Below are 115170 nucleotides of genomic sequence, written 5' to 3'. Positions count from 1 at the left end.
TGCCCAGGTCCCTATTAACTCCTTCTGGGATTGCTCACAGTCTGACAGAGTGGTCAAGAAGCTCCATCTGCTCTGAAATATTTTATCTAATCTTCCTTCTTAAACAATTTCAGCCCCAACAGTTGGATTCTTCAAAGTCCTTCATGCTTGCTTTGTGCTCACAAGCAATTTCCTGACCGCCTTTGGTGTGCAGGGAGAGCTTTGTGTGCCCGGCTGAGGAAGAAGGAGGTGGACGTGTGTAGCGTAAAGGCCCATAAGCTCATAAATCTCCTTGAGCACCTGGTCCATGAACTAGCGCTTGATCAAAGGCGAGTGTGGGTGGGGGAAAGTAACGGGGAAAAGATAAGCTTTTCTCCTTATATAAACATATGTAACTTCATTAACAGCCTCTGCAGCTACAGGGATGAAGTCTGGAAGGGCAAGGACACAAAGTAGGACCAGATGTGTGGGCTGGACTCAACCTTCAGCACAGGGGACATGGTGTCTCCAGGTGTGAGAGTGGTTTCTGCTCTCTTGTCCAACACACCCCTCCAAACACAGCCCCAAACAACTTCCTCCTCTACAGGTGTCCCAGAGTTTATTGTAGGCATCGTCTAGGACCAGGTTCCTCTGAGCTGACTCCTGGATACCTTGAGGCATCTGCTGAGATGGCAGAAGCATGGGCAGAGACCACCTCAGAGAGGTGGGTGAGCAGTAGTAGAAGGGCTCAAACACCTCCCATACAAGGACAGGCTGAGAGAGTTGGAGTTGTTCAGCCCGGAGAAGGCTCCAGGGAGACCTTAAAGCAGCTTCCAGGACTGAAAGGGGCTCCAGGAAAGCTAGGGAGGGGCTCTTGATCAAGGGAGTGCAGAGACAGGATGAGAGGGAACGGTTTTCAGCTGAAAGAGGGGAGATTGAGATGAAATCTTAGGAAGAGATGTTTCCCTGTGAGGGTGGGGAGGCCCTGGCCCAGGTTGCCCAGAGCAGTGGTGGCTGCCCCATCCCTGGAGGGGTTCAAGGCCAGGTTGGATGGGGCTTGGAGCCCCTGATCCAGTGGGAGGTGTCCCTGCCCATGGCAGGGAGGTGGAACCAGATGAGTTTCAAGGTCCCTTCCAACCCCAAATCATTCTATAATTCTATATGCCAGAGCCCCCAGCAAGGCAGCTGGACACCGTTCTGTCTGGTTTATCCCTGTAGACCTTGATCACAAGGCTCCAGATGATCAAGCCTCTTCTTCTCCAAAGAAGAGGATTCAAACTTTGTCGGTGCCTCTGTCAGGGAACCCAGGCAGTCTGTTTTCAGGTCATTTTCTTTATCAGGATTTGAACTCCAGATGACACAAAAGCCTGCACTGTTTGGATGGGGGAAGGGAACTCAGCACTCTGAAGTTCAGGATGGCTATTTGGGTAGAAAGCCATGGGACTGGACTATTCCTCCTCCTCCCACGCGTCTGGCTGTTCTGTGTTTGCCAACCTCCTCCATCCCAGCAGCATTGTTTCCACTTCAAAAGCCCCACCAAACAATCCAGCCTGCACGGGCCCTGGTCTACAGCAGAGAGTAAACAGGCAGGACCTCCTTCCAGGCAGGGCCAGGAGGCCACTTTGTGAAGACGTCCCAGGGATAGAAAATCCTGCCTGAGGGCTAAAGCTTCCATGGCTGGAGAGGTGGGACCCCAGAAAAGTCACGTTCTCTGAAACACTGCATTAATTGTTGTTGCTGTTAACACGAGAGCATGAAATATTGTCTTTCTGGGTTTAGATTAGATAAGTGTTTGCAAATAAAGACCAAAAGGAGAAAGCATTTTTACTCGGTGGAGTGGGAACGTGGGACAATCACCAACCGTGTCCTGAGCTGCATCCAAAGCAGCGTGGCCAGCAGGGAGAGAGAGGGGATTCCACCCCTCTGCATCACTCTGGGGAAAGCCCACCTGGAGCCCTGTGTCCAGTTCTGGAATTCCCAGTATAAGAAGGACATGGAACTGTTGGAACAGGCCCAGAGGAGGCCACGGGGATGACCCAAAGGCTCAAGCACCTCCTGTACGAGGCCAGGCTGAGAGAGCTGGGGTTGTTCCGCCTGGAGAAGAGAAGGCTCCAAGGAGACCTTAGAGCAGCTTCCAGGACTGAAAGGGCCTCCAGGAAGGCTGAGGAGGGGCTTTTTCCAAGGGCCTGGAGTGATACGAGGAGTAATGGCTTTCAATTGGGTGAGGGAAGATTTAGATTAAACATCAGGAAGAAATTCTTCACAGTGAGGGTGGGGAGGCCCTGGCCCAGGTTGCCCAGAGCAGTGGTGGCTGCCCCATCCCTGGAGGGGTTCAAGGCCAGGCTGGATGGGGCTTGGAGCCCCTGATCCAGTGGGAGGTGTCCCTGCCCACGACAGGGGGTGGAACTGGCTGGGCTTTGAGGTCCCTTTCAATCCAAATCATTCCATGATTCTGTGATTCAGATGCCCAAAACATTCTTCAAGATTTCTCCCTTCTGCCATTGCACCACATGGATCCTCTGCAAGGCCTTTCACCCCCATCAGCCTCTTTTTCTGCTTCTTGTTTGATTCCTGTTACATTTTCTTGTTCGTAAGTAGGGCAATGAAGCTGCTGTAATTGCTTATGTTTCCCCATCACTAAAAATAAGTGCCTGGCACAAACACTGAACACCCAGCACTGCTCAGCACATCTGCCCAAGTGAAGAGGGAAAGAAATCCCTTACTGAGCACTCTTGAGGCTGTAGGAGGTGGACAAGGACTCGGGTCCTGTCCCAGCTCTGCTGGTTCCTTTGGTGTTTTACTGTGCTGCATCACCTCTAGCCCTCACCAGGCTGGGATCTGCATCCTTCTCCTACTGTGCTCCTTTTACAACTGAGCCCCATGCTCTCGCTCTTCCCTCTTCCCGCCCACGTTGGACAGGACTATGTTTATTTTGGTATTAACTCGAAAAGCCTGTTTGCTGCCAGCTGCAGGGAAAGAGATTTGGTTGAATGAGAGGGAAGGGGATAAAGAGAGGGAATCACACAGGTTAAATGGGGGACAGTGGGTCTCCTCGCCCTAAATATCACCCAAACATCGCGGGCTGCTGTGCCACACTGGCATTCTGAGAGACCGCAGGAATCTCAAGGGGTAATCAGGCTCTTCCAGCTTTCACCAAAATCAGTAGGATTCTGCCCACTTCCTAGAACATTCCTGGAACTGAGGATCACAGAGGTGCTGTTCTCCAAAGCCGTCACGTTCCATGTGGACAGCTGCCATGGTGTTGAGCTCAAGGTTGCACTCTACTCGGAGCCCAGGACTGCTTCCAAGCTCCTGGCCACTTCCCTGCTCTGCTCATTTGGACCTGCTGGGGTTAGGCTAAGCATTTCTCCCTTAGTGCTAGGGACAAAACACAGAAGTCTTGTTGGTTTTTTTTCTGACAGGACACTTACATGGCAAACCAGCTCCCAGGAGATGCACAGCAAGTCCTCTCACTGCTCAGATAAGGAACCTTGTTCACAGAATAGAATCATCAAATCATATAAACCCTAGGTTGGAAAAGACTTTTGAGATCATCAAGTCCAACCGTACTTGTCCACTACTAAACAAGATCCCTGAGCACCTCATCTCCTCATCTTTTAAACCTCTCCAGGCATGGGGACTCAGCCACCTCCCTGGGCAGCCTCTGCCAGTGCCTGAAAACCCTCTCAGTGAAGAAATTTTTCCTGATGTCCAATCTGAACCTGCCATGACACAACTTAAAGGCCATTTCATCTCATCCTATCACCTGTCATTTGGGAGAAGAGCCCACCACCTACCTCTCTATAACCTCCTTTGAGGCAGTTGTATAGAGTGATGATGTCTCCCCTCAGCTTCCTTTTCTCCAGACTAAACAACCCCAGCTCCCTCAGCTGCTCCTCATAAGACTTGGTCAAGGAGCAGCCACCACGGGTTTTGCAATGACACTACCCAGACTCTGCAGTGGTGCGTGCACACAGTCGTGATTTCAATTTAAAATAACCCAGTCTTTAATAATTCATGAGTAGAATGCTTCCTGTCCCATATATTAGGAATCTGAGCAATACAATAAATATAAACGACACCCTGACCCATGAAAATGCTTTCTGCATTTCAGTCACTCTGTTGACATGTTTGTAGACACTGCTCCAGTTGGAGAAAACAGGCAGACATGAAACTTGTTCCGTGCCAGTTTGGGGTGCAGAAGGACTTGCTGCACCTATACAAAGTGTTAAAAGCTGGTGAAAAAATATTAGTGAGTCAAAGTGGTGGCTGCCCCATCCCTGGAGGTGTTCAAGACCAGGTTGGATGGGGCTTTGAGCAACCTGATCCAGTGGGAGGTGTCCCCGCCTATGGCAGGGGGGTGGAACTGGATGGGCTTTGATGCCCCTTCCACCCCAATCTATTCCATGATTCTATAAATCTCTCACTGCCTTTGCCACTTCCACATCCCCTGCATTACTGGTTCGGATCTCAGTTCCTGCTGGAGCAGGCAGGTTACAATCTGCCACTGCATCATCCCCTTTTTCCATAAGTCATCTGATGGGAAATTTCCATCTAGGCACCTCTGCCAACCCTGCCTACAAGGCAAGAAGAACCAGTGATAACAACAGCCCTGGGCAGGAGCAGGGCATACAAGAAACTCTGACAACTGTAGCTGCCCATAATGAAGCACTGAAGGCTTTAGGAGGATGTGAGGGAAGAGGGGACCGTGAAAACCACCCTGACAAGGCAATTTAATTGCCTTCACTCACAGACCAAAAGCTTAGAAGAGATAAAATGCACTGGGATTCAGATGTCTCCACTTTACTGGAGCGTTTGAGTTCACGGCCTCGGAGAGAAACCACAGGAGCATCCAGCTACTGTGAGATGGATGTGAGAAAAATTAAAGAGCAAACATAGAGCACTTATGGATGGGTCAGAGCGATGGCCGGAGAAGGAGCTGGGACAAACACACTTCTTGAGGGACCAGAGGATCTCAAGCGTTTCAGGTTCACATGCAACAGAGCAACTAAAATCCAGTTTAGTTTAGCAACTGGCTTGGACATCTCCCAGGAATCTCTGGTTTCCGGCAAGCTGGAAATAAACCAAACCATTCTTATGGTATTTAGCCTCTGCCTTCAGACAAAACTAAGCAGTGAGGGAGCCTGAATTTGCAGTTTGCGTAGTGAGTGAGCAGAAGGTTTTCACAGCCCGAGAACACTGCATTTCTGGTCAAAGCTTATGCCAGCTTTTGGATTATTTATTCTGATGCAAATTATCTATTCCAGCTACTGTGCTGACAGAGTCAGTTGTTCCCTAGAAGGAAGGGCTGAAATGAAACTCATGACCCATGGAGGCAGGACTAAGAACACAAGAAAAACACCAACCACTGCTCATTGCTCTCTACAACTACCTGAAAGGAGGTTGTGGAGAGGAGGGAGCTGGGCTCTTCTCCCAAGTGACGGGGGACAGGACGAGAGGGAATGGCCTCAAGCTCCACCAGGGGAGGCTCAGGCTGGACATCAGGAAAAAATTTTTCACAGAAAGGGTCATTGGGCACTGGCAGAGGCTGCCCAGGGAGGTGGTTGAGTCACCTTCCCTGGAGGTGTTTAAGGGACAGGTGGATGAGGTGCTGAGGGACATGGTTTAGTGATTGATGGGAATGGTTGGACTCAATGATCCGGTGGGTCTCTTCCAACCTGGTGATTCCTTGATTCTATGATTCTACTGCACCCAGTACAGCTGAGGAGACCCAGTTTTGGAGTCATACTCTTCTCTACTGGAGTTACCCATCATGTAAAGCAGAGTGCTGCCCACCCTTTTGGATCCTTAATGTCCATTGGAAAGTTTCCTTTTCATCAGTTCTAATGACTTTATTAAACCTCCTCCAGCAGTCACTGTGTCTAAGGTTCAAGCCGTCGCTTACATTTTCTACCATGATCCTTCCTCGACTGATATTCTAGCGACACTTCTATCCATTGCCTTCCTTGACCTAAAACACTGCTCTAAGTTGCTTCTAATTAAATGGAGCTGTGTTTAATTCAGCAGTCACCTCACACCTGACAGGGCTGCTCCATCCCCTGTCTGGGCTCCAGCTCATCTTCATCATATTACATGGGTCATTTCACCCCCAAACCATCCGTTTCCAGCACCCGCCCTCCTCACGGGCCAGCAGCAGGGTGGGAGGCTGCAGGGTAAGGCATTCCGACCGTCCTGTAAGATGAGGAAATGGTGCTCCCAAGAGGCTCAGACGAGTCACACCTTCAGAAATATGTATGAGCAAGCCTAAGTTCATGGTATATTGCACACCTTAACTGATGAAGGAAATTCTTGGCTCATACTTATCACACTTTTTCCTAAGCATTTGTCACTGGCACTCCCATCAGCACATATTCAGGGTGGAAAATCTATCCAACAATCTATCTATCCAACAAATCTATCTATAAAACAACACTGCATCCCTCCTCTGTGCTTGTCGTTATGTTGTTCTGCTTTGGTCTAGCCCTTAAACAATCCCCTCCAGTGAGAGAAGCTTTTATTCAGCATCTCTTATAAATGGAGACCTCTGTTCCAAGAGGAGTTCAGATATTTCAGGAGAGAGAACTCATATCTGACAAACTTGTGTGGAAAATAAAAGTAAAAGCTATAACAGTCTCGGAAATTCTGAAATGTGATCACCACCCACACGTATGCACAGACGAACACAAATGCTGAAGCTTCAGTCTGGAGGAGAATAAAGAAGTTTCGGATATCGCACTGCCACCTCCCTTGGTGTTTTCAGTGAAAGTACAATTTTGCTTTGAACCGGGTAAAAAGAAGAAAAGGAGGAGGAGGAGGAGGAAAGAGGAAGAAGGAGGAAGAAGGATGGGATGTCATCCAGAGGGACCTGGACAGGCTAGAGAAGTGGGGCTGTGCAAACCTCACGAGGTTCAATAAGACCCAGTGCAAGGTCCTACACCTGGGTTGGGGCAATTCATGGTTTCAGTACAGGATGGGGATGATGTGATCAAGAGCAGCCCTGCAGAGAAGGACTTGGGGTCCTGGTTGATGAGAAGATCAACATGAGCAGGCAATGTGCACTCGCAGCCCAGATGGCCAACTGTGTCCTGGGCTGCATCAAAAGCAGCATGGCCAGCAGGGCGAGGGAGGGGATTCTGCCCTCTGTTCCTCTCTTGTGAGACCACATCTGGAGTCTTGTGTCCAGTTCTGGAATCCTCAACATAAGAAGGAGATGGAGCTGTTGGAACCGGTCCAGAGGAGGCTACAAGGATGATCAGAGGGCTGGAGCACCTTCTGTACAAGGACAGGCTGAGAGAGTTGGACTTGTTGAGCCTGGAGAAGAAAAGGCTCCAAGGAGACCTTATGGTGACCTTCTAGTACCTGAAGGGGCTACAAGAAAGCTGGAGAGGGGCTGTTCACAAAGGCTTGTGGTGATAGGATGAGGGGGAATGGCTTTAAATTGGAGAGGGTAAGATTTAGATTAGACATAAGGAGGAATTTGTTCATGATGGGGGTGGGGAGGTCCTGGAACACGTTGCTCAGGGAAGTTGTGGCTGCCCCATCCCTGGAGATGTTCAAGAGCAGGCTGGATGGACCTTGGGCAGCCTGATCCAGTGGGAGGTGTCCCTGCCCATGGCAGCGTGTGGAACTGGATGAGATCTAAGGTCCATTCCAGCTCAAAACATTCTATGATTTTATGAAACATAAAGTGAGGCACCAAAGATTGGGAAACTTGCCACTAATTAGTGCAAGTTCGATCCAGGTACCAGTCCCTGCCTCCAGCAGGAAACATTCAGCCTAAATTTAGAGATGTTCTGGCAACATCCCCTCCCCTCTCTGATCCTTGATTACTCACATCCCTATATCCCCACATCTCCTGTCATCCCAGCTCTGATCACAGAAATCAAATCTAACCCAACTTGGCTCCCTGAGAGCTCTAGAAGGCAGAGTCTCCCCAGATCCCAGCCCATAATGCAAGTTGGAGAAGGCCACGGCTTGCTGGATCACTGGCAGTCGGAAACTCGCACGGACCTGAAGTGCTTGTGAGCAGCCAAAACTTGGTTAAAAGGGCTGTCATTCCTTCATGCTGAAGGGTCAGAGCTTCTTGTGTGGGGACAGTCCTACTGTGCGGTCTTACAGGGCTTCCAGCTCTTTGGCTTCTCAGGGTCTCTCTGGCCACTAAGAAGCTGAGGCTGCCACTAGAGAAGGGAAAGCTCAGCTCAAAGTATGTCCAGGTTGAAGCTGGGTGTTGTCAACTATTTCTCCGATGAACCCCTTTCCAGAGACATCTGTGCAGGTGAGGTAGGTCCTAAAGAGCTGTTAGCTCTGCTTGTTCTCTGGTTCTTCCCATCCATCTTCCCTATTTTTCTGCCTTTTAATAAGCAGATGAGGTCACTTCTGCACCAGAAGGAAAAGACTGGATGGAAACCTTGCGTCAGAGCATGCTGAGGAGAGCAGGAAGGACTGCGGCGTCATTCTTGCCGGTGCCGGACATCAGTCTGACTTCATGGAGCTGTCCATGCGTTGGAGAAGACACTGGCTGTGTACTCTAATTCCCTTCTAAATATCAAAACCAGATTAAACAAGCTAAGTCTCATGGCATCCATATACCTAATATTGTGAGGGATGCAGAGCTCTCCTGGTGCCCCAGGCAAGGGGCTCCCACTCTGAAGAGCCCAGTCTACAACCCAAAACGCACACCAAAATCAACTGAGCCTCAAGACATTCACTCCCCATCGAGGCCAGGGCAACGTCTCCTTGTGTTTCCATGTGCTGGGTTCAATTCAAAGAGAAGAATATGCTGCTAAAGCCACACAGCCCTTCTGCCCCTTTTGGGTCTGAACCAAAAATGTACCTCCCCTCCCCCTGCATTTCCCCCCAACACACCTTTCCTTCCCCTGGAACATAACCCCAAATAAGATGTTGGCCTGACATTAAAGAAAAATGTATAAATATTTTTAAAAAAAGAAGAATTCCTGCCTTTCTAACAGTTTGCTCCAACTAATAGGTTTCAGATGTCTCGCATACTTCATTCATTCAGCCCCGTTCAGTCTCCTAGGAGCCCCCGCTGTATTTATTAAACACAGCAATTGTGGAATGTTCAGCACTTACAGAATAAAACACACCGGGCTTGGGGTTTGGGTGTTTTGGGTTGGTTTTTTTTTCCAAAAAAAAAAAGCATAATTAGAAAGCTTTGTGAGTGACCTAAAACTGTCATTCTGGTTCCAATCCGAGTGCCCACTGCCCCAAACACTGTGCCACAGCTTAACCCTTTCTGCATTGCCCAAGCCCCCAAGAACATCAAATTTACTTTAATCCTTGGCAGGATCCTTTTGCTGCCTTCCCAGAGCACCTCCTTTTTTCTGTGTTATTATTAAGCATGTACTTTTGGACACTTGGCTCCTAATTCCATCTCTGCAGTCGCAGTAACTCTTCCCGCTGCTAGACGCGAGAGTCAAGCCTTGAAATCCTGCAGGATGCCAGTGCTAATTTCAGCAGCAAAGAGCTGGACAACACGAGATCTTTCCTAGAGGGATTCAAATGGAAGCAGACATAACAGAAGAGCCATTTTTCATTACAATGCTGGCAGTAAGAGCAGAGGAGCATGTCTGGACTGGAAGCGTTGTAGAGATGGAGTTTGTTCCAGCAAAAGTAACCGGCCAGCACTGTGCGACTGGTCAGAAGGGTTTGTTGGAGTCTGGCATTGTCCCAGCCCTCCTCTGGGGAGAGACACAGGAAAAGCAGATCTTAAAGGGTAGATGAGGCCCCGAATCCGGGTTGGGAAGATCTGGCAGGAGCCAGCAGTGGGGAAATGGACTTTGCTGAAGGCTACATCCAGTCTGTGTGACCGATGCATTTCTATCAGGGTCTGGAGGGAACTAAAAGGACTTGAAGACTGGAGTCCTCAGCACAGGAAGGACATGGATCTGTTATAGCGAGTCCAGAGGAGGCCACAGAGATGATCCGAGGGCTGGAGCACCTCCTGAACAAGGACAGGCTGAGAGAGTTGGGGTTGTTCAGCCTGGAGAAAAAGAGGCTCCAGGGGGACCTTAAAAGCAGCTTCCAGTACAGAAAGGGGCTCCAGGAAAGCTGGAAAGAGGATCTTGATCAGGGAGGGCACGGACAGGACAAGGGGGAATGATTTTCAGCTGAAAGAGGGGAGATTGAGGTGAGATCTTAGGAAGAAATTTTTTGCTGTGAGGGTGGGGAGGCCCTGGCCCAGGTTGCCAAAAGCAGCAGTGGATGCCCCATCCCTGGAGGTGTTGGCATCCTTCTTCAGGGGAAAGAACATCTCTCTGGGGAATATCCATTCATAGAAGAGAATCAAGGAACGGTTTGGGTTGGAAAGGACCTCAAAGCCCATCCATTTCCACCCCATCCCACCGGATCTGGTTGCTCCAAGCCCCATTTGACCTGGTCTTCAACACCTCCAGGGATGGGGCAGCCACCACTGCTCTGGGCAACCTGGGCCAGGGCCTCCCCGCAGTCATCATGAAGAACTTCTTCCTAATCTCTAATCTAAATCTTCCCCCTCACAATTTAAAACCATTCCCACTGTGGAAAGTGACTCTCTACTGCCCATCTTTGTGTGCCTGGAGACTTCTTCATCTCCTCCATCCCCTTTTATGAGCTCTAATCCCCATAGCCTGTGCCACAGCTCTGGGCTTTCTCTCTCTGCCATGGCAGCAACATTGCAGCAACCACTGAGCCCAAAGCAAACATCATCATGGGAAGAGTGAGCTCTCCCTGAAGGTGTCGGGATTCATTTTTCACCCTTTTTTGGCTGAAGAGCTCCACACCCATGCCCACATGGGAGACCCCCTAGTTCATGGGAACTGCACTGGTGTCACTGTTTCCACATTACTACCCGCTTCAAAGCCCTCAGAATAAGTCTCGTCCCAGACACGTTCCCAAGGGAGTTGTTGGTTTGAGTCAGGATCCTTGATGATTTGTCCCACCGCAGGAGGCTGTACAGGAATAGATGAATACCAGCATACTCTAAAATGCACCAAATGTGCTGAGAGTCATTTCAGAGCAAGCTTAATGCTTCATTACAGCACTCATAGAATCATAGAACCATAGAATCATAGAATAACCAGGTTGGAAGAGACCCACCGGATCATCGAGTCCAACCATTCCTATCAAACACTAAACCATGTCCCTCAGCACCTCATCCACCTGTGCCTTAAACACCTCCAGGGAAGGTGACTCAACCCCCTCCCTGGGCAGCCTGTTCCAGTGCTCAGTGACGCTTTCTGTGAAAAATTTTTTCCTAATGTCCAGCCTGAACCTCCCCTGGTGGAGCTTGAGGCCATTCCCTCTCGTCCTGTCCCCTGTCACTCGGGAGAAGAGCCCAGCTCCCTCCTCTCCACAACCTCCTTTCAGGTAGTTGTAAAGAGCAATGAGATCTCCGCTCAGCCTCCTCTTCTCCAGGATAAACACGCCCAGCTCCCTCAGCCGCTCCTCATAAGGCCTGTTCTCCAGCCCCCTCACCAGCTTCATTGCTCTTCTCTCCCTATGGAAAGTACGTTTGTCACAGCTCTCTGCTTGGGTGGAAGGACAGCTCTTTGCTCTGACCACTCCCAGGGGGTTCCCATCTCTGCTATAGGTTTCACCATCTAATTGCACAGAAGGTAAAACACCCCAGGAGCCCTGGTTCCTGGAGCACTGCAAATGTTCTGGCTTGCTCCCTGTCCATTTATTCCGGTTTAGCATTGCCTGGTACCATCATACCAGCAAACCCTTCACTTCCCCTCAGCCAGTTGCCTTCACATCATCTTCGAGTGTTCTTAACTTTCACATAACTACAAGTCAGATCTCACCCAGCCACCACCTGAAGCGAACACAAAGGAGCTGGCAACACAGATTAATTCTTTGGTGGATTCAGACCCTTCCTGAGCACCCATTTCTACTTGTAGAGTTTCTCCACAAAGCCAGGTGCCCAGCTCAGACTGGAAGATCTCAGGCAGTGTCATGTATTCTTACCCCCATCAGATACTGTTGGCTTTCTTCAGGGTTTTGCCTCTTTGCAAATAATTCCCACTCCAGTGAGTTATGGTGTCACCTGAGGCAACTCCGCGTGGCTTTCCATAACTGCGGTCAACATCACACACAGGCCCTGAAAGATGGAAGCAGAGCACCTTCTTCTATCTTGGTGCCACAGAGACAAAGCCCTGGAAGAATAAGACAGAGCTTAAAGAGGTGAAGAAAGCCATAGAGGACAACATCACTCTGAGGTCCCTGAGTGACAAGAATGGAAACACGGAGCTTGTGACGTTGTGGGGAAGAAGCAGCAGGAATTGGGGAGACATTTCTGGGGGAGAGAGATGGCCTGGGGATCCACCAAGGCAGGATCATGGGGCTCAGAAGTATTTTCCTCTGGAGAGAAGATGAGGCAGGCAAGTGCTAATTTGGTTCTTTGCAACTCAAACCAGAGCAGGACAGCTGTTGCAGACAGGGTTCTTTTTTTCAATTCAGGTCCCCAAAGATCCTCCTATTTCATCCTGGCCTGTATCAGGAACAGCATGGCCAGTGGGACCGTGGAAGTCGTGCTTCCCCTGTGGTCGGCACTGGTGAGGCCATGCCTCGAATCCTGGGTTCAGTTTTGGGCCCCTCACTACAAGAAGGACACTGAGGGGCTGGAGCACGTCCAGAGAAGGGAACAAAGCTGGGGAAGGAGCTGGAGAACAAGGTTTATGAGGAGCAGCTGGGAGATCTGCGGTTGTTCAGCCTGGAGAAAAGGAGGCTGAGGGGAGACCTCATCGCCCTCTGCAGCTCTCTGAAAGGAGGTTGGAGCGAGCTGGGTGCTGGTCTCTTCTCCCACATGACAGAGGATAGGATGAGAAGAAATGGCATAAAGTTGCACCGGGGGAGGTTTAGATTGGCTATCAGGGAATATTTCTTCACCAAAAGATTTATTAGACACTGGAACGTCCCCATCACTGGAGGGGTTTGAATGACGGGCAGACGAGGTGCTCAGGGATGTGGTTTAGTACTGCACAGGTATGGTTGGACATCATGATCTCAAAAGTCTTTTCCAACGAAATGATTTGGTGATTTCAGCAGTCACCCCTCCCACGCTGGGTTAAGGTGGTTGGTTGACAGGCAGGTGAGATGCACAGACAGGACTGGGAGTTGTTCCCAGCTTCCTGCAGTCTTGCATTTGCCCTTCCCCGCTGCCCCTCAGCTCTGTCCTGCTGCCATCAGGACTCGGGAGTCCAGCCCCATCCACCAGAACGGACTGGAAAATATCAGCCTTTCAAGTCAAAGGTTCCCACACTCAGCTCACAGAACACAATTCTCCAGAGATCTTCTGGGGTTTCCACTGAAATTCAGGACCTTCTCAGCTTCCCAGAAGTGCACTTGGCAGGCAGCTCCAAGGATCTGTTGCCACAGAGCACACAGGCGTCTGTCAGAGCCTCCATGCCTGGGGCTCCAAAAGCTTTAAGACACCCCAGATGAGCTTAGGGAGCTGAGAATCTAGATTCAAGGGTCTGTAACAGGAATCCATAAAACAATCCAAACTTTCGGCTCTCCATTTCGAAGTTGCTCCGTCTTGCATTGTTCCCCACACTTCAGTTGTCAGTCATGTATGCACTCACGGCATACTTACAGATCCTCTGGAAAGATGCCCAGTCCATGAGCTTAAATCAGTGCCCCAGTCTGAGCATCTGACCATGCACTGGAAAATACCCTAAGGAAGATCCCTGCCCATTCCTGAAACTTGGTGCCTCTGGGACAATCCTCCCCACCCCACTCTGGGTTTCCAGCCTGGTTTGTGAGGCTGGCTAAGCATCTGCTTAAGGGTGATTAAGGGTTTTACAATTTGGTAAGAGCTGGCAATTACTTCTAATTATTCAAACTAGGTCAGGTTCTTCAGCACTAGTTTATGTGATGACTCTTGGCTGGGAATTATGTTTTCAAAACCCAGTGATCAGGAGAGCAGAATCCACCTCTCCTCTCCTACATTCAGGAAAAAAATTCCTCCTGTAAGTAACAGGTCTTGGTCTCAAGGGGTTTGTGTCTGTCCCTGACCTCCTGAGCTGAGTAACCAACCATGCTGTTGTACAAACCCTTCACAGCTTTTGGGATTCACCTGTAGAATCACTGGTGAGAACAGATCACAGGCAGCAGGACCCAACAGATGAACCAAGAGCACACCCATCCTCGTCGATGGCTAAATACATGGAGAGGTCATGCACAACCTGGACGGCCAGGACAGGAGGCTTCTGCCCAGTTTGAGGATCATAGAATCCCCACCATCCCTACTAAACCATGTCCCAGAGTGCCAGTCACACATTTTGAACCCCTCCAAGGATGAAGACTCCACCACTGCCCTAGGCAGCCTCTGCCAGGGCTTCACCACTCTGTCAGTGAAGAAATTTTTCCCAATATCCAATATAAACCTCCTCTGGCACAACTTGAGGCCATTTCCTCCCATCCTATCCCTTGTTACTTGGGAGAAGAGCCCAGCACCCACCTTGTTCCAACGTCCTTTCAGGGAGCTGTGGAGAGAGATGAGGTCTCCTCCCAACCTCTTCTCCAAGGTAAACAGCCCCAGCTCCCTCAGCCGCTTCTTATAAGATGACTGCGTGCATGGGGTCCGGTTGGGATGGAGTTAACTTTCCGCACAGCAGCCTTTATCAGGCTGTGCTGAACGGTGCTGATTGATAACCCCGGGATGTTTTGGCCACTGCTGAGTGGTGCTCACAGCACCCAGGCTGTCTCCAACCCTCCCACGAGGGCCAGGAGATGAGAGGTGGCCAAGAGGCTGGGAAGGAACATGGCCAGGACAGCTGACCCCAGCTGACCAAAGAGATGTTCCATACCATATGACATCATGGTCAGTAATAAAAGCTAAGAGGAGGAGGAGGAGAAGGGGGCATTTATTATTAAGTTGTTTGTCTTCTGTTTGCTACGTGTGCTGAGGCCCCACTTCCCAGGCAGTGGCTGGACATCGCCTGCTGAAGCAGAGAATACACATTTTTCACAGAATCATAGAATCAGCAGGTTGGAAAAGACTCACCAGATCATCGAGTCCAACCATTTTGTTCCCTTTGTTTCTGCACACAGCCTTTGCTTTCTTTTATCAAATTGCCTTTATCTCAACCCATGAGTTCTTAATCTTATTTTCTTCCCACTGAGGAGTGGAGTGATAAAGCCACTTGGTGGACAGCTGGAACCAGCCAAAGTTAACCCATCATACTAGAGAAGCTGCAAACAGGTCAGTGTTTGCCCTTTGGACACAGGAAAACCCTGGAAAGAGTTTTGCAGCGTCCCCTCCCTGGGCGGCCTTTGTTATGTGTTGTTTATCTGCAAGGGAGTCCTGAACCCCAGCCTTTCAGAGGTTTGTATGTTTGAGAGGACCACAAATCCTTCTGGGGATGAGGGCGTGTGCCACGCAGATGTGACTACAAAGGCTCTGCACTGGGACAAAAGGACAAGGACATTCCAGTCTAAAGGCAAATTGGTTGACTGCACAAAGGAATCATATTTGTGTAGTGCTCTGTGCATGTGCACGTCTTCACATGAAATTTTTGGGGCCACAGGAGAGTCACAGAATCATTTAGGTTGGAAAAAACCTTTAAGATCATCAAGTCCAACTGCTCACCCATGAACGAAAACAAAAATAATCATCCAGGAAGAACTCTTTCATGAAGAATAATTCAGTGCCCAGAGAAGTCACAGATGCCCCTTCCCTGAAGGTGTTGAAGGTCAGGCTGGATGAGGCTTTGAGCAACCTGATTCAGTGGGAGGTGTCCTTGTCCACAGCAGAGGGTGGAACTGGATAATCTTTAAGATCCCTTCCAACCTAAACCATTCTACAATACTATGCCTAAAAGGCCCCCTCAGGAACCTTCTGTGCAGCAGGAAACACTGCAAGGTGAAGAGTTGAGAACCTGAAGGATCATTCCCTGGGGGTGTTGAAGGCCAGGTTGTATGGGCCTTGGGCAGCCTGATCTAGGAGGTGTCCCTCCCCATGGCAGGGGTTGGAACTGGATGATCTTTAAGGTCCCTTCCAACCCAAACTATTCTAGGATTCTAGGATTCGGTGCACTGCATGTGCCGGGCTCTTTTCTCTTCATTTGCCATTGACCACGGAAAGGGAATGGTAACCAGGTGCCAGTTCCCAAACGCAAGGGGTACTCGTTGAGCCATTTACCATCATTATGTGTGCGATGTTGATTATCCTACTTGACCAAAAAGGTTTTACTCTCTCTTGCTTCCAGCCATGAACAAATTCTCCCCAGAAGGGGTACAACCACGGTGTAGTTGCTGGCTGCTCCCTTGGAGAACCCTGGCAGCCCCAACGAAGGACATAAGGAGTTCCTTATACACTTACTTCCCTCCAAAGTCAAGCTAGTGATGCCGTTGGGCACAACCTCAGAACAGCCCAGCACAGGTTTCTCATATCCCAGGCAGTTTTTCGACAGGTTTTTGGCAGTGCTGTCCACAGAGAAGATTCCTTTGAAGACAGGAGCAAGTCACACGTACCCCGACACGGCACAAGCCCAGCTAATGAGACAGTTAAAATGGTACAAACACAACTGGAAAATATGCTGCACTGAAAGCCGAGTATATTCAAATTCCTTCTCCTTAATTACATGTGATTGCTTTTTGGCAAGCGCTCAACCTGCCAGAGCAGTGAGGTTTTACAAACATTCACATAGGCATTAGATCATTGTTTGAATGAGTTATTGGCAGCCCAAATCTGAAGTAAAAACATGGTTTAAAGAAGACCATATTGAACAGGGTGAATGAAGCAGGCTGCTTTCACGTCTCCTGATTGTCTCTGGACACTCAAGATCTCTAGCTTCATGACACTCACATCACTAGGACATCCAAGGGTGTGGCTGTCATGCTTTTGTGGTGCCCTGACACAGACTTGTCACTCGTGCACACAGCAGCCAAGAGATGGACGGGTTCCTCTGCATTGCTGTAGGGTGGAAATGCAAGATTGAAACTGATAGGGTGTTCAGGGAGGATGTTGTGCACATCCAGTACTTAGAATCATAGAACCATAGAATGATAGGATGGTTTGGGTTGGAAGGGACCTTAAAGACCATCCAGTTCCAACCTCCTGCCATGAGCAGGGACACCTCCCACTGGATCCAGTGGCTCAAACCCTCATCCAACCTGGCCTTGAACACCTCTAGGGATGGGGCAGCCACCACTGTTCTGGGCAACCTGGGCCAGGTCCTTCCGACCCTCACAGCAAAACATTTCTTCGTAAGATCTCATCTCAATCTCCCCTTGTTCAGCTTAAATCCATTCTCCCTCGTCTTGTCCTTGCACTCCCTGATCCAGACCCCCTCTCCAGCTTTCCTGAAGCCCCTTTCAGTACTGGAGGCTGATCGAAGGCCTCCTCAGAGCATTCTCTTCTCCAGGCTGAACAACCCCAACTCCCTCAGCCTGTCCTTGTACGGGAGGTGCTCCAGCCCTCAGATCATCTTCATGGCATCCTATGGTCTTGCTCCAACAGCTCCATGTCCTTCCTCTGCTGAGGACTCGAGAACTGAAAAGAGGTCTCCAGGTGGGTCTCACCAGAGCAGAGCAGAGGGGCAGAATCCCCTCCCTCCCCTGCTGGTCCCACTGCTTTGGATGCAGCCCAGGACACGGTTGGTTTCTGGGCTGCGAGCGCACATTGACAGCTCATGTTGAGCTTCTCATCCCCCAGCACCCCAAATACTTCTCCTCAGAGCTGCTCTAAATCCGTCCTCTGCCCAGCTGTAATTGTGCTTGGGATGCCCTGATCCAGGTGTTGAGGTGATTTAGAGCACAAGTGTCTACAGACAGCGACTACAAGCACAAGCTGATGCACACCGGTGACCTTTGCTGGTCTGCTCATACACGCCTGCACCACATCAGCAGTGGGACCATATTAACACTTCACCTTCTCCACTGCACTGAACGCGACAGTGCACGTGTCCTCCAACATCACTCACCCCTTTGAGAAGCACTGATGGTGCCTTGTCGGAAACACCACTGAAAGCAGATGTTGTTGGGAAAAGAGTTTTCTCTCTATCAGACCTTCCCACACCCAAACACTGTCACACAGTCCAAAAGAGGTTTTTCCCCTCTGTGCTTCAATGGAATCTTTTTGCTTTGCTCTTGTGAAACATCCTCGCCACTGCTGGAATAGTTTGACAACAAGGGACCAAAGTGTCTGAGCTCTGAAACACTGTCATCCTCCATCAAAAGCTTTGAGAAGAAGCAGGTGGTGACTCAGCCCCACGGCAAAGGATGAAGGGGCGCTAGCACAGAACCCGATGGTCCCTTGGGTCAGTCCCAACACCTTGAGAAAGCCACCTGAGGGAAGAGGATGGAGGACCCACAGAGGAAGGAGACTACAGATCCATTGGACCAGGCTGAACAGGGTATCATAGAATCACTGAATGCTGGGATTGGAAGGGCCCTCTGGAGCTCATCCAGTCCAACTCCACTGATAAACCAGGGTAACCTCCAGCAGGTTGCACAGGAGCATGTCCACACAGGTTTCAAGATTTCTAGAGAAGGAGACTCCACATCTTTCCTGGGCAGCCTGTTCCCATGCTCCATCACCCTCACAGCAAAAAAGTTTTTCCTCATGTGGAGATGGAACATCCTAGGCTCCAGTTTGTACCCGTTGCCCCTTGTCCTATCACCAGGCACCACTGAACAGAGTCTGGCCTCATCCTCCTGCCCCCTGCCTTCTGGATATGGATCAGCATTGATCAGATCTCCCCTCAGCCTTCTCTTCTCCAGGCTGAATGGACCCAGGTCCCACAGCCTCTCCTCATAAGAGAGATACTTCGGTGCCCTCATCACCTCTGTGGCCTCCACTGGACTCTCTCCAGTCGTCTTTGTCTTTCTCGAATTGGGGACCCCAGAACTGGACATAGCACTCCAGATGGGGCCTCACTAGGGCAGAGTGGAGAGGGAAGAGAACCCCTCTCGTCCTGCTGGCCACACTCCTCCCCATAAACCCCAGATAAGCTGATAAGATAAGCTGACATTGTACCAGAGCTGGCACCAGAAGAGCTTTGCAGCACGTGGTTTGGGCTCACGCTTTTCTGTCTGCAACACCCAGGCTGCCTCAGTACCGGCTGCTGCCACCAGAAAGTCCCTGCACCACTCAGGGTGAATTCACACTCATTTGAGAGGCGAGTCTGCCCTCCATACCGGGTGCAGAGCTTGAGGAGAGCCTCTGGCAGTCTGGCCGGTGGATAAAAATACTCAGAGCTCTGGCAGCCGACCAGCCTGGCGTAGGACACGGTACGACTTCCACCCTAGAGGCCCTTGCAGGACACCCTTGCCTTACACGTGCTTCCTAAATTAGATCTCCTGAGCCCGCTGTTGGCTTTTTAAGAGGGAGGTGAGCTTGTTAGTAACCAGCGTTATCCATTAAACAGGAATCAGCCACTTTTATTAGGCTTCGAAGTGCTGTAAAAGGAAAAAGAGGGAGGGTAGAACATCATGAACCCCTCGCCTCCCCAGCAGAGCCCCTTTGCCTGGCACAGAGGGGGTTCCAGCCAGGCATTCTTGCAGGTTGCTGTAACTGTTAAGGTACCCAACACTGCTACGCTACAGCGAGCGCCAGACTAAACACAGGAGCCTTGTGAAGGTGCAAGAAGATGGAGACAAGGTTTGTAAAGGGCAGCTCCCCAACCGGCCCCTTCTCCTGAGGACAGAGTAAGAAAAACTCAAGCTGGAAAGGAATTACCTGAGGGCTGCCAAGCTCTCCACCCAGGAAAGGCAGGGAATGCAGGCTCCTCTCCTCCCAAATCAAAGCATTCATTTCACACTCCCTGTATGCCACCAGCTGTGCTGCTGGTGTCCAAAACCCCAACTAAATCATGTTGTTATGTAGGAGTAAAACAGCCCATGCACCGTGCAAAGACTCCCTTCACAGAATCATAGAACAGTTTGGGTTGGAAGGAACCTCAAAGCCCATCCAGTTCCAACCCCTCTGCCATGGGCAGGGACACCTCCCACTAGATCAGGGGCTCCAAGCCCCATCCAACCTGCCCTTGGACATCACCAGGGATGGGGCAGCCACCACTGCTCTGGGCAACCTGGGCCAGGGCCTCCCCACCCTCATTGTGAGGAATTTCTTCCTGATGTCTAACCTAAATCTTCCCCCTTCTGAGTTAAAGCCGCTCCCCCTCGTCCTATCACTCCATGTCCTTGTAAAAAGTCCTTCACCAGCTTTCCTGGAGCCCCTTTCAGTTCTCCAAAGATGGAAGCTGCTCTAAGGTCTCCTCAGAGCCTTCTCTTCTCCAGGCTGAACATCCCCAACTCTCTCAAGCCTGTCCTTGTACAGGAGATGCCCCAGCCCCCTGATTATCTCTGTGCCCTCCTCTGCACCCGTTCCAACAGTTCCATGTCCTTCTTATGCTGGGAATTCCAGAACTGGACACAATACTCCACAATATCCTTCCCGCAGGTCCCTTCATAAAACACGCAGAGACAACCTCTACCTGTTGGAAACGGATCTCATGAAGCTTTGGTCCATCGTTTCATGGACTAAGACAGCTGATGTTGTAGTTGGGTAAGTTCTCATGTTCCTGGAGCGCTACCACTCCCGTTCCAGCTACAATGAACCCATAACTGAGCATGCACCAGCCACCTCAGGTTGCTGCCTTGTGTTCCAGAAACTCGACTTCCATGAAGAAATTAATAAAGTGGTGTATTTTGGTTACAGAGAAAAGTGAAGAAATTGAATCTGAACGTAATTGGTGGAGAAACATCTGTGAAAGTGTTGAGACCTGCCAGGCAACAATAAAACCTGCCCTGCCAAGGACATTTTTTTAATCAGATTCCAAATTCAAAGATTTCTTATTAAGAAGGTATGAAGAGGAAACAAACACTACACACGACATTTGGATGACAGAAACCATCCTGTAAAAGCTCTCGTGGATTTGCCATCGCATTTTAGGAAGAAGATGGAATTTTTGCCATTTTAACCTGATTTTTTGTTGCAAGCGATGGCTTCGGTAAGATCTGCATCAACAAAAAAGCTTAAAGATCTTTTTGAATATTAACTAGTTCCACTCCAGCATCCTCGGAGGGATTAGTTATTGTCATCATCCTAATGATATGGAAATTTTGCAGCAGAGCTGATGCCCTTCCTAAGGTCAAACACTGCAAGTGATGGAGCCAGGAATAATAATAATTGGCCCTGGCTTTAATTAAGCACCTCTGCCTTCCTGAAATAAGTAATATATGGGTTTTTTCTTGCTGAAACAGCAGAATTCATCAAATGCAAAGAAAATTGGGAGGTGGATTTTTGTGCCCGTACATATAATCAGGTTTTGCCATTGAAAGACCTTGCAAAGATGCATTCCTCACCTACGCAAATTACTGAACCATCAGCTGCTCTAAAGCACACAGCTCTCCCATCCCAGAGACCCCATTTCACTCGGTACACCCCGGGACGAACCCAAAGGCTGTTTGGTTCATCCGATCCCATCAGGAAAGCCCAGGTGTTCAACCCAGCCACTCCAGAGCCTCTTCGAGCGCTTTGGATCCCCCAAGGGCCACACACTGGCCGCTTGTCAGCGTGAGGCCGAAGGGAGCCGACACTTTCCCAGAGAAAAATGCCTTTGCTGTGTGTTTGGAAGGTCACACAGCTGTAAGGCAGACACAGAAGGAGCTGAAACCCTGGAGGGATTCTTGCCTCAAACGCACACGTGCTGTGGAAGGAAGCTCTCCTGTGGACTGACATCCCATTAACTCCTACTGGTGGGAGCCCCCTCCTGCGGCTGCAAGTCCTTTACAGCCCCAAACTGCCGGTCGCCTGTCCTGCCGATCACTCTTGTCTCATCCCTGACCTAACGACTTGGCCTGGCTCGTATTTATTTTCTCATTTGATAAGAACCAGGCTCTTCTCTGAACTCATTTTTGGTGGGAATACTGGCATGGTGCGAGGCCGAGCCCCACGCTGCACAATATCAAATACTTGAGCCGGAGAACTGGGATTTTGTCCAATGTCTGTCTTCCCAGGAAAAATCTCTGCTCTAGAAGCTCCCAATCGTGCCATCAGCTGGAGCAGCACGGAATTTCACTGCACTGGATGAATAAGACCTTCTCCCAAACAGCCTTCAAGGACACTTTTGAGGCACTGAGGGACATGGTTTAGTGATCGATAGGAATGGTTGGACTCGATGATCTGGTGGGTCTTTTCCAACCTAGTGATTCTGTGATTCTGTGACAGCCAGCATTGCCTGGGCGCTAGGAAAGCCTTGAGGATGTCCTGGGGCTCTCCAAAGGGCAGGAGGACATTGTGGGGCTCTCCAAAGGTTAGCAAAGGTGCCAAGGAGCTTCAGAGGGCAGCAGAGCCCTGGCAAAGGACTCTGAGAACTCTGGAAAGATTCAGGGCTCTGTGTGAGGTGCTGGAGGCCCCAGAACTGCCCAGAGGGCACAAAGCCCTGCCTGGGTCCTGAGAAAGCCTGGCGAAAGCTCCAAGGCTCTCTGGAGGGCAGAAAAGCCCTCCCTGGGTCCTGGCAAACTCCAGTGAAGCCTCAGGGCTCTCCAGAGGCCAGGAAATCAATGCCTAGGCTTTACCAAAACATGGAAAAGGACCAAGGGAATTCTGGAGAGAAGTAAGGCTCCTTTCAGGTCCAAAAAAACCAGACCCAGCATCTAAGGTCTCCCACACAGAAGCAGCCAGGAGTGAAAGTTGTTGATGGCCCTCCCCTTTCCTTGCTTGGGGAAATGATGAGGGATTCCAGATGGGATCTGAGCAGAGGACAACCATCAGCAGAGGGCAAGGGATGAACAGTCATCCTGGATAGCACTTGGGATCAAAATTGCACCTCAGGAGGGGTTCTGAGGGAAGGACCTCAAAACCTTAGCTTTAAGTTCCAGTTTAAGTTTAAGTTTAGATATTAGGAACAATTTCTTTACTGAAAGACTAGTGAAGCACTGGCAGAGGCTAATCAGGGCTGTGGTGGAGTTTCCATCCCTGGAGGGGTTCAAAAAACGTGTAGCTGTAGCATTTTGGGAAACGGTTTAGTACAGATGGAGATGTTGGGCTGATATTTGGCTGGATGAGCGTAGAGATCTTTTCGTTGAATCCTGGAATGGTTTGGGTTGGAAGGGACCTCAAAGCCCATCCAGTTCCACCCGTGCCATGGGCAGGGACACCTCCCACTGGACCAGGCTGCTCCAAGCCCCATCCAACCTGGCCTTGAACCCCTCCAGGGATGGGGCAGCCACCACTGCTCTGGGCAACCAGAAGCCTCCCCACCCTCACAGGAAAACATTTTGCCTAAGATCTCATCTCAATCTCCCCTCTTGCAGCTCAAAACTGTTTCCCCCCACCCTCTCCCTGCCCTCCCTGATCAAGGGCCCCTCCCCAGCTTTTCTGGAGCCCCTTTCAGTGCTGGAAGCTGCTCCAAGGCCTCCTTGGAGCCTTCTCTTCTCCAGGCTGAACAACCCCAACTGTCTCAGCCTGTCCTTATACAGTAGGTGCTCCAGCCCTTGGATCATCTCCATGACCTCCTCTGCACTCGCTCCAACAGCTCCATGTCCTTCCTGTGCTGAGGACTCCAGAACTGGTCGCAGGGCTCCAGGTGGGGTCTCATCAGAGAGGAACAGAGGGGCAGAATCCACCCCACCACCACCACCCCCGCTGCTCCCCCTGCGCTGGATGCATCCCAGAACAGGGGTGGGTTTTGAGCTCCCAGTGCCCTGTGCCAGCTCAGTGAGGGCTTGGGAGGGAACCTGGACGAACAGGGGGAGTCTGAAGAGAGCTACACCAAAGCCTACACCCCCTGAGATGGCTGCAGTGCTCTGGGACACCCTGGGAGCTCAGAGGCTGCAGCTCCCACCACCCCCGGGGCTCCACGTGCGCAACGAGGCGCCTACGCTGCCGTAAAAACGCGGCTACGCTGCCGTAGGGGGCGCCTACGCTGCCGTAAAAAGGCGGCTACGCTGCCGTAGAGAGGCGCCTACGCTGCCGTAAAAAGGCGGCTACGCTGCCGTAGAGGGCGCCTACGCTGCCGTAGAGAGACGGCTACGCTGCCGTAGAGAGACGGCTACGCTGCCGTAGGGGGCGCCTACGCTGCCGTAAAAAGGCGGCTACGCTGCCGTAGAGAGGCGCCTACGCTGCCGTAAAAAGGCGGCTACGCTGCCGTAGGGGGCGCCTACGCTGCCATAGGGAGGCGCCTACACAGCCTTAGGGGGGCCGCCTGCGCTGCGCTTTGCGAACAGCGCCCCCTGTCGGTCGCACCGCGCTACGACGGGGGGCAGCTGCGAGTGGCGGGGATGGGACGGGATGGGACCCCCCAGAACTGAGCCCTGTGTCCAGTTCTGGAATCCTCAGCATAAGAAGGACACGGAGCTGTTGGTGCGGGACCAGAGGAGGCCACGGAGATGATCCAAGGGCTGGAGCACCTCCCGGACAAGGACAGGCTGAGAGAGTTGGGGTTGTTCAGCCTCGGGAAGAGAAGGCTGCGAGGAGAACTTAGAGCAGCTTCCAGCACTGAAAGGGGCTCCAGAAAAGCTGGGGAGGGGCTCTTGGTCAGGGAGTGCAGGGAGAGGGTGGGGGGAAGGGTTTTCAGCTGCAAGAGGGGAGATTGAGATGGGATCTTAGGAAGAAATGTTTTGCTGTGAGGGTGGGGAGGCCCTGGCCCAAGTTGCCCAGAGCAGTGGTGGCTGCCCCATCCCTGGAGGGGTTCAAGGCCAGGTTGGATGGGGCTTGGAGCCCCTGATCCAGTGGGAGGTGTCCCTGCCCAGGGCGGGGGTGGGACTGGGTGGGCTTTGAGGTCCCTTCCAACCCAAACCGTTCCAGGATTCTGTGATCCTCTGACAGTGCCCCTCCACAGGGACCTGTGGAGGTGATGGAGACCATTGGGAGCCTGGGGCCTCCCTCACAGCCCCACAGCCAGCCAAGAGACCGTCCCCTCAGCTGCTCAGTGGAGAGCATCACAAAAGCAGGACAGAGATCAGAGCTTCAGGCTGCTTTATTGGCTGTTTCTGGTGGCTCCCTCCGGCACTGGTGGCTCCCTGGGGTCAGCGAGAGGCTGAGGCGCGTGGGGTCCTTCAGTGGGGTGCGGGAGAGGAGCAGGGTGGGGAAGGGAACGCTGGCCCTGCTCTGCCTGCCCCGGATCCATCCAGGGTGTCCCCGAAGCCACCAGGCTCCAGGTGCTGAATTCCCCTGAGTCCGTGATGTCCTTTGCAGCCACCTGGACGTGGTGGCGGGTGCCAGGCTGCACTCCCATCAGGGTGCACGACGTCTGCTCGAAGGGCCCGACCTGCAGCAGAGCTGGGTCAGGGGCACCCGCGGGCCAGGACGCATCCCTCACCGTGCCTCAGTTTCCCCAGCACGGAAAGGAGAGGCCGGGGTAGGGGGGATACAGCGGGTGGGTGGTACCGTTTTGGTGATGGAGCTTTCCTCCCAGGAATAGCGGATGTGATACTTCAGTGGAAAATACTTTGGGAAGGGCCAGGACGCCGGTGGGCGCCACTCCAGCAGCAGCTTCGTGGTCTCCCCAGGGATGGGCAAGACCCGCAGGTCCTCAGGGGGATCCGGCTTTACTAAGGAAGCAAGGAGACAGTGATGGGGTGAGGAGACCAACACGGGGCTGGTGAGGACCACAATCATAGAATCATAGAATCACTAGCTTGGAAAAGACCCACCGGATCATCGAGTCCAACCATTCCCATCAATCACTAAACCATGTCCCTCAGCACCTCATCCACCATCCCTTAAACCCCTCCAGGGAAGGTGACTCAACCCCCTCCCTGGGCAGCCTCTGCCAGTGCCTAATGACACTTTCTGTGAAAAAAATTTTCCTGATGTCCAGCCTGAACCTCCCCTGGCGGAGCTTGAGGCCATTCCCTCTCATCCTGTCCCCTGTCATTTGGGAGAAGAGGCCAGCTCCCTCCTCTCCACAACCTCCTCTCAGGGAGTTGGAGAGAGCAATGAGGTCTCCCCTCAGCCTCCTCTTCTCCAGGCTAAACACCCCCAGCTCTCTCAGCCGCTCCTCTTGTTCTCCAGCCCCTTCACCAGCTTCGTTGCTCTTCTCTGGACTCACTCCAGAGCCTCAACATCCTTCTTGTGGGGAGGGGCCCAGAACTGAACACAGGATTCGAGGTGCGGTCTCCCCAGTGCCGAGTCCAGAGGGAGAACAATGACGTCTCCACTAGCCCTGTTGAAAATGTAGGCTGAGACCCAGCAAATCATCGCACTGATGTTTCCGCATCCCAAGCATGGGAGCAAACCGGAAGGGAAAGGACTGGATTAGAGCCAAGCACACAGCTCGGGAAGGGGGGGATCAAGCACCTCGGCTATGAGGACAGGCGGAGAGAGCTGGGGTGGTTCAGCCTGGAAAGGAGAAGGCTCCAGGGAGATCTCAGAGCAGCTTCCAGGACTGAAAGGGGCTCCAGGAAACCTGGTGAGGAACTTTTTACAAGGACATGGAGTGATAGGATGAAGGGGAACCGCTTTAAATTGGAAGGGGGAAGATTTAGGTTAGACATCAGGAAGAAATGCTTTACCATGAGGATGGGGAGGCCCTGGCCCAGGTTGCCCAGAGCAGTGGTGGCTGCCCCATCCCTGGAGGGGTTCAAGGCCAGGTTGGATGGAGCTTGGAGCAACCAGATCCAGTGGGAGGTGTCCCTGCCCATGGCAGGGGAGGAACTCGATGGGCTTTGAGGTCCCCTCCAACCCATCCCATTCCATAATTCTCCATGCGAGAGGCCCAAGCCCAACCCACCCCCACTCACTGATGTTCTCCAGAAGGAAGAGCTGGTGTCCGGAGGCAGCACCCAGGGGGTTCACGGCCGTCACGTTCACCACGTAGGGCGTGAGGGAGAACATCTGCACGTTCCCAAAGGAGCAGCTCCGCGGCCCCGTGTGGACGCACTCTCCGGACTCTGTGCCCCACTCCGCGCTGTGCCTGGGGGGGCAAGGGGGCACCAGGGCAGGATTCTACCCTCCCTGAGCCCCCGACAGTGGCACAAGGGGGTGTAAGAGTTGGTCAAAGAATCCATTTCTGCCTCAACATTTTTCTCAGAACTTGACTGTATAAATCAGAGGTGCAGGCCTTACGAAAACAGCCAAAGCTGGTACGGAACGAATGCTTTGTGCCCGTACCTACCTCTTTATCTCAAAAATATTCCATACCTGTTTCCAGGCAAGGAGGAATAGACAGAAAAATTAATGATGGGACTTAACCCAGACCTGTACCCCAACAGAGCACGTGCCAAAGACCATCACAAGTGGATTGTGACAGGGAGGGACCCCACTGACCTGTAGGTGACCACGAAGCTGGTGTCCAGCAGCGGCTCGGGGACCAGGTCCCAGGAGCAGTTGACCACCTGCGGGTAGCTGACGGCCCAGCACTCGACAGCGGGTGACGCGGGAGCATCTGGGACCAAGGACGATGTCACCCCGGTGCCACCTGCCCCCAAGGGAATCTCTGGGGAGCGTGGGGGACGGGGGCCACTCACAGCCCAGCTGCAGGCAGATGGTGGCCAAGGTGTCCCCGGTGCTGGGGTGGTGGCAGCTGTAGTGGCCCTGGTGGGCCAGGCTGGTGTTGGGGATGGCCAGCCCAGGCGCAGGGTATGTTCCCAGGATGGTGTCCCCCCGGCGCCACTCCAGGGTCCCCCCCGCCGCAGCCGGGCACCGCAGCAGCACCTCGGTGCCCAGGGCGCCGTGCTGGGGGGCGCAGACACCTGGGGGGATGAGGCAGCGGGCAGTGGTGGCACCTCCACCGCTCCCTGTCCCCCCATCCTGCTGCCATCCCCACTGGGGGGCTGGGATGGAGGCTGGGGGGAACTGGGGGGACTGGGGACAGAGGTATGGGGACATGGTGGGCTGGGGAGGGACTGGGGGGACTGGAATGGGGACTGGGGGGAGTGGGGAAATGAGGAGGCTGGGGACAGAGGCATGGGCACATGGGGGACTTGGGGAGGGACTAGGGGGACAGTAGCACTGGGGAAAGAGATATGGGATCATGGGGACTGGGGAGGGACTGGGGGGACTGGATGGGGAGTGGTGGGAGTGGGGAAATGAGGAGGCTGGGGACAGAGGTATGGGGACATGGGGGACTGGGGAGGGACTGGGGGAGCTGGGGGGAGCAGGGAGGACAGAATTATGGGGACATAAAGGACATGGGGAGGGGCTGGGATAGAGGCTGGGGGCACGGGAGCACTGGGCTCAGAGGTATGGGAACATGGGAGGCTGGGCAGACACCCCATCCCATCCCACCCCATCTCTTCTGTTCTCCCCACCATAGGGAACGGGAGTGGTGGTGGTGATGCTGGGTCAGGAAGGGTCTTAACCTCCCTGGATCCCCAAATCCGCTCTCAGCACCCCAGTGCCCCTTCCTCCCCAATGTCCCCCAGCCCCAGGCCTCTGTCCCTGGTCTCCTCTTGTCCATAGACCCCTGGTGTCCCCATTCCTCCATCACCAGTCACCCTGTGCCTCTGTCCTCAGGCCCCCCATGTCCCCAGTCCCTCCCATGTCTCTGTATCTCTACCCCTAGATGCCCTCTAGTTCTGCCCTCGGTCACCTCGCTGTCCCTGAGCCCCTCGGTGCCCCTCTACCTCCGTCCCAGCCCCCTCCAGTCCCTCCCCAGTCCCCCACATCCCCACAACTCTGTCCCCAGCCTCCTGTCCCCCCATTCCCCAATCTCCATCCCAGTCCCCCCCAGTTGCTCCATCCCAGGCTGATATGCCCCCATCCTTTTGTCCTCGTTGTCCCAGTCCCCCACACCTCCTCCCCCGGCGCTTCTCGATGAGCTGTTGTAGGGGATGGCGCAGGCAGGTGCCACAAAAGCCACCACCCAAAGCCACTTCATGTCAGGGAGCCTCGGCGGAGCTGCCCGGGTCCAGGGACCTGGGGGTGGGGGCAGGCAGGACAGTCAGAGCCCAGGGCAGGGGACAGCAGGGACATCATGGCCACGGGTCCCCAGGGACATCAGCCTAAAGCTGGGGCTTCAAACCCTTCTCTGGCCACTCCACAGTGCTGTGCCTCAGTTTCCCCTCTGGCCTTGTTGCACCCACTGGGAGGACATGGGCTGGTTTCTTGCCATGGTGGCCAGATCCTGCTGCCAGGGAGGAGGGGGTGGAGGCGGGAGTGAATGCACCCTGTGTCATCAAGGTTTTCCACCCCTGTGGTCCTGAGCCTGAAATCGGGGCTTTTGGTCACTCTGGTCCTCGAGCAGGGAAGGGACCAGTGCTCTCGGATGCCCCCCACCTCCCAGGACTTGTGGGGAGGGACTGTCCCCCCTTAAAACCCAGCCTAGGACTGAGCTGAGCTCCCCTCTGTGACCAAGAAATTTTGATAGGAATGGTTGGACTCGATGATCCGGTGGGTCTTTTCCAACCTGGTGATTCTACGGTTCTATGATTCAAGCCCAGCACCGCAGGGACACATCCTGCTGTGCTGTCACCCAGCCTGGCTGTGAGCTGGCTCAGCCCTTGGCAAGGGGGACACGAGGACTCCTGATGGGGCCACCCCAGCTCCCCTGTGCCCCCAGCCCCATGGGGACCCCCGTCATGCTCACCAGGCATCTGGGACCAGAAGCTCCGTCGCCGCCAGTGCGGGAAGCTACAACCCCGGCCGGCCTCAGCCCACTTCCTCGCTCAGGAAACGTCGTCCCCAGTGGGGACCTGCCAGCCAGGCTGGCTCCACAGGGATTCCTGCACACAGAGCCCGGCCCGGGCCACAGGAAAGCGGCTTCGGCTCTGGCCAAGAGGGTTTCAACCATTCCCACACCACCACCTCGCTTCACGGTCACCCACTTGTGTCTGGGGATATCAGGGCTGGGCGAGATAATGGCACCGTTCCCAAACCACCAGATAGAATCATAGAATAGTTCAGGTTGGAGGGGACCTTAAAGATCATCTAATTCCAACCCCCTTGCCATGGGCAGGGACACCTCCCACTAGATCAGGGGCCTCAGAGCCCCATCCAACCTGGCCTTGAACACCTCCAGGGATGGGGCAGCCATCACTGCTCTGAACACTTCATGGTCACCTGCTCCCATGTGGGGACACCGGGGCTGGAGGAGATGATGGCACCAACCCCCTCCATGCCCAGCTCTGCCAGCCTCCTCCCCAGCCCCCCGTCCCGTGTCTCCCTGTGTCCCCCAGCCGAGTCATCCCATTGGTGTGACTATAAATACTTTATTGCTGCTGTGCTGGGGTGTGTGGGGCACGGGAGGGTCAGCATCTGCCCCATGGGTGTGGGACTGTGTGTGACAGTGACCGGAGAAGCAAAAAGGGGACACGGGGGGTGCTGGCGTGGGGCTGTGCCCCCTAGCCATGTCACTGGATGTGTCCCCGAGCCCTGTGGCAGGGGCTCATCTGCCCTGCTCCTGCAGCCGCTGCATCTGCAGGATCTGGCACAGGAGTCTTTGCACGTCCTCATCCATGTGGCCCTGGGTTCAAGAGGACATCGTCGGGGACATCGTTGGGGACATCAGAGCTCATTGCACAGCCCAGGGTTGGCAGTGTCTGGTTCCAGACCTTTGCAGCCACCCATCCCGGCGTGCGGCTGGTTGCTGCCCTGGTTCCCCCATCCCCGTGTCCCCAGTTCCCCCACAGCCACGTCCCCACCTCACCTGCACTGCGTAGAGCAGGTGGCTCCGGTACAGCCTCACCACCTTGCTGTGCCGCTTTTCTGTCTCCTGTAAGAAAGCGAGCAGGTTTGAACATGGGAACTGTGGAAGCCTGGAAGCCACCAGGCCATGGCCACAAGACCCTGGTACCCACCACCAGCTTATCCTCCAGCGCGTGGATCCTGGCCTGGAGTGCAGCGGCATCGGGAGGCGGCTGTTGTGATTCCCGGGAGTCGGGGAGAGCGTTGAGGGCTTCCTTCAGCCTGAAGACCTCTTTGGAGAGCTCCGTGATCTGCACAGAGGCCACAGAGGCCCAGGGACACTGCAGCCCCAGCTCCACATGTGGCCGTGCCCATCACCACCCCAGGTGAACCCTGGCAGAGCCAGGACTTTCCCACCCGCTCCCCGCTGCCCCCATTTCAGCCTCGGCTTGGGGAGGAAAAAGGGGGAACAGCCAGGAGAGCAGCAAGGCCACACGCAGGGGAGCGCGTGTGTCCACGTTTGCACTTACGTGTGCAAGCACACATCCATGTGCAGGCGCACGCGTGTGTGCATGCGCTGTGTGCACGTCTCTCATGCAACCCAGGCAGCTCAGCTCACCCGAGCAGCCCTCAGGCCCCTCCCAGGAGCCCCTTCCCTCCTCCCTGTCCCCTACCTTCTTGTCCCTGTCCCTGACCACCTTGGCCGTGTCCTCGGCGTGGCTGTGGAGTTCCCGCAGCCGCCGCGCTTCATCCTGCGCCTCCGCCAGCTGCTTCTGCGTGGCAGCCAGCCGTTCCTCCGCCGCCTGCCGCTCGCTCTTCATGAAGAGCGCCTGCCTCTGCACCCGGAACACCTCCTCGCACGTCTTCTCATGCCGCCGCGACAGCTCGTCCAGCTGCTGCGCCAGCGCAGCCACTTCGGCTCTCAGCCCCCCCTGCACCGCCTCGTGCTCTGCGCGCGGCACCGCCTTGGCCAGCTCGGCCTGCAGCCTCGCAGCCTCGCGGCCCTTGGCCTCCGCCGACACCTCCAGCTGCGCCGCCCGCTCCCGCAGCGCCTGTGCCTGCTCCTCCAGCGTTGCCTTGGCCCGGGCCCGCTCCTGCGCCTCCGCCTGCGCCTGCCGCAGCCGCGCCAGAGCCTCCTCGTGCTCTCGACGCCCCACCGGCCGCGCCGCCAGCTGCTCCTGCAGGCTGCCCAGCTCAGCCTCCCTGCGCCCCAGCACCTCCCGCAGCTGCACCAGCTGCGCCGTCGCCTCCTCCTGCTGCCGCACCAGCTCTGCCACGCGACGCTCCAGCATCCCAGGCTCTGGCTCGGGGCCACCGGCTACTCGCCAGTCCTGCGCCTTGGCCTCCAGCTCCCGTCGCAAGGTCTCCACCTCCGCCTCCGCTCGGCTGCAGCGCTCCAGCAAGGCTTCCTTCTCCCTCGACGCCTCTTCCAAGGAGACCCCCAGGGCTGTCGTCGCCTCCATGGTCTCCAAACGTGCCTGTAGCTCCTTCACCCGCAGCTCCCGTTCCTCCAGCGCTGCTTGTGCCTGCCGCAGGGCTGCCCGAGCCTCCGCCAGCTCCGTGCCAGCCTCCTGCTCCGCCACGGAGGAGGAAGAGGAGGTCTGTGCCTGCGGCACCCGCAGCTCACCCAGGGCTGCCTTGCACTCGCCCCAAGTCCAGGCTGGCTCCAGCGCCGCGCTCCCCTCCTTGCTTTGCTCCGAGGCACCAGTTTTCCCACCGGCCTCCTCCTTCACATCCGTACCCCGCAGCGGCTCCAAGCGCTGCGCCCGCAGCTGCTCCAGCTCACGTTGGAGAGCTTTGTAGAGGCTGGCAGGCACAAAGTCCCCTTGGGGGGACAGGTCGCTCTCGTCCCGCTCAAAGTTCTCCAGCACCTGCCGAGGAGACAGCGAGGCCATCAGGGACCTGGGGATGGAGGCAGGGACAGACGGACAGACGGACACTTGCCTGTATTTTCTCCCTCAGCTCCTTGTTCTGCACGGTGACGGACTGCACCTGCCCTTGCAGCGTGGCCAGCAGCTCCTCGGCCGAGGGGCTCAGCGTCTTTTTGGAGAGCAGCAGCTCTGCCCCTGTGAGATGGGGGTGCTCTGGTGCCATTCCTGCTCCCTGCCATGGGATGTCACCTCCCCAAGGGCTGCCCAGCCCCATGGGAACATTGGGTGGCAGGCAGGGTCCTACCTGGGAACTCAAGTGGGTCTCCCTCCTCGTCCTGCAGTGTCTCGATGTCATAGCTTGTGTTCTCCTTCTCGTTCTGGGGGTGCAGAGTTGCAGATGTCACCACCACCACACCCCAGCCCCTCGCGCTGCCAGCTGCAACCTTCACCTACCTCCAGGGAGGACAAGCGGCTCCGCAGAGCCTCCACCTCCTTGCCCAGCTGCTCCTTCTCACCATCCCTCGCCGCCAGCTGCTTCTCCAATTCCTGGATCTGTGGAGCAGGACACAGGCATGCAGTCCCTTTTGCTCCCACCAGAGTCCCAGTGGCATCTTGAGCACCAGGAACCCTCAGAGAAACGAGGCCACCCATGACCTCTTCGCTGGCCTCACCTGCTTTTCCATGGAGCGCACGGAGCCTTCCTCCAGCTCTGCCCGCTAGCGAGACACAGAGAGAGAACAAGGAGGGATAAAGGATGTCTGCATCCCTCACATCCCTTAGAGACATGGTGATGCCTCCCCTCGTGACTCTGCTGCTCCCTGGTACCTCCTGTCTCTGCTTCTCCTGCTGTTCAAACCCCCGGATCTTCTGCAAGAACTGGGCCCTCTCCTGCCGCAGCCGTACAATCTCCTCATAGGCGTCCCGGTCCTCCTGCAGATGAGAGGCCACCAAGCCTCAGCGCTGCCTGTCACCCCTCCTGCCCACCCCTAGAAGGCTGAGCCCAGCCAGACTCCGTGCTGGCTCCCTGGGCACCGTGTGGAAAGATGGTGAGGACAGGCTGGAAGAGTTGGGTTTGTTCAGCCTGGAGAAGAGAAGGTTCCAGGAAGACCTTAGAGCAGCTTCCAGGGCTGAAAGGGACTCCAGGAAAGCTGGGGAGGGGCTTTTTCCAAGGGCCTAGAGTGATAGGATGAGGGAGAACGGCTTTAAATTGCAGAAGGCTGATTTAGATGAGACTTAAGGAGTAATTTCTTCATGATGAGGGTGGGGAGGCCCTGGCCCAGGTTGCCCAGGGAACTCGTGGCTGCCCCATCCCTGGAGGGGTTCAAGGCCAGGTTGGATAGGGCTTGGAGCAACCTGATGCAGTGGGCGGTGTCCCTGCCCGTGGCAGGGGCTGGAACTGGATGGACTTTAAGGTCCCTTCTAACCCAAGCCATTCCATGGTTCTATGCTTCTGTAGAAGGAAAGGCTACAGCAGGGCATGGACCCCCCAGTGCCAGCACAGCTCCCTGGGGATGGATAGAAATGGGCTGATGGCCCCTGCCCTGCAGAGAGCAGGGACTCAGTGCTGCACACACCTCAGGACTGGGGAAGAAGGCTCGGCTGCAGCTCAGAGCGGCCCCTGAGGAGCCAGCAGAGCTGAAGAAGATTGCTCGAGCAGGCAATGGTTGGCCTCGTCAGTGCCTGCCAAGCCAGAGGTGGCCATGGAGCTACAGGGGACCCCTCTCACCTGGCTGGGGGTGCCCAGGGGAGGCAGAGGGGCTTTCCTCTTCCTTGGGGTGCTGTTCTTCTCCCTGACGGACGACTGGCTCGGTGAAGATGTCTGTGGAGACACCAGGACAGAGAGGACATCAAAACCCTCCCTCCGTCTTGACCCATCACCACCTTGGAGAGCCTCAGGGCTCCTGGGTAGGAGGGAAGAGAAGCAACCAAGTTGGCTCTTACCTGGGACGTCTGTTCAGTTGACTCCTCTTCTGTGGGACAGAGTTGGAAGACAAAGAAATTGAGGAGGGGGGTTAGGAGGTGGTAGGGATGGGCAGAGCAGGCAGAACCCACGGGGGTACAGAGGCACCTCTGAGTGTGCTCACACAGGGGTGGGCACTTGGGTATATGCACACGAGGCACAGAGGGACACGTGTGCATGGAAGGGGTCCCACTGCAGACAGACAGACACGGGGACATGCACGGATCATAGAATCATGGAATGGTTTCAGTTGGAAAGGACCTTAAAGCCCATCCAGTTTCAACCCTGCCATGGGCAGGCAACCCTCCCACTGCATCAAGGGCTCCAAGCCCCATCCAACCTGGTCTTGAACACCTCCAGGGATGGGGTATAAATGTGTGACCATAGGGATGTGCACACATGCAGACATGGGGAGACATGTGCACACGGGCAGGCGCATGCAGACAGATGTAAAAACACTGCTACACATGTGTGAACACAGGTGTGCAAGCACATGCAAGCCACCAAGAGAGGCAACCAAGGCTCCCACCACCTCCCAGCACTTGGTTGGTGACAGCATGGGTGAAGGCACATCCAATTCATGAGGAAATGGGATGTGTGACCCCCAAGCCTTGCTTGGCCTCTTCCAGAGGTCACATCCTTGCCCCAAAGTGAGCTGCAGAGTGAAAACACCCCCATGGGTCCGTGCCCTCTGGACAAGGAGCACCAGGCTGGCCCGGCTGCCTTACCACTGGCCCAGGAGCGGCGCCGAGCAGCCTCTTGCAAGAAATGCTGGATGAGAGCGTTGCCTGTGGCCAGGCTGTAGTGTGCGGCATCATGACCTGTGGAGTCCACCAAGGCCACGCGGGCACCGGCATTGATGAGCACCTCCACCGTCTCCACACTGCCGTTCTCGCAGGCCAGCATCAAGGCTGTCCTGAGCAGAGCGGGGAGAGGAGATGATGGAGACCATTCCCTCCATCTCCCCACCTGCCCCCAGTGCAGCCTTACCTCCCCTGCAGGTCCCGGCTGTTGACTGCTGCGCCGCGCTGCAGCAGGTACCGGCAGAGCTCAGAGTGGCTCATCTTGGCAGCAAGGATCAGCGGTGTGAAGCCATCCTGGGCAGAGTTGGGTTGGGTGAGGCTGCACGGATGAAGCTCAGATCCCCCCGTGGAGCACCCCACTCCCATTATCTCCCAAATTTCCGCATCCCACTTAGAATCATAGAATCATTGAATGGTTTGGGTCAGAAGGGACCGTAAAACCCAATCAGTTCCAACCCCTGCCATGGGCAGGGGCACCACCCGCTGAATAAGGTTGCTCCAAGCCCCATCCAACCTGGCCTTGAACACCTCCAGGGATGGGGCAGCCACCACTGCTCTGGGAAACCTGGGCCAGGGCCTCCCCACCCTCATCGTGAAGAATTTCTTCCTTATGACCAATATAAATCTTCCCCTTTCCAGTTTAAAATCATTCCCCCATGTCCCATCACTCCATGCCCTTGGAAAAAGTCCCTCCCTAGCTTTCCTGGAGCCCCTTTCAGGACTGGAAGCTGCTTTAAAGTCTCCCTGGAGCCTTTTCCTCCTCTCCAGGCTGAACAACCCCAACTCTCTCAGCCTGGCCTCATAGCAGAAGTGCTCCAGCCCTCGGATCATCTCTGTGTCCTCCTCTGGGCCCGTTCCAACAGATCCATGTCCTTGTTACGCTGGGGATTCCAGAACTGAAGACAATACTCCAGGTAACACTCCAACACTTCATGGTGGTGTATTTTAACCCCAGGAACCCCAGGTACTGCTGGTTGCCGTGTGCCACCCCAGGAGCTGCTGCATTTCAGAGGCAGCCCCAGTCTGGTCCCTGCTGCTCTGCAGAGCGTGGCAGGGAGAAGAGCAAAAGGATCTCACCTTGTCCTTGATGTTCAACGGAGCCTTGAAATCACAGAGGATCTCCGAGCACGAGATGCAGCCGCTGACCGCTGGGGAGAAGGACAGGCTGAGCATTCTGCCTCACGCGGGGACACGAGCAGGACAGGGCTGGCAATGTCCCCGCTCACCTGCGTGGTGCAGCGCTGTTTGGCCGCTGCCATCAGCCACATCCACAGGGCAGGAGGCCTGGGGGAGAGAGCCTGGGTTACAGGAGGACAGACAGACAGAGAGCTCCCATGGTGCTGGGAACCATCACTCCTACCAGCACCACTGGTGAGAGAACAGAGTTCAAGGACAGAGATGAGACCTTGCTGGCACAGCAGCCTCCCTCCCTCACAGCCCCGCGCTCCCAGTACCTGCAGCAGCTTGCTGACGCACTGCGGGTGGCCGTGCTTGGATGCCAGGTGCAGGGCAGTGTAACCTGGGAAAAGGGACACACAGATGGACCAGAGGACAGACAGTGAGTCTGAGGCAGAGGGGACCAGTTGGGGGACAGAAGGATGCATGGGCACACAGAAGGATCTGCTGGACTGGGACTGTATGGATACTGGACATCCCCAGGAGCATCACCTGAGGCCAGGCTGAGCAAGTTGGGGTTGTTCAGCCTAGAGAAGAGAAGGCTGTGCGGAGACCTTAGAGCAGCTTCCAATGCTGAAAGGGGCTCCAGAAAAGCTGGGAAGGGGCTCTTGATCAGGAAGTGCAGGGATAGGATGAGGGGGAACAGTTTTAAGTGGAAAGAAGGGAAATTGAGATAAGCTCTTAGGAAGAAATGTTTTCCTGTGAGGGTGGGGAGACTTCTGGTTGCCCAGAGCAGTGGTGGCTGCCCCATCCCTGGAGGTGTTCAAGGCCAGGTTGGATGGGGCTTGGAGCCCCTGATCCAGAGGGAGGTGTCCCTGCCCATGGCAGGGGTGGAACTGGATGGGCTTTGAGGTCCCTTCCAACCCAAACCACTCCATGATGATTACTCAATGCTTGAGTCCCTGGAGGAAGCTGGGACAATTTCTAGCCCCACAGAAGTGGCTGTCACCTCTGTCCCCTCAGCCTCAACACCTGCTGGCAGAGTGGGAATGACCAGGGAGCACCAGTGACCTCGGCTGGTCGTTAGTCGGGGCTACGTGATGGCCATGCCCTCACCCGAGCTATCCTTGGTCATTGCATCCACGCCGTGGGCCAGCATGGCTTCCAGACAGTCCACGTTCCCACGCATGGCAGCCAGGTGGAACCTGCAGCAAGACCAGGGGCTGCTGGAGTCACATCCCTGACCCCAGCCCTGTGAACCTGCTGTCCCGGGGACGTGGGTCAGCACTTACGCAGATTTGCCCTCTGAGTCCAGTTTGGTGGGGACCAAGCCCTTGCGGACAAGGAGAGATGTCACCTTCCCGGCATCGTTGTAGTCCACAGCTTGCAGGAGTTTCTCATCATTCTTGGTCCAGTCCTGGCTCTGCAATGAAGCCAAGAGGAGGCTGTGATGGTTTTTTCCAGTCCCAGGGATGGGCAGGGGGTTGGGCTGCATTCAGGTGCCCGTCCTCACCCCCATCCCTGCTACCTCCCACCCATCCCTGTCCCTTGGAGTGGCCAAATCTGGGCCAACTCCTTTCCCGGGTGCTGTGGTGCCTGGTCCCCAGGTAGGGAGACAGCGGATGGGATGAGGATCCCCTTCAGCCCCCCCAGTTTGAGCTCAGACATCAAGACTTTGTCGGAGCAGTCCCAGTTTAGCCAGGGATGAACCAGACTGGGATTTGGGAGCGAGGCGATGCTTTCCTGCATGCCCCTCACCCAGGGTTTGCCCCTGCCCCCCAGTAACCTTGATTCCAAACCCAGAAGCACCCACAAAGTGCCTGAGCCCCATCCCTGCCCTGGTATCCCCAGCAGAGCCCCTTCCCAGCCCAGCTTTGATCCTCATTGAGGAAGGGACAAAGTCATAGAATCATAGAATAACCAAGTTGGAAAAGACCCACCGGATCAAGTCCAACCATTCCCATCAATCACTAAACCATGTCCCTCAGCGCCTCATCCACCCGTCCCTTAAACCCCTCCAGGGAAGGTGACTCAACCCCCTCCCTGGGCAGCCTCTGCCAGTGCCCAATGACCCTTGCCATGAAAAATTTTTTCCTAATGTTCAGCCTAAACCTCCCCTGGTGGAGCTTGAGGCCAGGTCAGTCCCAGTGAGCAGAGTCGTCAGCGAGAGCAGATCCTGAAGGATGGCTCCAGCCTCCCTGGGACACGTGGAGCACAATGCTACCCTGCTCCTGTGCAGGACTGGGGGCTGGATGGGGGCTTGCTGGCCAGAAGAAGTGACCTGCAGTAGGACTGGAGCAGCAAGGGACACAGCAAGGGACACCCTGGGTTTGCCCCACAGCCCGTGACACAAGCCGGAGCTCGCTGCGGCCGCAGCAGCAGGAAATGGATGTCACCTTTGGGGAGTTGCTCGTATCCTGCCCCTCATCAGCTTGGTGCCAGGCGTGGCACCTGTGCCACTGTGCCCACTTGGTCCCCTCCCAGCCCTCCAGCCCAGCAGGGCCAGAGGATCCCAACCAAGAATGGTGACTAAACCAGTCTGCCAAGGTTACTGGGCAAACTGGGAGGGTGGTGCCCACTTCCCCTCCTTCCGATGTCATGCAAGGACAAAGCAGGTTGGAGAAGATGCAGCTGAGCCCCGGGATGGGGACGGCAGGGATGGGGATGGAGGAGGTGGGGATGGAGATGAGGATGGAGATGGAGTGGATGGAAAGGATGGGGACAGAGGTGGCGAGGACAGGATGGGGATGGGATGGGAATGGGATGGAGATGGAGGGGATGGGGATGGAGCGGGTGTGGATGGGATGGGGATGGGATAGAAGGGAGATGAAGGGGGTGGGGATGATGGGGATGGGGATGGAGGGGCTGGGGACGAAGGAGGTGCAGGTGTGGTGGGGGTGACACGGCTTCCCCCGAAGGATGGGAGCGAAGGGAACCGGAGATGGAGGACAGGGACGTACCGCGAAGGAAGCAGCAGCACAGAAGCAGATCTGTTTCATGGTGGTGAGGAGGAGGCGACGGGCGGCCATGCATCCCTCGCCCCCCGCCTGGGCGAGGGCAGGCTGGGGCTCCAGGCCGAGGACCCCAGACCCCAGCTCGGTCCAGCATCGCTGCCGGGGCGGGGGCCGGGTCCTGCCGCAGTGGGAGCCAGGATCCGCCTCCCTCCATCCCTCCGTCCCTCCTTCTTTCCCTCCTTCTTTTCCCCCTTCCCTCCCTCCTCAGCATCCAGAGCTCCAGGCATCCCTGCATCCCTGCCACGGAGTGGGTACCAAGGTCCCAGTTTTTAACTGGTCCCAGTTAAAGAGGGATGGGGAGGGTGGGGGGCAGTTTTCCCACCCCAGGCTTGAGGGGAAGCAGCAATGCACCCCCAAACCAAGGGGGTCAGCATCCTCCTGCCAGCCAGACCCTGCTCCCCGAGGAGGGGGACACAGGACCCGCTGCCCTGGGGGGCACAGAGTGGCCTCCTGTCGCAGCTCAGGGGCCAAGTGAGGAGCAGGACCTCCCCCCGACCCTGCATCTCAGGAGTCCAGAAACCTCCCTTCAAGGAGGGAACCCCAAAATTCAAAGGGTTCCTGGAGCAGCAGGAGAGCAGGAGCCTCTCACACACACCCCTCCCTCACAGGAGTATCCAGGGCTTGTGGGGAAACTGAGGCACGGAGCACCCTGACTCCACAGGAGGGGCTTTGACCTGTGTCCGTGTCCCCAGCCATGTGTCCCCAGTGCACGAGTCCCCCCGGTGCTGCCATGGGCTCTGGGGACAGTGCTGGCACCCTCTGCCTGACGTGGAGGCTGGCGAGAGCCTGCGGCACCGTGCCAGGCTGGTGGTGAATAATTGAGGAGCATCAATATGCTGGTTCCACTGGCTGTGGCAGCTGGAAAACTGGCAGCCGTCCCCGAGGAGGGGACAGGGAGGGGACCTGGGACCTGCTTCCCTCTGCCTGGGGCACTGTCTTTTCTCCTTTGCTCTGCCCCGCTCCCAACAACAGCCCTCGGAGCATCAGAGCACCCTTGGGTTCCCACCGGCCAGGGTGGCAGCGATGACCTCCATGGGGCTGCTGTCCTAATGGTGAGCAGCTACCCCATGTCCCAGGGCAGGCCACCATGTCCCTGTGACACTAGGGACATCCTAGGGAACATCCTGGGCCAGGTCCCTGTGTCCCCATGGTCATCCCAAGGCAGGTTTCTGTATCCCTGTGAAACTTGGGTCATCCTGGGGCAGGTCCCCATGTCCCTGTGGACATCCCAGAGCAGGTTCCTGTGTCCCTGTAAAATCTGGGTCATTTCAGGACAGGTTTCCCTGTCCCCATGGACATCCCGGAGCAGGTTTCCATGTCCCCGTGGACATCCCGGAGCAGGTCCCCATGTCCCTATGGACATCCAAGGGCAGGTCCCCATGTCCCCATGGACATCCCGGAGCAGGTCCCCATGTCTCCATGGACATCCCAGGGCAGGTCCCCATGTCCCCATGGACATCCCAGAGCAGGTTTCCATGTCCCTGTGGACATCCCAGAGCAGATTTCCATGTCCCCGTGGACATCCCAGAGCAGGTCCCCATGTCCCCATGGACATCCCGGAGCAGGTTTCCATGACCCCATGGACATCCCAGGGCAGGTCCCCATGTCTCCATCGACACCCTGGAGCAGGTCCCCATGTCCCCATGGACATCCCAGGGCAGGTCCCCATGTCCCCGGGAATGGCACTCACGTCGGACTTCCTGAACTTGGCCTTCAGGCTCTTCATTGCAGCTCCAGCCTCAGCCCTGCTGCACCTGGACGGGGATCGGCCGTGCTTGAAGGTCTTTCCTCCACCAGTATCGACAGCCCCGCTGCTCCCGTGTCCCCGTTGTCCCCTGCCGTCTCCCCACGGGCCGTAGAACTGGAGGTGAGGGAGTTGGGTTACGGCTGCGGCTGCGGTTACAGCTGGCAGCACTGGGCAGCCGGGGGGGCTCCGGGGACCAGACCCGTTTGGGGACAGGGGCTGCTTGTCCACTGAAATGCCTGCGGAGAGGGAATGAGGGGACATGGCACAGCCCGGCCCACACTGGGAGCTGGGGGGCAGCCCACCATGGTCATCTCCGGAGTTTGGGGCTGCAGGCGGTGTGGGACACAGCTGGGGCCTGGCCTGATGACACCACCTGTTTTCCACTGGCACCCTCTGCTATTCCCTGGAGCCCCCTTTCCTTTCCTGTACCCCATTCCCTTCCCCAGAAACCCCTGTCCTTCCCTAGCATCCCCCCTCCCTGCACTCCCTGCCCTTCCTGGCACTCCCTGACCTTCCTGGCACCCTTTGCTATTCCCTGGCATCCAATGCCCTGGCATCCCCTTCCCTGCACCCCCTTTCCTTCCCTGTACCCCATTACCTTCCCCGGCAACCCCTGCCCTTCCCTGCAGCCCCCTTCCCTGCACTCCCTGCCCTTCCACTGGCACCCACTGCCCTGCCCTGGCAATCCCTGCCTTTCCCTGCAACCCGTACCCTTTCCCTGGGACCCCCTTCCCTGTACCCTCTTTCCTGGCAGCCCCTTCCTTCCCTGGAATGCCTTTCCTTCCCTTCACTGGCACCCCCTGCCCTGGCATCCCTTTCCATCCCCTGGCACCTCCTTCCCTTCCCTGCACCCCTTTCCCCAACACCCTATTCCAGCACCCATTAACCTGACCAGTGCTATTTAATCTCTTCATCAATGACATGGACAGTGAGATCAAGGGCACCCTCAGCAAGTCTGCAGACGACACCAAGCTGAGTGGGGCAGTCGCCACTGTGGAAGGATGGGATGGCATCCAGAGGGACCTGGACAGGCTGGAGTAGCGGGACTGTGAGAACCTCATGGGGTTCAACAGGGCCAAGTGCAAGGTCCTGCACCTGGGTTGGGGCAATCCCTGATTTCAGTACACGATGGGGATGATGTGATCGAGAGCTGCCCTGCAGAGAAGGGCTTGGGGTGCTGGGGGTGGGAAGCTTGACATGAGCCAGCAATGTGCACTCGCAGCCCAGAAACCAACCGTGTCCTGGGCTGCATCAAAAGCAGCGTGGCCAGCAGGGTGAGGGAGGGGATTGTCCCCTCTGTTCCTCTCTTGTGAGACCCTATCTGGAGTCCTGTGTCCAGTTCTGGAATCCTCAACATAAGAAGGAGATGGAACTGTTGGAGCGGGTCCAGAGGAGGCTACAAGGATGATCAGAGGGCTGGAGCACCTCCTGTATGAGGCCAGGCTGAAGGAGTTGGGGTTGTTCAGTCTGGAGAAGGCTCCAAGGAGATCTTATAGCGACCTTCCAGTATGTGAAGGTTCTACAGGAGAGCTGGGGAGGGGCTGTTCACAAAGGCTTGGAGTGACAGGACGAGGGGCAATGGGGATAAACTGGAGAGGGGCAGATTAGACTAGACATGAGGAATTTCTTCACAATGAGGGTGGGGAGGCCCTGGCCCAGGTTGCCCAGAGCAGGGGTGGCTGCCCCATCCCTGGAGGTGTTCAAGGCCAGGTTGGATGGGGCTTGGAGCTCCTGATCCTTTGGGAGACATCCCTGATGGACTGGATGATCTTTATGTTCCCTTCCAACCCAAACTATTCTATGATCCTACGATCCCACTTCCCTCCCTGTTCCCGCTCCCCTCCCTGTGACCCCCACCCCGCCCTGACACCCTGAGGGCAGCCTCCCTCCCTGCCCGACACAAAGATGGCGGCGCCGGCGACTCGCGCGCGTTCTCTCGCTCTGCCTTCCCCGCGCGCTTCCGCCCTCAGCGCCCCCGCGCATGCGCACTTCCCGCACCGTCCCCGCGCTTCCGCCCTGCTGCAGCCCCGCGCATGCGCGCTGCCCGCCCGGCGTCCCCGCGCGCTTCCGCCCGGAGCGGCGCCGGCGCCGCGGGCCATGGCGGTCAACTACGCGGCCGGCCTCTCGCCCTACTCGGACAAGGGCAAGTGCGGGCTGCCCGAGGTGAGCGGGACCGGCCCCACCGAGCCCCCCCTGCGCCCCACAGCTCCTCCTCGGCACCCCCGGCCCTGCCCCATGGCCCCTCCTTGTGCCCCTCCCTGCCCCCCCCCCCCAGCCCTGCCTCACAGCTCCTCCCCGTGCCCCTGATTCCTGCCCCACAGCTCCTCCTTGTGCCCCTCAGCCCTCTCCCTGTACCCCACAGCTCCCTCCCTGTGCCCCACGGCTCCCTCCCTGTGCCCCACGGCTCCCTCCCTGTGCCCCTCAGCTCCTCCCTGTGTCCCTGACTCCTGCCCCTCAGCCCTCTCCCTGTGCCCCACAGCTCCTCCCTGTGCCCCACAGCTCCTCCCTGTGCCCCTCAGCCCTCTCCCTGTGCCCCACAGCTCCTCCTTGTGCCCCACAGCTCCTCCCTGTGCCCCTGACTCCTGCCCCTCAGCCCTCTCCCTGTGCCCCACAGCTGCTCCTCCTTGTGCCCCACAGCTCCCTCCCTGTGCCCCACAGCCCTGCCCCACAGCTCTTCCCTGTGCCCCACAGCTCTTCCCTGTGCCCCTCAGCTCTCTCCCTGTGCCCCTCAGCTCTCTCCCTGTGCCCCTCAGCCCTCTCCCTGTGCCCCACAGCCCTGCCCCACAGCTCCCTCCCTGTGCCCCACAGCTCTTCCCTGTGCCCCTCAGCCCTCTCCCTGTGCCCCTCAGCCCCCTCCCTGTGTCCCACAGCCCTGCCCCCCAGCTCCCTCCCTGTGCCCCCCAGCTCCCTCTTTGTGCCCCACAGCCCTGCCCCACAGTTCCTCTCTGGGCCCGTGATTCCTGCCCCGTAGCTCCCTCCATGTGCCCCACAGCCCTGCCCCACAGCTCCCTCCCTGTGCCCCACAGCCCTGCCTCACAGTTCCTCTCTGGGCCCCTGATGCCTGCCCCACAGCTCCCTCCATGTGCCCCACAGCCCTGCCCCACAGCTCCCTGCCTGTGCTCCACAGCTCCCTTCTTGTGCCCCTGATGCCTGCCCCACAGCTCCCTCCATGTGCCCCACGGCTCTGCCCTACAGCTCCCTCCTCGTGCCGCACAGCCCTGACTGTCATGGTCCCTTCTTGTGCCCCACAGCCCTGCCCTATGGATCCCTCCTTGTCCCCCTCATCCCTGCCCCACAGCCCCCTCCGTGTGCCCCAAAACTCTGCCCTACAGCCCCCTCCCTATGCCCCACAGCTCCCTTCTTGTGCCCCTGATTCCTGCCCCACAGCTCCCTCCCTGTGCCCCCCAGATCCCTCCCTGTGCCCCACAGCCCTGCCCCACAGCTCCCTCCCTGTGCCCCACAACCCTGCCCCACAGCTCCCTCCCTTGTGCCTCCCAGCCCTGACTGTCCCATGGTCCCTCCTTGTGCCCCACAGCCCTGCCCTATAGCTCCTTCCCTGTCCCCCTCATCCCTGCCCCGCAGCCTTGTCCCTGTGCCCCTGATTCCTGCCCCATAGCTCCTCCCTGTGCCCCTGATTCCTGCCCCATAGCTCCTCCCTGTGCCCCACAGCCCTGCCCCATGATCCCCTCCCTGAGCCCCCTAGTTTTGCCCCTCAGCCCTGCCCCACAGCTCCCTCCCCTGTGACCCTCAGCCCTGCCTGCCCCATGGTCCCTCCCTGTCCCCCCAGCCCTGCCCCATGGCTCCTCTGCTGTACCCTTCATCCCTGCCCCACAGCTCCCTCCCTGTGCCCCTCCCTGTCCCCCCACGCCCTGCCCCACAGCTCCTTCCCTCCCTGTGCCCCATGGCTCCTTCCCTGCCTCTCACAGCTCTTTCCGTGTCCCCCCAGCCCTGCCCTGCGGCCCTGCCCCACAGCTCCTTCTTTCTGCCTCTGTCTCTGCCCTTTCCCTGTGCCCCTCCATGTGTCCCCCAGCCCTGCCGCACAGCCCTCTCCTTCTCATTGACCTCCAGGCCCAGCGCTGTCCCTGTTTTGTGCCCCATGAGCCACACGGGGACCCTCTATCCTCGCCCCATGCCCCCAGCGGTACCAGGGAAGCTTAAACTTTGGGACGAGGGGACAGGGACAGGCCCTGAGCCTGGCGGGCAGGTGAGGGGACAGGGACAGCCAGCAGTCTGGCCTTAGTCCCCATCCCCAGGAGCCCAGGGTGGAGAAACCTCTCCCAGCAATGAACCCCTGTGCCCGTGCCACCAATCTGGGTGGGCACGCGGTGCCACCCTGCCGCAGCGTCCCCGTGTCCCCCACCTCCACGGCTTCCTGCGCAGCCCTGTCCTGTCTGCAGAGCTGGTGACAGCTGGAGCTGAGCACGCGTGAGGTGGCACTGGGTTTGCTCCTGTCCTCCTGCTGCCCGCGGTGCCCTGGAGCCCAGCCACTTCTCAGGGTATCAGCTGCCTGCCAGCGACAGCAATAAATACCTGGCCTGCATTGGGTGTTTTCAGCTCTTACCCTGCACGGAGCGGTTTTATACAACACCATTTCAGTTTGGGTTGGAAGGGACCTTAAAAATCATCTAATTCCAACCTCCCTGTCATGGGCAGGGACACCTCCCACTAGACAAGGCTGTCCAAGGCCCATCCAACCTGGCCTTGAACCCCTCCAGGGATGCGGCAGCCACAGCTTCCCTGGGCAACCTGTTCCAGGGCCTCCCCACTCCCATGGTGAGGAAATTCCTCCCTATATCAAGCCTAAATCTGCCCCTCTCCAGTTTATACCTCTTCCCCCTCGTCCTGTCACCACAAGACTTTATGAATAGTCCCTTTCCTGCTTTCTTGCAGCCCCTTTCAGGTACTGGAAGGTCACTATAAGATCTTGGAGCCTTCTCTTCTCCAGGCTGAACAACCCCAAATGCTTTTTTTGTTAAGGAATGTGAAATCCTCTCCCATGGATAAGAAAGAATTGGGGTTTACTGGGTCTCTGTGCTGGAAGGGTGTAAGATCTGTCCCTGCATCCCTCCATGCCCGAGTGGTTTGTCTCTTCTCTTCTCAGATATTTGACCCGCCGGAGGAACTGGAGAGGAAGGTGCGGGAGCTGGCAGACCTGATCAGGAGTTCCTCCAATGTGGTGTTTCACACAGGGGCTGGAATCAGCACCGCCTCGGGGATTCCTGATTTCAGGTAAGGGCGGTGGGCAGTAGGCGAAGGGCTGGGAGATGGCACCTCCTCTGAGTCCGTCTTGCATCCTGTAAAGCTCTGGACTGCGCTTCCTGCGACGCCGTCCCGCCTGTGCGGTCCTGGGGCCAGCTGGAAGTACCCTTGCCCTCACGCACACCCATGTGACATTAGGCTGTGTGCACAGAATCCCTGTGTGCTCTGCCAGCATCAATGACAGAAATATCTGGTAGTCCATGACCTTCATCGAGCAGTGCCTTGCTCGTCCTCTACTGACGGGGCTTATGGTGCGTTTATAGCTCTGTTGTTGGATCCCCCTTGGATCCAAGTGTGGCCAGCAGGGTAAGAGAAGAGATTCTCTCCCTCAACTCTGCTCTTGTGAGGCCCCTCCTGGAGTCCTGGGTCCAGTTCTGGAATCCCCAACATTACAAGGAAATGGAACTGTTGGAATGGGTCTAGTGGAGGACACACAGATGATCTGAGGGCTGGAGCACCTCTGCAGTAAGGACAGGCTGAGAGAGTTGGGTTGTTCAGCCTGGAAAAGAGAAGGCTCTGAGGAGACCTTAGAGCAGCTTCCAGGACTGAAAGGGGCTCCAGGAAAGCTGGGGAGGGGCTTTTCCAAGGGCCTGGAGTGATAGGATGTGTGGGAATGGCTTTAAATCGGAAAGGGGAAGATTTAGATTAGATATTAGGAAGAAATGCTTCACAATGAGGATGGTAAGGCCCTGGCCCAGGTTTCCCAGAGCAGTGGTGGCTGCCCCATCCCTGGAGGTGTTCAAGGCCAGGTTGGATGGGGCTTGGAGCCCCTGATCCAGTGGGAGGTGTCCCTTCCCATGGCAGGGGCTTGGAACTGGATGGGCTTTGAGGTCCCTTCCAACCAAAACCTTTTCATGATTCTATGATCCCAAGCCCTCAATTCTCACCCTTTCCGTCTCCGCTGCTGCAGGGGCCCCAATGGCGTCTGGACTATGGAAGAGAAGGGGCTCTCTCCAAAATTTGACACTACGTTTGAGAATGCCAGACCCTCCAAGACTCACATGGCGCTGCTGGGGCTGCAGAGAGTCGGCATCCTGAAATTCCTGGTCAGCCAGAATGTGGACGGCCTTCACGTGCGTTCAGGATTCCCACGGTACGGCCTCTCCCTCCCTGTTTCCAGGTCCCCTGGGGCTGTCGCAGCCGCTGCCATGTGGCTGTTGTTGCTCCTCGGTCCCCGTGGCCTCGCGTGCAAGCGTCTGGGGCTCAATTTCCAAGGCTGTTTTGGAAGCCATCTGATACGGGGAGTAGAAACTGGAGGGATATGGAGGTTTTGGAACAGGTCCAGAGGAGGCCACAGAGGTGATCCGAGGGCTGGAGCCCCTCTGCTATGAGGCCAGGCTGGGAGAGTTTGGGTTGTTCAGCCTGGAGAGGAGAAGGCTGTGCTCCGGGGAGACTTGAGGAAGCTTGAGTTTGGAGGAGAGAGGTTATGGTCAGAATTCAGAGGGTGATGAAACAAAAGCAGTCTCAGCTGATGCTCTCTAGAAGTACAGCCAGAAGCTGTTCATTCACAAGAGAAACGATCAGGTCACAATGTCCCCAGCACTGTAGCTGAGGGTGTTCTTGGGAGCAGCCTGGCTGTGCAGACCCTACAGGAGTGAGATGTGGCCATCAAGTGGGGCACGTGCTCCTGGGAATTGGGCTCAGAGCTGCACTCGGGGCACTCAATCCTTTCCAGAGGACTGAAGGGACAGGAGGTAGAACAAGAGCAGCCACTCCTGCTGCTTACAGAGACGTGGGTCGCCCTGTTTTGCCAGTGTTGCTAGAGCAGAGCACTGGATCTTGCGCTGTTTTACAGTTTGCTTAAACCGAATCTCTTGAGGGAAAACCAAGGCAGTGCTGCTGTTGTGATGAAGGAGATGGAGCTGTTGGAGCGGGTGCAGAGGAGGCTACAAAGATGATCCGAGGGGTGGAGCACCTCCCACACAAGGACAGGCTGAGAGAGTTGGGGTTGTCCAGCCTGGAGAAGAGAAGGCCCCAAGGAGATCTTATAGCGACCTTCCAGTACCTGAAGGGGCTACAAGAAAGCTGGGGAGGGACTGTTTACAAAGGTTAGGAGTGACAGGATGAGGGGCAATGGGGATAAACTGGAGAGGGGCAGATTTAGACTAGACATAAGGAGGAATTTCTTCACCATGAGAGCAGTGAGAAACTGGCCCAGGTTGCCCAGGGAAGCTGTGGCTGCCCCATCCCTGGAGGTGTTCAAGGCCAAGTTGGATGGGGCTTGGGCAGCCTGGTCTAGTGGGAGGAGTCCCTGCCCATGGCAGGGGGGTTGGAATTAGGTGATTTTTAAGGTCTCTTCCAACCCATACTATTCTATAATTCTGTGAAACCGTGCTTGTGCCCACAATAGCCTCAGAAAATCCTTTCCCTCTCAATAAATTTGTGAAACCACAAGAGTGGCTGAGACAGGGAGAAAGCCCCCCCCCGATTGGAACTGCTCTGACTTACTGGCCATGCTCTCCGATTTCCTTATCCGCTGCGGTGGGGCCAGGGATCCTGCGTCGCCCCGTTTGCTCTGTGGGGAGCTGCGCCACGTGGGATCCAAGGGGTCAAGATCTCCACTCCCTGCACGGATGGGAACCGAAGTGTGTTTATCAGAGCAAGGCTCTGCCCTTCAAGAAACTTCAACCCATCATAAAATGCGTTTCCAATGCTTAAGACCAGCGAGCGATTATCTTGTGAGACAAACTGCTTGGAGCTGCCTGGAAAGGAGAGGGAAGAGCAGGCGAATTCAAGTAAGAAAATAAAAGGAAGGGAGCTGGGATGAGAACGAGGAATATGAATGGGACCTGGGAGGAGATAGGTCTCACAAATGTCTTCAGCCTGATGGGCTGAGCACAGAGCTGCCTCCAGGGGTGTTTCTGATCTTTGAAAGCCCTGAATCCTGCTCCTAGCACCATATTTGCCTTTTTGAGCTAAATAACTATGGGGAAAATGAGTAGGAAATAAGGATCAGAACTCAGCTGTGCTCCCCGCAGCCCAGTGCCGCTGGCGCCCGATCTGGTTTAGCACAGCTCTTCCACCCAAGCAAAGCACAGGCTTAAGAAAGCGCTGCTGAACTGGGGCCAGAATGGGGGAAATCAGGTCAGTCCTGTCTCCATCCACCCTGGAGGAGGTTCTCAGTCACTGTGGGGCTCGTAGGAACATGAGCCACTCTCCTTGTTCTCCTGGAACTTCTGCGCTTCAAGGCTGGCGCTGAGCTCGAGGGGAGTTTAGTCGAAATGAGTGGCCAAGGGCTGGAACCGTGCAAGGACAGAGAGGAACACGGCTGAGCTAAGCGGAGATCTGGGTTCCTGCCAGGCGCGGAGAAGATTTGAAGCTGGATCCACACAGGGGCTGGAATTGGTGCTGCAGATGGAAGCATTTAAAACTAAAAACCCAGGACATGCTGTGCCTCCCGTAGGCCCGGTTGTTCTGGCTGTAGCGTAGCGCTTGTGCGATGGAAATGAAACCACCGTGCAAAAAACCTCTGGGCAGGATCTCAACGTGTGCTCTGGGTCTCCCCTCCCTTGCCAGAGGGACAGCTCTGCCCAAACTGCCTCTGAACGCTGTTTTTTGTGTTGAATGCGCTAAGCGGTGCTCTCTGTGCTGTAGTTTTGCCAGCACTGCTTGCCCTGCTTGTGGCAGCCACGCTTGGTGCAGGGAAGCCCCAAAAGTCCTCTCTCCTGGAGCAGCTGCCTCACTGCAGCCAGGCCAGTTTGTGGATGACACTAAGCTGGGTGGAAGTGTTGATCTGATGGAGGGTCGGGAGGCCCCAAAGGGATCTGAACAGGCTGGACCGCTGGGCTGAGACCAATGGGATGAGGTTTGACAAGGCCAAATGCCGGGTCCTGCACATGGGGCACAACAACCCTGGGCAGCTCCAGACTAGGAGAAGTCTGGCTGGAAAGCTGCCTGGAGGAGAGGGACCTGGGGGGGTTGGTTGGCAGCGACTGAACATGAGCCAGCAGTAGCCCAGGTAGCCAGGAAAGCCAATGGCATCTTGGCTTTTATCAGAAACAGCGTGGCCAGCAGGTCCAGGGAGGTTCTTCTCCCTCTGTACTCAGCACTGGTGAGACCGCTCCTCGAATCCTGTGTTCAGTTCTGGGCCCCTCACCACAAGAAGGATGTTGAGGCTCTGGAGCGAGTCCAGAGAAGAGCAACAGAGCTGGTGAAGGGGCTGGAGAACAAGAGGAGCGGCTGAGAGAGCTGGAGGTGCTTAGGCTGGAGAAGAGGAGGCTGAGGGGAGACCTCATTGCTCTCTATAACTACCTGAAAGGAGGTTGTGGAGAGGAGGGAGCTGGGCTCTTCTCCCAAGTGAGGGGGGACAGGATGAGAGGGAATGGCCTCAAGCTCCACCAGGGGAGGTTCGGGCTGGACATTAGGAAAAAATTTTTCATGGCAAGGGTCATTGGGCACTGGCAGAGGCTGCCCAGGGAGGGGGTTGAGTCACCTTCCCTGGAGGGGTTTAAGGGACAGGTGGACGAGGTGCTGAGGGACATGGTTTAGCATTTGATAGGAGTGGTTGGACTTGATGATCTGGTGGGTCTTTTCCAACCTGGTGATTCTATGGTGCCCCCAGAGCCTGCGTGGCACTGGTGCCTTGCTCCGAGACGTATCATATTTGTACCTGGTATCATTCCCCTCAGCGCTGCCTGCGTTCCCAGGCCGTGGCAGAGGGTCCCTGCTGCCCTGCGTCACCCGGCAGAGCTGGAAAGCCAGGAAGCCCTTGAGGTGCCCCTGGTGAGGAGAGGGGGAGGTAGGGGCAGCTTTCCCTGTCGCCCCAGGGCTTTCCACTGTTTCCCAGCTCACCTCTGCAATTTCTCCCGCAGGGACAAGTTGGCTGAGCTCCATGGGAACATGTTTGTGGAAGAGTGCGTGAAATGCGGCAAGTATGTGCACCCGGAGCCGGGGGTGGGTGTTGGGTTGGGGGCTTTGCAGCCGTCCCTGGGGAGCGATGGGGGCCCTGCACGTTGTGCCTGCCTGGCAGGTCTGCGGCACGGAGGGTGTGGGGTCACAGGGAGATCTGAATCCCAAAGGCTGTCCATCTCAATCCTATGCTCTGACAACTGGTGGGAAATAAACTCTGGGAATTCTGCATTGCCTGGGAGGCCTTTGGCACATCCTGCTCGTGGTTGCAAAGGTGGATGTGCCAGCAGGGCTGCCTGCAGCAGCGTCTGTTCCTGCCAGCTGGGGAGAGGAGAGGAAGAGGAGAGGAGGAGAGGGGAAGGAGAGAGAGGAGAGAAGGGAGGGGAGGGGAGGGGAGGAGGAGAGGAAGAGGAGAGGAGGAGAGGGAGAAGGAGGAGGAGAGGGGAAGGAGAGGAGAGAAGGGAGGGGAGGGGAGAGGAGAGGAGAGGAGAGAAGGGAGGGGAGAGGAGAGGAGGAGGAGAGGGGAAGGAGAGGAAAGGAGGGAAGGGAGAGGAAAGGAGGGAAGGGAGGGGAGAGGAGAGAAGGGACGGGGGGAGGGAATGGAGAGGGGGTTGCTCCAAGCTGGGTTTTCCATCCTGGTTTGTGTTTCTTGTCCTGGTTTGTCGCTGTCAGCGAGAGCTGCAGTCAGCAGTGCCTGGGTTAGAGATGCTGGCAGGGATCCATGAAGGACTGAGATGCTCCAGTTATTCCATGCGTGGTGTGCCGTGTCGGATCCCAGCCCACCTCCCTGCGTGTCAGGCCCTGAGCGGTGCCGTCTCTCTTGCAGGCAGTACGTGCGGGACGCGGTGGTGGGCAGCATGGGGCTGAAGCCCACGGGGCGGCTCTGCAGCGTCACCAAAGCCCGGGGGCTGCGGGCCTGCAGGTACCTCGGGGGAACTGGACGGAGGCTCCTGAGGGGACGTGGGGTGGCTGGGACCGCTTCACCCGAACGAACGGCTCTGGAGATCAGAGCTGGCTCTGCAGGTCGGGGCTGACAATCCCTCTAGGTCGAGTGTGTAGAATCATAGAATCACCAGGTTGGAAAAGACCCACTGGATCATCGAGTCCAACCATTCCCATCAATCACTAAACCGTGTCCCTCAGCACCTCGTCCACCCGTCCCTTAAACCCCTCCAGGGAAGGTGACTCAACCCCCTCCCTGGGCAGCCTCTGCCACTGCCCAATGACCCTTGCCATGAAAAATTTTTTCCTAATGTCCAGCCCGAACCTCCCCTGGTGGAGCTTGAGGCCATTCCCTCTCATCCTGTCCCCTGTCCCTTGGGAGAAGAGCCCAGCTCCCTCCTCTCCACAACCTCCTTTCAGGGAGTTGGAGAGAGCAATGAGGTCTCCCCTCAGCCTCCTCTTCTCCAGGCTGAACACCCCCAGCTCTCTCAGCCGCTCCTCTTGTTCTCCAGCCCCCTCACCAGCTTCATTGCTCTTCTCTGGACTCGCTCCAGAGCCTCAACATCCTTCTTGTGGTGAGGGGCCCAGAACTGAACACAGGATTTGAGGAGCGGTCTCACCAGTGCTGAGTACAGAGGGAGAAGAACCTCCCTGGACCTGCTGGCCACACTGTTTCTGATCCAAGCCAAGATGCCATTGGCCTTCTTGGCCACCTGGGCTACTGCTGGCCCATGTTCAGTCGCTGCCAACCAACCCCCCCCAGGTCCTTCTCCTCCAGGCAGCTTTCCAGCCAGACTTCTCCTAGTCTGTAGCTGCTCAGGGTTGTTGTGCCCCAACACAATGTTGGGATGTGTAGGGAACCTCTCCAAAGGCCTGGACAGGAGGCCAGGGAGCCCCTTGGGCCTTCCCACACCAATAATTTGTGTGTGTCCTGGTGCTGGAGAACACTCTGCAGTGGGATGAGCCCCTCCAGCTAGGACACAGCCACTGCACTGCCCTGGTGCTGCTTGCCTTCCATCGGGAAGCACAGCATTTCCAGCTCGGCAGCTGGAGGTACCCTGAGGTGCTCTGGCATCGCAACACACTCCACATTCCCCTGTGCTTCCTCACCCAGGTTCACTGGGCCCAGTCCAGCTACTTTTCTCATCCAGGCTGGCGGCAGAGCCGAGGGCTCTGAGCTGTGGGGCAGAACCCTGCTGGCTCAGCGCTGGTGCTGGGGAGCGAAAGGCACATCCCAGCTCTGAACTGGGACAGCAGAACAGCTGGGGTTTGGGTGGCCTTGCTGCATCAGCCACAAAATCTCTCATGCAGGTGAATTCCATGCCTTCTCTTGACTGCCGGTGAGTCCCCTCGGCTTGCCTGGGCGCTCTCTGTCCCTTCGTGATGCCGGGCCAGGGAGAGTGGGACAGGATCTGAGTCACTGTCCCCTCTCCCGAGGTGGCTCTGCTGCCTGCTCCCACCTGGCAGGGGCAACCACAGTCCCTGTGTCTGTTTTCCAGAGGGAAGTTAAGAGACACCATTCTGGACTGGGAAGATTCCCTCCCCGACCGTGACCTCACGCTCGCAGACGAAGCCTGCAGGTATTGTGTTTGGGTTCCTCACACTGCGGTGGCCGATGCCTGCGGCTCGTGGTGCCCCAAAGACTGAGCTCCCCGTCCTCTGCCTGCTCCGCAGTGGCCCTTGGGCTGACCCTCCTGCCTTTGTCCGTCAGGTTTTGTGTCTCTCATCCCTGAGGCTGTGCCACAGCGCCCAGCCCTCTCCCCAGAAACTGGCCAAGAGCAAATTCTGGCCACAGCTTTGCTTCCTGGCTGGGAAGCTTGTAGAGTCATGGAATGGGTTGGGTTGGAAGGGATCTCAGAGCCCATCCTGCAGGTCCCTCTCACTGGCTGACTCCAACTGGGCTTTCGTTTCCTGTTCATACAATCACAAAATGGGTTGGGTTGGAAAGGACATCAAAACACAACCAGTTCCACCCCCTGCCCTGGGCAGGGACACCTCCCACTGGATCAGGGGCTCCAAGCCCCATCCAACCTGGCCTTGAACCCCTCCAGGGATGGGGCAGCCACCACTGCTCTGGGCAACCTGAGCCAGAGCCTCCTCACCCTCATCATCAAGAATTTCTCCCTGATGTATAACCTAAATCTTACCCCTTCCAAGTCAAAACCATTCCCCCTCATCCTGTCACTTCATGCCTTTGGAAAAGTCCCTCTCTAGCTTTCCTGGAGCCCCTTTCGGTCCTGGAAGCTACTCTAAGGTCTTCCTGCAGCCTTCTCTTCTCCAGGCTGAACAACCCCAACTCTCTCAGCCTGTCCTCACAGCAGAGGTGCTCCAGCCCTTGGATCATCTCCATGGTCCTCCACGAAGGGAGCCCACGTGGAGCAGGGTAGGAGAAGCAGCCTGCAAACAGCCATGGCTTTTTCTCTCCCATGGATATTTTGTCTCCTCCCTGCAGGAAAGCCGATCTCTCCGTCACTCTGGGCACTTCTCTGCAGATCAAACCCAGCGGCAACCTCCCGCTGATCACAAAGAAGAGAGGAGGGAAGTTGGTCATAGTCAACCTACAAGCAACCAAACACGTGAGTGAGAGCGTCGTGGCTGCTCCTGTCCCCTCACATCACTCGTTTCAGCCCCATTGCAGGTCAGTCCTCAGATGGAAGAGGAGCCTCGCTTAGCAAGCAAACAGGCTGGGTTTCCCTCCTCGGAGGGCTTAAACCTGCACAGAAATGGAAGGTAAAGTTTGGAAGTGGAATAGGAACTCAGCCTAAAGCCTGACGGATAGAATCATAGAATCAATAGGTTGGAAAAGACCTTTGAGATCATCAAGCCCAACTGTCCCTGCCCACTGCTAAATCATATCCCTCTGCACTTCATCTACCCGTCTTTTAAACTCCTCCACGGATGGGGACTCCACCACCTCCCTGGGCAGCCTCTGCCAGGGCTTGAGATCCCTTTCTGGGAAGAAATTTTTCATAATGTCCAATCTAAACCTCTCCTAGTGCAATTTGAGGCCATTTCCTCTTGTCCTTTTGCCTGTCACTTGGGAGAAGAGCCCAGCACCCACGTCACCACAACCTCCTTCCAGGCAGTTGTAGAGAGCAGTGAGGTCTCCCTTTGGCCTCCTTTTCTCCAGGCTAAACCACCCCAGGGCCCTCTCACAATCCCTGTTCTCCAGCCCCTTTCCCAGCTCCATTCCCTTCTCTGGACGTGCTCCAGCCCCTCAAGGTCCTTCTTGTAGCGAGGGGCCCAAAACCGGACCCGGGATTTGAGGTGTGGCCTCACTAGTGCTGAGTCCAGGGGGGCAGCCCTTCTCTGGACCTGCTGGCCATGCCGTTTCTGATCCAAGCCAGGATGCCACTGGCCTTCTTGGCCACTGGGGCCTCTGCTGGCTCATGTTCATGTTGACCAACAGCCCCAGATCTTTCTCTGCTTTTATGTCCTGAGTGTGTCCAGTGAATTACAGTCCAATTAAACAACTCCCCAGTGACCCATGCCACAGGGCAGAGGCGTTTGGTTCCTATTCAACCCTGGTTTTGGTGTCAGAAGTCTTTGGAATAACCAAAGCTGAGGAGTCCTGTGCTGTCATTATTGTTCCCTTGTCCCCGTCCCACCCTGTCCTGGACTCGTGTCCCCATCTTGGGGATGTTTAGAGGCACGACTGTGGTGCCGGACGGGGTCAGTTCGTGTCCCACCAGGGATGGTGCCTCGGGGACAGGAGCCCTGGAGCCTGCATGCAGCTGAGCCCTGTCCCCAGCCTCTCTCTGGGAGGGGCCGTTTGTCCCCACGCGCTCCGTTTGTCCCCTAACGCCGTGTTCCCTCACACGCCCCAGGACAGACAAGCCGACCTGCGCATCCACGCCTACGTCGATGACGTTATGACAAAGCTGATGAAGCACTTGGGGCTGGAGGTGCCGGAGTGGACGGGGCCCGTGGTGGTGGAGGAAAGCTCTGAGCTCACCAAACCCCAACAGCTCTTCAAATTCGACGCCGGGGCTCGCGACGCGCTGAAGGAGGAGCCTCTCTCCCAGCACAACAGCACGAGTGGGCTCTACCCGGACCGTGGGACCACGCTGGTGGAACGTCACGATGGCCTGAAGGAGTGTCCCAGCCCGGACATGGGGCCACCGGTGGTGAAGAAGATGAAGGTGGAGCCTCTCCTCACCTGACCCGGACTGTTCTCTGTCTGTCCAGACACTCATCTGTGCCACTTTTCCTACCGACTTTTTTTTTACACCCTTAAATATTGTCCCTTTTTTTATGTAAGTATTAAATACACTTGAATCACGTCTGTCAGGGCGGCTGCACCCACTGGATGGGGAAGGGAGCGAGCATCTGCTTCCCTCTCTGTGAGGACATGGCTGTGGGGTCTGGCAGAGCTCGGAGGGGCAGAAGGGTGAGGGAGATGGGATGGGGACACACTGGGATCAGGCTGAGGGAGTTGGGGGTGTTCAGCCTGGAGAAGAGAAGGCTCCGAGGAGACCTTAGAGAGACCTTCCAGTACCTGAAAGGGCTACAAGAAAGCTGGGGAGGGACTGTTCACAAAGGCTTGTGGTGATAGGATGAGGGGGAATGGGGATAAACTGGAGAGGGGCAGATTAGACTAGATGTAAGGAGGAATTTCTTCACCATGAGGAGGGGGAGGCCCTGGCCCAGGTTGCCCAGAGCAGTGGTGGCTGCCCCATCCCTGGAGGGGTTCAAGGCCAGGTTGGATGGGGCCTTGGACAACCTGATCCAGTGGGAGGTGTCCCTGCTCATGGCAGGGGGGTTGGAACTAGATGATCTTCAAGATCCCTTCCAACCCAAACTATTCTATGACTCTATGATCATCTCATATTTAACTAAAGCAGGTCAATTTTTTTTCCAAAATACCTTTATTTAGAGATGAAAATAAAGCTTAAAAAAAAAAAAACAAACAGAAGAAAAACCAACCCCTTGCAGCATCGCTGCCCAGCCAGCCCCAGGACCCTTGTCCCCATCCTGAGCGCCACCGTCTCCCTTCCGCAGCTCCTGCTGCACCCGGTGGGCAGGAGCAGCCCCTTCGCTCCCAGTAAGGCTAATGGGAACCGCTGTCATCTTCCCAGTTGAAACAGAAGCAAAGCCAAGCAGGTCCAGCATCCACCTGTGGAGGCCAGGATGGCCTGGATCCTAGAGGGGCCGCGCCGAGGGCTTGTCCCGTAGGGGATGAGGTGCTGAGCCACCCCATGGTGTCCCCCGTGGTCCTCACAGCTCCTCGGCCGGCTCCAGCCCTGCGGGCCTGCTGGGAGCAGCTTCGGTCCAAGCCAGCGATGCCAGGCCCTGGGGCGGCGCGGTGCCATCCCCAGCCATGGGGTCGGCTCGGTCCCCGTCCCCACGGCTCAGCCCCTCCGAGGCGAGCGGCTCCGTTTCGTTCCGCAGGGAGACTTTGTCCGGATGTTGGGTAAACGTGCGGCCACCGAAGGCTTCGTGTAGGGCCTCGGGGGCGTCACCCAAGCGCTCGGGCAACAGCAGCTCCCGGGGGTTCTCCTCCACGGCTTGGGGCTGTGTGTAAGCCACGCGCGAGGCGGCCACGTTGTGCAGGGACCTGGAGAAAACTGTGTGCGGTGGAGGGTCAGGGCCTGCTCCCGCGCCCCGAGCTCCGGGTACAGCCCCAGCACCGGCCTCACCTCGCACGGGTCTGAAGTCGCCGTCCGCATTGGCCTTGCTGGGGGCAAAGGGGCTGATGGACGGGAAGACGATGAGCGCGAAGGAGAGCAGCAGGACCTGGGGGCAGAGGGGACGTCAACACGCACGGCCATGGAGGGGGAACCCGGGACACGGCTCCCAGAGAGGGGCTGGGGGCACAACCAGGACCACATCCTTCCATCCCCAACTGTGCTCCTGCCCCTGCCAGTGCACTTCCCTTCCTCCCTACCTCCGCCTTTCCCTCTCTCCCTCCTTTTCCTTCCATCCCTCCCTCCCTCCTTCCCTCCCTCCTTCCATCCCTCCATCCATCCCTTCTTCTTTCCTCCCTACCTCCTTCTTTCCCTCCCTCCCTCCCTCCCTCCCTCCATCTTTCCCTCCCTTCTTTTCTTTCCCTCCCTCCCTTCTTTTCTTTCCCTCCCTCCATCCATCCCTCCTTCTTTCCCTCCCTCCCTCCTTCTTTTCCTTCCATTCCTCCCTCCATCCATCCCTTCTTCCCTCCTTCCATCCCTTCTTCCCTCCTTCTTTCCCTCCTTCCCTCCATCTTTCCCTCCCTCCCTTCTTTTCCTTCCATTCCTCCATCCATCCCTCCTTCTTTCCCTCCCTCCCTCCTTCTTTTCCTTTCATTCCTCCCTCCTTCCATCCCTTCTTCCCTCCTTCCATCCCTTCTTCCCTCCTTCTTTCCCTCCTTCCCTCCATCTTTCCCTCCCTCCCTTCTTTTCTTTCCCTCCCTCCATCCATCCCTCCTTCTTTCCCTCCCTCCTTCCTTCTTTTCCTTCCATTCCTCCCTCCTTCCATCCCTTCTTCCCTCCTTCTTTCCCTCCCTCCTTCTTTCCCTCCCTCCCTCCTTCCATCCCTTCTTCCCTCCTTCTTTCCCTCCCTCCCTCCTTCTTTTCCTTCCATTCTTCCCTTCTTCCATCCCTTCTTCCTTCCTCCTTTTCCTCCCATCCCTCCCTCCTTCCCTCCCTCCCTCCATCCATCCCTTCCTCCCTCCTTCCCTCCTCCTTTCCCTCCCTCCCTCCTTTCCCTCCTCACTGCCTTCCTCCATCCTTCTTTTCCTTCCTTCTTCCCTCGCTCCCTCCCTCCCTCCGTCCAACCTCGGAGCGTCCGTCCCTCTGCCTTAGCACGTGTCCCTCTGTCCGTCCCCCCTGCACCCATCTCCGTGGGTCCCTCGCTGCGTGGGGGCTCTGGGGGCTCCACGCACCGCGATGCAGGTTCCCGTCTGCGCCGCCTTGTTGCTCGACTGCACCACCAGCGCCTGGAGCTTCTTCAGCTGCTCCAGGAGAGACCTGGGGGCCGGGAGAGCCCACTGGCACCTCCAGACCCCTCCTGCCCCCCAGGAACCGGCCCCATCCGTGTCCCCCTGTCCCCATCCCACCCCAGGAACACCTACGAGTTCTGCTTCTCCAGGTGCAGGACTTTCCTCTGCAGCTCCTGGTTCTGGGCCGTGCACGCGGACATCCTGGGAGAGAGGGATGAGCTGAGGAGGGAGCTGGGGGGCTGGCAAGGCCCAGCGTGGCCACCCAGGGTGCCCGGGGCCGTACCGGCTCTCCAGCCCGTCGATGTACTCCTTCTTCTTCTTGCGGCTCTCCTGAGCCGACTGCTTGTTCCTGATCTTCCGACGGATCTTCTTCAGCACCCGCTCCTCGTACTGCGGGAAACGGGGAGTCAGGGCGGCTGCCTGGGACCCCCAGCTCCGCGCCCTCTCCGGGACCCACCTTGGTGAGGGGCAGCTGCGTGGGCAGGGACACCCCCTCCTTGGCCAGCAGCTTCTTCTCATCCTCCGTCAGCACCAGCTCCTGGAACTGCCCCTGGCTCGGCCTCAGCAGGGAACCGGGCGCCGGCGGCTGCTGTGGGACCACGGCGCGGAAAAAGGATGGGAGCGTGGGGAGGGCGAGGGATGGAGGCAGGAAGAGAGAGAGGATGAGGATGGAAGAGAGAATCATAGAATCACCAGGTTGGAAAAGACCCACCGGATCATCGAGTCCAACCATTCCCATCAATCACTAATCACTGGTCCAGGATGGGACTGTGGTACAGGGAGGGATGGGGAGAAGAGGGGAGGGGACAAAGGTCCAGGGAAAGGGATGAAAAGGGATGAGCAAAGGGACACAGATGAGGTGGGACTGTGCTTCAGGATGCGGATGGGATTGTGGTCCAGGGAGGATGAGGATGGGGATGGAGATGGGAGCGTGGTCCAGGATGGGACTGTGGTTCGGGAAGAGTGCGGATGGACAGGGATGGAGATGGGAATAGGGAGGGGATTGTGGTCCAGGAACAGGAAGGGACAACAAGGGAATGGACAAAGGTCCAGGGAAGGGGACAAGAAGAGGGACGGGAAGAGATAAGAATGGGGAAGGGACTGTGCTTCAGGGTAAGGATTGGATCGTAGTCCAAAAAGGACACAGATGAAGGGGGGATGAGGGCAGGATCGTGGTCCAGGAAGGGACAAGGAGGGCTGGGGACGCAGGGCAGGGACTCACGGTGTCCGAGCTGCCCGAGAGCAGCAGGTCCTTGACGGTGAGGGCACAGGACGCAGGCGGAGGCACCACGGGCAGGTCCTGCGTCTCCTCCAGGAAGAACCCGGGGTGCCACACGTCTGGATGAGAGGAGAGCGGAGGTCGTCAGCAGCCTGTGTCCCCTCTGTCCCCCTGTCCCAGCACAGGACCCTTGCCCCTGCCTCGTTCCCGGGGCTTGGAGGACTTGCTGCCACCCAGCAGCACAGCAGCCCCAGGTTCTGACCCCCTGGTCCTGCCCCAGCCCCTCAACACACCCTGTCCAGCTCCCCAAACTGCCCTCCTCTCCCAGTGCCCCCCCACCAAAACCAGCCTGCCCAGTTCACCCCAGTTCCCAAGCTCTCCCCACTTCCCCACAAGTCATCCAGAACTCCCAGTTCTCCCCAACCTCCCCAGTTCACCCCAGTTCCCAAGCACCCTCCAGCTCCCTCCTCAAGTCATCCAGACCTCCCAGTTCTCCCCAGTCTGTCCAGCTCCCTCCAGTCCCCCCAGCTCCCAAGCTCTTCCCACTTCCCCCCTCCAGCTCCCCCAAGTCATCCACACCTCCCAGTCTCCTCACCTCCCAGTTCTCCTCTCCAGTCTGCCCAGTTGCCTCCAGTCCCCCCGGCTCCCAAGCTCTCCCCACTTCCCCCCTCCAGCTCCCCCCAAGTCATCCACACCTCCCAGTTCTCCTCAGTCTGCCCAGTTCCCTCCAGTCCCCTCAGCTCCCCTAATTTCCTCACTATCCCCAATAAACCCCACCATCACCCATCCCCCCTCCACTCCCCAGCATCCCCAGTTCTCCCAGTTCCCCCCTCTGCCCGCAGGGCTCACCCAGGTCGATGGAGACTTCAGGGCGTGGGGCTGCGGAGCCCCCCGGGAGGGGCGGCGCGGGGCAGGGGGTGCTGTAGGGGAACAGGACCTCGCCGGGGGGGCTGTCCAGCTGGTCGGAGGGGGGGTCCTCGCAGACCCCACTGTCGCTGGTGGCCGGGGACCACCCGGGCGAGCCCGACACCGAGTCCCCAGAGCCCAGGATGGAGCTGAGGAAGTCCTCATTGTCCTGGGTGAGCTGCAGAGACACAGGTATCCATCACCATGGGGTGCACCTCATCCACGGGGCGCCCCATCACCCTGGGTGCCCAACATCACGAGGTGTCCATCACCATTGGGTGCTAAACATCATGGGTGCCCATCACCCTGGGGTGCTCATCACCAAGAGATGCCCATCATCTGGAGAAGAGGAGGCTGAGGGGAGACCTCATTGCTCTCTCCAACTACCTGAGAGGAGGTTGTGGAGAGGAGGGAGCTGGGCTCTTCTCCCAAGTGACAGGGGACAGGACGAGAGGGAATGGCCTCAAGCTCCACCAGGGGAGGTTCAGGCTGAACATTAGGAAAATGTTTTTCACAGAAAGGGTTGTGGGTTGAGTCACTTTCCCTGGAGGGGTTTAAGAGACAGGTTGACGAGGTGCTGAGGGACATAGTTTAGTGATTGATGGGAATGGTTGGACTCGATGATCCAGTGGGTCTTTTCCAACATGGTGATTCTATGATTCTACGATCTTGAGTGCCCATCACGCCAGGAGCTGCCCATGCTTCTCCCGGGTCAGCCAGGGGGATGGATTCTCCTGCCAGACCCCAGGTGAGGTGGGAACTCACCCCCTCCTCATGCCAGGCGCCTGGGGGTGTCCCCAGCTCCACGCCACGCAGGATCCCATCCTGGCGGTCGAAGAGGAGGTCCAGCAGGTCGAGGCTGTCAAGGCTGCCCACGCCAGTGGCCATGGCTGTGAGGTGACACGGTCAGGTCCCTCACCAGCTTCCCATGATCACCCCCCGCACTGCCCAGCCCCAGGGACACCCCAAACCATGGTGGGGACGTGGGGATGGTGAGAGGGAGCATGTCTGGTCCCACATGCACGGGATGTGTGCGAGCGACCATGCCATGTGCATGTCTGCACCTACCCGGCACTGCCCAGCTCCACGCAGGCACCCGGCTGCCCCAGCCCCACCGTGGCCCTCAAGCACAGGAGCAGGATGAGCTCCCAGACCCATGGGCTGGGTCAGCTCCCTCCTCATCCAGCCCTGTCCCACATGTGTGACCACTCTGGAAGATCGGGTTAATCATTTTGGATGGCAAGCAGAGGGGGAGGAGGCCACAGGCACCAGACAGCTTTGAGAAGGCGACTCAGCCCCACTTCACCACTGCCACCCCAGGCACTGCTCAAGATGGTGGACTCTGAGGAACTCAACTGACCAGGTGCCCAACTGGCCAACCAGCCAACTAACAACCCAACTAACCAACCAGCTGACTATCTGGTTGACCAAATGACCAATTGGTTGACCAAACGACCAACTGGTTGACCAGCCAAACCAATGAACTTATCAAGAAGCAGACCAAACGGTCAACCCTGTTGACCAACTGACCTCCTGACTGACCAGATAACCAGCCCCCTGACCAACTGCCTGACCAGTCATCTGTCTGACTCATTGATCAATCAACCCACCACCCAGCTAACTTTCCCAGTCTATCAAGCACTGACGCAAGTGTCCCTCAAGCTGGGTGTGGGTATGGGTGTTATTACCATCATCTCTGCATGGTCAATACAAGAAAGGAGCTTTGTTGCATCCTGTCCTTCCTCCTCACTCTTATCAGTGACCCCCAATGGTCCCAAGGGACCATCAAGTAGAGGAACTGGCAGCCAAGGACGTACCTGTGTGAGATCCCACTCCCACGGATCTGTCCTTTCTTCTCAACCTGCTGTGGGTGCAGGGAGTGGGGTGGATGCTGAGCTCAGCCACCTCCTCCTCTGTGGTGTCCTGAACCAAGTGGCAAAGTTTAAACTCCAACTGCACAGAAATAACATCCCGGATTGCAAAATCCCTTGTCCCTGATTGGGGACGGCAGGGAGTGATGTCAGGGCCGCCCTGGGGATGGACCTACTGCACTCCGTAACTCATTAGCCAAATGTTTTTGTCCTCCTCTGCCGAGCAGGGCAGGAGGGGCCTGGGGCTGGTGAACGAAGTCCAGGCACCACTGCTGCCCATGAACTTTCACCTATTTTGGGGACGATTTCCTTTTTTCCAGACAAGCATATCAGCGTTAATCACTTTTTACAGGTGTTGAGAACATACAGCGAAGGCACTGACTCCACCACTTGTGACTTCCTTCAGACCAAACCTTGGTCCCCTCTGCTCCCTGAGGCCAGGATGGGCCCAGACACCTGGGTTCTGCTGCCCACCCAGCTGCTGCCTGCACCCTCCCTGCCTCAGTTTTCCCCGCTGCTGTTTGTTGGCTGCCACATTCATCCTGTGGTGAGGGTTTCAGCCTGATGTGTGTCAACCATGTCACTCTCCGGATGAGTCCCTTCCTGACAGAACATAGAATCATGGAATTGTTTTGTTGGAAAACACCTTTGAGATCCTCAAGTCCAACCATAGCTGTCCACAAACAAATCACAGAGTCATGGAATCATAGAATAGTTTGGGTTAGAAGGGACCTTAAAGATCATGCAGTTTCAACCCCCTGTCGTGGGCATGGACACCTCCCACCGGACTGGATCAGGCTGCCCAAGGACCATCCAACCTGCTCTTGAACATCTCCAGGGATGGGGCAACCACAACCTCCCTGGGCAACCTGTTCCAGGGCCTCTCCACTCTCACTGTGAAGAAATTCCTCCTAATGTCTAGTCTAAATCTGCCCCTCTCCAGTTTATCCCCATTGCCCTTTGTCCTGTCACTCCAAGCCTTTGTGAACAGTCCCTCCCAAGCTTTCTCATACCCCTTCAGGTACTGGAAGGTCGCTATAAGATCTCCTTGGAGCCTTCTCCAGGCTGAACAACCCCAACTCCCTCAGACTGTCCTCGTATGGGAGGTGCTCCACCCCTCGGATCATCTTTGTAGCCTCCTCTGTACCCACTCTAACAGCTCCATCTCCTTCTTATGTTGAGGACTCCAGAACTGGACACAGGACTCCAGATGAGGTCTCACAAGGGAGGAACAGAGGGGCAGAATCCCCTCCCTCACCCTGCTGGCCATGCCTCTTTTGAAGGATACACTTGACCTTCTGGGCTTCTCATTGACCAGAACCCTCTGCATATCGCTGAGCACCTCACCTACCCAGCTTTTGAACCCCTCCAGGGATGGGGACTCCACCACTATCCTGGACAACCGTTCTGGTGCTTGAGAACACATTTCAGGGAAGAATTTTTCCTAATATCCAATCTAAAGCTCCTCTGGTTCAACTTGAGGCCATTCCCTCTCATCCCATCAGTTGTTACTTGGAGGAAGAGCCCCTCAACCACCTCTCCACAACCTCCTTCCAGGAAGTCGTAGACAGTGATGAGGTCTCCCCTCAGCCTCCTTTTCTCCAGGATAAACCACTCCAGGTCCCTCAGCCGCCTCTCACAATCCCCGTTCTCCAGCCCTTTCCCCAGCTCTGATCCCTTCTCCAGACACACTCCAGCCCCTCCAAGTCCTTCTTGTGATGAGGGGCCAAACAACTGGACCCAGGATTTGAGGTCCAACCTCCCAGCACTGAGCATGGGGGACACCATCGCCGAGCCCCTGGCTCCCGGCAGGGTGGGGATGCCGAGCGAGCGCAGGATCGAGGCGTGGTGCGGATCCAAGGCCGCAGCCCCGTTATCGGCCGCCCTCTGCCCGGGTTTATGGCCCCGCGCGGAGACGCCGACGCCTGGAACGAGCAAAGGGCGCCCCGGCACCCCTGTCTTTGAACCCCCCGCGCTTGAGGGGCAGGGCAAGGCACTGGGTGGTGGCTCCTGCTAATTACTGCGTCGCTAATTAGCGACGAGGCAATGAGCACGTGCCCCCTTGGCACAGCAAGAGCCTCCCCAGCCCTCATCCTCCCCAGCCCTCATCCTCCCCAGTCCTCGTCCTCCACTATGGCCGCCACCCAGACCCCCCCTCCCCAGCCAAGTCTCGCGAGACTTCGTGGTCACGACCCCAAACCACGCCCCTTCATGAGACCACGCCCCCATCCTCAAGCCCCGCCCACTATGACCCCGCCTCCTATCTGAGTCCGCGCTTCTGATTGGCTGCGCGCTGCCGCCCCCACAGGCCTCGCCCCGCTCTAGCCGCTTTTATTTGGCTCCGCCCCTCAATAGCATCTTCATCTCTCATTGGTCTCGCCAGCACCCTGGCCCCGCCCCTCAATCGCATCCTCGTTTCTCATTGGCCCCTCCAGCCCCGTGGCCCCGCCCCTCAGTGCGTCCTCGCCTCTCATTGGCCTCTCCAGCCCCTCTGGCCCCGCCCCTCAGCGCGTCCTCGTCTCTCATTGGCCTCTCCGGCCCCTTGTCCCCGCCCCCCCGGCCGCGATTGGCTCCGCCTCCCCGGCCCCCGGCCCCGCCCGCCGCCCCCGCCGAGGCCCCGCAGGCCCGGCCATGCCGGCCAAGAGGAAGCCGGTGCTGCCGGCCCTCAACATCGCCCCCAGCGCCGCCGAGGGGCCCAGCCCCGACGGCTCCGCAGAGTGAGTCAGTGCCGGGGGGCCGGGGGCGGCGGGGCAAGGCGGGCAGCGGGCATGAGGGGCTGGAGGTGGGGGCGGAGAGGGCAGGTGCGGGGCCTGGGGGGGGTGGGCGTGGGGCTGAGAGGGGCTGAGGCGGGGAGACAGGGCAGGTGTGGGGCCTGAGGGGGCCAGACAGGACAGGTGTGGGGCCTAGGGGGGCTGGTATGGGGCTGAGGGTATGTGAACATCGGTTCTGGGGTGTGGGACAGGGCAGGCACTGGGCATGAAGGGGTGGGCACGGGGGGCCGGAGGGACCTGAGGGGCTGGGGCAAGGTGGGCACCGGGTCTGGGGGGCTGAAGGAGGGTGGATATTGGGGCTTGGGGGAGAGACAGGGCAGGTGTGGGGCCTGGGGGGCAGGTATGGGGCTGGGGGAGCGGAGGCAAGGCAGGCACCGGGCCGGGGGTGGGGCTGGGGGCTGAGGGAGGGTGGACATTGGGTCTGGGGTATGGGACAGGCAGGCACTGGGCATGGGTGGGTGGGCACGGGGCCGGGGGGGACCTGGGCAGGGTTGGCACTAGAACTTTATGGGTCAGGGGGACCAGGGCAAGGAAGGCACCAGGACTGGGGGGGCTGAAACAGGGCGGGACTGAGGGCTGGGGAGAACTGAGGGGGCAGGCAGGGTGGACGTTGGGCCTGTGGGGTGGGACAGGGCCAGCATGGGGCCTGGGGCTTCGAGGGGGCCAGGGCAGGGCTGGCACCAGGCTTGGAGGGCACTGGGGGGCTCAGACAGGGCGGGCACGGGGAGTCTGGGAGTCCAGCGCAGGAGCAGGATGGGTGCTGGGCCTGGGAGTCTGTGGGGCTGGGACAGGGCAGGCAGCAAACTTGAGGGCCAGGCCAGGGGGGCTGGGATGGGGAAAGGATCTGAGAGCTGGAGCTGGGGCGTGGAGGCAGCAGGTTTGGGGCTAGAGGAGTTGGAGCAGGGCTGGAGGCTGCTCTGACCCCCAGGTTTGCTGGGAAGGCAGAGGAGGTTGAGGGCAGCTGAGACCTTGTGGACTAGCTTGAGGCTGGGATGGGGACCTGGGCTTGGAGAGCGGATTTGGGGCAAGAATCAAGGCTGGGTGGGCATGAAGGATGGTGGAGAGGAGGCAGGGCGTCGCGTTGGGGGGCTGAGTGGAAGTGGGGAGCGCGAGACCCTCGGGAAGTAGCACCCTAGGTCTGGGTGGCAGGGGATGAGGGGGTGGGCAGCAAATGGGAGAAAGCAGCTGGAGCCTGCGTGGCGCTGGGAGCTCAGCAGCAGGTGCTGGGGGAGCACAGACACCCCTTTGTGCTCGGGAGCAGTGGGTCTTGGGGGGCGACAGGGGGGTGTAATGGAGCAGGGCAGTGCTGGACGCCCTGGCAAGCCCTCTCGTGTTTCACAGCAAAACCTAAGCTCAGCTTCCCATGTCGGGAGAGACAGAGGCTGCTGGTGCTGCCCTTCTCTCTGAGCTGCGCTGCCTCTTTAAGGGCTGAAGGATTTTTCCCTACTCCTTGGCTTTCCCAAAACAGCTGACTGCACTAAAGCTCCTCTCCAGAGGAGATGTGCGTGTTGGGCAGATATTGCACCATGGGTCTCGCTGTCCGTGTGACCCTGTCAGCACCAGAGCTGAGCCTGCCTTGCTGCAGAGCTTTGCTTTAGTCTCGCTGCTATATGGGTGGCTGAGTTTTTGTTTTATTCCCCTCTGCTTCCCTAAAAAAAAAAAAAACTGTCTCCCTGGCACTGCCCTCCCAGCCTCCTGACCATCCCTCCTGTCTCCTCCTCCCCTCTCCAGGGCAAACTTGGTGGACCTCCAGAAAAAGCTTGAGGAACTGGAGCTGGATGAGCAGCAAAAGAAGCGCTTGGAAGCTTTCCTCACGCAGAAAGCCAAAGTGGGCGAGCTGAAGGACGATGATTTTGAGCGGATTTCTGAATTGGGGGCTGGCAATGGCGGCGTGGTCACCAAAGTGCAGCACAAACCCTCAGGGCTCATTATGGCACGGAAGGTAATTGGGGGGAGGAGGAACGGGCCGTAGTGATGTGCTGGAGAGCATCTGCTGTTCACTCTGGCTCTGGGAGAGCCGACTTGGGTTGAGATCTCTCTGCAGTGGCCCATCTGCACCCCAGCCACCTCGCCTGGGGCTGGACCACAGTCCTGGATGGCCCCAGTTAAGTTTTAAGTGAAGCTTCTCCTGCTTCATCTCTGTGAGCGATGTGGCTGCTCTGGCTGGCTCTGAGTCCCCTGGGAGAGGCCATGACAGATCCCTGGGGTTTGCAACACCTTGTGTGAAAACACAAGTTTATTCTTTTCCCTGTGAGGCTGGTTTTTGATGCACTCGGCTAAACTGGAGAGAAGCACATCTCTTGAGGATCCTCAGTTGTGGCTAACAAGGACTGGAAATGGCCGGTGGATGGAGGGTGGTTGTTCCTGCATGGACAGGAGTGGAGGACACATGTTCGTCGCTCCTCACCACCCACTCAACAGATCCCCAGGGTGGTTCCAAGCAGCCGTGCCAGCAGTTCCTCTCAGGCGTGGGTTTAGGGGTGACTCCTGTTGTTGTGGTGTCCTATAGCAAAGCGAGGATTTCCCTCGTCCACCTATTAGAACAGGTGGTGCTTAGTGAGAACGGTGTGGCTGGTCGGCAACAAGACCCCTTCCTTGAAAACCTCTGCTCCTGCCTGCTGTTGGGATGATTCATTGGGGTTCCATGGGCAAATCCACTTCTCTAGGTGGCTCCGCTTGCAGCTGAGCTCTCAGAGTTTTCCAGGGCGTTTGATGTGCGAGTGCTGGGTGTCACTGGCTGGTTTGAGATTCTTGAGAGCCCCGTGTTCAGAAACTGAAGCGAAGGCAAACTGAGGCACTGCTGTCCTTCCTGTAGCGACCGGCCTTTGTGGGTCTGTGGGAAGGACAGACGGCCCCAGGGTTGGGTGTCCTAGAGTTCACAGTGACCGTGGCTCTTTTTTACTCACCTGCCATTGTGTTTTGCAGCTTCTGGCTTCCCTCCCCACGCTGCATTAACCAACTCTGCGTGGAGCCCGGGGAATAAAGCGACTGCTCTCTCATGTGCACAATCTTCACAGGTTTTTTTTTTGCCTTTCTGTGGTTTCTTTGAGCACCTCTTCTTACAACACCTACAGAACTTGTGAAGGTGTTCCTCTCTGCTGAGTCAGACCCGCATCAAACTTCTGACTTGTCTTTCCGCTCTGTATCTGTGCGATCTCCACGTGTCACACAGCCAGCAGTTGCTTCAGTTGCTAACAGAGCTCTGCCCCTCCCTTTACCCTCAATGTCCATCTGTAGGTGGCAAAAACTCCATGCCAAGCTTCCCTTGAAGACTTTGCTTCTTTCCGACACGCCAGGCTTGGTCACATGGTTCCCCAAAGTTATTTTTCCATGTGTTACACCTTAAATATTTTTTCTTCTCTTGGCAGCTGATTCATTTGGAAATCAAACCGGCCATCAGGAATCAGATTATCCGAGAACTGCAGGTGCTGCATGAGTGTAATTCCCCATATATCGTGGGTTTCTATGGAGCCTTCTACAGTGACGGAGAGATCTCCATCTGCATGGAGCACATGGTGAGTCCCAGTTCCTCCTCTGCAAACTGTTCTTCCTGGATCTGTTCTGAATTGCATCTCCCCAAGACTTGGAATCCTACACCTGGGTTGAGGCAATCCCCGATTTCAATACAGGATGGGGTTAATGTGATCGAGAGCTGCCCTGCAGAGAAGGACTTGGGGTGCTGGGGGTGGGAAGCTTGACATGAGTTGGCAATGTGTGCTCACAGCCCAGAAACCAACCATGTCCTGGGCTGCATCTAAGGCAGCATGGCCAGCAGGGTGAGGGAGGGGATTCTGCCCCTCTGCTCCTCTCTTGTGAGACCTCATCTGGAGTCCTGTGTCCAGTTCTGGAATTCTCAATGTAAGAAGGAGATGGAGCTGTTGGAACAGGTCCAGAGGAGGCTACAAGGATGATCAGAGGGCTGGAGCACCTCCTGTATGAGGCCAGGCTGAAGGAGTTAGGGTTGTTCAGTCTGAAGAAGGCTCCAAGGAGATCTTATAGCGGCCTTCCAGTATGTGAAGGGGCTACAAGAAAGCTCGGGAGGGACTGTTCACAAAGGCTTGGGGTGACAGGATGAGGGGCAATGGGGATAAACTGGAGAGGGGCAGATCTAGACTAGACATTAGGAGGAATTTCTTCATAATGAGTGTGGTGAGGCCCTGGCCCAGGTTGCCCAGAGCAGTGGTGGCTGCCCCATCCCTGGAGGTGTTCAAGGCCAGGTTGGATGGACCTTGGGCAGCCTGATCCAGTGGGAGGTGCCCCTGCCCATGGCAGGGGGTTGGAACTGGATGATCTTTATGTTCCCTTCCAACCCAAATTATTCTATGAAATCACGAGTGAAACGTGTTAGGGTGCCGGCCACTACGCTGGCTCTTTTCTCCAGCTGTGCTCCTGGTGGAAGCTGCACGCTCCCATTTAGGTATCGAAATGACAGACAGATTGACTTTTCAGAAAGCGGAAGGAGAGGTTTAGGGGTTGGCTGAACGGAAATGTTGTAAACCCACCACTCTACAGAGCTCGCTGTGAAGCACAGTTTGCATTTGCTGGTGTTGCTGGTGGAGGGGAATGTTATTGCTCCTCCAGATCAGTGCTCACAGCATCATCTCTGCATTTACCACTGTTGGAAAGGAAGCTAGAAAATAACAAGAAGCAGAGCTGATAGAAGATAGTATTAGAATGGTTTTCAGCAAGAAGCTTGAGCTCTGATCACCAGATATCTTTCTCTTTGCCCCGAAAGGAGTGTGTTGGGTGATGAGTCGCTGCAGAAAGCTGAGCTGCAATGCTCGTACACCTCTTGCCTACCCTGGGCGCGTTTGCCTGTGCAGCCGGCTGCGCCGCGTTCCTGCTGGGAACTGGCATGTTGCTCATTTTCACGTCCTTTCTTTTAGGATGGTGGCTCTTTGGATCAAGTGTTGAAAGAAGCCAAAAGAATTCCTGAGGAGATCCTGGGAAAAGTCAGTATAGCGGTGAGTTACAGTGCCTCTTCAGGCATCCAGAAAGGATTTGTTGGGGCTAACACTTGTGTTGCTTGTGTTGGTTCTAATGGGAGGTGTCCCATTAGACACCATTGGGCTGGAGCTGGATGGGTTTTAAGGTCCCTTACAACCCAAACCATTCCATGATTCTATGTTGCTTTAGGAAGCTTTCTTCTTCATACGTGCTTTCCTAAACTGGCGTGGGGGAAGAGGGAAGGGAGAAAGCATAATCCCAACCCCTCTCTAACTCCAACCCCTTGCATCGCACCTGGCCTCTCCAGGAGAAGCTTTCTCGGGCACTAAACCCCAGATTGACGTGGTGGGTGATGAATTGCAAAGCCTGAAGCACGTGGGCTCTACAGGGGAGTTTTCCTCACCAAGCTGCAGTGTGGCAGCACCCAGGGTTTATGCAACCCATCCTGCTGAAGGGACAACACTTCTCTCCCCGGCTCTGATCTTATCCTGTCTTTGGTTTCCTTCTAGGTTCTGAGGGGCTTGGGCTATCTGAGAGAGAAGCACCAAATCATGCACAGAGGTGAGAGGAGGACACTAAAAATAACTGCCAGTGGTACACGAGCCCTGTGTTTTACCCAGAGTTGTGTTTACGCTCTTCTCTCTTGCTGTTGTCAGACGTGAAGCCTTCCAACATCCTGGTTAATTCCCGAGGAGAGATTAAGCTGTGTGATTTTGGGGTCAGCGGTCAGCTCATTGACTCCATGGCAAACTCTTTTGTGGGAACTCGGTCCTACATGTCTGTAAGTTCCTTTCAGCTGTTTTTTACAGTTTGGGTTCAGCTCCGCTCCTAGGATCACCATGTGGTGTCTGGTTCACTCAGGGTTTTGCTCTGTGTTTCCATTCTTGTCCAAACTGGCCCATTCCTGGTTCACACTGGGAGGGAGCTCAGTGCTTCAGGGCAACGTCCTGAGGTGCAGACACCTCTGTGTCCTCTCAGTGCTGGCGTCTTGTCAGCTCCATCCTGTGCCCAGATAACAGTGGTCCATGTGGGAATGCAGAGACTTGAAGGGAAAGATGTTCAAATCCTACAAAAGCTTTCGTTTTGGCGAGCGTTTGTGGGTTCAAAACCATCTTCTCTTTCTATATGCAAAGCTCAGGTCAAGAAACTGAGTGCGGAGGGGATGTGGATGCTGATACAAGCACCTCCTCTGCTGCTCTGGCAAAAGGGGGGTAAAACCAGTTTGGTGCAGCTGAGGTTTGGTGGATGGGAATGGGAAGGTAAAGGCTAATGTGCAGGAAGCACCTGGATCTCTTGGAGCGAGTCCAGAGGAGGCCATGGAGATGATCTGAGGGCTGGAGCGCCTCCCAAACAAGGACAGGCTGAGAGAGTTGGGGTTATTCAGCCTGGAGAAGAGAAGGCCCTGAGGAGACCTCAGAGCAACATCCAGCACTGAAAGGTGCTCCAGGAAGGCTGAGGAGTGGCTCGTGATTACGGAGTGCAGGGATGGGATGAGGGGGGATGGTTTTGAACTGAAAGAGGGGAGGTTGAGATGAGATCTTAGGAAGAAATGTTTTGCTGTGAGGATGGGGAGGCCCTGGCCCAGGTTGTCCAGAGTGGCTGCCCCATCCCTGGAGGGGTTCAAGGCCAGGTTGGATGGGGCTTGGAGCCCCTGATCCAATGGGAGGTGTCCCTGCTCAGGGCAGGGGTGGAACTGGATGGGCTTTGAGGTCCATTCCAACTCAAACCATTCCAGGATTCTATGAATGGCAAAGGAAAGCAGAATTGGAGTCAGCCAGTGAGAGGGACCTGCAGAAAGGGCTAATGGTGCCTCTCCTTTAAATGAGAAGTAGCAGCAGCAGCATTGGCTCAACTGGCGGTACTGAAGTGCCTGTAACAGTGAAATGACCTCCAGGCTGGCTGTGGGTGCCCAGGTCGTGCTGGCTGGAGAGCAGAAGGAGGTGGGGTCTTCTGGGAATGAGCCGTGGGTGTTATGGGGAAGCCACCAGACTTTGCTTCCGTGCCTGCGCCTGAGCTGCTCTCGTATTTTGGGAATGGTTATTCAAGTACAGTTATAGTTAGACAGTGGCTATTTAAAAGCAGTATCCCCTTCGCACTCAGCCCCTGGGTCAGCATAGCTGACTTAAAGCTGCCAGTATGGATGGCTTGTATTTGGACTATTTGGTTTTATTTATTTTCGTGTTTTCTTTCAATAGTAAGAGCCTAGAGAGGATTCTCTGCTACTGGGTATAAACAGGAATGAGCAGGAAAAGAAACCTTTCCATTAATAGAGTTCATTAGGTCTCAGCCTAGAGAGACAGGGACTCCTCCTGTGAACCCAGGGCCCCTAAGTGTATGCAGCTTGAAATGCTGCTCGGCTGTAGCCGTCAATGAGACGTACACAAGTGCTTTATGCTTGCACGTGTTCTTTCTTTTGCGCATGACACTTCTGGGACAGTCCTTCCCCTGGAGAGGTGGAGATTTGTGGCGGAGAGGCTGTTGTGGTATCAAGTCTCATCCATTTCCTCCCAGCACATGACATTTATGACTTTGCAGATTGATATTCCACATCAACGTGTGTTTCTGTGCTCTTTCCTTCCAGCCCGAGCGGTTGCAGGGCACCCACTACTCGGTCCAGTCCGACATCTGGAGCATGGGGCTGTCGTTAGTGGAGCTTTCTATCGGAAGGTACCCAATCCCCCCGCCAGACTCCAAGGAACTGGAAGCAATATTTGGCCGTCCTGTGGTGGACGGGGCAGAGGGAGAGTCTCACAGCATCTCGCCGCGGGCCAGGCCCCCAGGACGCCCCGTCAGTGGTAGGGGCTGTCGTATGCATTGGAAACAACACGCAGACGTGGGGGAGAAGGGGTCGGGTTTTGTTCTCTGTGGCTGGGTGAGCCAAAGGCCCTTTTGGATGAGGTTGTGGCGGGGAGGTGAGTGTTTCTAAGGAAGCCCTCTCTGCAGAGCAGACAGAGCTGCATTGATGTTCCAGCAGAATCCACTCTACACGGAGGTTTGTAATTCTTACCGAGCACAGGTGGGGGTCTGGTCTTGCATGGGGAGGTGAGGAGGTTGCTTTCAGGATCATAAAACCATGGAATGGTTTGGGTTGGAAGCAACCTTAAAACCCATCCAGTTCCACCCCCTCCCACTAGATCAGGTTGCTCCAAGCCCCATCCAACCTGACCTTGGACACCTCCAGGGATGGGGCAGCCACCACTGCTCTGGGCAACCTGGGCCAGGGCCTCCTCACCCTCACAGGAGATGATTTCTTCCTAAGATCTCATCTCAATTTTCCCTCTTTCAGCTTCAAACTGTTCCCCCTAGTCATATCCTTGCAGTCCCTGATCAAGAGCCCCTCCTCGGCCTTCCTGTAGGCGATGCCAACCAGGGTCTGATAAGGTTTTGAAGAGCTTGGGTTTATCTGCCTTTAGATGCTGCTTTGTCCCATGAGAAGGTTCAAGCCATACAGCAAGGCACCCCGTGCTGGGAACAGTGCAAGGTGTTGGGATGTGGACCCTTCAGAGGAGATGCTTTGAGGGACACTGTCACAGCCCATGTTCCTCCTCAGGCTCTGCTCGTGCTGACAATGGGTTCTTTTCAAGCTAGGGGCAGGTTTTTGGGAACAGCTTTGCTGGGAGCTCTTGGAGAAGTACCGAACGGGCACCGGTGTTCGAAGGCGGCTCCGCTTGAGCCATTTGCTTGGAAGCAGAAGGCTCTAGAAGCACTGCCAGCCTGCCACAGCAGATGGTCTGGTACACTCCAAGTGTTCCAAGCTAGGAAATAAATCTGGACTATAGACGCAGTGAAAGAAATCTGCAAGTTCGAGATGTGTTTTGGTTTTCTCTTCATTGCTTCTTTTAACCATGAGTTAGTTCCCAAGTGGGGTTGCCTTTGCCTCTCCCAGCAGAAGTCTCGCAGCACAGGTGGTTTTTACATGAAGTGAAACCCTTCGCTGTCCCTGAACAGCCTCTAACTACTCTTTGTTGTCTTAACCACGCAGGCCACGGGATGGACAGCCGGCCTGCCATGGCCATCTTCGAACTGCTGGATTATATAGTTAACGAGGTGGGTATTTCTCTACTGTCGGCTCTGCTGGGCTTCCCTGAGGTCCCACTGTGTCTTGTCCACTCTGCTGAGCCAGGGTGGGCTCTGAAACCTTTGCTTGAATGGAGGCTTTTTGATAGCCCGGTGAGCTGTGCTGATATCCTTTCCTTTTCCTGCAATCTCTTTTCCCATCTGTACTGCAAAAGAATCTCTGGGTTTGGAATAAGGCTCTGCAGAGAGTTCCTGGGACCCTCGAAGGAGCAGAGCAGGGGAAGGAGCTCTTGGTTGTAATGAGCTGCTCCTTCAACCGTGCTCCTAAACGCTCTCTCTGTGTGGATGCTGAGGTCGTGCTTGTTTTCTCTGATGAATCCCTTTGAATAAGGGTGACCAGTGCTAAATTCCCAGGCTGAAATGCCCTCCCAGGCTGAAATGCCCTCCCAGACCTTCAAGGTAGGGTCTGTACCACCAGCAAGTGGGAAGAGCAGCTTCCCCTTTCAAGGTGATGGGAGCTGACCCCTAAATATCGTTTCTGGAATGGCTTCATCTGCTCTAGGTGTTGCCAGAGCTGAGATCTGCGAGGTCGAATCGAGAAGTGTGACGCTGCAGTTTTGGTCTCCCGGCTTTGGCAGCGGTTCAGCCTGGGGTCCCCCGGCTGCGCGTGGTGCTGGGGCAGCGTTTTGCTGCCAGCCCAGCCACGTGCTGCCAGCGTGAGGACCGGCAGGGAGCAGCTCTCAGGCTGGAAAGGGCAGCGAGGAGGAGGAGGAGGAGGATCGCTGTGGAGCTGAGCTTTTCTGCAGCTCATTAAAGATTGTAGGTGATCCTTTGCTTTTTGACCCATTAACACCCAGTGATGCAGAAAACCTTTCTCCTTTTTTCTGCAGCCGCCTCCCAAGCTGCCAAATGGAATTTTCACGCAAGATTTCCAGGAGTTTGTAAATAAATGGTAAGGATTTCGTCTTATGGTTGAGGATGGAAGCCTGTACGTGCTCCCTGGCAGCTCTGCGGGCTGCGGTTCTACCCAGAACAGTCAGCGTAATGCAGCATTCTCCATGCTCTGTAGGTGATCTCTCCCTGGCTGCAGCACGATCCCGCATCGTGCTGGGAACTCCTGCCTTGGGAAGGGATGGAATAAAAGCAGTTTATTTGTGGTGCTGCTTAGCACTGTCCCAGCACCTTCTAAATCTGAACCTGGCAGGGGGATGGTGGAGCAGATTGCTGGGGCTGTGAGTCACCCCACAGCCTTACAGGCACCAGGCACACACCAGCGACTTGCAGCCCTTCTGATGTGGTGGAGGGACACCTGAAGATGCTGCTGCAGCTTCCAAGTAAATCACAGAGATTTGGACATGACAAAAAGCACCAATTCCTACCAAGCGTTAGGTCTGGTTCTCCATGTACACGGTGCAGTTTATCCACATGATTTAAAAGAAAAAGCTGCTGCAGCTCTCCCTGGGAGCTGGGCTGTTGGAGATGATTCTTTCCAAGCCATCTGCTTGCTGCCAGGCTCCTGGGGAAAGCAGCTGGGAGGCCAAGTGGCTTTTGGTGGAGCAGGAGACCTCTCCAGCCAGATAACCGATTTCCCACAAGATATGGCTCAGCGTTGGTTTTGCTCTCTTGTTCTTCTCATTTCAGCTTAATTAAAAACCCAGCAGAACGGGCAGATCTGAAGATGCTGATGGTAAGCGGGGAGAGCAGTTTTCTTTCTGCATTGGGGTGGCACCAGATCTGCAAGCTGCTGCCCCATCCCTCCGTGTCTCTCTTGCTCAAAAGGCTGGAAACTCCCCTGCTAAGCTTTAAGATGAGCCAAATAGAGCCTGGGAGAGGGAGTGACTCACCCTTGATTCAGAGGCAGTGATGGTGTCTAAGCCATGCAAAAGCCTTGGATGGGAACCACCCGGCTGTCTCGTGTCTGTGGAGATGCCTGGGGTGAACTTGGCTCCCAAGCTGGGTGGATGCATAGGAATATATGGGCTGCATACGAGCCAGTGACGTGCGCTCGCAGCCCAGAAACCAACTGTGCCCTGGGCTGCATTGAAAGCAGCAGGACCAGCAGGTGAGGGAGGGGATTCTGCCCCCTTGCTCTGCTCTGGTGAGACCCACCTGGAGCCCCAAGTCCAGTTCTGAAATCCTCAATATAAGAAAGGCACAGACCTGCTCAAACCATGAAGATGATCCTAGGGCTGGAGAACCTCTGCTACGGGGCCAGGCTGAGAGAGTTGGGGTTGTTCAGCCTGGAGAAGAGATGGCTCCAGGGAGACCTTAGAGCAGCTTCCAGCACTGAAAGGGGCTGCAGGAAAGATAAGGAGAGCGTCTTTATCAGAGAAAGTTGTGACAGGACAGGGGGTAACGGTTTTAAACTGAAAGAGGGGAGATTTAGATTAGATATTGGGAAGAAATTTGTGACTATGAGGGTGGGGAGGCCCTGGCCCAGGTTGCCCAGAGCAGGGGTGGCTGCCTCATTCCTGGGGGGGTTCAGGACCTCATTGGATGGGGCTTGGAGCCCCTGATGCAGTGGGAGGTGTCCCTGCCCGGGGCAGGGGTGTGTGAAACTGGGTGGGCTTTAAGGTTTCTTCCAACCCAAACCATTCCAGGATTCTAGGAAATAATTCCTTAAGATCTGCCTGAGAGCAGCCTGAGCTGTTTCCACTGGATCTTTGTGCCTCTTTGGGGTTTGGCCCGTGGCACAGGGCTGGGTGCTGCAAGGTGGGGAGCACCCGGCGAGTTCCTAACCCTGTTTCCCTTTGCTTTCAGAGTCACACCTTCATCAAACGCTCCGAAGTGGAGGAGGTGGATTTTGCCGGCTGGCTGTGCAAAACACTGCGGTTGAACCAGCCCAGCACGCCCACCCGTGCTGCCGTGTGAGGCCGAGCCGAGCGCCGGGAGTCCATCTGCCTCTGCCACCATTGCCTCTCCCTCGGTCCATGACGGAATCGCCCTCCTTCCTCCTCCTCAGCTCCCTCTCGCCTCGCATCCCAGTGGCAAAGCACCATCCCCTCGGAAGCATCTTTATCCACCAACCCGCGCCTAAAGTGGGCTTGGTTTCTTTTGATGTGGGGGTGTTCCAGGCCTCTGCTCCAGCTCTGGAGCTCCTGACACTTGGGAATTGTGGTGCTGCTTATGTTATTATTTTTTTTTTCTCTTTTTATTTTGTTTTTGGAAACATGTTCACTTGGGTTAAACAAAAAAAAGAACAGAATCGTGTGTGTGAGCACTGTCGCGCGTGTGTGAGGCGGTGGCAGGGAATGAGGGGCTGCACGGCAGATGATTCGCCTTCTCCCTGTTTTTTATCCTTTGGTCTCCGGGGTGGAGAAATCGATGGGACCAGGGGTGGAGAAACGTAGCCCACAGCTGTGTCCCCAGCCCAGCCAGGAAGGGGATGGGTGCCCTGCCGAAAAATACAAGGGGGAGCTCCCTCCTGGCCTGTCGGCAGGTGGAGGAGAGGGGAGCGCTGTATTTGCTCTGGTTTCTTGTTAAACGGTTGTTTTAAAGCCTGCTGGGTGTTTAGTGAAGGGTTTTGATGTGCTGAGCGCAGGTCGAGCTCTTGGCTCGCAGCATGAGGGAACGGGATGGAAGCTGCAGGGTGGGACCGTGGCTCGCTGGCAGCCGTGGCCTGTGCCTTTAGGAGCCGAGGTGAGCAAAAAGCATGGGTTCTCCTTCCCTGGCTCTTTACAGCATGGAGAGGCAGGAGGCAGAGCCTGTTTGTCCCCTGCGCTGGTCCCAGAGTGGGGTTCCTCTCCTGACCACACCATCCCCTGATAACGGGGAAGGGTGAAACCTCTCCAGGCTGTGGGTTTTGCCCCTCCAGCTGCCTGTCCCCCATCCCACCGCTGGCCACGGCCACGGGGGCTGGAGCAGAGCCCCCCGCTCCCCTCAGGCAGGAGGTGCAGGGAGGGAATGAACCCACTCAGTGAGATCCGCGTTGTCCTGAGGCCGCAGGGTTTTCCATAGCTGAGGGTTTGTCCCTGTCACATCCCCTCCCAGCTGGCAGGGACCCCACAAACCCCTTGGAGCCCATGAGGGGCCACATCCATCCCCCCCAGCACCGGCTCAGTGGGGGGACGGCAGCTCCCGCTCTCATTTTCCACTGCATGTGAGTATTTTTGGGTGCCTCGCTCCCTTCTTCCCCCACAATGTGCTCTTCCATCCCCAGGAGGAGGTGATTTTGGAAGCTCTGTGGAATTTTTTCATGTGTTTTTATTCTTTTGGGGCTCTTTTCTTGCCCCGCTGGGCTGGTGGTTGTTGTCCTCGTTGCCCTCAGGTCCCCAAAAGCAGGCGCTGTCACTTGCTTACCCTTAAATCCCTCAGACCCTTTTCTTTCCCCAACAAAGGGGCACCCGTGTCCCCCAAGACAAACCCTGGGGGGAGATCCCAGATTTTTTTGGGGGGTCTGGCTCAGCTCCTGCGCAGGCGAAGCCTCCGGAGCTGCAGGGATGCTCATGGTTATGGTTTTTGCCTCTTGATTGACATGGGAGGTGGGGAAAGGGGTCAGTTCATAAAGCTTTGGGATCTTTCCAGTTGGATTTGGTGGTTGGAGGAGGATAAAGCATTATCAAGCATTTTGTTGGTGCAATTTTTTTTAAACTCGATATTTTCATCATGGAAAAAAAAAAATAAATATATGGCACTTTACCTTTCCAGGGCTTTTCTCATCTTGGTTTTGAGGCTTTAACCCCTGCAGAGCTGGAACCCCAGCAGATCCTCCTTGGATGGGAGCAATGTCACTGACGGTGTTTGGGGACACGGCTGGGGGTGCCGGGATGCTGGTGGCTCTCTTGCCGTTGTCCATCGGCTGCTGGCAGCAGAAGCAGGAGGTAACGGAATTGATTCAGCGCAAGGCAGCGCGGGCTGGAATGGATGTGGGGTCTGAGGGTGCTGCCGTGTGCTGAATCCTGTCCCAGGGAGCCAAGATCAGCTCCAAAATATTTGGGGTGGAAATATTTGTGGCTTTTCAATATTTCTGTAATGCAAATTATAATGATGTATTGGGAGCAGCCCTGTGGAGAAAGACTCGGGGTGCTGGGGGAGGAGAAGCTCAACACAAGCCGGCAACGAGCACTCGTAGCCCAGAAACCAACCGTGTTCTGGGCTGAATCCAGAGCAGGGGGAGCAGCGGGGAGGGAGGGGATTCTGCCCCTCTGCTCTGTGAGACCCACATGGAGCCCTGGGTCCAGTTCTGGAATCCTGAGCGCATGGAGCTGTTGGAGCAAGTCCAGAGGAGGCCACAGAGATGATCCAAAGGCTGGAGAACCTCCTGTACGAGAACAGGCTGATAGAGTTGGAATTGTTCAGCCCAGAGAAGAGAAAGCTCCAGGGAGACCTTAGAGCAGCTTCCAGTACTGAAAGGGGCTCCAGGAAAGCTGGGGAGGGGCTTTTTCCAAGGGCCTGGAGTGATAGGATGAGGAGGAATGGCTTTAAATTGGAAAGGAGAAGATTTAGATTAGATATTAGGAAGAAATTCTTCACGATGAGGGTGGGGAGGCCCTGGCCCAGGTTGCCCAGAGCAGTGGTGGCTGCTCCATCCCTGGAGGGGTTCAAGGCCAGGTTGGATGGGGCTTAGAGCCCCTGATGCAGTGGGAGGTGTCCCTGCCATGGAACTGGATGGGCTTTGAGGTCCCTTCCAACCCAACCCATTCCAGGATTCCATTTGAAGTGAAAAGACGCCAAGAGAGGGGAATCTTAAATCCGGCCAGAACTAACCAATCCTCATGTTCTGCAGCGTTCTCGTGCCCTGGGCGCTGCCGAGGCGCTGAGATGCTGGGCACCCCTCGGGCAGCAGCACTTTGGGGGTCCCATGCACCCCCTGGTGCTGGGGGTTCCCCTGGGGTCCTGCAGAGACTGGGAGAAACTCACTGCACCCATGGGAGCTGTGGGATGTTGGGTGCTGTTGGCTGGAGGGGTCCCTGAGGATGTGCAGAGGTTTCGGGGTGCAGGAAGGGGATGGGAGGAGCTCCCCCAGCCTCTGTGGGGCAGGATGGAGGGGTTGGGGTCCTGTCACCCCCCTGACAGAGGTGGATGAGGTTTTGGGGTGGCCTTTGGGGGGCACAATATATTGGAGGGGGGGGCTCTGGGTGTTCCCCCGGCCACCGCACAGGAAAGCGAAAGCAGGCGGCGAGCGTGCGGCCGCTGACGCGTGGCAGAGCCGGGGGGGGGACACACATGGGGGGGCCCCCACCCCACCCCCACCACTGTTGGGACCCAGAGCCCCCTCGCTTCCCACTTGCAGCTGGGTTTCCCTAGTCCTGCCTCAGTTTTCCCAACTGTGGGATGGCGTCAGGGATCCCAACCCCCTCTAAAAGCGCCCCCCGGGCTTGGGGGGTGGGGGGCGGGTGTCCCAGGATGAGCTGAGCGGGGTTATTTAGGGGAAAACAAGGAGCAAAACGGGGAAATCCTGGAGAAGGGGCAGGTGGGGCCGGAGCGGAGGCCCCTGGGAGCTGGGGGAGCTTGTGGTCAAAGCATTTTCTTTTCTTTCTTTCTCTTCCTCTAATTAACTTTAAAAAAATTACTATGAATTCAAACTGTCCCCCAAAACCTTGCCGGGCTCGGAGCCCCACAGCAGCGGGGTCCCGTGCGATTGAGCCTGGAAACGTGGGAGAGAGAGGCCTCCGAGAGCTGTTCACTCTGGAGCGGAATGGTGGGGAGCTGGGCTTCTGGTTGGAGGTGGTGGTCACTGTGGTTGCATGGATTCCACCCTCAAGTGGGACAGGCCTGGGGGTGGTGGCTCCAATGGGATTGTCCCCAGTGGTGGCCTTGGGCAGAGCTTCCTTAGCTCCTGTCTAGATGGAGGTCTGGTGTCCCTCAGGGCTCTGTACTGGGACCAGTGCTGTTTAGTGTCTTCATCAATGATGCAGACAGTGAGAGATCCAGTTGTCACCCCAGAAGAACAGGACGGCATCCAGAGGGACCTGGATAGGCTGGAGAAGTGGGGCTGAGGGAACCTCAGGAAGTTCAACAAGGTCAAGGGCAAAGTCCTACACTTGGATCAGGGCAACCCGCGATTTCAGTATCGGTTGGGGATGATGTGATTGAGAGCAGCCCTGGAGAGGACTTGGGGTGCTGAGGGAGGAGAAGCTCAACACAAGCCGGCAACAAGCGTTTGCAGCCCAGAAACCAACCGTGTCCTGGGCTGCACCCAGTGCAGGGGGAGCAGCAGGAGGGAGGGGATTCTGCCCCTCTGCTCTGCTCTGTGAGACCCACCTGGAAGCCCTGTGACCAGTTCTGGAGTCCTGAGCACAGGGAGGACATGGAGCTGTTGGAGCAAGTCCAGAGGAGGCCATGGAGATGATCCAAGGGCTGGAGAACCTCCTGTACGAGGCCAGGCTGAAAGAGTTGGGGTTGTTTGGCCTGGAGAAGGCTCTGAGGAGACCTTAGAGCAGCTTCCAGGACTGAAAGGAGCTCCAGGAAAGCTGGGGAGGGGCTTTTTCCATGGGCATGAGGTGACAGGACGAGGGGGAATGGCTTTGAATTGGAAGAGAGAAGATTTAGATTAGGCATGAGGAGGAAATTCTTCACCATGAGGATGGGGAGGCCCTGGCCCAGGGTGCCTAGAGCAGTGGTGGCTGCCCCATCCCTGGAGGGGTTCAAGGCCAGGTTGGATGGGGCTTGGAGCCCCTGATCCCATGGGAAGTGTCCCTCCCCTTGGCAAGGGGGGAACTGGATGGGCTTTGTGGACCCTTCCCCCGCCAAACCCATGATTCCCTTCATGTAGCCTTCCCAGCGTATGGGGACAAGGAGGGGCTCCTGGGGGACACAGAGTGGGGGTCGGGAGGAGGAGGAGGGGGGTGCAGGGGGCTGGGGGGACACAGGGTGATGGGGGGACAGAGAGGGGTCTTGGGGATTGACCCCCAGGGGGTGGCATGGGGGGTGAGGAGGTGCCTCATGGGGTGACGCTTGGGGGTGTCCTGGTGGGTGCTGGGAGGGGCTCGAGGACATCCCCATGGGGAAATAATTGGGGGGGACATGACACAGGGGGGTCTGAGGGGGTAAGAAAGTGCCCCTGGGGTGACACAGGGGGCTGGGGGTGTCCATGGGGTGACAGCTGGGGGGGATGTGACTCTGGTGGCTCACAGGGAGGGTGAAAAGGTGACATGGGGGTGGTCAGCGAGGTTCCCTGGGGAGGGATGTGACGCTGGGGGGGTAAGAAAGTGCTCCTGGGGTGTTGGGGAGTTTTAGGGATCTTGGAGGACTTTGGAGGGGGCGGGGGGGGGAATTAGGGTGTCTTGAGGGGCTTTGGAGGGGGTCTTAGGGGGATTGAGAGGGTCCTGGAGAGGATTTGGGGGGGTCTTATGGGGATTGAGAGGGTCTTGAGGGGGGGTTGAGGGGGTCTTAGAGGGATTGAGAGGGTCCTGGGGGAGGGTTGAGGGGGATCTGGGGGGGTGGGTGAATTTTGGGGATCCTGGGGGGGCTTGGAAGGGATTAAGAGGGTCCGGGGGGCGTTTGGGGGTGGTCTTGAGGGGCTTTGGAGGGGGTCTTAGGGGTCACACCTGGGGTGACCCTTAGGGGTGCTGGGGGTGGCGAGGAGGTGCCTGTGGGGTGACAAATGGGGGGATGTGACACTGGGGGGGTCAGAAAGTGTATCTAAGGTGATATGGGGGGGCTCAGCGCAGTGCCCCATGGGTGACACATGGCTGGGTCTGAGGGTGACACGTTGGGGGGGGTCTGAGGAGGTGGCCCTGGGGTGACAAATAAGGGGGGTCCTGACATGGCGGGGGGGGGCTTGGGAGGCACCCCTGGGGTGACACAGAGGGGCTCCAGGAGGTGATCTTGGGGGGATGTGACACGGGGGGGTCTGGGGGGTAAGAAAGTGCCCATGGGGTGACACACAGATGGGTCTGGGGGGGCTGCCTATGGGGTGACGGTGGGGAGGCGCCTGTGGGGTGACAAATGGGGGGATGTGGCACTGGGGAGGGCAAGGAAGTGCCATGGGGGGTGCTCTGGGAGGTGCCCTTGGGGGGCTGTGACACTGGGGGGGTAAGAAAATGTCTGTTGGGGGACAGCGGGGGGGGTCAGGGAGGTGCCCTAGGGGAGATGTGACACGGGGGGAGAGGGGGTAAGAAAGTGCTCCTGGGGTGACACTTAGGGGTGCTGCGGGTGGCGAAGAGGTGCCCGTAGGGTGAGAAATGGGGGGCTGTGACTTGCGGAGGGTAAGAAAGTGCCCCTGGGGTGACGGGGGTGGGGGGCTCTGTGACTCTAGGGGGGGTAAGAAAGTGCCCCTGGGGCTCATGGAGGTGCCTTTGGGGGTCAGTGACAACGTGGGGGGGCGCAGAAAATGCCCCTGGGGTGACACAGGGGGCTCTTGGGGGGGTGTGTGACTCGCGGGGGGTAAGAAAGTGCCCCTGGGGTGACACAGGGGGGCTCTTGGGGGGGGCTGTGACTAGGAGAGGGGGCAAAAAGTGTCCGTGGGTTGCCATAGGGGGGCTTTTGGGGGCTGCGAGTCTGAGGGGGGCCAGAAAGTGCCCCTGGGGTGCCCCGGGGGGGCTCAGCGCGGCGCCCCACGGTGACACCCGGCTGGGTCCCGGCTGGGTCTGGGGGGGGGCAGCCCGTGGGGTGACCCTTCGGGGCTGCCCTGCCGGGGGGGGGGGGGGTGGCGGCGGCTCTTTGGGGTCTCGCGGGGCCCCCTTTGGCGCCGCCCCCCCCCCTCGCTGAGGCTGCGCCCGGGGCGGGGGCGGCGGGGGGGGGGGGGGGGGGGGGGCGGTGCGCGGCCCCTTTAAGAGCGGGGCGGCCCCGGCCGGAGCAGGAAGGAGCCGCATACGGGGCCTCGGCGAGAGCAGCTCCCGCGGGGCGGCCACAGCCTCCTCCGCCCGCACGGCTCGGCCCGGCCCGGCTCGGCCCCTCCGCTCCCCGCGACGCTCGGTACGAGGGGCTCCCCGGACCCCGTTTTGCAGGGGGATGGGGGGTGTGGGGGAAGGGAAAGAGGGGGGGACATGGGGGTCCCGGGGGGGCTGCGGGCAGGGGGAGCTCGGGGGGAAGCCCCCCCGCTTTGCCCCCCCCCCGCCTGCATGCGTTGTGCATGGGGGAGGGGGTCGCGGGAGGAGGGGGGGAGTGCGGGGGGGGGTGGTGGAGGAAGGGCGCTGCGGGGGGGGGGCGGAGGGGGGGGGCCACAGAGTGGGGGCGCGCGCCGCGGGGGCTTGTGGGACTTGTAGTCCTCGCCCCCGCGCCGCGCCGCAGGTGCGAGGGGGCGCGCGGACTACAACTCCCACAACTCCCCCCGGGGCGCTCAGCAGGAGGGAGGGGCGGGGTGGAGATGGGGCGGGGCTGACGGGGAGAGCGGGCGGAGCCAATCGCGGCGTTGTGGGGGGGGGGGGGGGGGGGTGCGGGGTGGCGGCTCAGGGCGGGCGCGGCGGGGCCTGCGCTCCCCCCCCGCCCCCCCCTCCCCTCCGCCCGGCAGTGGCGGCGCCCGGGGGAAGGGGTGGGGTCGTGGCGCGCGGCCAGCGCTCCCTGCGGGCCCCGCGGCGGGGGGGGGGGCTGGGTGGGGTCCGCGCGCTCCGCAAGGTCGCGGAGGGGGGGGGGGGTAGAGGGGGGGGGTGGGTTCTATTTGTCCCCGTCCCCCCCCCCTCCTTCCCTCCTCGTCCTTATCTGCCCCCGGCAGAGGGGCGAGGGGCCGCGCCGATAGGGCCCCCCCGGGGCAGCGGCCAAGGCCGCCGGGGGCTGCCGAGGGGGCAGCGCTGGCAGCCGTGACGCCGCCGGGCTCGGCCCTCGCGGAGCTTCGCCTCGCGTCTCCCCTTCCCCGGGGCCTTCGCCTCTTTCCCGGGCCCTCTGCCGTTTCCCTTCCCTTCTCTTTTCTAGCGCCTTTGCCTTTTTCCCTTCCCTTTTCCTAGTGCCTTTGCCTCTTCCCTTCCTTGGCACCTTTGCCTTTTCCCTTTCCCCGACGCCTCTGCCTCTTCCCCTTTCCTTTCCCAGCACTTTTGCCTTTGCCTTTTCCTTTTCCCAGCACCTTTGCCTTTTCCCTTTCCCCAAGACCTTTGCCTCTTCCCCTTCCCTTCCCTGGCACCTTTGCTTTTTCCCTTCTCTTCCCTTTCACCGATGCCTTCGCCTCTTTCCCTTCCCTTTCCTTTCCCAGCACCTTTGCCTTTTCCTTCCCCTTCCCTTCCCTGGCGCCTTTGCCTCTTTCCCTTTCCTTTCCCAGCACCTTTGCCTTTTTGCCTTCCCTTTTCTTTCCTCCCCTGGCACCTTTGCCCTTTCCCTTCCCTTCCTTGGTGCCATTGCCTCTTTCCTTTCCCTTCTCTTTTCCTTTCCCAGCACCTTTCCTTCTTTCCCTTTCTTTTCCCAGCACCTTTGCCTTTTCCCTTCCTTTCTCCTCTCTTTCCTAGCACCTTTGGTTTTCCGCTCTCCCAGCACCTTGGCCTTTTCCCTTTCCTTCCCAGCACCTTTGGCCTTCCATGTCACCCCCTTAGGGGTTCAGGGCTTTGGGGCGGTGGGTTGGGAACAGAGCCTTCAGGTGCTGCGCCGAGCTCCTGAGGTGGAACTGAAGGTGACGCTGGCTTCTCCGGAGCCCTGTGTCCCTGGGAGGAGACGCAGATCACGGTGGTGACTGCACTCTGAAGGCAGAGGCTCAGCGCTCTTGCTGCCCATGGGAAGGCTCCATTGCCTGAGTTGTTTCCATAGGGGAGGAAAAGCTCTCAGTCCTGGGTGCCAGGAGTTCTGTCTGAGGGTTTTCCTTCCCAGACCTTTCAAATCCTTGTGTTCTCATGTTGAAATTGCCTGTTCCCGTACGTGCCTGCCCGCACCTCACCCCTGTCCTCACAGCCCCTCTCGCTCACACGGCAGCAACAGCCTCAGCTCAAGGACTCTCGCTGAGAGTTTGCTGCTGGTCCCAGTTCAAGATTATCCCCGTTCCCTGCGCTCTTAATGGTCCCGGCTATCGAAACCGTGACTTACATCACGAGTGCTTTATAGACACAGAGAGAGAAGGACTCGGCCTGGATGTATTTACAACCTAATGAGGGTTGGAGTTGTGCGCGGCAGAGCTAAAAGGTCATCTCGTCGTCTTAAAAAGTGTTGGATGTTGGGCTTTTTTTTTTTTTTTTTAAAGAAATGTGTTATTTCTAAATCTTTCTGCTGGTCCCGGGAGGAAATCGCAGTCTGGGGATGCTTCTGGAGGCTGATTGGGAAGAGATGGGGCTGGCTTAGCTCTGCGGGTTTGCTGGAGATGTCAAACTTTGGGAAAAGAAAAAGAGAGACTGGGAGAAACTGAGCAGTTTATTCAAGATGAGCCATTCTTGTTTAATATTCATTCTGGCCCCTGTTTAGGCTTGTTCTGGTGAAAGAGGGAGTGAAGAGGCACAACCCAAACACAGATGAGATGGTGGGATTTTTTCCACCAAGCCTTAATTGCGTTGGTAACTCAGGGGAGGGGTTTGCAGGGCGAGAGCTCTTAATAAACTTGGTGGTGAACGAAAGCAGCTTGTCTTTTTCTGCTGATCTGCAACTCTTCTTACGCCTTCATTATTTATTTTTCGCTCATCTCTGCACTGTTTTGCGCTGTGGTAGCGGCTCGGTGATGATCTTTAGCCGTATCCTGGGTTTAATCAGGAACTCTGCTTCGCGGAGGTGCTGGGCCAGTCGCGTCCGGGTGGAATTCATTTAACTTCGTGACTTCTAAAGCAGGATTGAAAACTACAGTTGTTTGCCCCATTTGAGAATCTGGATGTTGGCACGGGATGTAAATTGGGGAAGAAATTCCTGCTTGTATCGAGGCGCTGCGATGGTTTGTTTGCTGACCTGTCTCACTCCAGGCCGTTCAGAGGATAAAGCGCTGCCGAGTGCCGGGTTTAACTGCAGAATTGAGCTCCCTGCAGGTGCCCAACCTAAAAACTGGGAGGGCTGTAAAATTCCTGGTCTTGTATTTGAGACAGAGCCCCTAAGTGCTTGAAAACTGGTTTAATCTTGATTAAAACTGACACTTGCGGGTTTTTTCCCCGTCTCGGGGTGCTGCGTTCATTGCAGGAGAAGACTTCTGTGGTGAACAATTAGAGTCCTACTTGTTATCTTGCGTAGTCAGAGCAATAAACAGTTGCTCTTAACTATGTTCTCAACCAGTCTTAACCTCAAATTCGAAGAGACTGGTTTCAATCTGTAATTAAAAGCCTTTTGACGAGGAAAGGGAGAAAGGCAGTCGGTTTCTTGGATGAGAAGAGGCGTTTGTACCCAGTCCCACGACCCTTTGATCCCACCCGGCACACGTTTGGATGTGTCCATCCCGATACCTGTGCCTGGAGCATCCCGCCAGCCCTGGAGGAGCTCCGGTGGGATGTCGGAGCAGGATTAAACGAGGTCAGATAAGCGTCGGAATCCTCTGCGAGTATCCAGGGACAATTGTTTCTCACCCAGCTCCCTGGCAGTATCATCTTCCCTCTGCATAGTTTCAGTTTCCCTGCCTCCCCGGTGTTGTTGCTGGCTCCTGTCACGGAGTCCGGACGCGACTTCCAAGGTGCAAACGGAGCAGGAGTCGTTCTGTGCCTTGGATCGCGATGGGGCTCCTTCCTTCTTGCGACCGGGGCTGTCTGAGGAACTTGTAAACCTTCCTGTGAGATCTCAGGCTGCAGGTGGAAGGGAACCATAGGGATCGGCGTCCTCTCTGGATGCAATGAGGTGCGAGAAACTGGAAACTGGTGCGAGCTGCCCGTGGCTGCAGGTGGGAGCCAAGGCCGTGTCGGTGGGATGAGCCGTAGATCCCCTGGCAATCAGTGGCTTTCCGATACTGTTGCTTCACCTCCCCTTTAAAAAATGCATACAGCTGGATTGTCCTGGAGCGGGATCTCCCTGACAACAGCCTTGGTGTCTCAAATGCTTCTTGCTGATCTCTTTAAAGCTGGGTATGGATCCACGCATCCTCCTGGGGTGCAGGGGCCTGGGCAGAAGCGCACGGTGCTGATCGCTTTACCTGGGAAGCATTGGCACCTCCGGGACCGTTTTCCTCCCACTTTTCCACCCTCTTTCCATCCCTGCGATTCCCTAGCGCCCATCTGCTGCCCTTCCTGCTGCGGGAAGAGCTGCTGCCCTGCTTCTCTCACAGCAGAGGATGCTCCCAAGCATCCCAGTGCCGCGTTTTAACTCCCTCTTGCCTGCTGGTGTGCGCCCAGTTTCCTTCCTGGTTCATGCACCTACTTATTTCCCACTGGCAAACTGGAAACCAGTACCTAGGTGGCTTTTTTTTTTTTGCGTTGTTGTTGTTTGCTTGAGTGCCTGCCCGACGCAGAGCTGGGTGAGCGTCGGAGGAAGACTTGTAGCTACAGGTTGCTGCTCTCTCGTTGCTCGGAGCCTCTTGCCCCGACAGGCAGAGCACACGCGGTACCGGTTCAGCGTTCCCTCCCTCCGTCCTTGCGCCGAGGAGGCTTGGAAAAGACCTTCATGGCCCGACAGTGTTGCCGGGGCTGAAGCGTGTGGCATGTTTGCACTCGGGATTCGCTTTTGCACGTCGCGTGGAGTCGAGAACGGCGAGGCGAGCTGTCTGTTTATCCACAAACTAGGAATTACATAAGGGACGGCCGTGCCCGCTACGCTCTGCTTTGTCAGTAAACTCCAATCTTAGTCTATATTTTTTCCTCATTTTTTTTTTTTTCCCTTCTTTTTCCTGATGTGGAAACTACGACCGGTCCGTGAGGTGCAGTTTGAGGCAATTAGGTTAATGCTGGACATGGGACATGGAACGCTGAAGGCTGGGAGAGCGGGGCAGGAAGTGTCAGGCTTGTCGGAAGGGGAGGGCGCAGAGGCAGCCGAGGGGAATCTGTGAGATGGCTGCGGGGTGGGATGGCTCAGGGGGAGCTGGGCTGGAGAGCTGGGAACGAGTGGGTGCTGGGGGAGCTGCAGGAAGGAGGGATTTGGGATCAAAGCGGTTCTTCTGGCTCCTTGTGGTTTAGGAGATGGAGAGAAGCTGTGACAGCGTAGGGGGAACGCGTTGGATTCCTCGTTGGCTTTTCTTTGGGAACACACTGGTGACTTGGGGGGATTTTGGCCAGGGTGGGGAGCGTGGGATTTGGCCTCTTGCCGGTCTGCGGTCTCCAAAGAGGAGGAGGCAGTGAAAATAGGGCCTGTAGAAGCTCTCGTGTTCATCCAGCCTGAGCGGCTGGGAGGTGCTGCCCAGCTCTCCCGGTGGGAGCTGCCGCTGGCACCGCAGCCTCGGCTCAGCCCTCCTGCTTGGCCGAGCAGTGGGATGATGCCAGCGGTGGCTTCGTGACCAGTCTTGATTCTCTCCTTTCATTAAAGAGGCCAAATTTTGCCTTTTTGAAATATTGATCGTTTATTTCTGTGTGGATCTTGATGGCTCCAGGCTTATGGGGCTTCGAGTTGAAAAAGAAACCTTCTTTTTCCACGTGTGCTGTGCTCCCAGGCAACGGCTGCTCCTTCAGCTGGGATAGAAAGGTGGTGAGTTGTGTGGTTTGGGGTTATTTTTCCCATTCCAGTGTCAGTTCAGAGGCTTTCCCGAGGACTGAAGAGAATGAGGGGTGAATACCGAGATCCTGGTTCTGCAGGATCTCCCAAAAGCCCTGCTGTGGTTTTGCAGGGAGCCGCTCCGCTGCCGTACGGAGCTGTGTGGGAGAGAACCTGTCGGAGGGCTGCGGCAACAGGCGTGTGGGCACACTTGGGCTTGGCCTTGCAAAGAGTTTGTTTCAGCTGGAAAACAAGCAGCTTCCATGAACACAAGGGGTGGCCGGGCTGCCCGGCCCTGCAAGCAGTGCTGGGATGTTTTCGGCAGGCGGAGGGCTGCGTGCGTAGGCTGCAGCAGCTCAACTGAGGAGAGGAGGGACCCTGGGAGCATCTCGCATGCAGCTTTGCTAGGGTGAAGGTGGGTTTGGAGCAGGGTTTGAGGTCATGTGCCGCCTCCTTGGTGGATGGTGCTTTATTTCTTCCCAGTGTTGAGAAATTCCTCTTATCCAGGGTCACGAATATGATTCGAGGGCTGGAGCACCTCCCGTACGAGGCCAGGCTGGGAGAGTCGGGGTTGTTCAGCCTGGAGAAGAGAAGGCTCCAGGGAGACCTTAGAGCAGCTCCAGGAAATCTGAGGAGGGCCTCTTGATCAAGGACGGCAGGGAGAGGACAAGGGGAATGGTTTTCAGCTGAACAAGGGGAGATTGAGGTGAGATCTTAGGAAGAAATGTTTTGCTGTGAGGGTGAGGAGGTCCTGGTGCAGGTTGCCCAGAGCAGTGGTGGCTGCCCCATCCCTGGAGGGGTTCAAGGCCAGGTTGGATGGGGCTTGGAGCCCCTGATGCAGTGGGAGGTGTCCCTGCCCATGGCAGAGGGGTTGGAACTAGATGGGCTTTGAGGTCCCTTCCAACCCAAACCGTTCCATGATTCTATGATCCAGGGGCTGTAAGTGGCTGTCAGTGGAACGGGGACCATCACGTTGAGAAACCTCGAGATAGAGCAATGGTGTTGGTGGGCTTGTAGTACAAAAGTAAACCCCTGTAGATGCCGAAGCTCAAGGGATGTGCACTGGCCTTGGGTCTGTGACTGCACAGGCTTGAACCGAGGTGCATTCCTGCTGGATTAAATACGGGCTCTGATGACAAAGGGGAAAATTGGCAAGGAGGTCTGGGCGGAGGAACCAGTTCACGCTCACCTTGCAACACAAGAAGAGTTTTGGTACGTCCTGGCCGTTGCTGTCGGTGACAGAAGGAACCACGTGGTGATCGGCACGGGGCTGTTTTGGAGGGGTGGCGGGTTGGGGAGGCATCTGCCACTTTCGGATGTGCCGTAACGGGTCCAGCAGAGGCTGGGGCATGGTGACGTGGCAGGCGGGAGCGACCACTGCCGTCTGCTGGGGTCTGAGGCGACTTCTGTTTTTTTGCTGGTAGTTGATGCTACAGCGGAAGCTGAACTTCCCGGTGTGCTGCGTGAGGCTGTGACGTGCCCTGGAAGGAGATCCCTTCCCAGTTACTGATGTTGGTAGGGATCTGCGATGTTGCAGAATGTGACTTTTGATTATCCCTTGTCTGGTTTCTCAATTATGGATGCGACCCACCAGCGTTGTTAGGGTTAGGGCTGTGCTGTGTGTTTTCTCAGGGTGGGGGATGCCATTAGGTTGAGGTGAAAGCCATAGAGCTGGGAGATGCTGAGTGCTTCCTGCCTGCCCAGGCTCTCGGGATGTGTTGGGAATGAAGATTCATAGAATCACCAGATTGGAAAAGACCCACCAGATCATTGAGTCCAACCAAGCCCTGGGCGCTGCTGCTGTGCCTTTCCCTTTGCCGGGTTCGGTTTAATTCTGATATAGAAGTTGGAGATTGGATCAAAATGTGGAGCCTGAATGGGGCAGGTGAGGAGGGAAGTGAGGATGGGGCTGTTGAGGGGTCAGACCCCGGGTTTGGTGTTGAAGCGGCGGCCGTGAGCCCTTGTCCTTTCGCTATCCACACAACTAGGAAAAAGCCGCATCTGGCACATCCTTCTCTTCTGGACCAACATGTGAAAAACCCTTAAATTCAAGTAGTTTTGGAAAATGAAGAGCAGCTAATGTTGTTCTTCCTGATGCGCTCCATAGCCGTGTCCCTAATGATTTCCTCCAACATGATGAGGAATCCCAGACCTCCAGCATCTCCTTAGCAGCACCCAGGTGCCTGTTATCGCCCTGCTCCATCCTGCTCGTTCCATCTCTCCTGCTGCTTCTTTTTCTGCCACCTGCTGCTGCCGTCCGGATTCAGGAACCTGGTTCCAGGTTCTGGTTCCGACTTGGCACAAGCGGTCGCTCTTAAACCACTGAGGGGTCTTGGTGAAGTTCTCCTTCACTTCTTCCCGCTGCTCACAGTGAGAAGGGGCAGGTTTGCATGCTGAAAAGATGATGAATGGGTTGAGGTGTGAAATTTAAAGTGGTTTCTTGGGGAAACCTTCAGTCTGCTGCCAGGGTCTGCCTGGGGTAGCAGGGACATGTTTGAATTGCCCCAAAACCTGCTTATCCGGGACCTTGTGTCACCTCAGTGCGAGGATCGGGGTGCCTCCCTTTGCAGCCGTTTGATACCCTAGCTGAAATACTGATGGAAACTGGACTTGGGACTTCTTCATCCAAATTCTTCCACGCAGTTTATCCAGCCTGATACAGATGCTCTGCCAAATATATCAGCCCTACGCAGGCTTCTCTGAATGAGCACAGGATGCAGCCGTTCCCGAGCGAGGAAATGGCTGGCTGGCGTCTGGGGGAGGGTTGTCCTTGCTCCACCGGCTCTGTGGATCTGCCCCTTTTGGCCAGGAGAGGAAAGGAGAGGAGAGCACCACGGCAGAGCCCTGCTCCTACCTCGGGGGTGCTCTGCCCTGGCAGGAGATCCTTCTGAATTATTGTAATACGAAGGAAAAATCAAGGTTCATTCTTCCTTGTGGTTGTTAAAGTTCCTGTGATGCTCGTTGAGGGTCTGAGGGGTGTTCGATTCCATCCAAACTTCAATGGGAGCAATTACTGTCTACTCTTCCTACCAGAGTTCCCTTGGCAGCACTTGCAGGATGTGGGATTCTCCTTTCCTGTCTGAACTTTCATGCTGCTAAATCGTTGTGCGTCCTGCCCCAGAGGCCGCTGTTCTGTGCTGAATTAGGTGTTCCTGCCCTGTCGATACAGCTCGTAAAGGGTTTTGGCTCCTCAAAGTTGAGGGATATGGGCTGGATCTGTCCTGATGGATGTATCTGCAGGTTTTGGGGTAGATTTCCTTCTACCCTGGGCAGCTGCTTTTTATGACACAGTCCTAGAACGAGGGTTACTCCGTGCCGGAGCTGCCCAGGCACATGTTTCTAGACAGCAGGGAGAGGCAAACCTCCCTGGCAGGTTGGACCTGGCAGCAGCAAGGAAAGCCCTGGCTGTTTTGCTTACGTGATAGTGGTGCAAGTTCATCGAGTTGGACCGAAACCAAGGGTGGGTGCTGGGACTCAAAGCTCAGGCCATCCTGTGAGAGCATCGGTGCTTCATCCACTTCGTTGTTTGAGACATTGAAGCAGGATGCTCAGAATCGTTGGAATGATCAGAGCAAATCAACCGCTGCACTCTGAGGGACCTCCTTGTGTGACCAGGAGCCCTGTGCCAGCTGGATCCTTGTGATGTGGTTGGTCTTGCTCCTCAACTGAGCCTTTGTGTTGTGAATCCAGCACTTGGAACTGCAGTAATAGAGCCCCCGTGCTGAGAACTGCAGTGCTTGGGAATAAGGTCATGGAATCGTGGAATGGTTTGGGTTGGAAGGGACCTCAAAGCCCACCCAGTTCCACCCCAGCCATGGGTAGGGACACCTCCCACTGGATCAGGGGCTCCAAGCCCCATCCAACCTGGCCTTGAACCCCTCCAAGGTTGGGGCAGCCACCACTGCTCTGGACAACCTGGGCCAGGGCCTCCCCACCCTCACAGGAGATTTCTTTCTGAGATCCCATCTCAGACTTCTCTCTTTCAGCTGAAAACCCTTCCCTTCATCCTCTCCCTCCTCTCCCTGGTCCAGAGCCCCTCCCCAGCTTTCCTGGAGCCCCTTTCAGTACTGGGAGGCTTCTCTAAGATGCTTCCCACTTTCAGTGGCTTCAGAGAGGGCTTTGCAGGGGCTGGAGGGGATGTCCGTCCCAGAAAATAGAGCCGTATTGTCCACAGAGAGACCACAGATATTTGTAGGCTGCTCGTTCTGCTCTGATCTCCTCACTTCAAGAGTTGTGTGATGTCGGTCATGCCGTGCGTGTCCTCCAGTGTTTTACTCCAGATGTGATGTCTGGTGGAGATACAACAGGCAACGAATCTGGTGAAGAGACTGGAGAACAAGCCTTGTGAGAGTCGGCTGAGGGACCTGCGGCTGTTTAGCCTGGAGAAAAGAAAGCTGAAAGGGGAGAGACCTTATCACTGTCTACAACTGCCTGAAAGGAGGTTGTGGTGAGGTGGGTGCTGGGCTCTTCTCCCAAGTGGCAAGTGATGGGATGAGGGGAAATGGCCTCAGGTTGTACCAGGGAAGGTACATTGGACATGAGGAACAATTTCTTCGCTGAAAGGGTTTTCAGGCACTGAAACATCTGCCCAGGGAGGTGATGGAGTCCTCATCCCTGGAAGTATTAAAAGACAAGTAGATGAGGTGCTCGGGGATCTGGTTTAGTAGTGGACAGGTACTGCTGGACTCGATGATGTCAAAGGTCTTTTCCAACCAAACAATTCTATGATTCTAAGAAAGCTTTGATTTGCTGTTTGTGTTTGCTGGCTCGGTTACCTGCTAAACACACAAGATTTCTTCCCATTGCATTTTTGAGAAAGTAGATTTATTAAGAATCCGGCATGGTTTTATTTTATCCTAATTTTCCCCTACGATGCAGTTCGCTTCTGTTGATGTGCGGGGTCTTCCTCTTAAGAACATGCAGGTCCACATAATTCGGATAGTTTGGCACTAAACTGCCGACAGCGCATTCCTTTTGGAGAGCAGTTGAATTTTAATAGCACCGTAGAGTGGTTTGAAACAGGGACTTCTCCCGAGCAGGCAAAACACCCTCCTCTGTTTCCTTCTGCCTCCCAGCTTCCCACCTTGCTGGCTTTGTGCTCCTGCGTGCTAGGTGTGTTTCCCGAGGCCTCGGCATAGTTTAGGGTGGATCCTGGGCAGGAGGAGACCTGCTTGGGCTTGTCTTTGGGATGTTGCAGAGCTTGGTGTCAGCAGAGATGATGGCTCACGCTCCGAGTGGCCAGAGGGCTGTGGGATCCAGGCTTGCAGATGTGTCCCTGCAGCTGGAAGAAGGGGAAAACGGAGTTAATCTCCCTAAATATACAACAAAGAGGCAAGGACTTGTGTTGTACCACCTGAAATTGGGGTGAGCGGTTTGTAGGGGGAAAATGCCCATTTTTCATAGAATCATAGAATAACCAGGTTGGAAGAGACCTGCTGGATCATTGAGTCCAACCATTCCCATCAATCACTAAACCACGTCCCTCAACACCTTGTCCACCTGTCCCGTATACCCCTCCAGGGAAGGTGACTCAACCACCTCCCTGGGCAGCCTCTGCCAGGGACCAATGACCCTTTCTGTGAAAAATTTTTTCCTGATGTCCAGCCTGAACCTCCCCTGGCAGAGCTTGAGGCCATTCCCTCTCGTCCTGTCCCCTGTCACTTGGGAGAAGAGCCCAGCACCCTCCTCTCCACAACCTCCTCTCAGGGAGTTGGAGAGAGCAATGAGGTCTCCCCTCAGCCTCCTCTTCTCCAGGATAAACTTGTGGTGAGGGCTGGGATAATGTTTGAGCCTTGGGTAGTGAACCACTAACTTTATTTTTAATATATAACATTATTATTGTAATAATTCCAGTGTGGAGTCTGCCCTGACGCAGCAATAGGGTCATTGTCTCTGTGAAACTGGCCACGACGACTCGTGGTCCCCACTCCTTGGGTTCCTTGAGCTGCAAGAGGCCCAATAACCCCCATGCCTTAGCCCAAAATGCAGTTATTCCCACAAAAACTTGCATTTTGGGTTGTGGCTGTGCCCTAAAGCCGTTTTGCCTCGTGCTTGGTGGAAAAGGCACTGAGAATTTTCCATTTCTGTTGAAGTTTCTCATCAGTGCTGCTGGAGTGGGCGGCGCGTCTGTGGGATTAGGGGAGCCCTGCCTTGGTAAAGCCGTTTGGGATCTCTTACAGGTGAGGAACACACTGTTACGTGCTCTTTGGATGGGATTTAGCTCTTCCACTCAATATTTGCGTGCTCCAGAGCCCCCTGAAGCTTCTCGGGTTCCTCTGTTCACTCAGCGAAGCTTGAAAACCAAGCAAGGAAGCAAAAGGAATAAAACCCCAGTGAGGTTATGTGAAAAGTAGTAATTAAGCTGCGTTTTTGTCAGCACTTTTGGTTGCGATCCCATCTTCATGTGGTCGTCTCATTTGAATGTAAATGTCAAATTCCAGAGCTCCTGGAGGAAAGGGATTGGGTGACATCCTGAGGTGAGGGAAGAGCCAGCGCAGGGGTTTCGGTTAACGCTCTCTTCTGCTCTTTTGCAGCTCAGCTGGTGGGGCTGGAAGGGAACGAATTGAGAACGTGAGCGTAGGAAAAGGACCTTTTAGTGTCGAGTCCAGTCGGCTTTGGTGTGGAAGTGCTGGGATTGCGGCGAGCAGCATCTCAGCGAGGCAGCCAGCTTCCCTTGCTTTCTAGGTGTTCAGCAGCTCTTCTTGTGCCAAAAAATGCTGGTTTTTCCACCTGGAATGGGGTTGGGTTTGTGTCAAGCTGCCCTGGGAGCTGGGGGGGAGCTGAAGCTGAGTTGCAGTGGGACTTGGACAACGCAGAGCATGCTCAGCAGCGACGAGAGCAGCGTTAGCTAGGGACACGCGTCCTGTACGCCAGGCTTATAATTAAGGTTTGTAAATAAATTCCGGAGCTCTGGTATTGTTGTGAGCTCTCTCTTCTAAATGGGTTGTATTTTGCGTTGACGGTGCCTCCTCGGCTGCTACAAATCCTACGCGAGGGCAATTTCTGAACTTCCCAAGCGCGGCAGCTTTGGGGTGAAATGTGGCACCTTTGGAGCCCGGCAGAGCCGCGCCGTCTGCGACAACAAGGGCAGAATTCCTTGTTGGCGTCTGGGGGCGCAGGGGGAGAAAGGAGCTGCCGGGGAAATCGAGGTCAGTAGTTGAAACTCCCTCCTGGTGGCCCGTTCAGACTTGATTCTTGCCAAGGAGGGGACTCGCTGGTGGTTGTGCCAGCGGCTTTTGTCACTTGTAACCTGGCCGGCAGGACCTTTCCAAGTGGATTTGGCCCATTATTCTGTGGTTGCTTTGCATCCTGTCCTTGCTTTTCCTGCAGGCAGGCAGTGGGGTGGGTGGTTTTGAACCCATAAAGGTGGAAAGCTCCGGTTACTGCTCCCCTGAGCCACCCAGCCCCGCGTCGGCTTTAGTTCTCCAGCCCTTCAGCCTCCTGGAATGGAATTTTAAAGGCTGAATCTCTGGCCACCGAGCGTCCGGGCGCCGAAGCCGTTCTTGGGGGTCTCAGCACAGCCCATTTGGCCCCTCGATGTTCTCAGCCGCTGCAGATGAGGGACACAAAGGGCGTGTTGTGCGAGGAGAAAGAGCTGCAAAGTTGTACAACTTTTCCTGCCAGCCCTCGGCAGTCTCATGACCCTGCAGCCGTTCCCACACTGTCCAGCCGAGTGTCCCAGCCCTCTGGCCGGTGGGGGGTGACCTTGCCAGCCCAGCCTGTCTCGCTCCCCCAGGCCCCCTTGGTCCCCGGCACCGACAAAGCCCGGTTGTGTGGGGGATGCTTCCCAGAAGACCATTGCCTGAAGCTCCAAAATGCTTCACGCAGCTCAAATTCTCTTTAGAGGAAGGGGGGGGAAAAGACTTTGTAAAGCATCTGATTTAGAGGGGAAAGGCTCTAATGTCCTTTTTCAAGGTCAGGAGGCTTTGGGGGCTGGGCAGAGGTATGGGAGCCGCTTTTTTGGGAAGCAGCGCGTCATGGGGGCTTGGATTTGGGGGATTTGGGGGAGCGTTGGGGGCTGCCTTGGTGGGAATGGGGTAGATGGTGTGGAAGCCTCCCCTGCTGTAGCCAAGCGGCTCAGGAGGTTGGGGTGGGGGTCCCTTGGACCTTCTGTGGGCGTAGAGATGTGGTGACCTTCCCAAGGTCACACCTGAAGATGGTTCCCGAGTTTGGAACGATGTTGGCTCTCCTGGTCCCCAGGCTATACTCAACCACTCTTCCTTCCCAGCCAGGACTTCTGATTTTAAATTACAGGTGAAATACAGCTTTGAGCTCAAACCTTGCCATCGCAGGAGCTCAGGAGGCACCTCTGGAGCTGCTTGGTCTTCATGGCAGGACTTGGACCATCTGCCCTGTGCAGACAGCCCGGCTCCTGTGGTTCTTCTGTGCTGAGGGGCATGATTTAGTGATAAGAATGGTTGTAGTCAGTGATCCAGTGAGTCTTTTCCAACCTGGTGATTCTATGATTCTCTCCCCATCATGTTGGTGTGAGGAGCTTGAGGCTGATTTGGGCATTGCTGTGTTTTAATATCGAGGGTTTTGCCTCAGATCGGTGTTTCCCAGACTCGGAGCCACCTTCTCCTCCTCCTTTTTCTCTGGATAAAACAAGAAGGTGCAGAAATTCGGTTTTTTACCTTGTGTTAATGAAGCTTTAAGATGTGAAGAACCACCGAGAGACCTGCTCGCCACCCCGAATGGGGTAGGTGGGCATGTCGGGAAGCGAGGGGTGTTTTGCAACCTGATTGCTAGAACACCGTGCTGGGAGTTGCTTCCTGCATAATCACTTCAGTTCTGGATGAGCTCCTGACTCATCCACCCCCTGTGTCCCATGGGGCAGCCCACATCCCGCTGTGCCTCAGTTTCCCCATCTGTAAAGGGGGGATTTTTATACGTAGGTTGGTACCAAGATATTTTATCAACCACGGCATTTGTGTGTGGATGTACCGCGGGTTGTGTTGGCGCCTGAGGATCCTGGTGCTTGGGGTTGGGGGCAAATATATTGCTTTATAGACCAATGGCATCTCTGCTACAAAGAGTATGTGGTTTTACTGCTTGAGAGAGAGAGAGGAGGGAAGCGTTATTCCCAATTTTGGGGGTCAGGCTGGGCTTGGGATCAGTTCAGGACAGGTGAAGCAGGGCAGGTTTTGCTCTTGCTGGTGTTTGGTCCCTGCTCCCGGCAAAGGGTGTCCCTTCGGAACAGAGCTGCTCAGCTCACTCTAGCTTTTCAGCCTTTGGATACAAGATGTGTTTAAAGGCAAGTGGATCTGTTTCGCTTGTGCTAGAGCATCAGGAGGGACCGACTGACTTCCCAAACCAACCTTCGGTGCTGGAAAGAGCCGCTGCCCTCTTAAAGTCTTTCTGAGATGGGGGGCTGGTGCCAGGACTGTTGCTGGTGCTTTTGGAGACCAGTCTCCTCCTCTCCTTTCCTCCCTGGCCACCGCAGAGGCTCCTGTTCCAGGGGAGGGTGCAGCAGGGGCCTTGGGTTTCCGTCTTTGAGCTCGATTTGCTGTGGAAACAGGCTGGGGGGTTGACGCTCCCTTCCTCCTCCTGCACAGAGGTGCCCTCGCACGCCGAGCTCGCTGCTGTGTCCTTCCCAAAGGACGCTCACTGCCAGCTCCCTGCCTGCGCCTCTCTGAGCGTGTCTGCAGACCCTGGGAACCCAGGGATGAGCGATGGGAATGGTTTTTATAGGATCGTAGAATGGTTTGGGTTGGAAGGGACCTCAAAGCCCATCCAGTCCCACCCCTGCCATGGGCAGGGACACCTCCCACTGCATCAGGGGCTCCAAGCCCCATCCAACCTGGCCCCGAACCCCTCCAGGGATGGGGCAGCCACCACTGCTCTGGGCAACCTGAGCCAGGGCCTGCCCACCCTCACAGCAAAACATTTCTCCTTAAGATCTCATCTCAATCTCTCCTTGTTCAGCTGAAAACCATTCCCGCGTGTCCTGTCGCCGCACTCCCTGATGAGGAGCCCTTCCCCAGCTTTCCTTTCCTGTTTTCTCAGTATGGATGTGATTGTATGGCCAGTTTGGTTGGGCAGAGCGAGGCTGACGGACCAGAAATGGTGACATTTGGGGTCCACCGGGGAGGCTCAAACCTCTCCAGCCCAGCCCCAGCACACCTGCCAGCTTGGTCCAGGTGCTGTCTGGCCGTGTCAGCCTCAAGCCTTGCCAAGGCTTGCGAGCCCTGGCCCAGATCCGTGCTAATTCAGCTGTTCTTCTAGACTTCTGTTTTGAGAACACCTGCGCCGTGTTCCTCCTTCCTGGAGTGAAGGTAAGTGTGGGTCCATCCATGCCTTGGATGGTGGGCTTGATATTGTTGTGGTGCAGAGGACGTGCGAGCTGGTAGCCAATGCTTGCTGCCATCGGCCAACGGGTACCTGCTCTGCCTTGGGAGTTTGCCCACGCGATGCGACACCTCTGAGCCGCCGCGGCCTCCGTGACTCATTGCGCTTTCCCTCTCTCCTAGCCTTTTGCATCGAAGATGGCGGGTGGCGTGGACGGCCCTATAGGGATCCCGTTCCCGGATCACAGCAGCGACATCCTCAGCAGTTTGAATGAGCAGCGAAACAACGGGCTGTTGTGCGACGTGGTCATCTTGGTGGAAGGCCAGGAGTTCCCCACCCACCGCTCCGTCCTGGCGGCGTGCAGCCAGTACTTCAAGAAGCTCTTCACCTCAGGGTTAGTGGTGGACCAGCAAAACGTGTATGAGATAGACTTTGTGAGTGCGGATGCCTTGTCGGCTCTGCTGGAGTTCGCTTACACCGCGACCCTTACTGTCAGCACTTCGAACGTCAACGACATCCTTAACGCCGCCACACTGCTGGAGATCCCAGCGGTAAGAGATGTTTGCACGGATCTCCTGGACAGTAAGATTCTGGTCAAAACTGACCAGATGGATACAGTAGATCAAATTGATCAAAGGAACCATCTCAGAGCAAAAGAGTACCTGGAGTTCTTCCAGAGCAACCCCGTCAACGGCCACCAAGGCAGCTTTCCGTGGACCAACACAGAGTTGAGAGACCTTCAGAAACTGAAATTCCGAGTCAAAGAGGAGGAGGAGGAGGTGGACTGCAATGGCACAGACTTCTTCTCGCAAGCCCCCCTAAACGAAAGACCAAAGGCGAATGACTGTGATCCTGACAGCAACTCAGCCATGTGGCTGGTCAAAGAGGAGGAGGAGGAGGTAACTCCTGGCTCCTTGTTTTCACCTTCTCAGAACGGACATTACAGCAGCCGTGGCCTGGCCACGCCGGGAGAAGAGGAGGGGACCCCGGGGCTTCCTCTGGACCAGCAGGAAGCCGGCGACTCGCCCAGCTTCGTTCCTGCTGGAGCGGAGACAGAAGACGATGCGAGGGATGTGGACGGCTTGGCTGCTAGCGCCCTGCTGCAGCAGATGATGAATTCCGTGGGGAGACAGCAGCTCGGGGAGGATGACCGGAAGGATGACGATGGGGTCATGGATTATTACTTGAAGTATTTCAGCAGTTCAAACGAGGGCGACGTCTATCCGTCCTGGTCCCAGAAAGTGGAGAAGAAGATCAGGGCGAAAGCATTCCAAAAGTGCCCCATTTGCGAGAAGGTGATTCAGGGGGCTGGCAAGCTGCCGCGCCACATCCGCACCCACACCGGCGAGAAGCCCTACGAGTGCGACATCTGCAAAGTCCGATTCACCAGGTAAGGAGTGGGCGGACACTGAGGAGAGGAGGCTGTCACACAAAACCGCCTCTTGGCCTCTCCCCTTGGGGGCTGGTCTGGTGCAATTTTATCTTGCCTGCTCGACCAATTTCCATCTTGTCAGGTGGGTTGGATATCCAAAAGCTGGAGTTTTCCAGAGAGATGAGGGTGTGGGGGACTGACTCTTGAGGTATCTCGAGGGGTTTGCCTTGATATCCAGTCCCACACCGTCCTGGAGTCCTGAATTGCTGAGCTCTGCTGGAAACCTGACCAGGCTCAGGCTTCCGCGGAGGCCGAATAATGTGGTTGATGAAATGGAGCTGTAGCCCTCGGTATTTCCATTGTGGCCGAGGAGCTCGGGGTTGAGGCATGAGCTGGAGACTTGTTTGGAAATGGCTCCGTGGGGTGACCAGAGTGCTGTTGGTTGGGCTGGGGAGAGGCTGGGACCCCACACTGCTCATGTTCTCTCCCACTGAACCGGGATGGGTGAGCCATGGGCCCTCCCTGAACAACTCATCAACCCCAGGGCTTCGCTTTGGCTCCCCGGGGGCGTCCGCCTCGGTGCTGTTTCCAGTCAGGGTTCCTCCGCTCCTTCCCTCTGCTGCAGGAGCGCTGAAGAAAGGGGATATTGTTTGGATTCCTCCGGTTCACTTGAGTCCACACATTGCAGTGCTGCCTCCTCTCCCTGGGCTCTGCGGCTTTGATGGCCAAGCCAGGGTGGGGGTCCCACTTCATTCCCTCTCGCCCCCAAGCGACCACGTGGGCTTTGTGGCCGAGGAGCTGGAGCACCTGCCCTTCCCACCGGAATATCCTGGCCTCCTGCTCTTCATACGATAGTTTGGGTTGGAAGGGAGCTTAAAGATCATCCAGTTCCACCCTCCTGCTAGGCGCAGGGACATCCCACTGGATCAGGAATTCAAGGAGTCCTCCTGGGAGGGATCCCTGGGGCTGCTCCCCACCGCAGGGCTGGGGCAGGTGGCTCCGGCGTGAAGCCGATGGAGAGCTGGGAGGTGGGCAGGAGGCCACGTCCTGCCCCACGGCCGCACCCAGCCCCGCACCGGCGAGCTGAGGAATGCAGATAATGGCGGGGGGCAGGATGCCAGCGCTCTGCCGCTCCCCCAGCGCGGCCACGCGGCACCTCCCTGCTCCCTGCCCCACGTGTGCCGGGGCCCCTGGGGACTGCACCCCAATCCTGCCCCATCCCATCCGCTGGCACCGTGTCGGGGGATCCCCACCGGGAGGGAAAGTTGAGGGGCATGTGGGGCCTTTTCAGGGGAGGGGGATGGCAGTGGCCCAGTGCTGCCTTGTCGCTTCCCGATCTCGCCCTCCTCCTGTGGGACTGGGATGGGGATCTACTTGGAGGCACCAGCCTTCTAGAGAATGAGATGGAAGCTCAGTCTTCTACCCCGTATAAACAACACCCTTTCGTGATACACCAGAGCTCTTTTCCAGCCAAAATACAGCCCCCAGTTTCTTCCCACAGCTGGCGTTTGGGCACAGAGAAGCCTGGCTGGGGACAGGGAGCTGGGCTCAGCCTCGCTGTGCCCCATGGCTTGTACATCCCCGACAGCCTGTCTTGCCCCACAGTGGCTGTCGAGCTCGGCTCAGGTGTTTACACCGCTCGTGGAGAGTCTTGCTAAATCTCAGCAGGTTGCCTGGGGTGCTTCATAGAATCACCAGGTTGGAAGAGGCCCACTGGATCATCGAGTCCAACCATTCCCATCAATCACTAAACCATGTCCCTGAGTGCCTCGTCCACCCATCCCTTAAACCCCTCCAGGGAAGGTGACTCAACCACCTCCCTGGGCAGCCTCTGCCAGGGCCCAATGACCCTTTCCATGAAAAATTTTTTCCCAATGTTCAGCCTGAACCTCCCCTGGTGGAGCTTGAGGTCATTTCCTCTCGTCCTGTCCCCTGTCCCTTGGGACAAGAGCCCAGCTCCCTCCTCTCCACAACCTCCTTTCAGGGAGTTGTAGAGAGCAATGAGGTCTCCCCTCAGCCTCCTCTTCTCCAGGCTAAACACCCCCAGCTCTCTCAGATGCTCCTCCTAAGACTTGTTCTCCAGCCCCCTCACCAGCTTCGTTGCTCTTCTCTGGACTCGCTCCAGAGCCTCAACATCCTTCTTGTGGTGAGGGGCCCAGAACTGAACACAGGATTCGAGGAGCGGTCTCACCAGTGCCGAGTCCAGAGGGAGAAGAACCTCCCTGGACCTGCTGGTCACGCCATTTCTGATCCAAGCCAAGATGCCATTGGCCTTCTTGGCCACCTGGGCCAATGCTGGCTCATGATCAACCAACATCCCCAGGTCCTTCTCCTCCAGGCAACTTTCCAGCCAGACTTCTCCTAGTTTGTAGCTGCACAGGTTTGTTGTGCCCCAAGTGCAGGACCCGGCATTTGGCCTTGTTAAACCTCATCTTGTTGGTCCCAGCCCAGCGGTCCAGCCTGTTCAGATCCCTGATCAGCCCCATCCCCTTAGCTCAGCCCCTAAACCCGAGCTGCCAGCCCAGCTCTCCTGCTCTGGGGTCTTTCCCTCACTGGGGTCCACGAGCTGCTTTCTCCTGCTTCCCGCACTCCCAGGCTGTGCTCAAATCTTTCACCTTGGGAGGCTCCCAGTGTGAAAACGGGCACCAACCTGCCCCAGCGCTCAATCAACCCTTTTTTCCCCCAGATTTTATTCTTTTGCTTTCCTTTCCCGTGCTCTCCTTCCCAGCGGGTGATGGTGCATCGCCTAAAACCAAATCTCTTCCCTGTGCTGTTACAAACAGAGCCTTGGCGTGGGGAGCCGCAGTCCCTGCTCCTGCAGGAGCTTTTGGGGTGAGGGCAGGACAAGCCGGGGCTGTTTGGCTCAGGGTGGGTGTTTTCCTGCCACCCCCTCGCCGGGTGGGGCCCGAAACCATCATTTAAAGCTGATTTTTACTCCCTTGTGTTTCCTGGTTCCTCTGTGTTCGCAGGAGCAGTTGATGCGATGGCGCTGGAATCGGAAAGAAGGGCAGCATGATTTTATTACATTTATGAATCTTAATACCATTTTATTAATTATAAAAGATTTTTATTTTTTTTTAAAGCCAGTTTGACGTGCAGCTCCGTGCTGGGGTGTTTTGAGCAAGGCTCGTGCTCCCAGCTCGTTTGGGATCTGCATTAAAACAGGAGACAGGGTTAGGGTCACATCCTGGGTGTTTTCAGCTCTTGAGGTTGGAGGCTTCATGCCGGCACCTTTTCCCTGTGGTGTGAGAGTCTGGGTTTTCCATGCAGAGAGGACAGAGGTGTTGGGATGGGGCCAGACCCGCTCAGCGAGACGTGAGGGGTCCCTTGCCCTCCGCCCAGGCGGGGCTGGGGGCTCCTCGCTGCCCTGCCACGCGCTTTCTGCTTTTCTTCTTCCTCCAGGAAGAAGGGACACACTGGGGCTCACGTGGCTGTGTTGGCCCCCAGCCCAGCTGCTGCAACTGCCCTCCCCTCCCTGCAGCCTGCTGCGCCTGCGCCGGCCCCGCATCCACGCTCGGCCCCGTGGGGGACGATGTTCGGCCCCTTATCCAGGGTTGGGTCCATGCTCAATCTCGTACTGATTGATGCTCAGCCCTGCGATGATTGATCTGTACCGGGTGGTGGTTGGTTCCCTATCCAAGATTCAGCCCCGTACCAGGCAGTGATTGACCCTGTACCAATGCTCAGCCCCATATGGGATGATGCTTGGCCCCATATCAGTTCTCAGCCCCATATGGGGTGATACTTGGCCCTGTATCAATGCTCAGCCCCATACCGGGTAACAGTTGGCCCTGTATCCATTCTCAGCCCCATACGGGGTTGTGGAGAGAAGGGAATGGCCTCAAGCTCCACCAGGGGAGGTTTAGGCTGAACATTAGGAAAAAAATTTTCATGGAAAGGGTCATTGGGCACTGGCAGAGGCTGCCCAGGGAGGGGGTTGAGGCACCTTCCTTGGAGGGGTTTAAGGGACAGGTGGGTGAGGTGCTGAGGGACACGGTTTAGTGTTTGGTAGGAATGGTTGGACTCGATGATCCAGTGGGTCTTTTCCAGCCTGGTTATTCTATGATTCTATGATTCATATCAGTTCTCAGCCCGACACTGGGTGAAGCTTGGCCCCATGTAAGTTCTCAGCCCCAAACACGGTGAAGCTTGGCCCCATATAAGTTCTCATAACAGTACCGGGTGATGCTTGGTCCTGTATCAATGCTCAGCCCCTTACTGGATGATATTTGGTCCTATACTTGATGCTCAGCCCTGTAGCAGGCAATGATTGACCATATCAATCAATGTTTGGCCCCGTACCAGTGTTCAGCCCCATATGGGTGATGCTCACCCCCGTATCGATGCTCAGCCCCACAGTGGGCAATGCCTGGCCAGTGCCACCACCCAGCCCCTTACTGGGTGATGTTTGGCCCCATACCAACGCTCAGCTCTCTATAGGGTGGTGATTGACCCAGTATTGATGCTCAGCCCCGTACTTGGTGATGCTCAGCTCCACACCACTTGATGCTCGACCCCGTGTTGGTGCTTGGATCTGTATGGGATGATGGTTGACCCTGTACTGGGCAATGTTTGATCCCATACTGGGCTGCTCAGCCCCATTACCAGTGCTCAGCCCCACACTGGATGATGCTTGGCCCCGTATCAGTGCTCAGCTTTGTCCCAGGTAATGATTGACCCTGTCCCAAAGCTCTGCCCCATACAGGGTGGTGCTCAACCTCATACTGATGCTCAGCCCCATACCAGGTGATGATTGACCTCATACTGGGCAGTGCTCGGCCCTGTACCAGGTTTTTGATTGACCTTGTACTGATGTTCAGCGCCATCCTTGGCGATGGTTGACCTTGTACCAGTGCTTGGCCCTGTGTAAGGTGATGGTTGACCCTGTACCAATGTTCAGCCCCATACCAGGTGAAGGTTAACCATGTACCGATGCGCAGCCCCATTCAGGCCAGTGGTTGACCCTGTACTGATATTCATCCTCATTCCAGGCGATGGTTGACCCTGTACCTGCGATCAGTCCTGTACCAGCTGGTGCTTGGTACTCTACCAGTGCTTGGCTCTGTACCAGGTTGGCCCTGTCCTGATGCTTGGCCCTGGTTTGGGTGATGATTGACCCTGTTCCATGGGATGGTTGACCCTCTCCTGATGCTTGGCCCCGTTCTGGGGGATGGTTGACCTTGTTCCGGGTGATGGTTGGCCCTGTCTGGATGCTTGGTTCTATACCGGGTGATGGTTGACCCTGTTGCTGGCGATGGTTGAGCTTGTACCAGGTGATGATTGACCCTGTCCCCGTGCTTGGCCCCATTCTGGGTGATGGTTGACCCTGTTCCAGGTGATTGTTGACTCTGTCCCGATGCTTGGCCCCTCTCCGGGTGATCGTTGACCTTGTTCCAGGTGATGATTGACCCTGTTCCACGTGATGGTTGACCCTGTTCCAATACTTGTTCCCATTCTAGGCGATGGTTGACCCCATACTGATGCTTAGTTCTATTCCGGGTGATGGTTGACCTTGTTCCAGGCCATGGTTGACCTTGTACCAATACTTGTCCCCATTCTGGGTGATGGTTGACCCTGTACCAGGTGATTGTTGACCCTGTCCGATGCTTGGCCCCTCTCCGGGCGATGGTTGACCTTGTTCCAGGTGATGGTTGACCCTGTTAGACATGATGGTTGACCCTGTACCAGTACTTGTCCCCATTCTGAGCGATGGTTGACCTTGTTCCAGCTGATGATTGACCCTGTTCCAGGCCATGGTTGACCCTGTCTGATGCTTGGCCCCTCTCTGGGCGATGGTTGACCTTGTAGCAGGTGATGGTTGACCCTGTACTGCTGCTTGGCCCCATTCCGGGTGATGGTTGACCCTGTACCGATACTTGTCCCCATCCTGAGCGATGGTTGACCTTGTTCCAGCTGATAGTTGACCTTGTTCCAGGCCACGATTGCCCCTTTCCAATTCTCGTCCCCGTGCTCGTCCCAGGCCGTTGGCTGCCCCGCTCTGACCTTGCCCGCGCGTTGTGGTCTCTCGGCAGGCAGGACAAGCTCAAGGTTCACATGCGGAAGCACACGGGGGAGAAGCCGTACCTCTGCCAGCAATGCGGCGCCGCCTTCGCCCACAACTACGACTTGAAGAACCACATGCGCGTCCACACCGGCCTGAGGCCCTACCAGTGCGAGAGCTGCTTCAAGACTTTCGTCCGCTCCGACCACTTGCACAGGCACCTTAAAAAGGATGGATGCAACGGGATCCGCTCGCGCCGGGGCCGCAAACCCCGGGTGAGGGATGCCGAGGGCTTGCCCGCCACCCCAACCGGCAATGCCGAAGATGGAAGTCTCCAAGCCGGTGGGGAGAGTCAGGAATCGGATGATACCTTGCAGCGGAACGGCCCCGAGCAGCAGCACTTTGAGGAAAATTCAAATAACGAAGCGTCAGGATTGAATGTAGCAGGAGGGTCGGCTGAGGGTAACACGCAAGGACTCTCCTAAACCAAAAAAAAAACAAACACGGTGTCACAAAATCTAGTTAGTACTTTTCCTCCGATTTTTTTTTTTCTCTTTCAAGATGTTTCTCTCCCTTTTTTTAAAAAAGAAAAGCGGAAAAAAAAAATATCTATATATTACGTTTCCAATCTTCCCGTGGTTAAGCAGGGCTCCCCGAGGAACCCTCCGTAGGCGAGGACCTGGTGTGGGAAAGGCAGACGCGAGGAAGCGAGGGGTGAGGACGGAACAGTGGCTCTGTCGCATGGAAAGGAGCTTCCATGTAAATCCAAAGCTTTATTTTGTGTCCAAACACACGTTAAAAAAAAAAAAAAATTATTTCAGAGAGAGATCTATTTAAGGAAAAAAAAAAGAGCAAAAAATAGACAAAAAAAAATTATAAAAAAAAAATTAAAAAAAGAAGCAGTGGGGGTGGAAGAAGGGCTCTCGTCCGGGCGGAAAATGGTGCCTCGGGAGCAGGACCGGCCTCCTCGCCGCTTCGTTTGAGCTCCAGCAGGCGTTGTTGTCCCCCCGGGGTGGAGAAGGCTCCTTCCAGGGAGGTGGGGCAGGTTCTTGGGTCCCGGGGGGCATCTGGGCTCTTCCCAGCAGCCCCATCGCAAAGCTGGATTTGCTACAGGGGACCTGAGTCGGGGCGGGGGGGGAGCGGTGGCAGAAATTGCCGGAAATTGCCTAAAATTGCCGAAAATTGCCTAATCACGTGAGTGGGAAAGCAGGAGTTTTGCAAAGGTGCTGGTGGAGGAGGAGGGGTGGGATTCCTGGAGCTGGGGGACACCCGTGGGCAGGGACGTGGATGCACCAGTGCCGGGTGGTGTTGACGTCATGGTGGTATCAATGTCATGGTGGTGTTGACACCATGGTGGTGTCCGTGCCGTGGTGGTGTTGACACAGTAATGGTGCTGACACGATGGTGGTGTCGATGCCATCATGTCGATGCCATGGTGGTGTTGATGCTGTGGTGGTGTTGATGCCATCGTGTTGATGCCATGGTGGTATTGATGCCGTGGTGGTGTTGATACCAAGGTGGTGTTGATGCCATCGTGTTGATGCCATGGTGGTATCAATGCCCTGGTGGTGTTGATACCATGGTGGTGTCGATCCTGTGGTGGTATTGATGCCCTGGTGGTGCTAATACTGCTAGTGGTGTCGACACCATGGTGGTATCCATACCGTGGTGGTATCAATGCTGTGGTGGTGTTGACGCCATGGTGGTGTTGATACCAACGTTTTATCAGTGCCAAGGTGGTATCAATGCTATGGTGGTATCAATACCATGGTGGTATCGATGCTGTGGTGGTGTTGACACCATGGTGGTGTCCATACCATGACGGTGTTGACACCGTGGTGGTGTTGATGCCATGATGTCCATGCCATGGTGGTATCAATACCGTGGTGGTGTCAGTACTGTGGTGATGTCAAAGCCGTGGTGGTATCGATGCTGTGGTGGTGCCGAAGCTGTGCCAGCAGATAACCCTGGCTGAGCCTCCATCCATCCCACCATCCATCCATCCATCCATCCATCCCCATCCCAGGGTGCCGGGACGGAGCTGGACTTCACCCATCCCAGCGCTGGTCCCACTGGCCCCTTCCCAGCTCCCACCCCGACACGGGGCTGGGGGCGGGGGACAAACCCCCCCTTCCCCGGGGCATTTTCAGCCCGGTGGCATTCCCGAAAGCACCAAAAAATGGCAAATTCCTTTAAAAATAAAGGTTCTTGGGGGTCTCCTTTAGTGGAGCAGGAGGCCTCTAGCTCTAAATCTCGATGCTGTACGGCTCCAGGCGGGTATGGATCCCTCGGGATCGCAGAACGAGGAGAAAAGGCACCTTTCAGCTGGTCACCTGTTTTCTAAATGCACATTTTTAAATGAAAAAAAAAAAAAACCCCAAGATTTTAAAGCCCTTTTATTTTGAAAGCACTTTTTAGACTCTCTTCCTTTTTTTTTCCCCTTTTTTTTTGTTTCTTTTGGCGTTTTTTTGGTTATTTTTTTTCCTTTCGAAGCAAAAAAAAAGAGCAGGTTTGGCCGAATGTATTTTTTTTGGCGAGGGAGTGAGAGAGGGGGAGTGTGTGCTGGGGGGAGGGCTGAGTGCGGGGCTGGGGGAGAGGCGGATGTTTTATTTAATGCAGATTATAGAAAAAAAAGTTTAAAAAAAAGCAATAAAAAAATAATAAAACCCATAATAAACAACGACAAAAAAAAAAAAACAAACAACAAACAAAGAAGTCTTAGCACTTTGCGATGGAACGGGTACTTTGAGATCACTTTATCTTAATTTAAAGAAGCAAAAGCAGAACATGTTTACAAGTGAAAAAAAAAAAAACATAAAAACCAACTTCTACGGAAAAAAAATATTATTAAAAAATGAATCCTAAATTTATTTTTGTAAGAAAAAATGTGTATATATATATATATATTTAAAACAATAAGAGTTAGGCTGAATCCAAGTTGGATTTCCCGGCGTGGTCCAGCCGGGAGGTGTCGGATGGGAGGAAGGATGCTAATTAGGTTCTGTGACATTCCCACCCCGAGTCCTTGCACTTCACAAATTCAATAGAACAGCGACAAAAAAAAAACAAACAAACAACAAACCCACGGAAGCTTGAATTTGAGGCAGGAATCATGGGGTTTTGGTTTTATTTTGGTGTATTGTTCATTTCTCCCCCCCTCCCTCATCGCCCCCTTGATGTCGATGCTGATTTTTAAGTTGCTTTCTTCCCTGTTTTCCAGCGCGAGGCCAAGCGGCTGCGTCTCCCACCCGGGATGTCGGGCTCCCCGTGGGCTTCGCGGGCGGATTCGGAGCCGGGTGTCGAACCGGTTTATGGGGGGAGGGAGGGGATGGATGGGACCCCCCCCCGGCCCCCCGAATCGGTGCGAAAAAAAAAAATCAAGTGTGGATTTGTAAATAGACCCTACCCCGCGTTCCTCCTCGCGCTCGAGTCGTGGTGTCTCCTTCCTAGGTCTCGGCAGGTTGTTTTTTTCCAACCCCACCCCAAGCCGCCACCCAGCTCCTTGCTGCTGCTTTTCGACCCCCTCTCCATCCCTCCATCTCCCCATCTCCTCCATCCCTTCATCTCCTTCAATCCCTCCTTCCCCTCCATCTTCCCGTCCCTCTATCCCTTCATCCCTCCATCCCCTCCATCTCCCCAATTCCTCCATCTCCCCAATTCCTCCATCTCCCCATCTCCTCCATCTCTTCATCTCCTTCATCTCTCCATTCCCCCATCTCCTCCATCTCTTCATCTCCTTCATCCCTCCATTCCCCCATCTCCTCCAACTCCTCCATCTCCTCCATCTCTTCCATCCCTCCATCTCCTCCATCCTTTTATCTCCCCATCCTTCCATCTCCTCCATTCCCTCATCTTCTCCATCCCTCCATCCCCCCATCTTCTCTCTCTCTCCCATCTCCTCCAACTCCTCCATTCCTCCATCACTTCCATCTCCTCCATCTCTCCGTCCCATCTCCTCCATCTCCTCCATCCCCTCATCTCCTTCATCCCTCCATCCCCTCCATCTCCCTATCCCCTCGATCCCCACATCTCCTCCATCCCTTCATCTCCTTCATCCCTCCATCTCCCCATCTCCTCTATCTCTCCCATCTCCTCCATCCCCACCATCCCTCCATCTCCTCCAACTCCTCCATCCCCTCATCTCCTTCAATCCCTCCTTCCTCTCCATCCCTTCATCCCTCCATCTCCTCCAACTTCTCCATCTCCACCATCCCCGGAACGAGGAGCTTTGGGGAGTCGGGGGCCAAATGGGGATAAAACCATCAGGTTCTGCGCCCCGTGGGTGGGGAGAGAGGGGGAAAGAGAGAGAAACGGGGGTGGAAATGGGGAAAATGAGAAAAGGGGGGAAGGGAGAAGAGGGGAAAAAAGAGGGGGAAGAGAAAGAAAAGGGGGAAAAAAGAGGGGGAAGAGAAAGAAAAGGGGAGGGAAGGGGAAATGGAAAAAAAAGAGGGAGAAATGAGAAAAGGGAAATGAGAAAAAAAGGGGGAGATGAGGAAAAAAGGGGGAAATGTGAAAAAGGGGAAAATGAGGAAAAAAGGGAAGAATGAGAAAAAGGGGAAATAAGGAAAAAAGGGGATGAGAAAAGGGGTAAATAAAGGGGAGGGAGAAAATGAGAAAGGGGGGGCAAGAGGGAAAAAGGAATAAAGGGGGAAAATGGGAAAAAGAGGGGGGGAAGGAGGGGAAAATGGGGGTGGGGAGAAAAAGGAGGGGGGAAAAAACAGGAAAAAATTAAAATAAAGAGAGGAAACAGCACAAAAAGTCAGAGGATGCAGCGTTGGTCTCAGGATTGCCCCCCCAGCACAGAGTTTGCACTAAAAACATTAAAAATGAAAACTAAAATAAAAAAAACACCCCACAACCCCGCCCCCCCGAACCCCAAAGGGGTTCGGGGGTGGGGGTTGTGGGGTGTTTTTTTTACCAATCCCAGCCCCACAGCCTTAACCTTGTGTGTCCCCCCCCCCAGCTCTGTATCTGGGTTTCCTTGTGGTCATTATTGTATTTTATTAATTATTATTTTGAATTCCAGTCAGGATAAAGCGTTGCCAAAGAAACTGGAGGGGGAGGGGGGAAGAATTCAATTACAAGAAATCATTAAATAATCAACAGAAAGACACCCCCCCCAAAAAAAAAAAACAAAAACAAAAAAAAAAAAGAGAAAAAGGAAGAATAAAATCAGGGTTTTTTTGGTACAAAAGAGGGAAAAACAGGGAATGAACCCCCCTCATTGTCGGGGGGGGGGGGGGAGATGGGGAGGAGGGGTCCCAGCCCCCAAAATAAAGGGGGGGGGAGCAGTTTGGGGGTGTCAGAGCCCCCCCCAAGGGTGGTTTTGGGGAGGGGGGGAGGATTCCCTTCTTCCACCTGTAAAGATGCTGCATCCACGTGTGTCCCCCCCTCAAATAATGGGGTTCGGGGGGGGCTCTAATGCCCCCCCCAAATTAACAATAAGTCATAAAGGTTGATTTTGCGGGGGCTGGGGTGGGTCTTGTGGGTCCCCCCCAAGCAATGGGGGTGCAGGGGATGGTTTGGGGGGGGTCCTGCCCCTCCCAGGGCTCATTCATCTGCAAGAAAAGGGCTTTTTTTTTCCTTAAACCTCCCCCTAAATTCTCCGTCAACCCCCCAACTTCAGTGCCCCCCCCCCTTTTAGGGATCCTGGCCCCAAAATTTGAGTATTTAAACCCATAAATATGAAAAAAAAAAGATAAATCAACACCCTTTATCTATAGAATTTTCAATTTATTAACAAGTTTTATTTAACTAAACCGGAGTGGGGTCGAAAGGGAGCGATTCCTGCGATGGAAGGAGCTGGGGGGGGAGTGGCTGGGGGGGTCCCGGAGCAAGAAAAACTGCGGTTTAAGTTGGTTTTTTTGCTAAAAAATTATATATATATATATACACAAAGAGAGACGGCGAGAGCTGAACCCCCCCAGGCAGGGGGGGGCCCCGAATCGGCTGAGGCTGCGCCAGACGGGGCCACATTTTCTTTTTTATTTCCTTTTTATTTCCTTTTTTCCCCCATTTTTAGTGGTTTTTTTTTAATTGAGAGGCCCCAGCGCTCGCAAAGACAAAAAAAAAAGGGGGGGAAGAGGTTTTTAATGTGTAAAAACTACTTTTGTGGGGAAGGAGCGAGGGGGGAGGCGTTAAAAATACAAGCACAGCAAAGACATTCCATAGATTGTACCTTTGATAGCTCTTTATAACGGGGGGGAGAGAGAGAAAACAGTGAAAATAATAAACATTGCACTTTGGGGGGGGCTTTAAAGGAGAAAAAAAAAAAAAAGATAAATAAAATATATATTAAAGATAAGGACGGAGCCGCTTGGATTTGTTGGGAGGAGGGAAAGCTCGGCCTGGGGGGGGATTGAGGGGCTGATAATTAGGTTTATTTTTGGTTTTGGGGGCTTATGATGGTTTTTGTTTATTTAGAGGGGGGGTTATGATGGATTTTGTTGGGGTTTTGGGGCGTTACGATGGTTTTTGTTGGGTTTTTGGGGGGTTATGATGGTTTTTGTTGGGGTTTTGGGGTTATGATGGTTTTTGTTGGGATTTTGGCGGGGGTTAAGATGGTTTTTATTTGTTTTGGGAGGGTTATGATGGATTTTGTTGGGATTTTGGGGGGTTATGATGGTTTTTATTGGTTTTGGGGGGGTATGATGGTTTTTTGTTAAGTTTTTGGGGGGTTATGAGTGTTTTTATTTTTCGGGGGGTTATGATGGTTTTTTGTTGGGATTTTGGAGGGGTTAGTATGGTTTTTATTTCTTTGGGGGGGGTTATGACGATTTTGGGGGTTTTTGAGGGGTTATGATGGTATTTTTAGGGTTTTTTGGGGGGTTAAAGTGTGGCTGGTTTGTTTGGGGGGGTTATGATGGTTTTTGTTGAGTTTTTGGGGTGGTTATGATGCTTTTTGTTGGTTTTTGGAGGGGTTATCGTGCAGTTGGTTTGTTTCGGGGGGGTTATGATGGGGTTTTGGAGGGTTTATAGTGGATTTGCTTTGGTTCAGGGGGGTTATGACTTTTTTTTATTTGATTTTGGGGGGTTAGGATTGGTTTGGGGGATTATAATGGTTTTTATTTGTTTTTTGGGGGGTTTATAGTGGGTTTATTTTGTTTTGGGGGGTTGGAATGGCTTTTATTTGGTTTTTTTGAGGGGTTTATAATGGGGTTTGTTTGGTTTGGGGGGGCTATGGGGTTTTTTTGTTTGTTTTTTGGGGGGTTTAATGATTTTTAGGGGGTTTGGAGTGTTTTTTTTTGCTTTGGGGAGATTATGATGGTTTTTATTTGGGTTTTGGGGGGTTATGATGAATTTTTGTTGGGTTTGGAGAGTTTATTGTGGGGTTGGTTTGCTTTGGGGAGGTTATGGGTTTTGGGTTTTGGGGGTTTAATGCTTTTGGGGGGGTTAATGATTTTTAGGGGGAGTTAGGATCATTTTTCTTGAGTTTTTGTATGTTTATAGTGGGTTT

The 115170-nt window shown here is 56.0% G+C and overlaps 6 protein-coding genes across 8 annotated transcripts; 3 read left to right on the top strand and 3 right to left on the bottom strand.

The window, feature by feature from the left end:
• Window positions 1-24866: 24866 nt before the first annotated feature.
• EBI3 (Epstein-Barr virus induced 3) lies at window positions 24867-29556 on the bottom strand. The gene is made up of 7 exons (XM_069878162.1): window positions 29436-29556; window positions 28643-28765; window positions 27376-27600; window positions 27176-27293; window positions 26650-26822; window positions 25295-25458; window positions 24867-25175 (listed from the first exon to the last, which is right to left on the bottom strand). The coding sequence occupies exons 1-7, from the start codon at window positions 29440-29442 to the stop codon at window positions 24885-24887; spliced, it is 1101 nt and encodes a 366-aa protein (XP_069734263.1). The 5' UTR covers window positions 29443-29556; the 3' UTR covers window positions 24867-24884.
• Window positions 29557-30047: 491 nt separating this feature from the next.
• Window positions 30048-40977, bottom strand: ANKRD24 (ankyrin repeat domain 24). Its single transcript, XM_069878233.1, has 19 exons — window positions 40927-40977; window positions 37515-37645; window positions 37339-37427; window positions 36561-36625; window positions 36333-36390; window positions 36184-36254; window positions 35294-35400; window positions 35032-35219; window positions 34285-34313; window positions 34070-34162; window positions 33169-33273; window positions 33015-33059; window positions 32797-32895; window positions 32648-32720; window positions 32417-32538; window positions 31147-32343; window positions 30646-30783; window positions 30495-30560; window positions 30048-30311 (listed from the first exon to the last, which is right to left on the bottom strand). Exons 1-19 carry the CDS (start codon window positions 40960-40962, stop codon window positions 30234-30236), a joined length of 2790 nt encoding a protein of 929 aa, XP_069734334.1. The 5' UTR covers window positions 40963-40977; the 3' UTR covers window positions 30048-30233.
• Window positions 40978-43034: 2057 nt separating this feature from the next.
• SIRT6 (sirtuin 6) lies at window positions 43035-56357 on the top strand. Of its 3 annotated transcripts, XM_069878166.1 has the most exons (8): window positions 43035-43146; window positions 46085-46212; window positions 47153-47335; window positions 51054-51113; window positions 51917-52012; window positions 53532-53612; window positions 54485-54608; window positions 55860-56357. In XM_069878166.1, the coding sequence occupies exons 1-8, from the start codon at window positions 43081-43083 to the stop codon at window positions 56193-56195; spliced, it is 1074 nt and encodes a 357-aa protein (XP_069734267.1). In that variant the 5' UTR covers window positions 43035-43080; the 3' UTR covers window positions 56196-56357. The 3 variants fall into 3 exon arrangements, with proteins under 3 accessions (XP_069734267.1, XP_069734268.1, XP_069734269.1); XM_069878167.1 differs by lacking the exon at window positions 51917-52012; XM_069878168.1 differs by lacking the exons at window positions 43035-43146; window positions 46085-46212; window positions 47153-47335 and adding exons at window positions 48800-48977; window positions 50871-50964.
• Window positions 56358-56933: 576 nt separating this feature from the next.
• CREB3L3 (cAMP responsive element binding protein 3 like 3) lies at window positions 56934-63018 on the bottom strand. The gene is made up of 10 exons (XM_069878143.1): window positions 62891-63018; window positions 61839-61963; window positions 61017-61251; window positions 60171-60286; window positions 59406-59537; window positions 59232-59338; window positions 59081-59149; window positions 58892-58976; window positions 57672-57768; window positions 56934-57599 (listed from the first exon to the last, which is right to left on the bottom strand). The coding sequence occupies exons 2-10, from the start codon at window positions 61959-61961 to the stop codon at window positions 57250-57252; spliced, it is 1314 nt and encodes a 437-aa protein (XP_069734244.1). The 5' UTR covers window positions 61962-61963; window positions 62891-63018; the 3' UTR covers window positions 56934-57249.
• A 2521-nt stretch (window positions 63019-65539) lies between these two features.
• MAP2K2 (mitogen-activated protein kinase kinase 2) lies at window positions 65540-79311 on the top strand. Its single transcript, XM_069878158.1, has 11 exons — window positions 65540-65661; window positions 67447-67657; window positions 69084-69230; window positions 70602-70679; window positions 71172-71223; window positions 71319-71443; window positions 73244-73457; window positions 74645-74709; window positions 75570-75631; window positions 76321-76366; window positions 77440-79311. Exons 1-11 carry the CDS (start codon window positions 65576-65578, stop codon window positions 77548-77550), a joined length of 1197 nt encoding a protein of 398 aa, XP_069734259.1. The 5' UTR covers window positions 65540-65575; the 3' UTR covers window positions 77551-79311.
• Window positions 79312-84429: 5118 nt separating this feature from the next.
• On the top strand, window positions 84430-108867 carry ZBTB7A (zinc finger and BTB domain containing 7A). Its single transcript, XM_069877925.1, has 3 exons — window positions 84430-84537; window positions 100524-101731; window positions 107746-108867. The coding sequence occupies exons 2-3, from the start codon at window positions 100539-100541 to the stop codon at window positions 108197-108199; spliced, it is 1647 nt and encodes a 548-aa protein (XP_069734026.1). The 5' UTR covers window positions 84430-84537; window positions 100524-100538; the 3' UTR covers window positions 108200-108867.
• Window positions 108868-115170: the final 6303 nt, after the last annotated feature.

This window comes from Phaenicophaeus curvirostris, chromosome 28 (genome assembly GCF_032191515.1).
Source record: "Phaenicophaeus curvirostris isolate KB17595 chromosome 28, BPBGC_Pcur_1.0, whole genome shotgun sequence".
In the NCBI taxonomy this organism is placed as follows: Eukaryota; Metazoa; Chordata; class Aves; order Cuculiformes; family Cuculidae; genus Phaenicophaeus; species Phaenicophaeus curvirostris.
This window is presented reverse-complemented; position numbering and strand designations above follow the sequence as displayed.

What these genes read in the sequence shown, in the direction of transcription:
- ANKRD24 (XM_069878233.1), bottom strand. Translation starts at nt 40,962, where the DNA reads ATGAAGAGCCTGAAGGCCAAGTTCAGGAAGTCCGAC. An exon ending in AACAGCGCTGCACCACGCAG is followed by an intron (nt 36,255 to 36,332) that starts GTGAGCGGGGAC and finishes CCTTCTCCCCAG; the next exon opens with CGGTCAGCGGCTGCATCTCG. An exon ending in TGCGCTCCATGGAAAAGCAG is followed by an intron (nt 32,896 to 33,014) that starts GTGAGGCCAGCG and finishes CCTGCTCCACAG; the next exon opens with ATCCAGGAATTGGAGAAGCA.
- EBI3 (XM_069878162.1), bottom strand. An exon ending in AGCTTCGTGGTCACCTACAG is followed by an intron (nt 26,823 to 27,175) that starts GTCAGTGGGGTC and finishes TTGCCCCCCCAG; the next exon opens with GCACAGCGCGGAGTGGGGCA. An exon ending in CTTCCTTCTGGAGAACATCA is followed by an intron (nt 25,459 to 26,649) that starts GTGAGTGGGGGT and finishes TTGCTTCCTTAG; the next exon opens with TAAAGCCGGATCCCCCTGAG.
- ZBTB7A (XM_069877925.1), top strand. Translation starts at nt 100,539, where the DNA reads ATGGCGGGTGGCGTGGACGGCCCTATAGGGATCCCGTTCCCGGATCAC. An exon ending in TGCAAAGTCCGATTCACCAG is followed by an intron (nt 101,732 to 107,745) that starts GTAAGGAGTGGG and finishes GTCTCTCGGCAG; the next exon opens with GCAGGACAAGCTCAAGGTTC.
- SIRT6 (XM_069878166.1), top strand. Translation starts at nt 43,081, where the DNA reads ATGGCGGTCAACTACGCGGCCGGCCTCTCGCCCTACTCGGACAAGGGC. An exon ending in GCAAGTGCGGGCTGCCCGAG is followed by an intron (nt 43,147 to 46,084) that starts GTGAGCGGGACC and finishes TTCTCTTCTCAG; the next exon opens with ATATTTGACCCGCCGGAGGA. An exon ending in GAGTGCGTGAAATGCGGCAA is followed by an intron (nt 51,114 to 51,916) that starts GTATGTGCACCC and finishes TCTCTCTTGCAG; the next exon opens with GCAGTACGTGCGGGACGCGG.
- CREB3L3 (XM_069878143.1), bottom strand. Translation starts at nt 61,961, where the DNA reads ATGGCCACTGGCGTGGGCAGCCTTGACAGCCTCGACCTGCTGGACCTC. An exon ending in GCGCCTGGCATGAGGAGGGG is followed by an intron (nt 61,252 to 61,838) that starts GTGAGTTCCCAC and finishes GTGTCTCTGCAG; the next exon opens with CTCACCCAGGACAATGAGGA. An exon ending in CACCTGGAGAAGCAGAACTC is followed by an intron (nt 58,977 to 59,080) that starts GTAGGTGTTCCT and finishes CCCGGCCCCCAG; the next exon opens with GTCTCTCCTGGAGCAGCTGA.
- MAP2K2 (XM_069878158.1), top strand. Translation starts at nt 65,576, where the DNA reads ATGCCGGCCAAGAGGAAGCCGGTGCTGCCGGCCCTCAACATCGCCCCC. An exon ending in TGGGAAAAGTCAGTATAGCG is followed by an intron (nt 70,680 to 71,171) that starts GTGAGTTACAGT and finishes GTTTCCTTCTAG; the next exon opens with GTTCTGAGGGGCTTGGGCTA. An exon ending in CAGATCTGAAGATGCTGATG is followed by an intron (nt 76,367 to 77,439) that starts GTAAGCGGGGAG and finishes CTTTGCTTTCAG; the next exon opens with AGTCACACCTTCATCAAACG.